The 144179-nt window shown below is 40.5% G+C and overlaps 6 protein-coding genes across 9 annotated transcripts; 3 read left to right on the plus strand and 3 right to left on the minus strand.

Annotated features, from left to right (window-relative positions):
- The first annotated feature begins 6379 nt into the window (after nucleotides 1-6379).
- On the plus strand, nucleotides 6380-13795 carry lfng (LFNG O-fucosylpeptide 3-beta-N-acetylglucosaminyltransferase). Its single transcript, XM_034220228.1, has 8 exons — nucleotides 6380-6889; nucleotides 10648-10696; nucleotides 10909-11011; nucleotides 11091-11244; nucleotides 11351-11436; nucleotides 11605-11770; nucleotides 11864-11949; nucleotides 12223-13795. Exons 1-8 carry the CDS (start codon nucleotides 6491-6493, stop codon nucleotides 12287-12289), a joined length of 1110 nt encoding a protein of 369 aa, XP_034076119.1. The 5' UTR covers nucleotides 6380-6490; the 3' UTR covers nucleotides 12290-13795.
- Nucleotides 13796-22890: 9095 nt separating this feature from the next.
- Nucleotides 22891-47143, minus strand: ttyh3a (tweety family member 3a). Its single transcript, XM_034219865.1, has 15 exons — nucleotides 46809-47143; nucleotides 46283-46462; nucleotides 42751-42920; nucleotides 41223-41334; nucleotides 40567-40787; nucleotides 39584-39679; nucleotides 38443-38515; nucleotides 37855-37930; nucleotides 34255-34310; nucleotides 33334-33426; nucleotides 31962-32054; nucleotides 31084-31220; nucleotides 28795-28971; nucleotides 28330-28405; nucleotides 22891-25228 (listed from the first exon to the last, which is right to left on the minus strand). Exons 2-15 carry the CDS (start codon nucleotides 46406-46408, stop codon nucleotides 24914-24916), a joined length of 1821 nt encoding a protein of 606 aa, XP_034075756.1. The 5' UTR covers nucleotides 46409-46462; nucleotides 46809-47143; the 3' UTR covers nucleotides 22891-24913.
- Nucleotides 47144-47889: 746 nt separating this feature from the next.
- On the plus strand, nucleotides 47890-57907 carry snx8a (sorting nexin 8a). Of its 3 annotated transcripts, XM_034219987.1 has the most exons (14): nucleotides 47890-48072; nucleotides 48170-48230; nucleotides 48940-49067; nucleotides 49770-49899; nucleotides 50686-50876; nucleotides 51199-51319; nucleotides 52730-52866; nucleotides 53017-53097; nucleotides 53189-53349; nucleotides 53534-53663; nucleotides 53759-53827; nucleotides 54332-54481; nucleotides 55982-56131; nucleotides 56538-57907. In XM_034219987.1, exons 2-14 carry the CDS (start codon nucleotides 48209-48211, stop codon nucleotides 56616-56618), a joined length of 1551 nt encoding a protein of 516 aa, XP_034075878.1. In that variant the 5' UTR covers nucleotides 47890-48072; nucleotides 48170-48208; the 3' UTR covers nucleotides 56619-57907. The 3 variants fall into 3 exon arrangements, with proteins under 3 accessions (XP_034075878.1, XP_034075879.1, XP_034075880.1); XM_034219988.1 differs by lacking the exon at nucleotides 48940-49067 and having other exon boundaries at nucleotides 47894-48072; XM_034219989.1 differs by lacking the exons at nucleotides 47890-48072; nucleotides 48170-48230; nucleotides 48940-49067; nucleotides 49770-49899 and adding an exon at nucleotides 50401-50577.
- A 1-nt stretch (nucleotide 57908) lies between these two features.
- Nucleotides 57909-62010, minus strand: nudt1 (nudix (nucleoside diphosphate linked moiety X)-type motif 1). Its single transcript, XM_034219990.1, has 4 exons — nucleotides 61867-62010; nucleotides 61616-61776; nucleotides 59720-59865; nucleotides 57909-58255 (listed from the first exon to the last, which is right to left on the minus strand). Exons 2-4 carry the CDS (start codon nucleotides 61765-61767, stop codon nucleotides 58083-58085), a joined length of 471 nt encoding a protein of 156 aa, XP_034075881.1. The 5' UTR covers nucleotides 61768-61776; nucleotides 61867-62010; the 3' UTR covers nucleotides 57909-58082.
- Nucleotides 62011-62396: 386 nt separating this feature from the next.
- Nucleotides 62397-64591, plus strand: mrm2 (mitochondrial rRNA methyltransferase 2). Its single transcript, XM_034220090.1, has 2 exons — nucleotides 62397-62710; nucleotides 63336-64591. The coding sequence occupies exons 1-2, from the start codon at nucleotides 62419-62421 to the stop codon at nucleotides 63770-63772; spliced, it is 729 nt and encodes a 242-aa protein (XP_034075981.1). The 5' UTR covers nucleotides 62397-62418; the 3' UTR covers nucleotides 63773-64591.
- Nucleotides 64592-88093: 23502 nt separating this feature from the next.
- On the minus strand, nucleotides 88094-92870 carry LOC117548834 (PHD finger protein Alfin1-like). Of its 2 annotated transcripts, XR_004569372.1 has the most exons (6): nucleotides 92836-92870; nucleotides 92679-92744; nucleotides 92390-92478; nucleotides 89489-89594; nucleotides 88598-88656; nucleotides 88094-88277 (listed from the first exon to the last, which is right to left on the minus strand). XR_004569372.1 is itself a non-coding variant. In XM_034220328.1 (4 exons), exons 1-4 carry the CDS (start codon nucleotides 89900-89902, stop codon nucleotides 88185-88187), a joined length of 333 nt encoding a protein of 110 aa, XP_034076219.1. In that variant the 5' UTR covers nucleotides 89903-89959; the 3' UTR covers nucleotides 88094-88184. The 2 variants fall into 2 exon arrangements, 1 of the variants encoding a protein (XP_034076219.1); XM_034220328.1 differs by lacking the exons at nucleotides 92390-92478; nucleotides 92679-92744; nucleotides 92836-92870 and adding an exon at nucleotides 89828-89959.
- Nucleotides 92871-144179: the final 51309 nt, after the last annotated feature.

Raw genomic sequence — 144179 nt, forward strand, 5'->3', positions numbered from 1 at the left:
TAGCTTCAAATTCCAGTAGGCGGATCTCAATTGCTATCCTCCTCCTGTTTTGTGCCTTGCACCTTATATGTAATTACATTGTAATTGATGGAAATGGATCCTTCATTATTCTGAAAGATCATATCCAGAGGCAGACAGCATTTCATTGTAAGGCAACCGAAGGGACGATTATTCTCCGGACATTACATTGTGTAATCAACACTGACTTCAAATTATAAGTTAAAACAAAAAAGTTCCCATTCACACTGTATGAATTTTAGCCTATGTTTGCACAATTACCAGAGTGTCTTCAACAATTAGTCAGCATTTGCTATATTGTCTCTGTTTCCACGTTGCAAGTCCTTTAACTGCCCTACAGTCACATCTGCTTTTCATTGTCATGGCTTCTTAATTTGTCTCGCCTCCCATGTTGCAGTATATCACCCTGCTCCCTGTGGAGCTCGATCCCTCCGCATTACAAAAACATGAACGCAAATCCACAAGTCTTAAAACAACAAGTATAAGGTTAACATATTGTAGACTGGGAAATGAAAAGGAGGTTAATTAATCTTACTGGATGCTAATAGACCCCTGGCTGCAGAGAAAAACATGCTATAAATCATAAATAGATACAGATGGAGTATATAGTACAGGGATGATGGACGGTGGTGTCACAGTATCAGAAGAGAATATTGTGATAAAAGCTCAGGGGACACCAAGCATCTCAGACATTTTCGGTCCTTTCCTGATGCGGAATGTTTTTCGGTGGTTTCCTTCAAACCCTTGGGGGAGACCGCAAAGCCCCGAGGCCCGGGAAGTGGGGAGGTCGCGGAGGGTTGGTCGTTTCTAAACAGATCGAGTAACAGGACGCTTTGAAGTGTCAGACGCCAGGGAGTCCCCTCACCTTTATACCTGAAGTCAGCAGTAGTATAAATGGAGGAAACACAAAGGTCTCATTTCACTGGTCAATTTGAATGTCTTTTTAAATAAACAGATAGATCATGGATGTGATCAACACGTGTTATGGCACCAAAAAAAAGGTTTTCGCAGTTTTAGCATTTAGCCTATAAACAGCAGAGATAATCCTATATAGAAAAGAAAAGAATGCCCTTACAATGAAGGGATTATAATATTCTCTAAATCGGATTATCTATGCTGTTTTGTACCAAGTTAAAAAGTAAAGTCAGGTGCTTGAATGGAACCAACGTTAGGATGATATATTTAACATTTATGTTTCAATTCTCCAGGTCATGTGATGTTTGTGCAATTCAGGTATTCATTCATCATTCACCAAAGCAAGAACAATAAATGATTTACCATAAAATGAGACATGTATTGTACGCTCCCTGTGGTTTATTCAAAGCTGTCCAAGAGAAGACCAGAGACTGTTTGGGCTGCATCAGAGATATAACCTGGCTTTCACTAAGACCGAAACAAAGATGGACACTCCAGGATCCTGTTCAACAGGAGTGCACATAGTCATCATGACACACGTATTTCCTCTAAGTTCTAGGTAACATTTTTTAAATCCTTCCTTCCTTTCATTACTATCTAGGCGGGGGAAATGTGTCTGTTAATATTTGAGATTTTTCGTAAAGTAAGGGGGCATCCGGATTTGAACCGGGGACCTCTTGATCTGCAGTCAAATGCTCTACCACTGAGCTATACCCCCTTCTGAAATACTGTCACCAAAAACTGAATTTCACCAAACTAGTTGATTCCAACAAGACATTATAATTAATTTTTAACTAAACACTGATAACACTTAACCCAAAAGTCTGTTGCCACACATATCTCTGAAAAATAGATAAAAGTGTCACACTAGTGTAACCTCAGCAGTTTTCCCACTGAGCCTCTCTCTATCTCTCTCTCTCTCTCTCTCTCTCTCTCTCTCTCTCTCTCTCTCTCTCTCTCTCTCTCTCTCTCTCTCTCTCTCTCTCTCTCTCTCTCAGCTCCACTCAGCCTGCCGTCCCGTGAGAGTCTGACAAATCAGAGTGCTCTGTCGTTTTCAAAGTATCCGATCCCACAGCCCTATTCTTCCTCTGTATAATACATACAGATCATATCTCTGCAGCTCTTCATGTTCCAGCATAAAGCCCTCTGCATGTAACGCTGGTGAGAAAAAGGACAACAAGAAAGGAGACCATGGCAATCTCATCATTTGGGCCTTCACACTACAAGCATGTCTGTTTGGAGACTAGACTAGACTAGACTAGAGACCTCCCAATTGAATGTGTCGATCACTATAAGTTCCCAGAGCAACAAGAGAAAGGCACAAAAGAGAGAGTGCTGGGAAGCGTTAGGCTGACAGAGTGGAAGTAGGGCAGGAGCAGGGGGTGATGAGCAGGTCTGAACAGTTATGCAAATAGCTCGTGTTCGCCTGGTTATGGGGAAGAAAGTGAAAAGGGAACAATTATGACGGGGGGTACACTTTAAAATAGGACATCAACCACCAGCCGTGAGTTTCCTGTTTTCATTGGATGTCTAGTCATATCTTTCTCCTTGCATCGCCTCAGAGCGCTTAGCTTGTTTATTTAGCCAATAGATTCTGAGTATCACTACGGATACATCCTTCAGAAGTCATGTTAGTCTGACATGGGACAACTAACTCTTTACATAACAATGTCCTGTGATTTCAGAGAAAAACAAATCACACCGCCTCTGCGTTGGTTCACAAGTTTTACACATTTAAATGAGAAAAGGCCTGATGAGAGAGCACCACGACAAACAATTCAAAGTACCTCAATGACTCTTTTCTTTGTGCGCTCAACCTCCCGTAGTGCATCCCAGCAAGATAGCCACAAACAAAAAGGGACTGTATGTTGGAGGAGAAAATGGCCATTTACTCAAACACAAGGAACCTTTTCACAGGATTTGTTTAAGATTCAAGCACCACATTCCTCTTTAAATTGACATTATGATATGGAAATAACTCAAAGTTGTCAGCAGCTTTTAGAGTTCCCCTGAGTTTATTGAGCTCTTAGTGGAAATATAAACCTGAAGGGTCTCCAGTGAATATCTTGTTTCCAGTAACAATAAGTGGTCTTGTACGGTGTAGAAAAGTCTGTGGAAGTTGTGAAAACAAAGAATTTGATTTAATAAAGCTTATATTTCTCAGAAGCTCAGAAACAATTATAAGTGAAAAATGGTTTATGGGTCTTATTATCCTATCATTTAACAGCAGAAATGATGTCCAACATGTCCAGGCATGCCAGCATGTAACCAGACCCCTGCTGCTGGTTGATCAATTACAGTTCAATAGTCAAGCTGCTTTACAAAAAAAAGAAAAACAGAAGTAACATAAGAAATAAGAAATATATATTTTACGTAACATATTACACAAAACACATGATAAGCTGATATTATATGATGGGTTATAATAAATCAAGCAAAACAAAAAATTGTAAAAAGGTATAAATCTCTTCATCGCCATCATACAACAGTAAAATGCTATTTACACATAAATGCATTAGTAATAATAAAAAATTAGATTGCCAACTAGTTGCCAGTTTTGATACTTTGCAGAGAAAGAACAATTACGAAGTCTTTTGCATTATCATTTGTAATCCCAAGCATTAACAATTTTGTCTCAACTTATTTTCTTTACCATTTAATGGTGTTTACCTATAGCACCACAAACGTATGGGAACTCTCTCTGCAGATCAATAACATGGGAGGTATTTATTTGCCTCTGGAGCAGCTGAATCCTTCTCAGCCTTTGGTCCTCTGAGAGTTTCCTCTAATGTTGCATGAGGAGGAAACTGAACCCTCTCGGTCCCCTGACTCTCACTTCTGGTGTGACCTGTAATCCAATCAGAGCCAGAGTTTCCATGGTGTGAAAATAAACAGAACCGAAGATTGATCCCTCCGCCCGGTTCTCATCCTCCGATCCTCAGAGGGCAGTCAGTGGAGTCATTCAATTTGTTCATGATTAAAATGATCCTGACCTTCATCGTGTTGTTTTTGTTAGGAAGATGAAGAGGAACCACCATGATTATCTTACAATGTATTAGGGAAACATAGAAAGAATTCACCGTGTGTGTTCGCTTCACACAACAACAAAGAAGAGACCCTGGAGAGTTTCGACATTGAAACTAAAATATTTTTAGCTTGATAATAAATTGATGAAAAAAATGTGCTCTAATTTCTCATTTAAATGAAAAAGTCTTAATGATCAGCTGCTTTAAGAATATGGTTTTTAATCTGGTGTTGGAGGTATATAAGACTCTTTGATGCACAGCAGCATTTCAGATTATATTGTGAAAGACTGCAACTGTTTAAATCTATATTTCAACCAGTTACTGATGAACAAAAGTTTCTTCAAAAAGCAGAAACATCAAAGGAGGAATGTTAAACGGACTGAAAAACAATGGAACATTCTGAGTTAAAAGAAAGATAATTTCTTCCATGTTGGATATATATACACTGTGCAGAGTATCACGTTATGGCTGGCATCTTACAGACACATGTGCTTTTCTTTTTTGTGGTTTTTATCAGTGAATGAAATGGAGCTTTGTGGACAGATTGTGAAATGTTGTGACACTCTGGCTACATTGCATTCTGGGATTCTTTCCCTGCATCTAATCTTCTTTATAGGAACTAAAAATAGCAATGCTTATATTTGACTTTGCCGGCCTCAGATCCCCCACCATGCTGATATGATCTGAAGAAAATCAAGCACACTGTGGTGTTTATTTGTGGGTTTGTGGGCACTATGGTGAGGAAGTGGGCTCCTCTGAAGAAGCTGGATTTATCTCACTGGAATCCAGCAGTAATGTTAGATTGTGGGGACGACGACGACGACGACAAGAAAGCGTTTTTCTATCTGTGTCCTTGGAAGAAGTAAAAGACTGAAAGAAACAGAACAGAGGGGGAGATTGGATCTAATTCAACTGGAGAACTTTACTCTTTCACTAACAATTGTTTTTACAAGTTCTTAAAAGAACCAGAAAGAGTTTCCGAGGTGGGACGAATGCCCTGCAAGCCCCTGCAGAAAGAGGTGGTTGATCGGAGAAGAATTCAGGCCAGAGAGACAGCCCCCTCTGCCTGGTTTCTTACACTTTGCCTTTAAACGCCTTTCTATGCACACTTTGAAAAAGTGAACAAAAGACGTTGTCAGGAGCAACATAGCAGAGAGGTAACTTATGTACAGGGTGTCCCAGAATTTAAAAGAAAGAAACACCTGCAGTGGAAAAAAGTAATTTTTTCTCCTGCTAAATTTGTTAAATATATCTATGTGCCAGTAAATGCAGAGGATTTGAGATGCGGGATGTGTTTTAATTACAATTTATTACAGACATTACTGTGTCTCGTATACTTTAAAGAACAACATTGACTTTTAAGGATTTTATCCCAAATACCCTATATATCTGGATTGATACCATCCTCTGTGTTTTCAGCTGCCTTTGCATTAGACTTAAAGGGGTTTTCTCCATACTTTTGGTATTGTTAAATGTCTTATGGGCATTTAACAGCTTGAAGGGTTTTGTTTTGCAGCAATGTTAAAGACCTCTGTTTAACCAGACATTTGTTTGATACAAACTGTCCAAATGTAGCGGTTGCTGGGCGCCATGAGGTTATTGAGGCTTCACCAGCTGCATGTTGGTATAAATGGACTCTCAAGTCTTTTGGTCTGACTCCAAGCAGCAGACGGCACTCAGTTGTGAGAGCCAGAATTTGAATAACAAGTGTTCAGAAGCAGCCAACTGTTTAGAGTCCTCTCAAGGTCAGTGAGGAACAATGGAGCCAGTTTCTGTGGAAAAAAGTCCTAAATCTGACTGCAAATTTATATCAGAATCAACTTTTAGTCCAAGTAAGTGCGCACGTACAACAAATGTGACTCTGTTTTTTGTTACTCTCAAACTAATTGTACAGAAATAGACATAATGGTAACAAAGTAAAAAGAACGTTTGCTTATACAAATAACACTTTAGGATATGTGCTCAAAGGTGCAGTTTTATCTTCCAGGGGGGTTTCGAAACACATTTTTCCTGTAACCACCTGCAGATGTGTCTACTTTGTGTCAATCGTTCACTCTATTATCTCTTAAAAGCAAAACTCTGCAACACACACACACACACACACACACACACACACACACACACACACACACACACACACACACACACACACACACACACACACACACACACACACACACACACACACACACACACACACACACACACACACACACACACACACACACACACACACACACACACACACACACACACACACACACACACACACGCACACACACACACGCACACAACTATAGCCACGCCCCATTGCCATGTCGCTGCCTGGCATGCTGCATTCAAGGACCGCCCAGGAGGCGTGGCCAGCATGGAAGCTTATATATTTTCCCTGGAACCAATTTACTTAATCTTCACTCAGCTATGCACTCTGACGGACCTGTCGTTCACTTTTTTGTATTTTATTAAATAAACCATATGGACTTTGCATTGAGGATTCCGCGTCATAGTTATAGCCTTTTTTAAGTTTAATAATGTTTAAAAATAACGGAAAGAAGACCGCTATAACTGTAGCCAGCACAGCCTGTCTGTGCATGCTGCTGCTGCTGCTGGCGGTGCAGCATCTCCGGGTTCAGGTGGAGGATGAGGGGGCGAAGGGAGAAGATGCTGGAACCCGCTCTCTTCTCCAGGATGCCGCCCGGGAAAAAGAGCAGGACGCCCAAACTAAGAAAGGATTCTCGGCGTACTTCACCAAACTGACCAGGAGTCGGAGGGACGTGGAGAAGCCCGCGCGCTCAGCGTCCGCTGAGGCGCCTCCAGCTGAGGACATCAGCGCTGATGACATCTTCATCGCTGTGAAGACCACCAAGAAGTTCCACCAGTCCAGGCTGAATCTGCTCCTGGACACCTGGATCTCAAGAAACATACCACAGGTAAAGAATAAGTGCAAACATATTATGTAATGCAAGTTTTATTCTGTTCAAGTTGGAATATAGATTATGTGAAGCAGTGGTGTGCTTGTTGTTGCGGGCAGATGTCATTGTTGCTGCAGAGATGAACAATGTTCACATGCAGGTGATGCTTGTTTGATGGCTGCCTATGTGCTGCATTGTTGCCCATTGAATTGTCACCAGATGACAGTGAAATAGACTCAGCCCCTGTTAACCATGCTGAGTTTCTTGGGATCTGTCACTTTTTATTCTCCTCTGAGTGATGTCCCTGAGAGCGAAGGGAACAGTTCCAGGACTCCCTCTCTCAGCCCCCCTCTCTCCCCACTCTCTATTATCCCTCCTCTTTCTGGGTGTCCCTGTGAAGGCCCCCGGTGCAATGGATGCTTCACAGCACCGACTCCAGCGCTGTCCCCCTTCCAGCACTAACAAAGCGTCTTTCTGAAGGGGAAAGAAAAGCTTTCCCAGCCCCTTGTCTCCCCTCTCTCCATGGGAACGTGGGAGCTGAGTCTGGGTCAAGCTTGCTGGAGGGATGCGAAAACTGGGGGGCTTCGTTAAAGGGGATGCCTGGCTGGGACAAAGGGGTGCATCTATAGGCAAGTTTATGCTGCACGCTGAGTGTGAAAATGTGTCCTTGAGAACCAAGCTTCTTCAAAGGGGAGGAGGAAACGGCTATTCATTCTGATTGTATCCTGCACCTATGGGTGTCACATGTGCTTTTATCAGAAGTCTATTTAATTTGCCTGAGGTGCTGTCACACCAGGAGTTTCTGTAAAAAACTCTCTTTATCTTAAACATCAGTGATGTGTGGAGGGAGCGTTCATCTGTGTTTAGTGGCAGTAACATTGTAATGATGATAGGCTGTCACAACCACTTAGCCCAGAAAGAATCACCTGCACAGCTCCTGTTAATGTCCAAACCATGGCCCAAAACATCTGCTTAGGCGATAGCTGATGGTGCTAATTGGTGCTAATCACTGTATTGCATGATGTAAGTTAGCCCATCCGACAGAGTCAGCAGCAGGGCTTATAGGCAAGCAGCTGGTGGGTGGCTGCGCACACAAAAAGGACAGACTGAATCCCACAATGCAAGAGGGAGTTCCTGGAGGAAGGGTGCCAGGTGGTCAGGAGAGACAGAACAAAGGACGGCCTTAATGCCAGCCATATGATGCTCTCAGTTCCCACAATGTACATATGGCCATCATTGATATTCAGGGAGGATTCTCACGCTCAGCTGATGGGACATCTGTGGAGTTTGGATCACTTTTGTACAAAAGGGACAAAAGCATTATTTCTGCAAACAGCAATTTAGAAGACTTTTTTATTTACTCTTACTTTGTGATCAAATCTCTTCACATGTATGCAGAGGGAGACACTATCTGCTGCTGTTTACATGAGAACAGACAGGGAAGATTATCTTTGAGATAGCTGCTTTGACACAATAATGCCTGTGGCCTTCTTAATCTTTGAGCTCATTGAGAGCATAAATAGCATTTTTGTTAATCCAACCAGTTAGTGTATTCATGTAAAAGGATACCCTTTATAGTTATTAAATGCCAGACCCAATTTATCTCTGAATCATTCGTTTGGAGACAGAAAGTCTTTCATTACACGTCATTGTATAATCTATTATAGAACCCCTTCCTGTTTTCTATTTATCACCCCTTGAACAATATAGCTTTGTTCTGAGTCCAGGGCGCATAACCCAAAAGAAGAAAATGGATCAGAGTTTCCTCTAGCAAGAGAGTATAGTAAATTGATTTGTAAAACTGGCACATTTCTTTTATCAGAGCTTTATTTCAGTTTTGCAGCTGTCATCTTCTTAGTGTGCCATGCATTCGTCTCTTAGGAGTAATTAGCTAACTTTCAAACAAAGAGGAGAGCGCTTTAAGAATTTAGAAAAAAAAACACTTGGCGATGTTGTTGGAATGGCTTCACAAGTGGTCAGAAAGAGGCTGGGTGTCATTAAAGAAGACAGCCTGGTATTTCATATATGTGTCCTGATATAAAAGAGGGGGGGGGGTCTGAAAATGCTTTGAATCTTTGGGACAGAAGGGGGAAGGAGCCAGGGTGGAGGTGGTTGATGGAGGGAGGGGAGCCCGATGCCCTTCCTTCCCGAGCTGGAGGCAGCCAGCCAGGCAGGCACCACCATCAGCTCACACAGGGCCGTGCCAGGCCTTCCTGCGGTCAGGAGTGCAGCCCCCCCCTTATATTTGCTCTCATCTGCTCACCCCGTGCCCCCTCGCCTCTTATCTCTACTTCACACACAGCCAACTTTTCTTTTCTGTCTCTTTTTTTTTTACATGAATTAGTATTCCATGTAAGTAACTGTTCTTTTATGTTTCAGTTAAGGACCAAAGACAGAACAAACAAATCTTCCCGGGAAGGGGGGGTTCTCTTTAGTTAACTCCTGCAGCTGTATGCAAATGCTGGCAAACATATTTAGAATTTACCCAGTGGAGACTTTACCCAGCATGAAAACTCAAAGCATTGTTCTATTCAAGGAGCTCTGGCCGTGTATGTAGCCCGGAGAAGGGGGGGAGGGTGAAGAGGGGGTGAATGGCCACACACGGCTTTGGATTTACTAATCAGCAGTGAGATTCCAGCCCCCCCCCCCCTCCACCACCACCGCCCCTCTTTCTGGCAGTGCCCTGGCAGCTCTGGCAGCTGCCTCAGTGATTAGGCTGTCTATTCAGCGGACTTTAAAGCAAACAGCGCCAGCCTCTGATCCCTCCACCAGTGGAACCACCACCCTTCCTTAAACAAATACCGGCTCATGGCTTCAGCATCGAGCAACATCTGCTCAGAGTTTGATCCACAAAGTGTTCAGAAAAATAAAAAACTGGACTAAAAAGATTTGTCTTTTCCATTGAAGTAACATCAGAGGCCGGCTTCTGGATGCAGATCACAATTGGCAGTTGCTCGGCAGCAGGGTGGCGGTCTTGCAGGACTGTGGGTTAATAGTTGACAAAAAGGGCTCTTGTCAGGAGGGATAAGGCACCACGACCCGGCGTGTAGAGGCACGTGGCGCAGATAAGGTGGCGTGATGTTGCGCAGGTGCTGCCTCACCTCAGGTGAAGAGTAAACACACCGCTGACGGTTACAAAGCTTTCATCATCACCATTCACCAGCTTGCACCTGCTCACTGAGGTATCATAAAAAGCTTATTTTTAAAGAGTCTCCCTGTAAGATGCCCTTTGTTGTTACCTCCTTTACGAGTAACTGCTACATTTTAACAAGCGCCTGCAGCCTCGTGGAGGGATTCCTGAGTCTGTCAGTCATACAGCAGTGAGCTCTGTGTTGTGGTTTATCTACATTATGCTTCTGTTTGAGCTGCATTCAACACACTGAAGCCCGGCAGCAGGTCCAGCAGAGCCAAGGGGCTCAGCCGGGGGATGGGATACATGAATGGGGTGTGTGGGGGCGGACAGTCTGCCTCCTCCTTTGTTCTATGTCTGGGATGCTTCGGGGAGCAGCATAGTTGCCATGGAGAGAGTGAAATGCAGGACAAAAGGCCTTTATTAGAGCATGGGCTTGTTTAACTCAATGTGTTTTCCACTGCATAAAAGGCATGTTGATTGATGCTAATCACACCGGGCTGGATATGAGGAAGAAGGTCTTTTTTTGGACACACTGTTCAATGTGATCGTGTGGCTGCCTCACATGATCATCCAAAGTCGTTATGATTTTGTGGACTTAACGAAGAACTTCACTGATCTGTGTTCTCCCTTTGTTTGCTTACAGACATACATCTTCACGGATGGAGAGGATGAGGATCTTAAAAAGAAAATTGGTACGTTTTACAAGGGAATATGTCATGTTGGGAACAGAGATGCACATTGTTTCATTGGATAGAGGAACTCTGAATTTATGAGAAACCTATTTTTAAAATAATAAATTCAGCTCGAGTTTTTCCACTAAATGATGCCATTAAATTACAAAGAGCCTCCATTGATGGATTTATCTTTAACTAATACAAACGCTTCTTCTTTTTCCTTGCCACAGGGAGTCACGCCATCAACACCAACTGCTCTGCAGCTCATAGTCGACAGGCGCTGTCTTGCAAGATGGCGGTGGAATATGACAAGTTCATAGAGTCGGGGAAAAAGTAAGTACCTTAATATTTATTTCTATGATAACTTAATAGTATGAACATATCAGGTTCTAACAGTTCTTATTTTTCTTAGGTGGTTCTGTCACGTAGATGACGACAACTATGTGAATGTGAGGACTCTGGTGAAGCAACTGTCCCAGTTCCCCCACACCCAGGACATGTACATCGGTAAACCCAGCCTGGACCGGCCCATCGAGGCCACAGAGAGGCTGGGGGACAATAAGATGGTACGTGGAAGATTCTTATAACTGGTGCAAAAATATTTTCAAGAACATGCCTCTTATTTGTTAGATTATTTCTATATACTGACACACTTTTCTCTGTCCTTTATAGAAACCAGTCAACTTCTGGTTTGCTACTGGAGGAGCCGGCTTCTGTGTGAGCCGGGGTCTGGCGCTGAAGATGAGCCCATGGGCCAGGTGAGAAATAGAATTACACTAAAAACATTTGTACCTTATGCTGCATTCACATGGAATCATGCTGTCTGCCTGAAATCATGTGAATGCAGACTTTTTAGGAAGTAAATGCTAAACAAATGACTTAATGTCCCATCTAACCTGAGTTTCTTCATTCGTTTGTGTCTTCAGTGGCGGTCACTTCATGAACACAGCAGAGAAGATCCGCCTGCCCGACGACTGCACCGTGGGCTACATCATCGAGTCGGTCCTGGGGGTCCCTCTGACCCGCAGCAGCCTGTTCCACTCCCACCTGGAGAACCTGCAACAGGTGTCAAGATCTGAGATACACAAACAGGTGAGAGCCTCATGTTTTTTCTCTTTTTTCTTATCAGAATCCTTTGTGTTTCTTTTACATGATGCTCATTTCTCCCTGTATTCTTTCTTCCAGATCACCCTCAGTTATGGGATGTTTGAAAACAAAAGTAATATCATTAATCTGAAAGGAGCTTTCCCTGTGGAGGAGGATCCATCAAGGTGAGAGATTGTTCTACATATAATTAAACACACTTAACAAGCTGAAATGATTGTTAATGAAATGTATTATGTCAACACATTGCATATAACTGTATTAGGTTAGTTAAAAGCAATACTATTACGTTGAACCTAATACCTTATGTTATATTACAGTTATGTTAAATCTGTATCTGACGTAATACATTTAAATAAAGTCACAGTTTTTCAGTACAGATTTATCCTCAACTTCACCTCAACAAATCTAACTCCATACTTTGTATCTGTGTGTTGCAGGTTCAAGTCTGTGCACTGCCTCCTGTACCCAGACACCCCGTGGTGTCCCCCTCAGGTTGCCTTTTAGGGCGACCGCTCCTTTCTCATCCTCGTCCCCGTCGTGCCTCGGTATCTGAAAGGCTCGTGGGGACCAGTGTTTCGTATTAGACCGCGCGGCTGCAGTATTGTTACTGCAGTTTCGTGCGGTCTTTATTAGTTTAACTGGGCTGCTGTGCGGCCCGCCTTGGGACTTTCCCTTCCTGTCCGGAGCCAGGACCTTGCCCCATAATGTTCTGGAGCAGGACCCCAGCTCTAGACAGGAAGTTGCTTTCAGCGTTTAGCTTTGCAGGCAATCAGTTGAGCTTTGTGATGTATATGTTGCTTGTAAATGTATCTGCGATTCTCATAGAATGTATTGCCATTATATGCGAGCCTTTTTGCCAGCTTTCATTAACACTTTGTCTGTTTTAGCTTGAAAAAATGCAAAGCCATACAGGTCTTTGCTTGTATACTTTTTGGCTTTTTTCAGGCATTTTTGTTTAGATCTTTAACTTTGACTCCGGACAAACGCTCTAATATGAAGATTTTTTTGGTGTTTTTAAGTTGACAGTGTTATTTCTTTCATAAACTGAGCTGGCAGTAGGCAGATATTCCAAATGCGTCGTTCAGTGACCTAATCTGAGGTATATCAGGACAAAGCACTTTTCCCTTTTTGATATTTTTTTGGTAACTTAATTTACGTCCTTTTATTGACATGCCTCAGATTTGTGTCCATACTAACACAATTGACAAATAACCTGTCAAAATCTCTATCTATTCATTTATATCTATTTAAAAAAATACTCCTTGCATTTGTTACAATCAGGGAAATTAATGAGGGGAAAGAGATTTTGATATTTTAAATTGCTTTGGGATGTTTTTTTGTTGTTTAATAATTGCACAGCTGAGTTTCAAATGAGCTGATGTTTGCTCCTGAAAAGACACTCACCTCAAAGGCTCAACAATGAAGAAAGATGAGTGAATTTTAGCTTGGATGACCCAAAAAAGCTAAAATCACTTCCAAACATTGGCTAAACCTACATAATAACCATATGTAATCTGAGCCACAGTCTATAACAGTTTGCACGAAAGACTGGTGAGCTTTTCTGTTATTAATAACAAAATAATATTATTTATCTACACATGATATTGGTTACTGTTGAGGCCTGCGAGGTGACGGCTTTCCAGGAGCAACATGAGTGTTTTCACATGGAGGTGTTCCCTCTGTGTCTTCTCTCACCCATATTGGGTCACATTGTACATTTTGATTACAGTATTGTGTACTGTTTAAATTAGTAGTAATTGTAAAATGTTTTTAAAAAAAATGTAATTTCCCCTTTGTGGTTTACATAATGCTTTTAATGACCCTGACATGATTTTTTGAACTGTGCTAAATGAATGTGGTGTTTATTCTCCAGTATCTGGAGGCTTTGAAAGGTTCATTCCCAACACGGGCTTCTCAGGGATTATGAGCTGATCCTGGTATTAACTACCATGGGACCCACGGTGGGACCTTAAACTTTGAATAAAAGTGCATAACCACTGAGAAACTTTACATATTTGGTCATGTTTTTATTTCCAGTTCAAGATGAGACATTTAAGGCAACAACTACGGGCAAAAATATCCCCATCAACATCAAAACACTTCCTGCACCGGTCAATTTTGAGAGATTGTCTCCAGTTCTTATTTTAGACTAGGGAAAGGAAACATCCAGAGTACAGATTGTTTCTTATACTACACTTTGTCTATTTGCATCTGCAGATTTCTCGAGTTGGCATTAGATTATTCAGCATTTGCATATCAGAACACAACATTTAAGAAGACTTCTTTAAAAAAGAATAGTCCTAATGTAGAAGGTATATGTTAGTTAAAAGTGTTCCCCCTATTCACCATTACAATCTCTTCTTAAAGATCAAACACAACCTTTATCAGTTACTTTCCATAAAAACCTCTCACATGATTTGTATTATATTTAACAGGTAAAGGTTAAAAACAGTTTTCATATTCCACAACAAAGTTTAAAGACATGCAAATGGAGTGACCCCTAACATCTAACATTAAACTGTACATAAGTAATAAGTAACACAAGTAATTTAGTTGAATTAGTTCAAACTATTAGGGAAATATTATCACTGACTGCCTCATTTGAGTATATATTTGAGTATTTAGATTTGATACTATAATTGTTCTACTCAGAGGGAGATATGGCAACATTTACTTGCATTTATCCAACAGTTGTAGTTACTAATTATTTCCCTGATTAGGATATAATATCTATTTTAAACACCAGCTATTGTTAACATACAGTTTAGTTAAAAGCAGTCAATAATAGGTCATGATAGCTCCACAGCCGACAGCTACCAAAGATGACTAAACTATTAATGGGTCAATCCTAATGTATAATATATCAACATGTTACACTAGATGGGCGTTACTTGTATTGGACTATCCTTTCGCACAACTTAGGAAAACCTGCTCTCATGGCATTTAGGGCTACTTTTGTCTAAAAAAGCTGCCTCACAGGATATAGATTTGTACTCTGCCCGAGTTCTTGCAAGAACACAGAAAACGTGGAAATTATAATTAATTATCAGCATAAAGTAAAAAATCATTCTGCATAAGCACAAACGAACTCTAGCAGACACAGAGCACAGACTCCATCTCCAAAGGCTTCCATGGGAGACAAATTACACGGAACAAACATCCTCACCACAAACCATAATCACAGCTTTGCCTTGCAGAGATGTATAGTGGGAAAAACTGAAGCCTTTTATGTGTCTAAATCTCATGTTCAAACAGTCCTCTGCACCCTCTGTTTTCTCACTGTTGACTCAAAACATTTCCATAAATCTGCGCAGAAGTTCTAAATGACACATTGCATGAAACAAGACATTCAAAGCAGTCTGATTGGTAACTATAACCTTTCATGAGTGGCAAACGCTTGATCAGTCTTACTCAGCTTGTTAATGAGAAGAAGAAAAAGAAGCGGGAGATGTCTCCTTTGGCACTGCACCCTGGGAAAAGAGGGCTTGTGGCTTAAGCATGAAACACTTGTATTATAACTGGCAAGCTGTGAAAGTGCAAATAGTAATCGGATATGCGGCACTCTGATCCTATCCTTTAGGAGAAAAGGGTTTTACTTACATAACAAATCATAAGAGTGTAAACTAATCTGTCTTTAATCTTTTCAAGATCAGACTCTCAAAACTGACACTTATATTTAACATTTTTGTAGTGGTGCACGTGCAATAAAAGTAAAAATAGTAAGTAGATAAAGATTTAAATGAGCCTTAAACCATTCCTCCAGTTTATACGTAATCCCTTCTTCAAACATACCAGTCACATCTGTGATCAACTTTAAATGAGTCGTTATGTGATTACTGTACTTTGGTGATTTCCCCCTGTTTATCTTTCCTTAATGTTTGCTTTGCACTTATGTCTGTTCCCATACCAATAGTTGAAGAATAATAAATACAGTCAGACTGAGCCTTTAAGTGTACGCTATTTGCATTTTAATGTATGCCCCAAGTTGGCCAAGTGTTCAGCCTCAAACAGGGAGACAGTTGGACAGAGGACAGAACTTTGACAGGAAGGGGAACTATTCATGTGGATGTGTAATGACAGCATTAGTAGTGATAGTCAATATGTTACTAGTATTGCTACTTAAATAGAAGTGCACAATGTTTTTGATTGTATTGTTCTTTGCATTGCCCTTCAAGCAGCAGCACATACCCCAATGTAAGACTTGACATTTGCTTTGTTTACTTTTGAAATAATTAGGATATGTTAATTAGTGATCTTTAGGCGCATACTTTCTTACCATTGGCCAGAGCCAGCCATTTCCCCCTGTTTAGAGTGTTAGTGCTAGGCTAAGCTAACCAGGTGCTCACTGTTGCTTTATATTTAGAGTTAGAATCTTTATCAAATCTCTGTTTCGGCAGCTCTTATGTCAATGCACAGTAATTTCAGTTGTGGTTTTTTAGATATTTTTGTTTGTTTGTTAAGTAATAGTAACCATATACTGCAACGTTAGCATAGCAGCAAGAAAGAGTAGGATGCTTTGCACATAAGTGAGAGTAAGAGCGTGGGAGATGTTGCATTAGCTCCACAATTATATAATTTATATGAGATAATATTACTTTAATTTAAGCAATGAATTTGAGTAGTTCTTCCGATGTAAATTGCATCATTTCAGTCTAATTATCAGATTTAATTATCTTAAAATAACAAGTCAGTATCCTGATAGAAAGTATTTCTCAACGTCTCCACGGGGCTGTCGTTTGTGCAGTGGAATAATTTGAGTAATGCTGTTTTGCATATGAATGGTGTGGCAACAGGTGGGGGACTATAAGAAAAATAAACACCCAACTGCAGACATCAATCCTACTAAATGTCAGTGAGCTCTGGTGAAATATGTCTGGAGGTTGAAGATTATCTGCCAGTGATAAAGCAAAAGCCGAGCAGGATCTGTTTACACAACATAAAAGTCCTGCATGACTTGTGTCAGTTTCAGTTTTTGTCACACCTGAAGAGAAATGTGCCCATCTACGAACGTTTCGCCCCAGGGAGAGAGGCAGGGAGTCTGTCAGCCGTGTAATGTCCCGCATTGAAAAAGTTGTAGTTCCATTTTTTTTTTTTATTATGGGGGCCTTTTCTTGATTGACATTGGGCCTTCTTCACAGCAGATATTGGCATAGTTTGTCATAGGATAAACCCAGGTGTAATCAATACCACCAAAGAGGTGTAAGAAGCAACTAAATGGAAAGCAGGCATCGTTTTATTATTTACTGTGCTTGTTTTACTGTGAGATTCGAAATGTCTTCTTGGAAAAAAGGCTTATTCGTAAACATCTCTGATACTGGACATCAAGGCTTCACAGGACTCAAGGGCGAATGTTTTTCAGCCCTGTCCTAATGTGGGACGACAGGAAACACTTAGGTGTGTTAATAGTTTGTTGCCTGCTGATTAAAACACAAACACCTGGGTGTGCTTCCTTACACCTCCCATCAGTGCTCTGAGTGGGAGACGTGACATTTCACAGCTCTGTAAAACTGCTCTCTTTCTGTTCGTGTGACTCAAAAACAAAACAGCGTCTCTTAACTGTCAGTAAAAAGGAAACCCCATGGTGGGAGGTGAGGAGTTGGAGTAGATGTGGTGAAGTATGGCTGACATTCCTCAGAGTGCAGGGGATTACAGAGAGGCTGGCCGCTCGCACATTGTCTTCCCTCTGCTATATCAGTCAGTCTCCAATTAACAGCCTGCATTGTCTGCAGGATTAGGAGTGGCGGGACAAATCCCATTGGCCCGCCGAGAGATCTCACAGCAACTGGCACAGGCCATAATCCTGCTCAACATGTGCTCTGAAGGCAGACGAGTGGCCGTTTACGATAATCCAGGTATCACATATCCTGTAGAGAGGGACTTGAACCTCGTCGTGAGCAGCACTTGAGTGGAGGCTTGAGGAATTTGGTGTATGAAATCATGGAAGATATATTAAAGGAAATAATAGATTTTCTACATAAAGTGGTTTAAAAAACAAAACACATTAACTTCCTCCTGCCAGGGTCTTTAGAAAAACATTTTATACCTGAAGGTAATTTCAAGACTTAATCATTCAGAATTTTAGCGCTAGAAGGAATACTAAATATTATATTCAAGCTTAATAAGGGCGTATAATATAGAACTTAAGATCTATCTATTATGTCTATACTTCAATGCTATATGATTACAATTTTTAGGGTTTAAGGAACATAATGTTCGACTTATTGTACATTTAGGCCTGTGAGTGTAATTAATCCAGATAATAATCATGATTTAAACAGATAACTCAGTTTGCTCATACAGCAGCATAACCGCATGTGTTATATGTCTGACATTTGCATCAAAGTAGAAAGGTGTACAAAGTTTGTAATATTGCTTCCAAGAAATGCAAATCGGTATGCAAATGATGCTGCACAACCTCAGGCATGGATTACTCATAACTGTTATTTTAATAATACACCATCTCAGTAGCATAACTGACAGGAAGTGACTGATCACTGCAACACACTTTTGGAGGAAAACTGGTATAACTGTACTAGCTTTGAGCAGAGTAAATGTGACTAAATATCTGGTATAAAAGGTATCTAATCTGTGGTTAGGTGGTGGGAGACCACTGAAAGATGAACAATTGGACTTTAAAAGAACAGGAATGAGAACAAAAGTTTGGAGAAAGTCCTGAAGCATCGCAGTGAGCAGGAGGAGTAAAGAGGTAAGGACGCACACGGCTCCATAAATCCTCCATTAGGTACGTGCTCCCTGCGACTGGTGCGGTGATGCCTACAAAGGAGGAGGTGAGGTGTGAATAACTTGGGCGCTGACTCCCAGGACACAGCTGCCTCCCTCCGAGCCCCCCCCCACAAAGAGACAAACCAGGCCGGCACCCTGTGACCTTGTAAGCATGGCAGCAACAAAGCAGCAGCATTCCCTCCAGAAGCGGAAAACAAAGGTGCTCACGTCCTGTGTTTGCCTTCGTCTGCCTCATCTATCCTGTGATGACAGACAGAAAGAAAGGAGGAGAGAAGAGGTAAAAGTGAACATTTTGAGCAGAGAAGGAATACAGGCAGAGATACTTTAACTGAATTTGAGTATATACATCTTCTGCTAGAGAGAATATTTGTACTTTTACAAAATGACATGTATTTGGCAGCTGCATTCACTGTTACCTTTCAGTTTAAGATGAAGAATTCAAAAATATATGATTATCTTATGAAATACAACATATTTAACAAGTTGTCATGTCATGTGGCCCTTCAGAGGGACCTGACAGGTTAGGAACCCAAGGGTTTAGCAACCTCAATGAACATAGTTAACACATATCGATGAGAAGGCTTTCCAAAACACTCTCCACTGTGTAATTTAAACATAAAAGCACGCTAAAGTCCTCTCATTTCGCTACCATATCAAATGAATGGAGTCTAGTCAGAAAGACATCTAAATATTTATGGGATGTGCTTTGGAAAAATGTCAGCCAGTCATTTACTGTAGACATCATTTGTATTGTTTGACAAAAAACATGCAAACCACAGATTTATACTCAGTTACATCACTTTTTGTGGGAATAGAAAATATTTCCCTAACCAGAATTTCAACTGGACAAGAGAAAGGACCCGCATGGTTCAATACAATGATTTAGGATAATTTACAGGGTGCATTTTTAATGGAAGTCTTGCCTTGTGCAGCTTTAACTCTCGTGTGCCTCCTGGCCACCCTGCAGCTGCCTGGCATTGAAGACAAGATGGCTGAGAGCCCAGCCGGACTCAGGAAGTGGCTGTGGGGAGGGGGGGTTGGGGGGGTTCAGAGGCACCCCCTTCCTCCCCCCTCTTCATTCAGCTCCACACCTCAAAGCATTAGTGATGCATTCCTTCAGTCCAGCAACAAGCAGGGTAATTCAATTTCCTCGACAGTGAGACCGTGTGAAATTTCATTTGCATGTCAGGGATGGGTTGAAAAAACCTCTCTGCCTCCATCACGCTTTGTTTGTTTACTGCTTTGTTTAGGTCGGCCCCACGATAAACAGCAGGGGACATGATGGAATCTTTATATTCAATTTTTAAGAGAATATTCTCGAAAAAATGAAAGAACGGTATTGCATTTACAGCAAAAATGTTGCTGCAATTGTAGTTTCTGTCACGTTGAATATCAAATTTATGCTAAAGCCTGGTCCAAATATGGTAAGATTCTTAAGATAAAACGGTTTGTTTTTAGGAAAAAGAAAGCACACTTCCTCTATATTTGTTCTAATCCATTTAAACCCCCAGACTTCCACATTAGTCTGTGTGTTTGGGGCGACAGCAGCTGGCGGGCGGGATGGAGGAAGTTGATGAAGCAGGCTGGTGGCCCGGCGCTGACACTGCCCCCCCTCCTGCTGTCAGCCCAGAGGTCACAAGCACAGACTGCCTTTCTGTTCCTCTCAAAGTCATCTGTCGCTGCGCTGCAGAGGAAACAAATTCCAACATGCACATATCATCTGGAGAAATACCATGAAAGCAAAGATTTACATCATTTTGTATATTTACTTAAATAATTTATACATTACCTTTTTTAATCCCTTTTTGTTGTTGTTGTGACCACATTTTCCAGCAGGTTTCACTGTGTAATCTCAGTTCATGTTGAAGGGGTTTGGGTTTCCCCTTTCCTGTAGTGTGTTATATAGGCTCAAATCCCAAAGCTTCCTCCAGAAGGAGTTTCTCTCCTGCACACTACCCCCCCCCCCCCCCCCCCCCCCTGCCTGAAAATGCCTGCATTGGACTCCTATGTTTGCACTGTAACATAGTGACATCACTAACACTCGTGCTTCTATTGGCTAACACATTGTACGTTGGGCTAAGAGGCGGTGCATCTCTAAGTGGCTGACCAATTACAACAGATCCGACCAGCTAACCAATCAGAGCAGACTGGGCTCTGGTTTCAGACAGAGGGTGAAAAGAGGTGCTGCAGCTCAGGCTGTATGAGGAAAAAAAGAAATGTTTCAACATTAAAGCATGTAAACATGTCACAGTAGAGGCACAAAATACAAGTATGAACCTGAAAAGTACTTCATTCATGGTTCTGATGTCATTAGTAGTTATGCAGGATATTCAATATCAGGCTTGCTGTCTCTTAAAACTTCAACAGCTAAGGACACATACGCTATGGATTCTGCAATGCTTAAATCATTGCAAGATTACCTAGTCTGCCCTCTTACCCAAATTATCAATTCATCTGTATTACATGGGACATTCCCAAGTGCCTGGAAGACTGCAATTGTAACCCCCATTTTTAAGTCAGGTGACCCTCTGAACATCAACCGCCCAATTAGCATCTTACCTGTAGTATCCAAGGTGGCTGAGAAGTGGGTGTCAGAACAGCTTGTCTCCTTCTTAAACTATAGTCAATTTCAACTTCATCCCATGCAGTTTGGCTACAGGGCAAATTATTCCTCCAAAACAGCCAACTGCTTTTTTATAGAAAAGGTCAAAGCAATGGTTGACATTACATTACATTACATTGCATTTAGCTGACGCTTTTATCCAAAGCGACTTACAATAAGTACATTCGACCAGGATGACAAAGGAAGGAGGTGTTGTTGGTGCAGTATTCTTGGATTGATTGATTGAATTGATTGATTGAAAAGTTTATTAACAGCTTCTATATTGGGTACAGTACAGTACAGCTCAAAACATACAATTGTTAAGGGGATGCAGACCAGAGAAAGACTTTCGTCTTGTTTACATCAGGGTCCCCCATTTCCAATTCATCATGTCATTTAAGACATATAAGACATATTTGACATACAGATGGCTTATTGACAATTTACATACAGGTGGTTTTTTTACATACAGATTGCTTGTTTACAATTTTCATTTTAGATTTCGTTCTAATACATCCTAACCGGACATTTAAGACATACCAAGTCTACAGATATACAGTTAGTAACAGAGTCTAAAATGCGAGTATATACATAGATGGGGGGGGGGGGAAGCTGTCCATTGAACGACAGGTTGAGATTTGTACCATTACCGGGGCCAGTTTTGCAATGCTCTCCCCCGAAGGTGCTCTTTAAGAGAGGTTTTGAAGGTAAGTATAGTTTTACTTTCCTTTACAGTTGTGGGAAGAGCGTTCCACCTTGATGTGGCATAATTGCGAAACGTGTATTCCCCCTTTTTTGTGCCAAATCTGGGTTTCACATGATTTGTGGAGCTCCCTCTGGTGTTATGATCATGGTATTCCTTGACCTTTGGGAAGAATTTTGACATGTACATGGGTACCATAGAGGTGTAGTGGATCTTGTAGACCAGGCCCATTGCAAGTAGCTGTACTCTGTCGTCTACTCTAAGCCATCCTAGGTTGTCAAAGTGGGCAGAGGTGAGGTGGGTTCTAGATGAAAGGTCAAGCAGTAGTCTGACCAGTTTATCTTGCGATGTTTGAAGTTTTATTTTTAGCGCCTTGGAGGTGCTATGGTACCATGACGTGCAAGCATAGTCATAGTACCCTTGAATGAATGCTCCTGCCAGAGTTTTCAGGGTGTTTTTGTTTACCAGAGGAGATCCGGTATAGGAATCTAGTTCTTTGATTGACTTTTTGTATTACATTGGATGCCATTTTGGATCTATGCAAAGCTTTTGATACAGTCAATCATAAGGTCCTTCTGTCCAAATTGTCAGCTTTTAACTGCACTCCATTAACACTCAGTTGGATTGAATCATACCTCACTGGTAGGCGTCAGCATGTTATCGTTAATAATGAACTCTCTCCAGCTCTAGACTTAAGCACCGGAGTACCACAAGGTTCAATACTTGGTCCACTTCTTTTTACTGACTAAATAAACTGACTAAAGGCAACATCAAAATACTTTTTAAATATACTTTGCAAACTTTTATAATTCTAATAGAAAATAAAATGGTGTTGTATTGCTTCACATGTTTATCTCTTGCTATTAAAGCGATGTGTTTTACTTTTTTGTTTCCACACACGATACAAGAAGTGTTGAAAAACGACCAGTACCCTTTGAAAGTAGATGGGAGACCCCAGAGCTGCAGTGAAGTTGTGCTGCTCCCTAGTGTCTGTTTCCTGTCAGGATGCAGAAGTGTTTGAATGTAATGAAAAAGGAAATCCATGGAGCAGGGCACTACAGTTAACGTTTGTTTAATTTTAAAACACAGCATTTAAGCTCAATATAACCACAGGTTTAACATGTACACAATTTAGAGATTGCAAAAATGAAGTAAAAAAAAGAAAAAAGGTTACATCTACAGTGATTTCTTTCCAGAAAAAAACTCAAAGAAAATGTTAAACCTATTTACCGTATTCACATTAAAGAAGCAACACATTGTGCTTTCTAGAGATTCTATGAAATAAAAAAACACTAAAAGCAAATGTGGAATAAGCTGTTTTAAGAATTTAAACTTTAACCACTTTTTTTTCATCATTTTGAAAATGTTTATAATCTGAATCGCCGCCTTGCATTACAAACAACAAAGAGAATAGGACTACTACCAAAGACAGAAAGATTGCATCAGTGTAATAACGCATTTACAGAGCATAAATGATTTAAAAAGACAGGCTCATTCAACCAGGAGTCAACTTTACAGAGTGGCCTCGAGTTAAGACATTTAAAAAGATATTCAGATAATAAAAGAGTTGTGCTTTACTTCTTGGCAGTCTCAGAAAAAAAATCACCTGTTGTACTGGTCACAGCGCACATCTAAGAGAAGCAAGTTGAAGCAGAAGAAGTAAAAACATCTCTCTCTGCATTTGAAGGATCGTCACGCTTCAACCGGAAGTCAGCAGGTTTCCTTTGACCATTTCTGGTTTATAGAGAGCAGGGTAATCACGATCCCTTCACAGCATCCACTCACTCGTATCTACTTTTGTTATAAATGCTAAAACACATTTGTGAATGCAAAGAAAGGTTTCTCTCCGAAATTCTCTAAGAAACTGTGATATGCATATTGTCACGTAAACTTGAATTAAGATTCTTGTGATAGGAATTTCTGACACATTTTGGAGGAGATGATCAATGCTGCAGTCATGGATGTGTGGACAATTCCCGCTTCTGTTCAGGGAGATGAGGCTTTACGACTTAACGGCAACGTGGAGAGAATAACAAGCAGTCTGGTGAAGAGGTGAATTACCGTAAAGTCTGGAGTAATGTCCTCTGCTTTACCATCGTCTGTAAAAACAAAAATCTGCTTCCAGTAGTGAAAAAAACTTCTCATCTTTGTCAAACTCGTCATGGTTTCTCCCAGTTCTTCCTTTTTTTGGATGAGCATGGTCCTCCTATTGAGACTCTTTTCTTCAAACAGCTGCATTTCAACCAAACAGCTCATCTTTGTCCTTCTCAAATCCTCTGAGAGTCGAGCTGAGTTCACAGCTTCACAGGTTACAGTCATCGCTGTAGAATAGTGGCTCAACAATGTATTATATACATATAGGAAATATTGTCCCGAGACGCGACAAATTCTATTTCAGACCTGTAAGACGTGCTGCATGAAAAACTGGTCCCAGATATCGGATTTAACCTAAAATGCTAAAAGAAAGTCAATCGACATGTGTAATATATACAGTATCAGAGGCTATAACTGGAGGATATTGCAAATCTTAAACAGACTTGCAGTTTAAATCCCATTAGCAGAAATATGAGATGTTGCGATATGAAATGTATCTATTTTACAGTTTTATCTATGTGAGAATGAATGTTTACACTTCACCTTTTCCCGTATTCCTCCTGTATTTATGTGAAGGCATTTTCTTACTCTTTCTGAGAGAGTGCAGTACAGTACTTTACAAAAACAACAACAACCAGTAGTAATCAGTGTTAGTCGAAGGAGCACTTCCAGAGTCCTCAACACTGCACTCCGTGTTAGATGTGACACTGCATGTCGTGGTGCATTCATGTGTAAAAAAAGAAAGTTGGAGTGTAAAAGTCGGCCCTGGCTCCATCACATTGAGAGCTGCAGATGGATTCCCAGCACCGATGATGATTCTGTGCACTATGACTTTGCTCCAACAAACCAGCAAAAAAGCACACGTGGTTTTTCCGTTTAAATTCAAGTGAGATGGAGGAGGGAACGGGAGGGGGAGGAGGGACTGAAATGAGTGAAGGACACAGGAGAGACGTCAGTGCTGCGGACAGGAGGGGTCCACTGTGGTTTAGTGAGCGGGTGGGGGGCTGTTGGGGTCCCGGCGGCTGTTTGGGTCCCGGCGGCTGTTTGGGTCCCGACGGCTGTTGCGGTCTGGGCGACTGTTTGGGTCTGGGCGAGTGCTGGGGTCTGGGCGACTGTTGCTAGGGTCCGGGCGGGTGTTGGGGTCCGGGCGACTGTTGCTAGGGTCCGGGCGGGTGTTGGGGTCCGGGCGAATGCTGGGTTCAGGGAGACTGTTGGGGTCTGGGCGGCTGTTGGGGTCCGGGCGGCTGTTGGGGTCCGGGCGGCCGTGGGCCAGGTACTTGGCCCGCATGCTGGAGGTGTACTGTGGATGAAAAAGAGAACATGACACACACAAAACAAAACGAGAATTAGGATTTTGCTCTTTATAGTTGAATAATGACTTGCAAGTATTAGAAGAATGTTAAATATCCCTTCTTTTAAAGGTCTCCTATTATACTATTTTTAGGCATATATTAAAGGTCTCAGATATATAGAAATATATAAAAAACATGTCTATTAAGTGTTTTGCTCAAACTACCAAACAGATCACCCATTCTAGCCATGCCTCATACCCCTCTATTTCAGCCCCGTTAGAGAAGTGCTGATTCTGGGTCCGTAGCTTTAAAAAAAATTAAAGAAATTGAAAAAATAAAAGGTTTTACGAAAGAAATATCTGAGCAAAGCAAACTGATTCAGTGTGTTGTTCAGACAAAGTATTACCCTCTGGTGAATAAAACATCAAAAAGCAAGTGAGGATCATATAAATATAGTGATGGAAAATACAACAGAACAACATGATTCCACAGATCAGAGACTCGAGTTACCTTCGACTAGTTACCCCAGACTGCTGGAATCTAAAGGGATGTTAAATAGTTCACACAGAGAGAGAACATCACAGCTACAGTGGACGAGGACATCATACACATATTCTAGTTATAATTATTTTGCTTTTAACTGTCGTGCACATTCGTATACATTTAGGATGCACCCATGCTTATTTTGGATGCAGGCGATACAAGCACAGAAAGGCTGCATCTCAAACTCGCGGGGAAACACTTCTTTGACTTCTATTTACCTTTTGTTTTTGATTAGCCTTCAGTGTTTGCACCAACATGAGCTCCATACAAAGTGACTTACTTGGATGTTAAATACAATTGCACAATTTTAAGGCAGAAACTAAAGATTGTTTTCATTACAGATTCAGTTTTAATTAAATGTAAAGTAAATATGTCAAATAAAAGAAGAAAAAATGCCTGTTGCAAGTACTGTTTTCATCTAATTTTTGCTTTTATGGATTACGCAGATTTATTTTATCTATAAAATGTAAGAAAATAGTGAAAGCTGTCCATCCCAGTTTCTCAAAGCCAGGTTTAATGCCTTGTTTTAAAAGTCAAAACTGGAAAAAAGAAAATAAGTATGTCTCGATATTTGAAAGCAGCGGTCAGCCTTTTTTGCCTGAAATATAAAATCAGCTGACAGATTTGTCTATACCACAAAATGCAGTGGAAGTGAGTAAAAGTCCAGAAAATAAGACGTCTGCTAAAAAATATACAAGGTCATACTAAACAGAGTTCTGACCGTCATGTGGTATTTTCTCTGTGCTGCACACCCAATAACAGAAGCCTTAGTTCTTTTAAATAAAAGTGAGAAATATTCTTCTCTTAGCCCCCGGGTCCCCCCTCCAAACCGAGACAAAGCAGATCCAGAGAGTTTGACTCGGTGAGCCTCAGGGCCGATAAAGCTTCACATGTTCCTCCCAATACATCTGTGGTGCGGGGGGGGAGGGACACATGCAGCCCAGGGCCACAGGACACAAAACTTAGGTGAGACACGCAAGAGTAAGGACAGAGGGTGGAGTGGGGGAAGGGGGGGGGGGTCCAGCAGCCCAGGTGGGACGTGAACAGAGGTTGAGCCGGGAGTTTGGGAGGTGGTACGGAGGAGGAACAGGCCAGCGGGGGGAGGAGGAGGCGGGGCTTATTTTGTACCTGTTAGCACACTGTAGCAGATGAGGTTACCAAAAGGATCTTGAACTCTCCGAAGGCTTTAACTGCCAGCTCTGACCGCTGTTACTGTCCGCGGCAGTCAAATACAACTGGATGGATTCGCAGGAAAACAAGAAGAGAGTATAGAGTAGATACACAGAGCAGCGTCTAGGTCCAGGCAGACACACGGACACCAGGGAGGGTGGGGGGGTTCTGCTAGAGGTTCAGGCTGGGGGGAGTCACTGAGGTGTGTTCCTAACATGGTCAAAGTGGTACACAATTTCAGAAAACACACAGCAAGAAGTCCTAGTGACTTGCGCGTATGACCAAAAGCAAACAAAGACTCCACATACGATCTATCATTGGTGCTTATACAGACCTTCAGGAGGATATAGACAAACAACAGCAACATTGACATTTAAGCTATTGGCTCTGACCCGGGAAAAGATCTGCCAATCAGAGGATGCCCGCAACACCTTCCTATAATTCTGCAAATGATCTTTTCAATATAAATACAAACATGACTCAAGAGCTCTTTTTCCTCGGTGAGAGCTGGTCATCTTTGTATGTGAATGTGTCTAAGGTCTTAAATTCATAAAATAAGGTCAAGTGACAGTGTGCAGGATTCTTTATTCCCCCCCCCCCGCCCAACTTGTATCAAATAAAAGACAGAAAACATCGCTATCCAAGACACATTTCATGTCAGGTGGCAGTTTGACAAATGATGTATTTGTTTTGCATCCCTATTCATAAGAAAGGTCCAGGTATAGTGTGTTTTTTATTTGGGCGTGGAGCGCAGCAACTTACCCTCGGTACCACAAAGCTTTTGAGGAACTAAACCTGTGTTTTGTCTGGAGTGACGGACTCAATTGAGTTTCTGTAGGAGGCAGATCTTTTCCTAATTTGATTTGAACAATCTAGACTTTTACATGGTTTGTTGTCGGCTTCCACACTCATTGAATAAGGAGTAAGCGAGTGAACAAGAGAGGAACCTGCTGTCCTAAGAGTGGCCATAAGGGAATATAGTGAGTGAGGAATTAAGAAAATATGTTCTTATGCATGAAAGTTTGCAATCTCCTTTCCCTTCTCTGCGTTTCTGCTGTTGAAAAAAGTTCCCATAACAGTGAAAAAGAAAATTAACATGACGACTGTTTTGGATTTATTTGTATGGTTTTCTAATTTCTTTAGATGTGATGGAAACGCACACAGGAACGCTCTTATTTCATTGTTAACTTCCTGATTTTAGCTTCATCTTTATATATGAATATTAATTAATATAATTTTCTTCAACAAGTTGTAATTGTCAGCCCCTCAAGAGATACTGCCAAATGCCTAGAAGGTGGTTCTACAGTTTCAGCAGAGACTTGAGATATATGTTCCGTAGGTGTTTCTGTACTTGTGTATTTTTTTAAATTTTGTTTAGAGGAAATGCTAAACTTACCGTGGGCGGAGGAGACTCTCGTCCAATCAGCGGCGTGTTCTCACAGCGAGAGTTCTGGAAGTTGGCGTTCTGAGCCCTGTTGAGTTAAACACACAGTGGGATCAAACACAGCGAGCTGAGAAGAGCATAAACCCCTACACACTGCTTTAAAGATATGAAACCATATACTGCACACATGCAACTCTCCACGTCAGTTTCCAGCATACCAAGGCCTTCAAAACACAGAAACTACAGGATCCCCTCCCCCAGTTTCCCCCAACACTGAAAACTCATGAGTTTGAGTTTCACAGGCTTCACAGCTGGAGAGCAACAGCTGCATCTGCTGTCCACTGCCTGACTCTCAGGGAACATAACACCAGACTGCTGACAGATCTAATATCTGCCACCTGGCTTGGTTGTGAAAATACATTCTCTACCACTTCTGGTTTTCCTCAGTTCACAGTGGTTTGCTGCACGGTGACTCACATGTACTCGGTGACAGGTGCGTTGCTGACGGTGTGGGGGGCGGCGGCAGGGATGGAGGTCTCGCTGCCGTAGCTGCTGCCACAGCTGTACAGGCTGGGCATGTGGACCCGGTACAGGTTGTCGTGGTTCTGCCGCCCCCCGTGACTCAGAGACTCATCCTCACTGTCATCGTCGTCCCTGCAATCAACAGAAGTCCTTCGGTCAACCAATGGATAAGTGAGAGAACTGACAAATACAACTATAATACAAGCACTTTCAGCTGTAGACTGAGACCACCGAAGACCACCACAGGAAGTCTTTCCTCCCAGTGGTCATCACACTCTATGACTCTTCACCGTTCAGTAAAGGGAACTGAGAACTTCCACACCCCCACTATGTGCAATATAAATACCATTACCATCATTACAAAACACTCTCTGCTATATAACATGTGCAACATTATTATTATTGTTCTATAATAACCTGCAATTACGTATCTGCCACGACATTTCTTTGCACTACTAAATACTGTTAATATTTACATTAATTATGTGACCGTCTATGTTTCCTGTAGATATTTAATTGCTCTTTTTGCTGCAATGTTAGAGCACAGTTTTATTATTATGCTGCTGTGTTTATTGTATTTTTGAAACTCTGGCAAAACAATTTCCTTCGGGATAAATAAAGTCCTATCTTATCTTATAATGAGTTATCCTTTAAAACATGTATCATCACAACTTTTGTCTGCTTCCCTGGACATCTTCAAGTCATCATTAAAAACTCACCTGTTCACCATGGCCTTTGACCCCTAACCCATCACAGTCCCCCTGCTCTTTATTTCATTTTGACTTTATTATTTACCCCTTTTGTTTGTTTGTTTGTTCACCATGTAAAGCGGCCTTGGGTCCCTTGAAAGGCGCTATACAAATGTAATCTATTATTATTAATATACTATAAAGTTAATATCTTTAGGTCTTGGTCTAACAAAACAAGACTTTTAAAGATATCACCTTGGATTTTGAGAAACTGGAACATTTGTTTTTTACTATTTAGATTGATAATGAAAATAGTCAGTTGCAAACCTAAGCATCACGCTGCACTGCAACCTTACCACCACCAGAGGGACCCTGTGTGCTGACTGACTGATAACAAAAGAAGTCTAAAAGTGCCACATGGTCACATTTGTGATTATTCTCACATTTTGTTTCACTTTCATGGCTGCGGGCAGAAAACACACGGTGAGCTCTCTCTGCTGTGTGACGCAAAGATTCTGTTTCCCACTGACCTCAATGGGGATACACAAAGACGGTGAAAATAGCCTTATGTAATTGGTTCAAGTTTATGCAGGAAAATTGCCCTTATTTGCATCAGGACAATAAATGCATTTGTTCGTGTTGTTTAAAAAAAAAAAACGTGGCCTCCTTCCTGCAGAGAGAAAGTGATCCCAGTTGTGAAGCTAAATAACAACAATGCACTAAACATGTCAAAACAGAGCCACAATGATAGCGTTGTCATGGAGCCTGTCTCCCTCTAGTGTTCATCCCTTAGGCATTTCCCTGCATTGCTAACACATGAGATCATAGATAGTAATTCAGGGCAGTTTTCAATACATCTATTAACCTGAGAGTAACTTACAGAGTATACATATCGAATACCAATCTTAGAAACATTATACATTCTCACCTAACTCCAGGAGGGTTTAGATCATGTAGTAATCTTGCATCATTAAACAGTAAAAGCTTAGTGGGGACCACTGAGAAAACACACTGGCGGCGTGTAATCCTTTGGTTTATAACAGGAAGCCCCAGCTGAGATCAAACTGATCAACATGCTTCTGATTGTTAGGAGGGATCACTTCCTTATGAGCTGACAGCTGGGAAAACCGCTTTCCCCTGAGCCATCCTGCAAACCTTATCTGCCGCTGATATGACGAAGACATCAGGATGATTTCACCCCTCGGCTGGAGGAGAAGACACCAGCTCACGCGGTGGTTGTGATAGATTTAGGCCAACTCGGCACAATTATGCAGGAAGCAATCTATTTGAGGATGTAGCCTTATAGACAAACTAGTGGTAAACAAAGCCTAACACACACAATAATCGTGTCAATCAATCCTGACTTCGTAGCTTCACTCCCATGTGTGTAAAAACAAGTACGAGAGGGTTAAGAAAACTGCCATCATTAATTGATAGGCTTTTCCTCCTAAATTATTTCTCAGTGTATACACAGGGCTGCAGAGGAGCTTAAAAGCTTTGCACTGGTTCCTATGTGGTTACGAGTGGATGGCTTTATATGCAATGGATGTCTCACCTCTTGCTGTGCCAGGTGTGAGGCACACTGCAAACAATGGAGCTGAACATGAGGGCAGTGATGAAGGAGAACAGGACGAGGTAGATGACGCCTTCCAGTCCGTCGTAGCACAGCCCCGTCATGGCCTGGACAAAGTCCTGCAAGAAGAGGGGGAGACACCACTTTTATTATGGCAGGTATAATAACATCAGATGCTGCATTCAAACATCTAAAGACATTTAAGAAACCACTAAGAAATGAAATAAAACCAGATTGAAGTAAAAAGGCTGTTTTTAAAATGCATCTGCTGAGATTTCTCATTTAAAACTAGGTCAAAGCAATGAGCTCACTATTGGCCTACAAGCAGTGCATTTCGATCTAGGTTTGAAAAGAACCCCACTCACCCCATAATATCATGAGGACAACTCTTCATCCTGTATGCACAGAACAGCAGTAACACATTTGGTATTTTCCTGGAGATACTCTTATTTTCATGAAATAATAAGCTCTGGCAGCTGGATGTTAAGCAGAGAAGGCTGAGCAGAAAGCAGAGAGAAAGTGCTGCTCTTGCATGTGTGCACTTGGAATTTGGATGCCGCTGAGGGACAATCCTCCCAAGCAAAGCGATAGCCAAGTACTTGTCATTCAGCAAGCTTCATAAAGAGTACAAAGCCAGCATCAATTGGACAAGAACTCGCATTCAGGAGAGCAAATGTTATTAATGGTGACAGGTGTATTCAGCTGCACAAGCACGAACAGAGAGGTTGCTTTGTACAACTACGCTGCACTGTGAAGACGTCGCAACAGATCACATCGCTGCCGGGCCCTTTTTTAAATAGACATGGAGCAACCCTACAGTAAGCATGTCTCCGTTTGTAAGTGTCCTCCTCCCTGCTCACCATGTGCAGGCTGCGACAGTCCACCAGAGCGGTGAGCTGATGAAGGCTGATCTCCGTGGTGTTCAGGATCCCCTGGATCTCTTCTAAATCTCGCTGGAAATGAAAGAGGAAAAAACACAAACTTAATTTGAAAATTGAACACTAGAACCTGAGTATTCTTGTATCCCACAAACGACCATAAAATACATTGGAAAAAATAATAAAATGCATTTAATTATCATTGTCTACATTGGAAAAATGCTAAGTCGTAGTTTCCTGCTTGTAAGTAAACGCTTACAGTTGCAAAAATAAGGAAGTAAACTAATTTTTAACATTGATTATTCCCTGATTATGCATTCTACACATCAGTGTCTTTCATCAATATACAACAGCAGCTCTAGCTGAGAAAGCTGATTTGAATGTATGATACATTTGAATGGACTACTCCCCTTCTTCGTGCAGCTCCGACAGAAAATACGTCTGATAATAGCCTGATATAAACATTTCCACGACCTCAGCACATTTCCCTGTGTGGCTATGTGAAGTGAAATATGCCCCTCTGTATTCCCAATGTCAGCTCCCATTTGTGCCTATGTCAACACAGTGTAAGGACCGGCGCTGGACAATACCACAGCGATGTATTGACAAGGGCCGGTGAAAGCCTAATGCACATAATGCAGGTCCCAGGTGGGCCGTCAGCAGGTCCTTATGGACAGGTGCACTTCACTTCTCTGCAGGTCAGTCCCATTCACTGCCATTAGTCATCACAAACAGCCCGGATAAGGTGTGGGGGGACGGGACTGTGTATGGAAACAGCTACCATGTGATGTAGCATTTATTTTTGGAATGAAATATATTGCTTAATAAAATGAACAATTTTAACATCTGTATATATTTATTATTTTGACATATAAATCATTTTTTGGGTTTTCCTTTTCCTGTAGTGTGTTATAAAGGTTGATGTGCATGTTAATGGTCTGCAAAGACTAAAATCACATAGTTCCCTTCAGAGGGAGTTTCACAATCGCCCCCCGCCCCCCCCGAAACAATGGTAGTGGCGAAAGTGGGTTGAATGAGTATGGGAAGTACTTAGCAAATCACTAAACCAATGAGACTCAGGAATAGTTGTGCTGCTGTTAAACCTAACATCCATTCATCAATGATTTACTCTAATCTCTTTTCACCAAGGAGGCATCCGAGGAAAACAAAGTCTTGAAGAGTTCTAGGTAACACAAGGGAACATTTGAAGGATGAAAAACTCCTTTTATCTTTTCCAATTTAAAATGAAACATTATAACCCTGACCCGTTTGCCATGGGACAGACATTTGAATGTGGTAATGTTGTAATTTGGCATGTCCAGTGAAGAGTGTAGTGTTGGGGCTGGTAACGTACCTGAGTCTGTTTGTACTCTCTGGTGGCAGAGCGCAGCAGCTCGGACACGTCGTCCTGCATCTCCACTAACGCTTTGTGGCTCCCAGAGAGCTTCTGAAATGAAGAATACTGTATCAGCCCGGCACATCTCAAAACTATTTCCATTATTTTAAACATTAGCAAGAGCTTTCAGTGTGAAGTCACGTGGAGATTTAGTAGAGGCTGATCGTTTATAGATGTGAGCTGAAAGGCTTACATACTGTATATATAGCTTCCTTTTCTTTACACTCTAACAATAGCAGGCCAGACGTCAGCAGCACTCAAACACTTTGAGTTATTCATGCAGTTTGCAAAATGAAATGAAAGCTAGTCCATTAGTGCAGACTTTAGATTCACAGTAAAAGTGCCACTTTTCTACCCTAGCTTCTAACACACACACACACACACACACACACACACACACACACACACACACACACACACACACACACACACACACACACACACACACACACACACACACACACACACACACACACACACACACACACACACACACACCACACACACACACACACACACACACACACACACACACACACACACACACACACACACACACACACACACACACACACACACACACACACACACACACACACACACACACACACACACAGGAAGTGGCAGAATGGAAAGTATTGTACTATTACATGGAAAAAAGTCATTTGAGGCAATGGGAGGGGCTAATTTTGCCCACTAGAATTCAATCTCATACATCATGAAGAGATACAATTCTATAGTATATATCTGCTGAGATTTGAGTATCACATGTACGTTGAGCTAGTAAAATAATAGGAAGACGGGTAATCATCTGAAGGGTACATGATTTGGTTTAAGATGTTAAAAACTCTAGAAACAAATGTAATATATGCAACAAACCTGCTGGAAGGGGTTGGTTTTTTCCAAACTGCAACTAAGGTAATGCATCAGGATATCTGTGAATATAGAGGACAGCAGGAACAGAATATGTCAGCAGAGACACAAACATTCACACACAGGGCTGAAAGATGAACACGAATGTTCATTAACGATACTGCAAAAACAAGTTGCCGATTCATTTTCTGCTTGTTATGGTTATTTATCATAAGATTAATACAGATTTCTCACTAAAATGCCTAACTATGTGTGAGGAAATATCCCTAACACTGATATTGGAATCAAACACCTGTGTGTGTCAAGCTATAACATGACTGTGTTATGGACTGTTAGTCATGTAACATTGAACAGGTAAGAGATATGATTTCAAGAAAGGAAATTCTGAAATCGTCTGTCATTTTATTGATCAGAGAAATAATAATGCAAATGGAGCAAATCATTGATCGATAATAATAACAATTAGGGTAGTTGCAGCAATATTCTATTTGACTATTTCTAAAAACTGACACTGGCAGAGATTCTTCCACACTGTGTTAGGACTACAATAAGAAGAACAGTGTCTTTTTTATTATATTCAATCATAGCTGCTCATTCTTATATCAATAATTCAAACGTTGTCATGTATTTGGATTCTGATATCTGCATTTAATGTGGCGTTTTGATATTTCTTTGCTGAGTCGCTGCTTCAGCCACCACTGTTTTGTTCTGGGAGAGAGGCCAACAGCCAGGTAACAGGCAAGAGACGTGCTTCTGTAACTGCACTCCTGCTGAGCACTGAGGGGCAATTTTCCAAAACAATAAGGTTCACATGGTGTAAAAGTATGAAGTATTTCTCCGATGACGCGGCATCACTTACCCAACAAAAGAACACAAAGCCATAGAAAAGCTCAGGTACCCTTTGAGTTATTGTTAAAACTACAACATGACCAAACTTGCATTCTGTTCATAGTTCACAGTGAAACTAAGCAGACTGTAATTAATGTTTTAGACTTTCACAGGCTATAACAACCCACTCCAGTTCCAAAGTCACAGCAGTGAGTAGGAGTGGATGAGAACTCCTAAGTGACTCAAAAGCAACAGCTACATCCACAAATACAAGCTGTGAGAACACCAGCGCCGAGCGAGCACATGGAGTGACGTGCGCGCTCACTGCTGAGTCAGGAGCTTCATTCCCACACAGTTGAGTGAACTGATGAGGAGGATTTCCGGTAGGAGAAGTGTATTTCAAGCAGGCTTCAACCACCAATACGCCCACACACATACATATCAGGAAGAGAAGGTTTCTTAGAATCTGACTTATGGTAATGGATGGAAAGACTGACATTCTTGTACGACTTATCACTTATAAATCCTGGCTGTCAGTATGCAGTGGGCAGAAAGAAGACTCAAATATGGCTAAAACAGTTTCAAGAAACACCTTAGTATAATTCTGTTACTGGTTTTGCCACTGTTCCATGTACTGTAGCAGAAAATGAACAATTTGTTCTGAAAGTAACTCAGTGGTGGAACATTAGAATAATGCTACAGTAACTGTGCATTTGACAACATAAGATTGTTTTACAATCAAGACTGATTATCAATGAGTAGCAGCCTCGGGCTAAGGTAAAAAGCTTTCTCATTGGATAGATATTTAGCAACACTTTATCCCTCCAGGTTAACATTCTGGCAGAGTGAAGGAGTCAAAACTAAGCTGGTACCAGTCCCTAAAGCTAGGGATGATACTGTATAGGGTTTTATATTTTTAAAACATTGTCATCGTCATGTCAACTGCACCGATTAGCATATTGCTAAAGACTTGTATTGCACTCTGGGATCTATTTGGCTACTTTTTACTTTTATTGTCATTACATAGTACAGGTACTAGTAACGAAACGGTTTCTCTGCATTTGACCCATCCTAGTGTTAGGAGCAGTGGGCTGCCATTATTATGTACGGTGCCCGGGAGCAGTGTAGGGAACGATGCCTTGCTCGGGGACACCTCGGTAGCACTTGGTCTTGCCGGGACTTGAACTGGTGACCTTCCAGTTGCAATTGAAAACTGCACTTTAATTTGTGCCCTTTGTGTTCAGTTCCACGCTCAATGTTTGAACTAAAAGAATGTTTGAAATAATTTCCTCTTATTTCTTTAAGTCAACAAGAATTTTGTTGTATTTGAGCTGTATACTAAAGTAACAGAAAGGCAGACGGAAGTACACTTTAATATAAGTTTATCTATTGGAAGTCATATTATTATATTGCAATTCTCAACAATGTTATGGCATATTTTATCCTATTGTGCAGCCTACATATAGCTTCAGTAAAGTTGCTCTCAGAGTGGTTTGTTTTCAAGCCGTTTTGTGTTTTCCAAGCTTGCAAAACGTTATCTACCTAATGTACCTATCAGACCAGAGTGATACAGGCTGCAACATGATACATTGTACAGATGAACTCTCACTTTCCATCTGGATTGAGACCATGTGTCTGAAAAAGTTGCACAATGAAGAGAAAGCAACAGAATAGAAAAAAACAATGAGGGCTGTTAAAATGATGCATGTACGAGAAGATATAACAGCTATCCAGTGGAGGAGCGCAATACAAGCACTGTAGTCATAAAATACTTTGAGATGTCCAGAGATTTGTTTGGTGAAATAACAAGAAGGTATGAGCAGTGAAGCAAAAATATAAAACCACGAGTAAGATGTATCTTTATTTAAGAAAATTAAGAGTAACTGAGAAGTAAAAGCAAATAAAACCTCTTGAGTTTGTGTACTTTGTTTTTGCAATTTGCAAAATGACAGGAATTATGATAAATATTTTTCAATTGTCCTGATATAAATAGTTTCTGTCAACGGCTGAATAGTTAACATGTGCTACAGGGGGGAATAGAACAGAAGAGTCCCGTACTGCATGAATCAGCCCTGGGGCAGAATACAGCTCCATATCTGCAGCATAATAACAGAGAAGGCTGGTTGCTCATGGTTCAAAGGAAATCACACATTTTACAGCTGATGCTCTGATTCCTGCCCTGACTAACCAGCAGCTTGGTTTGTGTATGCAGCAATCTCCATATTTTAGAGAAGAGAGCAGAAAAAAACAACAAGAAGTGAAGCAGAGCAGGGGAAAAAAGCACATCAAGTAGACAGGAAGTCCCTGGTGTTTTCATTTCTAAGCACCATCTTCTCATTTTATTACAAAGAACTGGAGAGGGATGCAGGAAACATATTGGCACCTTGATCCTCTCCTCTACTGCTCTTATCTCCGTCACACACACACACAAACCTGAGGCTCTATCATTTTTCCCCTTACACGCATCCCATCAAAAGACAGATTGGGCAATTACTACAAGGAGAAGTACTAGAGAGGCTTCTGTACGGCTTATAAAGGCAACTCATCGCCCTTTTGACCTTGCCGCAGATGTTAGGGGAGTCATTTTATGGACAAGACCCTGACCTACTCTTTAGAACAATGCCGCCTCACTGCTGCACAATAATCGGAGCATTCAAACCAGGAAGGGGGAGGGGACAAACAATTCAGGCGTCCTTCACAATTTGAGATGACTAATATTCACAGAGTTGTATGAGAAAAATCCCTGTAGTTTTAGTGACACTTGTGATTCGTCCATACCTTTATTGATGACTCCATACTGGTCTGCCACTTTGGTCACAAATACGTCAGGAGCGACACAGAAGTCACTGGAGGTCTAGTAAAAAAACACGACAAATAAAGACAGTGAATAAGAGGAAGTTGCAGTGACATTTTCCCTGCTGAAGTATGTAGCTCAGACATGTGATGTGTTTCAGTCAAGTAGGATACTTCTTGCATGCAGCAGTTAAACATTTGAAATGTACAACACATACAAATTATTCGATTAAAAAAAAAAAAGGGAGACGGGGTAGATGTAGATTTAACAGGGTAATTCAACCGTTTTTTTTTGTCTCAAAACATGCCAGAATGGGATATTTAAGGTTATGTTTATGGCGAGGTTACAGCATTGCATAACATCACACAAATGTTTTCGGGTTTTTTTTGTCACTGTGTACAATTTAATCTCTTAACTCCTCAATTTGACAGATTAAGGGAAATACAATTCCTTACAAGGCCAAATTAAGTAGTCCTTGGTTTAGCACACAAAAACATTGTTATCCAATTAAAGGTAATGAACTGTGCTGCTCTACCAAGAAAAAAGGATCATGCTCTGGTGGAGTCACTTACCGCAGAGACAGCCACCTCCAGCCCGAGGGAGAGCCAGCTGATCACCAGAGCCACCACACCAAAGAAGCACACCCTGCAGAGAGCAAGGGGAGGGGGGGGGTTGTTTAACCTGTTGTGCTACTGCAATACTATTATGTGTACTTCAACAACTGATACAGTGTGGCAGTAAACGTGTTAAGGCTAATTAAGTTGGTACATTAGAATTAAACCTTTTTTATGAAATCACAATACACTAATCTCCAATCATTGTGATGAAGAAAGGATATACTACGGAAAGACCAAATGAAAGAGCCACACTCCCACAGAAAGAAGGTCGGAAGGTCCATCAACAGGCTGACATAACAGTTTGAATCTTTTGTTAAAGGTGCCATATTTTGCTCATTTTCAGGTCCCGTCCATTAGCCTATCACCTAAAATGTGTTGGAGCGCTAGCCAATAGAAGCATGAGTGTTACATAGTGATGTCACTATGTTATGCCCAATGAAGGCGTGTCAGGCAGGTGGGGGGGGAGAGAAACTCCCTCTGGAAGGAACTCTAAGATTTTAGCCTTGGCATATCATTTACACAAACACCTATATAACTACAGGAAAGAGAAAACCCCAAAAAGCATACTAGGGCCCCTTTAAATTAAATACGACTGAATCTGGATGTGGAAGCCCTTTAGCAAAGACTGTTCAATGGGGAAACAATAAGCAGAACAAACTACTCATTCAATCACAGTAACAGACAAATATATGGCTTTAATGTATTTAAGTGCCCTTAAAGGGAAAACTGGGCAAACATTAAGAGGTTTTCTTTTCTCTGGCAGTGCCTATAAAAAGCAAATAGACTTTCTACAGCTGCTCTAATGAACATAAAACAGTAAGGACAAACCAGAATATCTAAGTGTCTCATAAAGTGACGTTATCGGTCACCCACACACTGAGGATATCAGGGTCCTTATGTTAAATGAACTGTGACAGTGCTGATATTTCAGATACTCATCCTGACTAAACTGTAATGACAATGTGGCCTTGATCAGTTGAAAGCTTCATGTACAATAATTGCCACTAAATCTGTGACAACAGCTACAATAATTTCCCAGGGCAGCCCCATTTTCCCTTAAGTGCTCTTGTGGCCATGATCTTGTGATGAGACTCACCCTATAAGCGTTCCCTTGGAGTTTCGAATGAGGCCAAACAGCACCAGGAGGCAGATGAGGATGTCGAACAGTAGCAGGCCTATGTAGCCCAGCCACCTGTGGGGACACATGTCAGTACATTCAAACGGCCAAGAGCAGCACAGCAAAGCGTTTCCTAATGAAAACAAATACGCTTCACCCTTAGAGCACAATTTTGTTAAAACCCACCAAAGCAAAATACTTCTTCTATAAACAATTAGCTAGATGTTTCTAACCAAAAATCATTTATTTAAATATCATTAAAGGAAAGGAGGATGATAAGTAGATAACTCCCTTTTACATTGCCTGAATGTTTTCGCATCTTCATTTGACATCATTATGAAAAATACCCATTATAGATTATTTAAGATTAAGTTTATAAGTGACTTTGCAACCCCTGCATTTGTATTTACAATACGCATCTCATCCTTTCTGCATTGAATCCATGTTGTGACTCCATTTCTTAAGCCACTTGCATATTTCAATATTAGGCATACATGTTAGAAAACTCAATGCAGCCCGAGAGATTACAAACTCTTCAATATTTAGCACCAAACTCAACGCAGCTTTGAGGCTGTTGGTATGTATGCTGCATGATGATATGCTGAACAACTTCAATTAATCCCTTGTTGTCTGGGCCTGCCTCTGCTTCCTAATTCCCTCAGAGATTTATATTCAGAGACATGCGAGCGGCTTCATCTGCACTGTCTAGCCAGGGAAGTGACTTTTTGACGATATGTGAACTCAGAGATGAGCGTCAGCACAGTATTCACAAGCCAGTGAATGACTGAAAGAGTGTGTATCTGTATTGAAAGTGTAATAAAGAGATCATGGTCTGTTGTTGCCTGCTGCTGCCACTCCCTGTTCTGCAGCATCAGCAGGGGCTGCATATATAATGTGTTGCATGATTCTGTATGGCACTCTTTGTTTCAATGGTTGCTTGGACTGCACCATCAGAGTCTTACCTGTACCAGTCGTACAGCTCAATATTGACAGCCAGCTCCTCCAGGGAGATGTTGGGGTTTTCCCAGAAGGGGATCTCCACCATCTGTTTGACCAGCTCGTCCAGCTGGCCCTGCAGCTTTTGGATGATGGACAGGTAGTCGGCATGCTGCGCATACTGGCCTTCGAGCTGCTGCAGATTGTACTCTACCGTCTGGTTCAATGAGGATGTGCTGTCATAAACCTGGAGCCAGAATATAAAAACAAGGTCATGATGGAGTTGAATAATAATAATACTGTCAGTCCTGCACAACCTTCACAAAGCTACCCCTTTCAATATCTGCACAGCTTTCCACTTTCCATACCAATACTGCAAACGTTTTTTTTATACTATTGTATTTTTATGAATATGTTGTCTTATTATATTGTAAGTAGTTTTTTGGTATATCTTTATTCCATGTTAATATTGCTCTATATTTGAATGTTACAATAGCCTTTTTTTTATGATATACTTTTTTATATACACCAAGGCAAATTCCTTGTTTGTGTTATAAACCTGTTTCTGATTGTGATTCCTGAAGTAAAGGGGGCTCTGGTGGGAGGGAGAACTAGCGATGCTCATGGCAGCAGGACGATGAATTATTAAACACTTTGGTATAATTTGTGCCCCGAGTCTTACCAGCTTCTCCACGCCGGTGATTGTGCGGTTAGCATGGCGCAGGGAATACGTCAGCCGGTTCACTCCATCACAAGTCTCGCCGTTCCCATAGAAACCGACAGCAATGCCAGCGCTGAGGGGAGACAAAAGGAAGGGTGGGGAGACAGGGATGGTGAGGAGGAGGGATTATCTAAAAAAGAACCCAGAGAGGAGACAGCGAGAGAGAGGGGGGGACAGCCAGGCAGGCAGAGAGGCGTGTGAATTCAACATTAACCCCCTCGGCTCGGACCCCGGTCAACGGGCCCCTTTCAACTCCAGCAGAAAGACTCCTTACGGAACCATGGAAACGCGGAGGAATGGACCAGCTATGCTCCGAAACTTCACACTTGGCCTGACAAAGGCTGTACTGTGGCAGGAGATCAGCTCTCATTTGCACAGACAGGCCTCAGGTTGCAGGAAAACAGATCCAGCAACTGCATGAGAAACAGTTTCTATAGGTAGATCCACAAAATAACTATAAAATATTCAGAAAATGTGTGTGTGTACAATTTGCAATTTGAAAAAATGTCAGTAACAAGAAATAAACTCAATTTATATACCCTAAAAAGTGATTTAAAGCGAGAATTGATATCTCTTCCTGTGTTGCAGCTTTTGGTCTTTTTGCTAACCCCAGTACTATGCCGGAGTGGATTTGATCAAGTAAGATGATGATAAGCGAATCACTCGGATCTAAATCTAATGGTGTTCAGCCGGCAGCCCTCAGTGAATCAATGGGCTTTCCCCGCTTGCTAATCTCTTCCTCTCACACTTCGCAGTGTGAAAAAGGTGAACAGGAGCAGTGTCAGACAAAACAAACCTCCCTGCTGTGATGATGGACTCGTGGAAACTTCCAGTTATACTTCAAAACACACTTCAAAATAGCTACGAAAACACACAAAAATAGGGCAATCCCATTATTGCTAACAGGCGTGCAGGGATGGACTCTGACTCTAGTGACAAAACGAAAAGAAATGTAGGATTTTCTGCAGATATTCCTTTCACAAAAACACATTTGCACGTGGGTACAAGCCCACACACAGACACAGTGATTGTAATGCAGTTCCTGTACTCATCAGGTCCCCAAGCTCTTTGTGCCACTCTGAATCAACCGCGATGGCTCTCCAGTGGCCCATCAGCAGAAAGAAATGCAGTGTTCATGGATAGAAAGCATGTCCATATGGTACAGTTCTCACACCATTTACCTCAAAAGTAGCGTTCCATTAAATTGAGCTGGGATCAATGTCTGTGGTGAACTGCCAAAAAAGTATTGAACAAATTATATAGAAGGGAATGAGCAAAATGTTGAGTTTTTCGTGGTTAATGATTCACATTTAATTGACATTTTATTACTTATTTACAAATCGATGAATGGTTGAAACTCTCCTGAGGTTGTTCTGGAAAATTCTTCAGGATAAAAAGAAGCATGAGCCTGCATTAAAAGACGAGGACATGCTTGTGGGTCTGGAAACAGGGACTGAATGCTTACCACTCTGATTGTGTTTTGACTCACCTGCAGACGAGTGTTGCGATGATGACACACCAGGCAGTGCAGCAGCAGTCTGCGCTGGGCTGACCCTCGTTTTTTTTCCGCCGGCAGCACAAACAAATGGAATAGATGAGCAGGAACACGAGGTCCAGGGCCAGACAGGCGAGCGCCACTCCTCCCAGTAGCAGGATAGACTGGTGGAGAGAGGGATGGGGTTATTGCTTTATTGCCAAAACCACTCTCACATCAATAACAGTTGGAATAATAGGCTTCAGAAGTTTCCCACAGAGAAACACCACAGAGTAGCACTGAAGAACAACAATAACATATCAAATGCATTGCCTTTTTTTACTGCATGATGTATTCAAATATTAAAGGGGCCGATTATGCTCATGTTCTACTGTGAAAGGTTTCCATGCTTTAATGTCCAAAAAGCTCTTTATTTCTCTCATACTGCCTGTGCTGAAACACCTCTTTTCACCCTCTGTCTGAAACCAGAGCCCAGTCTGCTCCGATTGGTTAGCTGGCCGGCTGATGTAATTGGTCATCCGCTTAGAGATGTCCTACAGATCGCCTACGATGTGTTTGAGTGCTAAATAAGTGTCACTATGTAACTTCAATAGGGAACTTTGCGCAAAAACCCATTACTACATGAGGGGAAATCCCAAAAAGCATAATAGGGCCCCTTTAAAATCTCTTACAAGTTAATTTTTCACTGTGATGGAAGAAAAGTGTTTGCCTGCTGATTAAGTAATACAGTAAATACTGTAGGACGTATCACTTTCATTCAAATGAAAAGAAAGCCCTCTATTTAATGAAATAGCTCAGTGACAAAGCTTTCAAAATGAAAGACAAATTGAAAGCTCAGTACTTGAAAATCTGAAAACCTCCAAAAGACACAACGTGTAATCTATGCTGCATATTACAGCTATCAACATGATACGATGGCATAATGTCAAAGCTAGCGAAAGAGCCATTTACAATCAAACTGAAACTTCTCCGCCAACAGCAGCACTTCCTACAGTATATAGGTCAGACAGAGGGCTTCTGTGTTCACTGTGTGCTCCTGAGGATTCACGGCTGGGGCCCATTTCCATCCTGCCACTTTTGTTTTACTCAGGGTTGACCTTTTTGTTCAGGTTTCTCAACGATGCATCACAGTGGCTGACACGCCCAGATGCTGTGGTTGTCTGTCTGTTTCATGGCACTGAGTGAACTCAATCTCAGAACAATTGAAGCCTCAAATCACAGTCTTGACAACACACTATTTGGTGAAACTATTGCTTTAAACCAACCCTGTTTAGTGTTGACTGTGAACAAATGATAGACTGGATAATCAGGTAGATCATTGGCAGACTTGGCTGCTGTATGTTGCTCTGCACAGCTAAATAAAACAGTATCCGTATCATTGCAGCAGCTACACTTCCTGGAGTTTGGCAGATCCAATCATCATATCCATAAGAAACAATTATAAATATCAAAGGACTAAAACACACAGAATAACATAATATTACAGAACTATCAGGACAAGACTATAAAAGCTTCTGATGTGTGTGTGGTAAGAGTGCCAATGTAAAAGGCGTCAAGGTGGCATCATGATAAAAGAGTCCTACATTGAGCACCGCTGACAGCTGATAATTCAACACTAGTGAGAGCATTGCATCGTGGATAATGAGCAGCCTGTCATCACAGTAAGGTTATAATAATAGTTTAGTAAGCTAGTCTAATCATGACCTCTTTTTTCTCTTCTTGTGGTGCTAACGGTGTTAGGGAAGTGACAGAATTGTACTCCGACAGCTGTTTGACCTGTATACGTTTCCACTGAATATCCTTTTAAGATGTATGTTGTTTATATTGACATTCTAGCTGTTACACACTAAGCGCCAAGAACACACAGCTGCAGCCATTATCCAGCCAATAACCACTTCCTGTATGCTAACAGGAAGAGGCTCCGATCATAGCGCAGAGCTGGGCAATAACAACTGTAAGATCATGGTACAATCATGACCTTTTCAGTCAAACTCAACACTCCCTAACATGTTCCCTTTGTTAGAAATAGGGGCCAGCTTTGCCACTAAATCATGGATTCATTTAAGACAGCAACAATCTAACACCAACACAAAGTCAAATGAACAAGTATTGTATTCCCATTTCTTTCAACATGAATGTCTGTGTACGCTGTAACATTACACTGTTGCATGTCTGGAACATGTCTTCCCATTTTTCAGGAACCATGAATCACTTCTACTCCCACTGCAAGATGGACCCACGCCTTTCTCTTATGTCTTACACCCATGTCTGCCAATTGTTTTTTACTTGGTTAGAAAATGACCCTCTCTGTCCATGTATTCCCTCTGCCCTCATTACCCAATCTCTCAGAGCCTTTTAAAAACCACAACCGCACACAAGCATTAGTAATGATGCATTTTGAAAAATGAGCAGCATTTAACAAAGTCCATTATTAAATGAATTAAAGACCATTTTTTATAATTTTAGGATGGTAAACAAGTAGCACTTGAAATGTTTGGCTCTATGAAACCTGATGTACTTATATGATTCTGTTTTCTTCAAGGTTGTGTCTTCCTGGTCGAATGTACTTATTGTAAGTCGCTTTGGATAAAAGCGTCAGCTACATGCAATGTAATGTAATAATGTAATGTAAACGTAACTATTTATCGTGCCCATGGCAACATCAACTGTTTAAATGAACTAAACAGTTAATGAACAGTTTGCACAGCATTTCTTAGGGGGATTTGAAGGATTTATTCGTTAATGTTAAACCAAACAGGTAATCCGTATTAACGCTGTGCCATCTGACACAATCAGTGGTTCTTTTTCTTTCAAACAGGATGTATGCAGTCATTTCACTGCATCATGTGGGTCAAAGGTAACAGGGTCAGGGTTAGTGTTTTTGTTTGTGTCACTTCTGAGAGGCATAACCTGCACATCGACTGAGGAGTAGCAGAAAGCAATCTGCATTAATGTGGAGACATTAAGTGCTAAACATCCTTTAAAACTATGACTGCCATATGAAAGGAAAGTACCGTGACCCAAATGTAGGGATTCTTTCATATTTATCTTGTGAAAAATATGCTGCTGTGCCCTCCCCCAGTCTTAGCTGTTCATTAGGCTGGGCAGTCTACTTATAAACCTTTGCTACCAGTTGAACTTCTATAGTTCAGACATATAGAGTAGTTAAGGGGGAAAGTCTAACTGCCTTTCATTTGCCATAACAAATACAGGTTATATTAAATATAAAGAATATGACAGTTTAGGTGGCTTGAATTACACTTTATAAAGACAGCTGGTTTGTGTCTGGCAAAGGTCAAGACGTGGCTAGAACAGCTACACTAATATATGTGTGAAAATACTAATATATGTAAGGCTGCAGATCTAAAAGTATCAACACAACAACATTCACTTTATAATCCTGTTCCAGGAAGTGGACAGTGAACTCTACACTGAAGCAAACACTGGTTGTATGCATCTATGGGATGTCTGGGAATCACAGGGTCATTTGATATGAAACAGAGGGGTCAGAGGTATTTTTTGTTACCTGTTGATATGTCCAGTCTTCTGGTCGGAAGTCACTGCTTGTTTGCTCGAACATGAAGTTGAAATGGGGAAGTCTGTGTATGATGTTCACCCACCATGGTGGGGAGTAGCTAACCACTGCTGCCATGGCGAGCAAGTCAATGAGATTCACTCACAAACAGGCAAACAAGGATGCTCGAAACTGTAAACACAGAAAGGAATCCACTTTATAAAGTCCGTCTGTATCCGGGATGAAAGACAAAAGCAGTGTTGCTCATCTAGCAAGAGAAACGAAGTTTGTAAGCTTGCGTTGGCTCGCGTTAAATATAATAAAAGTAGATCCAGTAGCTTGCTAACATTAACTAGTGGCTAGCTATTTGTCCAGGCAACCTGAAGCTAGCGTTAGTTAGCTTGTTAACATGTCAACTTAAATCAACTGTGTGTCGTTGGCGATCATCCTGTTGCAATGATAGCAGTAACCCAGCCGAGTGCAGGGGTTTCATTCACATTTTTAATAAAAAAATAAACGATTTTAAAGCTTGTTTTACCCGTAATGTAGCTATCGTTAACTCAGCTAACGTTAGCCGGTTTAGCTGCTGGTTAGTTCAGTCCGCTGAACTCGGGCACGGAGGCGGATAACAACAAGAAGTCTCTTTTGTTCCACTTTGCATTCTGGTTGTCGGTTTGTTACATCCTTTTTTCTTTAGTCGGTTATTCCTCGTTTCCTCTTTTACAGTCTTACTCCATCGCAATAGCTCAAACAAGCACGTCCGAGTTAAAGCTCAATCCAGTTATCAGTTGGGTGCAGCGAGACTAGGGAGACTGTTCACGACATTCAACCAGCTGGCTCTCCCCGGCCCGGCCCGCACACAGCCCTCCTCCCCGGCACAAAGTGACCCAACAGCGCCATCCAGAGGCTCCATAGCGAGGAGCTCATGAGGAGTTCAAGTAGTGTGGGTAATAGTAAAACTACTTGGCAACTGCATTACAGAACTAAATAGTGAATACAGCTAAGAAAGCGTTGCTATGTTTGGGGCCAGTGGCAGTCTCAGGATTTCTGAAGGGCATGGGATACAAAATAAAAAGGGCACCAACTGTATGCTCTGGTTCATAACTGGCAATATATTTTCTAATAGCCTGTATGGTTCTGCGGCTGCTTCACATTTTTTTCATCTGAATGCCACACAATATTGCATTTTCTCAGCGGTTGCGGAGCCGTAGCCTATGTGCAGTGCATTTCGTTTTTTCCACTGAAAAGTTGTTACACCAGAATGACTGCTTTAAGGGCATTTTGTTATATTTTAACTTCCATAGTGGCATCCAAGATGGAACTTTTGCTTGGTTTAATTTTTAAACGAGGGGCACCAAGGTTGGTAGCCCCCACTTCCCACAACCCTGAGTGAAAACGTGAAAAAGGGACAAGTAATGTGCATAACAGGTAGATTATAAAGCCCACTTTTACATTCCATAGGATTGTCGCTTTATACAAAATGTACAAATACCGGCAAGTCAAATTTTGAAAAAAACGATTTTGTACATGTAGTCAAATGTACCAGGAGTAATTGAAGGCAGCGTTCTGTTGTGTTCGAAGAATGAGGAAGATACAATTAAGGAAAGTTTACTTTCACAAGTGAAACATCAAATGTGTTAGTAAGACAATATTTCCAGGAATATTAGGTGACACATAGACTGCATTAAGAGAGCTACTGATTTGAGCTGCTTTGATATGAAAACAGCCTCCAGCGCGTCTTCACTCCTTTAAAACCCTAATGTTTAGATTACTGCAGAACATGATGTGCCCATTAGCTGCCTGTGAGTTCAGTTTATATTGCTTCTCTCCACAGTTGGACTTTAACCAGCGCTCACTACATCTTTAAGAAATAAATTACTTGTTTTTTCTCTTCTGCAGGAAATCACATGGAGGTGCTGTCACATGACAGTCTGAACCATGGCAGGAGAGATCAATGAAGGTACAGAGCGAAAACTTCTTATACTCCTCTTAACACAAGCTGACTTATCATTTTCGAACCACGTTGGTGTTTTGTTTGTTGTTGCATTGTTAAGCCGGTCAAACATAATGTTTCAGATGTTTTAGAAGGTTGACATTTCTGTTCGGTGGAGTCGCTATGTGAACAAACCATTGAGAACTTTTGGGTACATTAAGATCTCGAAATGAAGTTGCTCCATCTTTAACACTCTGAGGGTTTGATCTTATTTTGGTATACCTTGTTGATACTCGATGCAGTAACTATGAATATTAAAGATTATGTCAGGTTTATGGACGTTATAATGTGTTTATTTTTCTGCCACGTGAAAAACAGTCGATTGTGCATTACAGTAGGCTATAAGTTAGCACTCAGATTTATAGCCTATTGTAAATACTATCCACTTATTTAAAGCTAGGATAGGGTTACAGTTCATTTGACGGTGTCTGATTTAATTACCATAACATCATCAGAGAAAACGTTACAATATGTGTTGGGATCATTAAATAGTCATATAATGCAAATAATTTCAAATAAATTCCTTTTAAAATGTGGTAAGATCACCCTTATCTCAGTATTGAGTGCCACACATGCAAAAATAAAGTGTTATATTCAAGTGTTTTTACAAGGCATATGCTGCTGATTAAGTACTTTGGATGGTTGTGATGCTATGTAGGTGTTGTTCCTCTTTTAGGATCAGTTCCTGCCTATTACAGGGAAGTATATGAGGCCATCCGCTGTAGGACAGATGAGAGAGTGCAGGTTGAAGTTTTTCAACGGTTGCTCCAAAGGACCGATATCTCCAAGCCGGTGTTAGGCCAGGTGAGGGGTTCACACTTAAATAATCAAGAAGTTGGAGCATAAGTCTTTAAAAGCTGTTAAAAGCACTAACAACGCCACAGTAAACAACGTAAGCAACAGTAAATAACATTTTCAAATAATGACTCTGCTTCTTGTCTTGGCATGTGGCAGCTTGCTATACCTCGTGTCTAACCATCCATCCATCCATCTATCTATCCCACACTCTTTATATCCATGTATTGGCTTACATAGACTGTCAGGGTGGTAAGGGACTGGAATATAAACATATTGATATTTTATAAAAGGCTTAACAATGTGTGTTAAACACTGGGGTATATAATATCATTTTGCAAATACTGGTTTGTTTCTGATAAGATATTGTGAGTGTATTAAAGCTAACAGATAATGTGTTTCAACGTCTTATCAATAGGGGGTTGGTACAAGCTTGATGTATGCTAGCAGACTGATAAAGACATGAGTTTATAATTACAAATTATCACATGTTGTTCCTTCAATGCTGAAATATTACGTAATGCTTCAACACATGAGTGTGATGACATTGCTGGGAGTGTGTTATGTCTGTCATGTTTCAGTAGAATTTCCCTTTTCCTGACCATCAGCATATCATCGCATTTTTGTCTAGTGAGCACTTTTTGCGTAGAGGAATGCAGTTGAATTTGGATTTTGTACTGAGACGCGCCATATTGTCTTTGTCGTTCTCAGATTGCTGAGCAAGTTGACTCCACAGATGGATTCTTGAGCAAGTTGTCTCTCTATAAATTGCTCGCGTTGATTGCTCTTGCTCAACAAGGGAAGCAACCAAGCCCCAAACTTTTGGAGAACTGCATTCAAGGTAGGTGACAGTGACATAATTATACTTTTGCTTAATGAGTAGCTTGATGGTCCTATTGTGTTTGTGAAGACAACCTCAGCTATCCTGTAATATATTGCACATGAGCAGGGCACATGTCACTCTTTTATTGGCTCATATAGACTCAAGGTTTCATTCCTAACACCAATTATTTGTGACAGTTTACAACTGGGACATATCCACCATGTTTTTTCAATTCAACAGAAGTAAAGTTGGGAGTATTTAAAAAAAAAAGAAAAATAAAAGGAAATGATACCATATTGGATCATCCCATACTTTTCCTTTCTTTCACAAAAACAGAATTTACTCAACACAAGCAGTGTAAGTGTTGCATTCCTTCACTTGTCCCACAGTGGGAAGATGATAGGGGGGAGTTATATGGTTTTCATAGGGGTAGCCATTATTCTGGCCTGATTTAGATTCATTCCCAACCTTCTGTGATTATTTAAGGCTCTCTCTGTTATTTCAGGTGTGGCCAGTATGGCATCTAGCTGCATGCCACTTCCTCATCTGAGCAAGAACAAGTTTTCTGCATTCGTCGCAGTACTTTATATTCAATTCACAACCTTCATGGAACGCACAGAAAGGGTTGAATAACAAGCACAATACTGTTCTAGCTGAAGAAAAATACAGTGAGACACATCTATTGAATAGAGAAAAGTGGGTTTAACACCAGCCTTCCTCACAGTTAGGAAATACATTTTGTTTTAATTTGATTTATTCATGAAAACAATTGTGAAAAGTTGGTACTGTTTGTGTGCTTTACAGAGTTACCCAAACCTCAGCTCGGGGAGCCGCGGGAGCTGAACGCTTTGAGGATGCAGCCGGCTCAGGAGGACGTTCTGACGATGTCCCAGACGCTGGACAAACTGCTGGGCAGAGACACAGTCCAGCTGGAGCTCATACCGGAGAAGAAGGGCTTGTTCCTCAAACATGTGGAGTACCAGGTCACCAGTCAGGCAAGGGACCCCATATACCCCTCTCCATGTAAATGATTGTCTTAGAATAACCTCAACAAGAAAAGCTGAACATGTGGTGCAGTATACTTCATGTTTGTCTTACTTATTTTCTTTTCACTTATCTTTTTCATTTCTAAGTCTTGTGTGGCTTACATCATTTACTCTGTGGGTTACTTTGACTGCATGGGCTCTTTGTTGAGTTTGCAGTCGACATTAAGAAAAGTACAGATTTGTTTTCCATTGTTAGCCAACAGAAAACATAATCTTGCATGCTCCTGCCCATTATCTGATCATTTTGTTTCTCTGCTTTATCTTTTTTTAGCGTTTTAAGATTTCAGTATACCGGCGCTATAGTGATTTTGATGTCTTCCATGAGGTTTTGCTTCAGAGATTTGCCTACAGAGTGGTGCCGGCACTGCCACCTAAAAGGATGTTAAAGGGAGGTATGTAGCTGAACTCTACACTCACCATTGTATTTCTGTGATTCTACATTCCCTTCATCTTTCCTTCTGAGCCATTATTATTTCAAACATTGTTTGGGTTTATATGCCTTACTGAAAGGTCAGTTGTAAATACCCAGGTGCTTCTGGAAGCTGGGTGTTGTTTTCTGCTTGATTAAAAATGAATGTTACATTTGAATACAAACTGATCCTGCAGGCCCTTTTATTTCAAACACAGGCATTGCCATTCATCAAAGTTATTGCCTGGAAGAAACAGGGAAACTAGTGATGCGTTTAATGAGCCTGTTTCAGTTCACAGTGACTTACAGTAGTGTACCTCATAAAGGATAATCATATCAACACACTCTGATGAATATATGCTGCACACTTAATTAGACAATGTCTCAATGAGAGATCTTTATCAATTATAGAACATGTAATAGAGATGCCACACGTGGATCCGACTTAAAGCAGAATTTTTCTCAAAAGGTAAACGTTTATTGGTCAGTAAAGATTGTAAAATTATTTATATTTGTTAGGAATTAGGAATTGTATTTCAGATTGTGAATAAACTAAATGTACATGCAGAAAGAGAGCTGAATCAACACTGATGGACAGGTTTAAAACATCTTAAAAATAGATGCAGCAGAATAAAACACAGTGGTTCTATAACAGATATATATATATATATATATATATACATTATTTGTCCTTGTCCAAACTCGGTGCTTACATTACTAACAATGCAACTTGTCCACCAATAGGTCAACTGAGGATTTGTGTGTCTTATGTTGGAAGCAGCTAATGTAGCCTGAAGCTGCTAGCCTCAGGCAGAGATAATGAGCTACAGAGGTCACATGTTTCTTATTCAACAGCCCCAGATTACTTTCATTTTCATACTCGTAAGGCAGTGTAAGGCAATACATGGATTTTGAGCAGCTCCCTTTGGAGCCACAAAGGCTGTATAAACCTTTGTTTCTCCAACCCAACTGACTTTAAACATGAATGTCACTAGGGCTGTCACCTGTTAGTTAAAAGGCTAATTTGTTGTTTTTTCTCACTTGATTAAGATTTCATTAGTTGCTTATTTTTCTTTTAGTTTTCATGCTGAATGATTTATCTTGAGAAAGTTATAAGCACATTTCTGGTAAACACAAGATTTAAAGTGGTGCCTTTTTGTATGATTTTTTTTTGGTGGAGAAAAGCACCGATCTGTCAATTAAATAAACAAATCGATTGGTCGGCAGAAGCGCATGCATGTTACTCCACTAGGAAATGTTTAAGACGAGGAAAACCTTGGATGTTACATTAGTTTATCATGCTCATGGTCTTTACTTTTTATATTTAATTACCCCAACACCTCTAACGCTCCTGGTGTGCTCTCGTGCTGTTTTCTCTGCTCTCGGTCCACAGTCCTGACCTCTGTCTCTGAGCGGGAGTTCATTGAATGCAGGAGACGTGCTCTTGGAAGATTCATTAACCTGGTGGCTCGGCATCCCTTCTTCTCAGTGGACGAGCTTGTCAAGACCTTCCTCACCTTCAGTGGCTCTGTATGTGGTATTTCTTAAACTAGCTGCCTCGGCTGAGACACTGTCTGTTGCACAATAAGCATTATCTTGAAGATGATTGTGTAAAATGCATCCTGTTCCATTAACTAGTGACCTTTTCCACTCACACTCCTCACCCGTCTTCCCACACAGGATGTTCAGAGTAAGCTGCGTGACGCTTACAAAAAAACTGGTGATGAGTTCATGACTAACAGAATTGCAACCTTGGCCAAGGTTTGTCACATGTACCACGCAGACATCCTGACATACGTTTCTCAATACATCATGCATATTTTATTTAAGTTTGTTGCATCTGTTTTTGTAGGAATATCTCCCCGCTGATATTCAGGCCCAGTTCTCAACAAGCCGAGAGCTGATTCGAAATATTCACAACAGCTTCCAGAAGCTGCGGGACAGAGCTGAGAAAATGGCCGAGCGCTCTAAGGAGAATGCAACTGATCTTCTCATGTTTGGCAGAGAGCTCAGGTATTTCATTAAAATGGGTAAAAGTCTGTCCAGAGGTTTTGGGTTGTGAAAACAAATGTTAATAAGAACCCAAATCCTCCGTGTTGTTGTGCCACTTCATGGTTGTTAGTTTGAAATGAGTTTGGCAGCTAAGACACCACAATGCTACATCCTTGCCCGGTAATAATTTGTATTTTTGTGACAGTACGCTGGGCTCCGATGGCTCGTCTCTTCCCTCCTTGGCCTCTTCACGAAGCACCTGGGGGACTCTGCGTCAGTCTCTGAAGAGTCTGTCGGTGGAGTTTGCTGTGCTATCTGACAAAGCTGCTCAGCAGGTACAGCCCTCAGTCCTTCATCTGGAGCACCTGCTCTGCTCTGCATGTCCAAAACTGGCACTGGGTAAAAACAATTGTTTTGCTTCTGTCCTCAGGGCAGACGGGAAGAGGATGATGTTGTGGAGAAACTAAATATTTTCTTGGATTTGCTGCAATCGTACAGAGTGAGTCAGGTTTATGTTTCTGCTCTGCTCATTTAAATTGAGTCCACCTCCAGGGACAGGTGATTTTTGCTTTTATGATGCTTACTTTAAAAAAACAACTAGAAAATGGTTTGTATCCACCAGGGCTATAAAAACAATCTCCTGTTTACTGGTAGAAAGACACAATTTAGAGCTGTATTATTCGTAAATCTATGTTCCAGTGCCAAACTGAATTCAGGATATTATGTAATCATTTATTTTAATAACGATGCACCAAGACCCAACCAGCCACTTGAAAACATAGTTCTTGTAGTGGGTGGTTTGCAAAGATCAAACAAGGGGACAGGTGGGTAGATAAAGTGGCATTTTCTATAGCCTCGATTAAATCCATTAACTGTAATATGTATGCTAATTTCACAGTTTCTATTTTTTACTTGTGTTATGTATCACTGTTATATATTATATTTCCCTGATATCTTGAGGCAAATAAGAAGAGTTTTATGTCACTGTGTTTTCCCCCTTTAGGATCTCTGTGAGCGACATGAGAAAGGCGTGCTCCACGAGCACCAGAGAGCTCTGCACAAGTACGGTATGATGAAGAGGCAGATGATGAGCGCCTCGGTGCAGCCCAAAGAGCAGGCGTCTGTGGAGCAGCTGGAGTCACGGATCGTTCAGGTGATCAACCTCTTTATGTTTCTCTGTGTTCACACTTTGGGACTAACAGGATGCCTCCTGATTGATAGCGTACGGTTTTACTTCAGTACTTGATAAATAAAATGCTACATTAGCCTGATCTATAACTTATAAAACTCCTCCCAAATGTCCTTATCTTCCGTTCCACTGGATACTCCCATACGTGCATAATAAATAAACAACCATGGGTATTCAAAAGTACACTTTTTTTTTTAAGGCCGCTTGAAATAAAATGTTGGTATAGTACAGAACAGTTTTGGTAAATTATCATAAAAAATAATAGATGTTATCAATCATTTTTACATTTTAAAAAGCAACCTTATTGCAATTAAAATCCTAATTTCCATGTGTACGTATTTGAAAGATTGATTTAAGACATTTGAATACCACCTTATTTGTAGTTCAATTAATTCAATTCCGTTTAAGACTTTTTTGGGATCTGTGGGACCCTGACAAGTGAGATTAAATAGAAGGACTTTTATGTACAGTTTTTTTTACCCAAAAATGCTTACACTATTTCATTTTCAAGTTATAAGGAATTCAATCTAATACAAAATATTTTTCTATTGAAGGTTCAGATGTATGCATCTAATAAAAGCTGCCATAAACTTAAACTAAAGTTTAAGCGTCTTTGAGGACTGGGAAAAGTGTTTTATGTATTATTATTATTATAAACTGATTTAGGCCTAAGCAGTAACTATCTAACTACTGAGTTTAGGAAATGTGCACATTATCGCATAGAATTGGGCCTGGTTTCCAACCGTTTGAGAAAACTCCCTTTACATCCACTAAGATTGGCTGCGCTACGTTATTCCAAAAAGGTGGGTCCTCTGACCTCTACACATCTTGGAAGAAGCCTTGCTAGCATCTCCCTGAGACAGTACTTATGCACAGAGGTTAGCTGATTGGTAATGTCAACATGCTCATACTGAAAACGCTAACATGCTGATGTCTTTAATGTTTACAATGTTCACGATCTTAGTTTAGCATTTTAGCATGCTAACATTTGCTAATTAAAACTAGACCACTGAGGCTAATGGGAATGTCATGGGTTTTCAGGTAGGCTATTCACGTTTTACTTTGAGGTTAGTCCAACTAAAACTAGCATGGCTAAAAACAGATATTAGTAACAGTAAAATAATATGCTAAGATGAATGCATGCCAGCTTGCTTGTAATTCTACATGTCTTTGCATTATGCTGTAACTTCTTTGAGACTCCTTCATCAGACGGACACCAGTGTTGGTGTCAGTTACAGTGACTGAGTTGGTGATGAACAGGGTGAGGCAATAGGTCAATTGTAAATCAAATAAAGAGCCAATTTAAATGTAATGGGATGATTCATGGCCTCATCTCATCTCTGATGTCAATGGAGTGAAACGTCCCCACATAAAACTCTATTCTCTCCTCTTTTCCTACTGATTATTATCATAATTTGATAAGTGGTGACTTCCCAATTACTCTTTTTATTATTCTGTTAATAGCAAGAAAACGCCATCCAGACCATGGAGCTGCGTAACTACTTCTCCCTGTTCTGCCTTCATCAAGAGACGCAGCTTATCTTCATCTACCTTCCCATCACTTCTCACATTCTGGGGGCTTTCGTTAACTCCCAGGTCCAAGGACACAGAGAGGTGAGGCTGCTTGTCTGGAAATCATTTTTCTACAGACGCTTCGGCAGGGTTATATCAGTTTTAAATTGGCTTTCAAAATCCAATGAAATAACTAATGTTGATGGATGGTATCAGTGGAAGGATACTCTCTTCATGTAGTATTTTAGTTGGCTTGAGTTTCACAGGAAGTTAATCCCACATATTCCTTTGTCTGACTTTAAACTCAAATAAAGCAGTTTGGATTTATTTGGATGTCTATCTGACGCCTCAAATTCCTTTGAGAAGGTTAAAGATATTTTTACTTAGATATACTAAACTGATTTCCTCCAAACCCCATAGCAACATTTGATTGTTTATTTTTATTAGGAAGATTAGCTTCATCGAACTGTGAAGAGTGAAGAGAAGTTACTTTTTGCTTTCTTTCCAGATGGGAGCGGTGTGGAATGAACTCCAGCCAAAGCTCGGCTGTCTCTTTGGGGGTAATAACGAATCGAAGCCTCCCATCTGAAACCTGAACGCACGAGAGAAACTCTGCCGCTGAAGAGGATCCCAAACTGGAAAATAACTCGCTCTGTGTGCTCAAGAAAGTCTCTTATAACTCAATATACATTCCATTTAATACGAGTATTTCATTATGTAAATGAGTTCTCAACTTCTCAGCTTATTTTGGGATTTGATCATCCACCATGTAACTGGAAAATACAGTGGGCTCATACATCTGTAATTTTATGCTTTGCTTGATGAGGAAATAATGTAGGAAGGAAAATCCTCTAAAAGGGATTTTACAAGGGACCAGTCAGCATTTAGGAAGTGAGGGATGCCATTATATTCATGCTTAACTCGTTTCCTTAAGCACCTGTTTATACCTTAACCTTTGAAGAAGTTATATACACTAAAGAAGAGAACATGAGAGGGACATAAAAGTTTGACTTTATTAAAGAATGGGATTATTGTAGATCTCCAGTCATGAAGGCTTTACATACTAAAAAACATCAGACCAATGTATTTTTTTGAGCAGCCTACTTTATATTTGTTATGGACAAGTGTGCTGTTTCTCTTACTTTACAAGTGTTTACTTTTATGTGGAGCAACATATTTTCTATCTCTCCCTGTTTAATTTCATAAGCTATTTTGAACAACCTACACTCAAAATGTATAATACTACAAAGGGCAGAGACTTAAAGTTTATTGATTAAAAAATAGAAGTTTAAGCACTAGTGGCCTAATGTCAATAATAACGCTATAAGCTATTGATTTACTACCAAAGAGAAATGATATAAATTCCAGTTGCGATGCAATAGAAACTGTAACAATTCGTATTCGAACATTAAATAATTGCCACTGGAATTTTTTTGATCAAACTACTTGGCTATGGAGGATATTTTTTCACAATTCTATTATAAATCCTAATTTAAAAGTGTGTTACTATGTGTATAAGGGCAAACAGTCATATTAGGCTCTCTACTTTTCAGATATTTGTCATGAAACCCGTAATGCACATTAATATCTGTACACAACATTATGTATTATTCTAATGGGGCAAATCGAAGGGACACTTATATGGGCTCACGTTACCTCACAGAAACTTTTATTTTATGATTAACTATAAAACAGTATGAAACACATTTGTTTTGTCAGGAAAGAAGAATCAGGTTTACTAACTTGCACAGAATATGAAATCCAATCGAATTATACCTGTAGATATTGTAAATACTTTATGAAACAAAGCCTTGCTAAATTGTGTTGAATCACTTATACTGAAAATAAAATAACAGAATGAATATTTCTGTCAATATACTTCTGCTTTGATTGTTTTTTATTTATCATTGAAAAAATAAATCAGTAACATTTTACATGTAAAACTCTCCATGTGCGAGGTTTAGTCCTCAGAGTCTTGCTGTTTCAAAGAAGACATTTGGAAGCCCAATTCTTGTTGTCGCAGTCATAAATGTCCTCAGAAACACAGGATGTCTCACAGTTCCTCCACTTCCTCCAGTTTCTGGCTGAGGATCACATCATGACCCTGAAACTTAAAGTATCCGACAAATTTCTTCTTCTGGAACATCAGTGGGAACCACAGGATGTCATCAGCCCACATTTCACTGAAGGGAATCTGGTCACTATCAAACCACTGAGGCCGCATTTCTAAAAACAAAAAAGGAAAAATAATTACTCGAAGCCAACATGTACATCCTCTACCTTGAGCTGTTAGAGGGGGGTCTGAATAAATGACAAACGCTTATCGCTATTATTTTTTAGCCACTTTCAAACTTTTTAAAGGCTGGCTGGAAATAATACTCACATATCTATAGGTTTATTTTTAGCTCAATGCAAATGTAGCAAAAATATAGGGAGGAATCCATGTCTTCATTGTTTGGATAAACAAATCAAAGTTGGAATCGTATTAAGTACATTTTAGTGAAAAAGCGGCTTGTTGCTTTTCCCTGCTGAGTTGCAGTAAAAGGATAGTAACACGCTAGAAATGTTGCAGTTAATGAGCACTGTGGATTTGGTCCTATAGACAAATCACTTTTAAATTGCACAAAAATACGTAAAACAATGAACATACCCTTTCAGTGTCATTGCCAACAATTATACAGTATATATGGATACATAGTTATGTTTGTTAAGAACGGGATAAACAAACCACCAGATTTAAAAGTGTGGACATTTCTAAAATCCATATTTTTCGTGTTACTTTTAAAACAAGACAGAACTTTTCCCAACTTAAAAAACATGTGTCTTTGTTTCTCCTTGAACTATAATATGTAGGTAACTTTTTCTATCCGCGCTCTGGATGAAATCCTTTCTTTAACATTACCACTTTTGAAGAGGTTTCCTTCTACGTCACCTGTTGCTTCCTACCTGAATATATCAATTCAGTCACCAGCTCCAGTGTTTTCACTAACTTCAGCACATTTAAATGAAGTTGTTTCCTCCCTTTATCTCTGCGCCCCTTGGCTGTATGACTCTTCTTGAACTCCAGACTCTATTTATTTGACTCATCACTGTGTCTGTACTCTTCACCCAATCGACCTTGACTAAACTCTCAGGAAATAAAGATCACTGCAGGTCTCTGCATTCCTTCTGTACAGGGCCTCTTGTTTCCTTCATTCAGTTGTTTCTAACTTCACCACTGATATTCCTGCCCTTAACTATTGTGCTGTCCCTGCTCAAAGTCATGTCTGTGAAGAAGTTCCCAGAAGACGGTTTGAATCAATTTACTTAGAAGGATCATTTTGGTGTGGTTTAAAAAGTTGAACTGAAAACTTTTTCTCAGTTGGCTTTTAGATCTAAACTTGACCTACGAAGACTGGCGGTGAGATAACAAAAAAGGAAGTCAACATTAAAAGGAACCAAAAGGGATTTTTTTGTTGTAGGAATACAGTTTTTTTAAACATGAGTTACTTAGAATAATGTGCAACAACAATGTGGAGTTCCTCTTCAACTCAAGTGCATGATCGGTTATGAAGGTAAAAAGTGGCACTTCTGTTCCCTTACAGCATAGCACTGATTTCTAACTCGTTATCCTATCATAATTTGCATGCATTTTTTAGATGGAAACTGTGTCATTCCAGTTATTCCGCATTGTTGTAGTGGAAGTCATACCTTCTGACTCTGTTGGCTCTCCATTATAACTGTCAGCTCTGAAAACATGGACATCCATCAGCTCCGTTTCTCCAACAAATTCAAACTTGAGGTTTCCCACCTTCTCGAGAGCGTCCACCGTGAGACCGCTTTCTTCTTGCAGCTCTCTAAAAAGAAAACATCCAATGAATATTTTATGAAGTGTGTTTTAAAAATAATCTCACAGTACACTTCACACAAACAGAAAGGGTCTATTTGTATGTGGCTCACACAAATAGACAGCATTTCGTTTTTAGAGTCAACTAAATTGGCTGACCTTTGAGTTTGAAAGATCATTTTGCCCTGAATTCAAATCTCAGCCACTCAATATTTTTTTGAGTAACTTTACATATTTATGGCATGATATTTTGTTGTATATGTATGTTTCTTGGACAATTATTTTACATTTTAATTATATTTCCAAACACTAACGTCAAGCCTGCTTATTGTTAACACTTAAAATGTAAGAGTTTCATAGTAAATAAGAACTATGATTAGTCACTTGCTTCTGTTGAAAGGCATTACCAACATAGCCTTAAGATATTTCTTATTTATGTAGCCTTTCTATAATCTTTACACAAAGCAGGTCTCTTTTTCATTTTAAGAGAGGCCTGATTGCCTTCCTTCCTTTGGAACAAACTTCCTGCTGATGACTGATGAACACACACACAGCTTTTTTTCTTCAATGCTCCCCTCAACACCACACTACTGTTGTCTAATGCTGTTACAATAAAACACTTGTGTTGTTTGATTTGAATTGGAAAACACTGCGTCATATCTTGTGTTATGTTCAGTGGTAGACTATAACTTAGTACATTGACTTTTATGTAATGCAAAGGAGAATTTTGAGGTACTTGAACTTTACTTGAGAATTAAATATGCTTAAGATATACTTACACTACAACCTTGAGGTTAATTTTGTACAAATGTAGTATACATACTACACTACATTTATTAAATACTTGTGATACTTTGAAGATTCAGATATTATAATAATTAATTATTATAATAATAATAGATTAACAAACAATGTATTGAGTATTATTACAGGTTAAGATACACTTATATTGATCTATATATGTATAATATACATATATATTGAAAATATAAAATTAAATTGAGTACTTTTACCTTTTAATTCTAATTTTGTTGCGTGTTTACTTGAAAGACAGTATTTCTACACTTGTAGCACTACTTTTACAGAAGTAAAACCTCTCTTTACAATAATGCAAGTTAATAATAATAATAGGTGTTATGATTGATCAGTGAAATGTATTGTGAAATTAATTCAATATAATTAAACTTTTCATTTCCTTTAACAAACCCTATAAGAAAACTTAAAGGTGGGGTAGGTAATTCACTTCAGAAACACTTTTGTTATATTCCATCCCGATAGCAATTAATACATTAAATGCTTTGACAATAAATACTTTTTTTTTTTAAATCATCTGTGGAAGCCGTAGTACTGTAAAAAGCACCACCAATTATTTTAGCCGGCCCGGCTAAAATAACTGGATAGCCTACCTGCCTGTCAGCCTTCCATCTCGTGCACAAACTTATCTCGTGCCCTCATTGGTCATGTGCGCGTTCGTGTGTGTTGGAGGAGGGGCTCTGTAAGAAAGTGGCAGATTTTTTTCGGCTGCGTAGTTTCAAATTCATTCAGCTGGTTTCTCCATTCTTACTTACCCTACCTTTAACTGAAATATGCTGAAACAGCTTTGTTTTTTTCAAAGATTGTACTTCAAGAGAATATAGCATTTTCTATCATTAGCTTTTTTCATTCAAGCTTTTTCAAAACTACTTTTGTGGTGTTGACATTGGTGAACTGCTTTGTGTAGAAGGTTGTCAACACAACATCAATTGGCGCGATAAATGTACCTCCTTGCACCCTCTTCAATAGTTTCTCCAGGTTGAACCTTTCCCCCAAAACCGTTCCACTTCCCGGCCCCGAACCCCCTCTTCTTCATGCCGAGCAGCACCCTGCCCGGCTGCACCACCAGAACCAGGGTCAGCAGCTTGGAGCTCAACATCTCCCCTGCCTGAGGAGGAAGTGAAACACAACGTGAACCTGCCTGAGGCAAAACTCGCTGCTAACGCTGTGCTGTGTGAGCTCAGCCTAACTTCCTCACCTGATCAATGTCTGCTCTGTAAACCCAAAAAGTCAGGAGAAAAAATAATATCCTGTATCAAATCAGGACTAATGACTCCCTACAAAGTGGTCAGATGACGCAGATGTGTAAAAGCACGGATTGGTCTAATCAACATCAGCCATGTGTTACATTAAAATATGATCGACTAGAAACGTGTGCCAACGTGTGTTGTAGAAATATATATACATATATATAGAATATGAATTACACAAGGTGTCAATATAATGTTATGTTACTTATGTTGAAAATCAAATACAAATCTGATTCCCTTTGGTATTTTTCACAACAGTCCCTTAATAGAAAGTGAATTTATTACAGTATTGTTTAAGAGGAGATACATTTTAAAAAGTTTTACATATTCTGACATTTAGCTGAAATAAACCAAACCACCCAAGTAGGAACTATTATTGTGAGTGTTTTGCAACGGGGGACATATAAGTATGACGCACAGTGTTAGTATTTGACCAATGGCGTGCTGTATTTCCACGCATGCGCAGTTTACCGTACGCTTTGACCCTCCACAGTAAAAACATGTGGGGTTTCTCCTTCCAGAGGAGATTCCTCCACTCTTCTTTATGTTTAATGAAGAAGTTAAAGAAGAATAAAACTGCCGCCGAGCAGCGCTGGTTGCAGCGGCAGCTCAAAGACCCGTATGTCAAAGCTTCTCACAAACAAAACTTCCGGTGCAGAAGTGCCTTCAAGCTGCTGGAGATAGATGACAAGTTCAGACTGTTACAGCCTGGATGTAGTGTGGTGGACTGCGGAGCTGCCCCTGGAGCCTGGAGCCAGGTGGCCGTGCATAGGGTCAACTCAGCCGGGACAGGTGAGAGGGGAGAAACAGGTGGACAAAATAACAGGGATGCAAAACTAAAGCAGTATGTAAAGCACACTCTTCAGGTTTTATTAAGGCTATGTCAAAGAGAATGATTCAACTCTTCATTATGCTGTAGACTAGTGTGTTTCCAGTTCATTTAAAATGCTGTAGATCTTGGGACACCCTGCTTTTAATTATCCTTGACAAAGGTGTGTTAGAGAAGTTGTTGTACATGATTTTTAATTGGTGAATGAGCTTTTGTTTTTGAACCCATTACTGTAACATTTGTAAATGTCACAAGTCTTTTGGTTTTTCCATACGACTGCAATAATCTGGGTACAGGAATTAATATAACTGGAGACATTTTGGCATATTTTTTTATATATTCAAGTGTATTGTCCAAGATAAAACCCCAAAGATATTCAATTTCATACGATATAAAAAACGAGAAAAATAGAAAATCTACATTTTATTTTTCCATTTTTGCTTGAAATAATCCTATTATAAATTACAATGAATCGACTTAACATTGCAGCTTACCATCAAATATGATGGAAGTAACCCAATAAAACATTCACGTTCCACATAAATATCTCTGTGTTAATTACAGATGTAATGTTTTCTTGCATACTAGATCCAGCGGCACCACCTGGTACAGTAGTTGGCATTGATCTGCTGCACATACCACCTTTGGATGGCGCCCACTTCCTGTCCTGTCATGATGTCACCGTCTCCCCCACCCACGCTAAGCTGCTGGAGCTGCTCCCAGGCGGTCAGGCTCATGTCATCCTGAGCGACATGGCGCCCAACGCCAGCGGTTTCCGGGAGATGGACCATGTGAAACTCATCACAATGTGTTTTTCTTTACTAGACCTGGCAGAGAAGATTTTACTGCCGGAGGGCTCTCTGCTTTGTAAATACTGGGACGGCATCCTCGCTCATGAACTCCAGGAGAAACTCTCGAGAGTATTTAACAGTGTTCAGACTTTAAAGCCGAACGCCAGCAGGAAGGATTCAGCTGAGAGATATTTCCTCGCTAGAATTTACAAAAAGCCAGAACAATTATCCTAGTTGTCTTGTAGTCTTCTGTGTGTCTTAAAATGATGTTTTCTGGAGATTCACAGCCTGTGTTTTTTTGACGAGTGAACATGAAGAATATACTTTGATCATAAGATGGCACTGTTGAGGCATCAGTGAGACTCACAGCTGCAGGCACAGACACAATACTGCTGCTACTGATCTTTATCCATGCAAACTTGTAGCAGAAGGGAATCAGTAATATGGAAACCTATGCAAGAAACATCAATGTGATATTCCTCCAGAGCCCAATGCTGTGTTTTTCTCTGAAGTTATTGTTTGCCCCACAGTGTTTGTTCTACACAGTCGGTTTGGCATTTGCTTTGTTACAGAAATCCATTTACCAGTGCTGCTTATGCTAATAATCTGCACTGTCAGTCATGTAGAAACATGTAATCATTCTCTCATTGAGAGCTTATGATGGGACAACCTAATACAGAGTCACATACAGCATGACTAATGGGAAGTGGGATGAGACTGAAGCTTGGCATGCCGAGTGTTGTCGAGCTCTGCTGTCTGACAGTGCAGAGATGTACGTTTCCTGTGAAAGTTATTACAGCCCAGTTGACAAATGTTCTTTTAAGAATCTTCTGTAAATCACTGTGTTGGACACTTTTGAAAGTACCATTTATTTTTTTTGTGTGTCTTCGCTGTTGTACACCGCTTTGATTCTGGTCTGACAAGAGTTCAGAACAACTGGCACTGAAATGATGTTTCTATCATAGCTGCAGTTTAAAAGACAACTCCTATTTAATGTATTTGTATTCACAGTACCTTGGAAATAAAAAAATGTCTACAATTTCATGAACACAATTGTTGTTCTTCACTTGCAGTTCAATAACTCCATACACCAGGGGCATAGCACATGCCCATATTCCATCTCAGTGACCTCCTTCCTTTTTAAATACATCATTTCTCATGCATGTACAAATCATTTCTTGTGTTTATGCTTAAAATAGGTTCTGCTTTTAAGATACAAAGTACTCAATGATCTGAAATACTTAGGTCTTCTATTGAGCGTAAATATAATTATATTTTTTCCTGTTTTTTTAAGTCTTTAATACAACCTAAGCATGGGAAAGCGTTACTGTATTTTACTCCTCTGTCTTTAAAAAGTATTTTGTTACCAGCCGTTTTCCCTCTATTATTATTAATGTCTTGCTCTTCTTTGTAAGACATGATTGCCGGAAAGTCTCTGAATTCCCCCGCAAAAGCATGCAATTACTGTGGTTTGACCTTATTGCTATTGGATTAAACCATCTGCAGCCCGTACAGGTGGGGAGAGCCCACAAGAGGCTCCAATATTTGTTTTAATACACACAATACATCTGTTTATTTATCTGATAATAATTGACTAATGAGACAAAATATTTGAAAAGATTGCAGATGGAAACTAACTTTAATTCCAGGCTTCTTGAATCACCTCCCTGTGTTTAGGCCTCCAGTAGTTTCTTCCACAATTCCTATGAGACTGAGAGACCCCTGCTGCCATTTACAGATTAATAATAGGCCTGATAAGCACTTAGAGGGTGTTATGTGTTAGGGGTGCTGTGCAAAATACCTGTAGGTAACCTTTTGAGAAGTGTTGATTATACATACATCTGTTTTGTATACAGAAAAGCACTTAAGTTAAACATTGAACTTTATAGAAGTCTATATGTATTTAAGCTAAATTGGTCGTTTTTTTTATTGTTTCCTTGAATACATGTTCCTTATAGTATGAATTGCAACTCTTATGAAAATGAACTCCTTCAAATTATAAATAATATCATAAATTATTGTTAATGAAATCAACGTATTCCTAAATAGATTTTCAAAGTCTGATGGGGAATAAATGAAAATTAGAAGCTTAATCAAGACTGGATTTGCATTTATGGCAGCAAAGGAAAAGATGGCGCACATGAATAAATTAATAGGGCGGCTATTTAGCCTTTCTGTCTCAGGAGTAATGAGTAACACAGTGTGTCTCTTGGTTAAATAAACTGCATATAAAAGGGGGCTGACCTCTAAATAGGGTTGTTTGGGATGAATGGGAGCATCTGTACCTGTCGATGTAGCTGATAGTGAAAGGTGTGAACAGATGACCAAATTAACTTCTCATTACCCATCCCGTATCTATTTGGATTCAAATTATTCCAACATTTCTATGGGATTTATGTTAATTCCACCGGGGCTGAGAATAAATGATGATTCATTCGCAGGTTAATACATTTTTCTCTGGCCAGCTGCGAGATGAGTAAATTAAGAGGGAAAATATGCTAGAGAGCGGCAGATTTTAAATTCAGATTTGGCGCTGAGAGGCTGTTATTTACATCTATAATGGTTGTCATTTTTGAAAACAAAAAACTCTTTGAACTGATTTTTGTTTTTGTCCAATGCTTTTCAGGCTATCAAAGGTAACACTGGCTGATACAGGTATGACCCCCAATACCCAACAATACCCTTTATATTTAAGATAACTAATTAAAAGCTGGTAAAATAAACCCAGGTTCCTTCTTCTGTCAGTTTAGGTTTAAAGGGATGAAAATGAGTATAATCAGCTGCCACTTAGTGTCACCGTAAACGTTTTTTACCTGGGAATTTGTGTGCATAAACAAACAGTCTTCGGGTGGAAGGTGTTTCTTTTTACAGGTTATTATGAATACAATTGTGTTCACTCGAGTGACTTTCCTAATGGAAACATCTGCCTCGTCCTGTGTGCTTTGTTGTATTTGCTCAGGAGATAAAGGCCTTGCAGAATACATGAAATTAGAAAAGCCCAGAATTGATTTGTTCCCCCGCCTGCAGGCTTTTATTGGCTAAATAAACAAAGGGGTGGCTTATGTTAATATCTCCTTACAGCTTTTGTAATTTACTTTAACAATATATTGTAGTGAGAAAATAGACAAACAATGTTACTCTTACTATACAACCTGTGTGTCGTTTATTAACACAGGCAAAACAACTTGGTAACAACTCAGAAAAAAGGAACATAAAATAAAAGCTTGTGTTTAAAGGGGACCTATTATGCTAATCATCAAGTTTATATTGTTATATTTTCGCTATTCTGTGACATGTCTCCATGCTTTAATGTTCAAAAAACTCTTTATTTTTCTCATACTGCCTGTGCTGCAGCACCTCTTTCCACCCTCTGTCTGAAACCAGAGCCCAGTCTGTTGTGATTGGTCAACAGCTTCGATGGCCTATCAGGTACAATGTGTGGAGCGCTAGCCAATAAAAAAGCGAGTTTGACGTAGTGGTGTCACTTAGTCGCAGATGTAAACAAATGAGTCCAATGGAGGCAAGGGAGGAGGTGTGTGATAGAGAAACTCCTTCTGGGTGGAGCTTTGGGATTTTAGCCTTTGCAGACCATCGCCATGCACAAAAAGCTTTATAACACACTACAAGAAAAAAAAAAGAAGCATAATAAGTCCCCTCCGACCAAAGATAATGGTGAATTATGTTCATGAGTCTGTTGCAATATAACAGATATCTCTTCTGTCTGCAGTTTGCCTTCATACATTTTGCTCCATCAATACAGAAACAAACATTCTCTCACAGGAAATTAAAGACAATTGTGATATCATTTCTAACCATTGTGCCATTCATTCCCTCGGCTGACCTGAGCTGCCAAAAGGCATTGCTCCTCTGACAACATTCATCATTCCCTGAACTCGGCCCCGAATGTTAGCACACTGAGCCAAGCAGGCGCTCACTGACGCAAAGCAATGAGTGCTATTATGATGATGATTTCATACCATCTTCTCAGCTAAATGAATCTCAAATCTGAGGACGGTACGACAATGCAAACTCTTTTTTATTGATGCCACTTCCAGTTTACGATGTCGATGTTTTGGCAAGTCATTTGACATAATGACACTGGGACGTTTCCCCGTAAACAACCAAGTTTCTCATGTGGGAGTTGAAAATGAAGCATGCAATTAAAATATTCATGCCTGTTCAAACATGATGATGGAGTCACGGCGTTCCAGTGCATCTCACAGTGCATCTCACAGTGTGACTTATTCAAGTTTTACCCAAAACTTTCAGGTACTTTGTTTCTGCATCTCTGAGGGTGTCATACAAAAGGGTTGTCAGTGAATAGTCTAGCAATCTCCTCTTGATCTCTGCTTTTTCGAGGATGCGTCAATCCTGCAGAAAAATGTCAGGAACATTATTGCAAACAGGGTGAAGCATTGTTGTGGGAGGAGGGTCAAAGGGACAGGGGAGAAACAAAACACAGGCTACGGAGAACAAACAAAGCACAGGTTGCACTCAGTGGCTCCATTTTCCATCCTCATATCAGCAGAGCCTGACATTTACTAGCGGGTATGGAAAGTGAGTTCAGATGAAAACTGAAAGCTAATGACCTCATGTTAACATTCTCACTGCCAATGTGGATTTCCTTCAGGTATGTGTCAGACTTATTAACTTTGCAAGATATTGGAAAAGAAGAACGTCTGTCTGGCAGGGACGGAATTAATGTGTGCTAGAGGAAAAGGGAGAGGGGGATGGGGATTATATAGTTCCTTATATCTGCACTATAATTCCATCTTCGTTATCACCTTCAAACACTTTTTCACAGTGCATTTTTTACTACATTGATGAACTGCCTGGTCACTATTTGTAATTGCAGTACTTACTTGTGTCTAAGCTGATGAAACGTTATGGCTTTAAGTGGCAGTTCTCAGTGTTGCTGTTATCCCTCTGGAGATCATGAATAATAAGGCTTCATTATAATATAAATCCTTTGAAGATCTGAAATAAAGAGCAGTTATCAGGCTCTGTAAACACTTATCTTATGGTAAGCTCTTAATATCGTCCTATGCATCAGCTAATGAGAAGGGATGATCTGCTACACCATCTTGTTACTTATAGACATCATTTATAAAACCAGATGACTTGTTTGGTCAAGATACTGATCAGTTGATCTTACAACCCTTTTGTAGTGAGTGGAAGACAGTGGAGGTTAGGGTTCAGTCCACATAAAAAAAACAAAACAGATTTGAACTAGAAAAGCTTGACTCTTATTTGCAGCAAACCATGAAGCAGTGTCATTACGAATGCAACTTTATCCTGCAATGCGACTTTTAATCATCTCATCATCATCATCTCATGGATAATGCAACAAGTCCTCCATCTCATACGACCAAATAGGTCGATTGTTCAAGCTCTTATTACGACCAAATAGGTCGTTTGTTCAAGCGCTTAATACGACCTACAGTATAATCACGTTTTAAAGTTTTCGACCTCTAGTGCTCACGTTGATTGCAAACGTTACAGAGGGTCGTATATGTGACTCTGGGTCGTAATAAGCTGCTGAACAATCGACTTATATGGTCGTTTTTTGTAGGAGGACAGGCTGGATAATGTTAGTGGAGTCACGGCAGTATGTCAACTAAGACTTTAAATGATGCATTACATCTCTTTTAACTCTCCTTCAAAAATTCTTACAGTTATATTTATATTATTTTTTTTAATATGTATTACGTTTTGTAAGTTGTAAACAAGAAGGATTCCATTCAAATGAAATACATACAGCCATTATTATGAAAGTATTTAGTTATTATAGTCTCATCTTTTTTTGTTAGTGTGACTTCAAGGTGAAATAAAAGTGTAAAGTTAGTGATATTGGGCTGTATAAATAAACTTGATTGATGAAAATGTTAATCTAATTTAATTACTTCCAATTTGATTTGATTTGATTTGAATCCAACTCAACCACATTGTACAGATTTACATATCATATCGTACATTCTATTCAGAAGGCAACAAAGTGTCTGACACCTAAGATTTGTACATCAAGAAAGTGACAAAGGACTGTGTATTTTCTTCATAGATTGTGTTCAGTATTTGATCACTGTAAGGCTAATGACATTCTCAACATCAATGACATTTCAGATCCTATGATAGTGACATATGATGTGACTTTTAAAGAAAACAGTTTTGACTTGATATTGGATTGTGGATAATAATACATTTTATTTCTATAGCACTTTTCTTGAACCCAAAGACGCTTAGTAGAGAGGTGACAGGAAATGAGGGGAGAAAGAGAAGGAATGTCATGCTACAAAGATCCCCGGGCAGATCACATGATCACTGTCGTAACTCCCCAGAGCTACCAGGACGGTGATGATGGTCTGTTGAGACATTGCTTGTGTTTTTGGGCTATACAAAAATAAACTTGACTTAAGTGGACTTGGCTGCAACGAAGCAGCAATTTCATCTTTATTTAAATATCTCTGTTGAATAGTTATGGGGCATTTCCCTTACCTACATATAAGAAATGTTTTTTTGTACTGGGGAACAAAGCAAGAAAAGGCTTGTCATCATTGAATGAGTCATCAATGTTTCAGAGGGGAACAACAGAACCTCATGCATGCAATATTTCCCAGTTCAAGCGTTCTGTGAGAAGGGCAGAAATATAGAAGTTTTAATTGGATTTTTGTTTTGTTTTCCATTTAATTACCTTGTCATGGGACAACAGGGAATCTATCTTCTGGGGATTGTGGGCCGATCTGTTTCCTGGTGAATTAAAAAATGAGAAAATACAACTGGGAGTGTGGCAGGGGCAGTAGACAGATGGTGCAAGGGCTAATTGTATGACATCTTACTTCATGTAACTGTTTGAATATTTACACATTGGACAAAGGAGCTATCATTATTCCAACACGGGCAAAATGTTAATGTTTTTGCTAAAAAATCTAATAAAAGTGTAATGTGAATATGATAAACCATTTTGTATTTTCCTGCAAATACACCTTTCCTCTCACCTGGCGAATATTTTCTCCTTTAATTTAGCAAAAAGTAATAGTTTTTGGTGCAAAATAACACTTTTACACCAAATAGAAGGTGCTGGGCGATCATCAGAGGGGGGAAGTAACTAAGTAAATGTTCTAGTACTTTACTTAAGTACAATTTAAAAGGTATTGTACTTCACTTGAGTATTTGAGTCACATATACTCAATATACACACACACAAATGCAATTTGTCTGCACAATGATTACTTGATACTTAATACTGTTGTAGTTTTACTTAAGTAATATTTTAAATGCAGGGCTTTTACTTAAAGATTTTTGTATTTTGACAATATGAAGTATGTTAACAATAATGTATCGGTACTGTTAATAAGTAAAGCATCTGAACACTTCTTCAATCACTGGCTATCATTATATAAATGAAGTTTATCAAATCCAAGACTTTGAAGTAACCCACTTAGCCTCCCATGTGATGACTGGATACCCCCTCGGATTACTTGGAAAGTAGGAGACGAAGCAGGGGAGTCTTTCAGAGTGTGCCGTCTCATTAATCTTTCTCCATTGCGACAGGCAGAGCTCGACATGGTTTCAGCAGGTGCCCCTTGGGTTCATGTCAGCACTGTGCGGAGGGTCGGTTGTACAGCAAGGGGTGTTGCGTTGGGGTTTGTTTTTCGCAAGAATAACGCGAGAAAGGTGGTTCTGCTTGCTCCCACAGTGCTGAGTGCTTGTTATGTTGACTCATCACTGGAAGGTGTAAAACTTTGCCTATTGGGGGAGTTGTCATTCTACCAGCAGGAGAGGAACACAACACGTTTGGCAAAGCGTCTTAACATTCTCCCAGAGTGGAGAGCAGCGGGAGGTTGATGAATGTAGGGGAAAAACATCCTCATTGTTATGCAAGACAAGTGAGTTATACCTTTTTTTAATATAGTTTTGGTGGATTCAAGCTGTGATTTTAAATATTCATATCATTTGCAAAGATCTTGTTAACATGGAGGGCTTGTTTTAATTGGAAGGGGGTTTATATATTATCAGTGTCAGTTTTGACATGCAACATATTACTGAATAACTGCTAAAATCATCAAACATTTAGCAATTCATGTTTATTTCTCTTAGTGTAAAATGATAATACACGCAGAGAACAATCAGACAGTATTTATTTATTCGGTACAATGGTTGCTTTAGGATGTTTGCTGATTTGCTTCACTGCCACAGGAGCATGTAAGAGCTTTTGACGTAAATAATATAATAAAGTTGATGGGAAACTTAATCTACCATTCTCTAGTGTTGTGCAAAACAACAACAGAAAGGGGGCTTCAATCAGTTCCCTATATTCCACAGCTTTGAAACAAATTGAAGACGCAATATTCAAACACTCCATTATAAAAGGTATGAAAATGAGCAAAGAAAAAAAACAATATAAGATGGATGAGTGTGATGAAGCAGGGCCGAGCTGTGTTGTTGATGGGGGGGGGCGGCCTGATGAGACAAAGAGCAGCACCTGAGTCCCATTACCTCTCCATATCTGTCCCCCTCCTCCTGCACACAATCTCCACCGCCTCACCATATGGTGGTTTCATCTTTCGCTGTCAGGGCTTTCATTTTTATGAAAATAGTCTTTTGCTGCCGTCATTTTCGTTTATTTTCATTGTGCCAGGCAGGAGCCACCATTTTAAAAACTCCTCCTTTGTGACAGGACTCGCCTCCATATGCAGGATGAGCAGTCTCTTTGTTTCCAATGTTATTGTTCTGATTTTGTTTCAGAAATGCACTATCATCCATTTTTCCTCAGCCTCCTGTTAAATGAAAGAAAATCTCCTGCCATGGTCCTTTGGTTTCCTGAAAGAAAAGAGGGAAGAAAGAGGAACGCTGGCAAAAAGAAACACATGTTGCCTGAAAAACAACTTTGCATTTAGGGATTGCTGTTTTTTGCGCCTCTTTTCCTCAGGGCATGATTTCAGTTTTACTGGGCTTAGGCTGCTGAGATGGTAGAAGAGGGAGAAGAAGAAACACCAGGCTTTAGGTAACTTACTGTTAAGAAAGTTTAGAAGCTGTAGGCTAGGACATATTTCTTGTTTTGATTATGAAGAATGTACCAAATAGTCGATTTATAAATTTAAGAATTCAAAAGACACCTATGAGTGATCACGGCTAAACACTAACCTGCTGATTCGTTATCAACTGTTTGGGATTAGGTCGTGTGTATGCATTATGTGTATGCATATTTTTCTCTGTACACAGCTAATCATCGCATACGTTTGTGCTTATTTATAAATGTATGATCAAGGACCTGTTGTGTTTGACAATTTTTGAAAAACGAATAATCTTCTGTTTTATTCCATCATTGAATGCTGATTTATCACTGCTCTTAACTGGCCAGTAGAGGCCGGAAATGATCAACAACTGCTTCAATTTGGAATCTTCTTCCCTGTAATGCCTCCAGGACAACAGGGATTTTTTTTGCATGTATTTACAACTATTACTTATCAAAAGACAGATCGAGAAAGGACAAAAGAGCACGCCTCTTCCTGCTGATACAATTACTGTCACTGTGAAGAAAGCTAGCTGTTAGCAGCCGATGATGTGTTTGACTTTGAGTTATACACAGACAGCAATACTGTTTGGAAGAACATGTGGTGTTACACATTGAACTTAAGTGAAATGCGGCACCAAGTTACAGTACATACATACATGCACTAAAGTACTTCAGCCTTGTTCATTTTGGAGGTAAAAATACGTATTATTTATTTACTTATAATAAATTCAACTTTTAGCAGAGTGTACTAAACTGTCAGACATGAAATTACCAAGATACATCTACTCCTGCTCTCTGGTGTACACTGCTGATGTACTGATAGCAAAAAAGGTAACAAAGTGCTTTACTTGAACTACACATTTAAAACAATAACAAACAGCAGTTTACTCACATATAATCTGTTTGAATACAAACCAATCCTGCGATTCCTTTATCAACATTTGACCGAAACGTACAAGATTAGCTATCAATATATACTAATGTAACCTTGTCTTCTTTTCGTTCTCATACTCTCATGCATACACGATGGACACACAGCCTGTCCCCCCCCCCCCCCCCCTCTGTTCCCCCCATGGTGCCCCTGACACACCTGGAGGAGATCTGGAGCACTTTTCCAGCTGCTTGCCTGAGTCATGCCTGGTTGCACAGACTTCACACCTGGAGCCTCAGTGCTGTAGAAAAACTCATCCACCAAATACCACAAATAGTTAAAGTAATATTTGTTGTTCATTTTATAATGCATACAATATTTTCATCATTGTTGTTCGTAGTTTTAGGGGAGTTTATATGCCAAAATCTGTTCCTGGTGAAAAACAGGCAGGCACATTGACTTCCAGGGTACCATTAGGTTGCCAGGCAACCAACAGAAAAGCTGCACAGTAGGGGCGACACATGAGTATTATGATACTATTCAATTCTCAAAGACACTAGCAATTTTTGTTTATTAAAATATATGTATATAATCTGTATATGTCTTTAACACTGTCTGTTTTATTTACTTTATCTGCTTACTAAAGATGTCTGTGTGCACTTTTATTTTATTGTTTTGCTGATATGGAAAAATATCTAATACATAAGTAACAAATATAAGGAATAAGAATGTTTTGACACTATACATGGTGGTTTCTCTTTGCTCAGCCAATGCTGTGTCGGATACTTCAATTAACTGAAAGTCCATCTATACCTAGTATTTTCATTAAATATCAGCCCTTTTATGGTATTAAAATGGGACTTTCTTTGTACTCCTAGTGTAGGCTGGGCAGTCGTAAGGGCCGTTGTGTTTTTCCCATGCTGTAATAGCAAATTATATCAGATGATTTCCTTTAAAAAAGGCTAAACTTAAACTAATGGAACCTAATTGGGAAAAATCACCATTGTCAAGGCAGCCAAAATGAAACGACCTGTCCTCAACTGAACAGGTCGCTCTGTCCTTGTCTTTTTCTGCCTTCGGTTTGCCTCTCACATTCACACCATCAGTGAAACATCCTGTATACTATACAGTTGACCCAAGTGCCTCGATAATTGCATTAAATACTATGTGATTAAAGTTTTAGGATTTCCTATAATTATGTGCATATATTTGACATCTACAAATGCAAATGTTTCAATGTATAATTTCCCAGGAATTAGTTTATTTCACAGTGCGGCTAAGTTGGATTTGTTTCTCTTCATCACATATCCTGTATGAGTGAATTCTGTGTTGGTTTATGTGACAATCTTGCCCATGAAAATCTTAACAAATAGATTTAAATCTGATAAAAACATTTTCGCAAAGGATGGAGGCTGAAAAAAGAAAGAAAAAAAGGTGAAGGTAAAAAAAAAGAAAGTGTTCAATAGAAACAGAAAATGTCTTCATCAGCCAGCAGCTGGACACCACATGAAGAGGTTTGTTTGCATGGAGATTCCTTATGTTGCAATGTGAGCAATAATGAATATTGCCACTTACACAGCAATGCGGAGCATGATTTGACTAATTGAAGAGTCTTATCTCCTGGAGAAAATGATCTCAGCAGTTGTCAAGGCACGATAAATAACAAAGTTAACCTGTGAGAGAATTTCCTGTTCTTTTATTGAGACGATCCATGCAGCAGGTGCAGACACCGGAGGCTCGGTCTGTCCTTCAGTGTACACACCGCTTATTAATAGAAGTTATATTCATACGAGTGCTCTGCTATGACATTGTGGTCACTACATGAGACGCATAACAATACATTTATTATATTTATAATCAATTCTTATTTCTCAGTCCAGCTCCTTTCCTATTAATATGTTGCAGTGTATATTCATAATTGAATCAACCTGTACAAGTCGGATAAAACGTTATAGCTGAAATATGGTTAGTCCACCACTGTCCTTATAAACTTAAAGTACATTTTTATTATAAATGTGAAAAGAATAAAAAAAATACAAAAATAATACAATGAATACATATTTCACGTATGAAAATGGTCTATTCACTGACTTTTCCTCGAGTCATATTCTCTTGATATTTGTGGTTTTGAGTGAGATTTCTCATCAACTGTTAGATAATAATTACATTTGGTGCTGACGTTCATTGTCCTTTGATCAAGTTTTTGATTGAAAAAAACGGAAACAATCCAAATTCAAAGCTTGACTTTGTGTTTGCATGATGAACATGGTACAATTAGCATTAGCATATTGACATTGTTGTTGTGAGTATGTTAGCATTTAGATAAGTTTACCCTAACTGTAATCTACCTAACTGTACCCAAGTGCAGCCTTACTGAGCCGCTTGATGCCTTATCTTGTTAAAGAGTCCCTTTTATGCTTTTAAGGGTTTCCCTGTAGTGTGTTATTAAGCTATTTGTGTGCATGTAAAAGGTCTGCAAAGGATAAAATAAAAAGTTGAAGTTTCTCTCCCACACACTCCTTTGTTTACTTCTGTAACATAGTGACATGACTATGTAACACTTGTGATTCTATTGGCTAGCGCTCCAAAACAGTGTACGTGATAGTTTAAGGGGCGGGACATCTCTTAGCGGTTGACCAATCACAACAGAGCTAGCCAGCTAACCAATCAGAGCAGACTGGGCTCTGGTTTCAGACAGAGGGTGAAAAAAGGTGCAGATGTCACAGAAGAAGCATTACATGCAAATATCAACCTGAAAATTAACACATGATGTCCTCTTTGAAGAATGAACAGAAGCCTAATGTTTGTCGACTATTGTTTTGTTGTTGTTGATAAGACATACACTCAGTTGAAGTATATCTGTAAAAATGTGTTAAATGTATTAAACACTAGGCTACTGCTGTTGTTGTGGTAACATACATCACAAAAATCAGCAGTCATAAAACTCTGATTTTCCTTCAAATCATTCTTGTGTTAAATCGACTGTGACTGGGATGGAGTACTTGCTGCATTTAGTTTGTGTTCATGTGGAACAATGGGCTGCTATTCTCAACTGGAGATGTGATTTGAGTTTGTATTAATGAAAATAAAAACTGACTAATGAAGCAGAACAAAAATTGACCTCTGTTGACAGAAGGCCCTGTTATTGTCTGTCTGAATAAATGATCAATGCAAGTCATGCTGCTGGAGACCAGAACAATGATGTCTTGTGAGTCTGTTGAAAGGTTTAATCCAATTCCACTGCTAGTTCATCACTCTTAAATGTCATGTGTAGGCTCATTTATCTTAACGCTTACATTTCTAATACTAGAAAGCCATTGCCACACGCAAAATGAGACAATGCAAGATATTGTCTCACTCACGACCTATAGCCACTCCTGTCAGCTACCATGCTGCTCTTAAGGCTGCATCCATCCATCACATTAACTGTAACTGACAATCACCGCCAATGCAGCAGCTTACCAGCCCTCGTGAGGATTGTGGCTCTGTGGTTTCAGCTAAAAGAGAGGAGAGCGGTCAGCAGAAGGAGGTGGATCATTATGAAGAGAGCTCGGTCTGAAAGTCAAGGGAATAACACGTGTCAATTCTGAATGAGCTGTGGATTTTTAATGAAGAGCGCTTGTCAAAGTAATTGTCCTCTCGACTAGAAAGACGTAGCTCATCATTGAACCAGAAAGGAAAAAAGGGTGATTCTAAAGATGGAATTGCTTCGAAACTTGCATACAATAGTAAAGCTTTGAATTAAGTTAAGGGATGCTGATGTAATATTATTAAATCATGAGGACACTTGGTTGTATAATGTTGAAAATATGAATTATGACTATAAGCATGATAAATCATGTTGTAGTGTATGCCATTTGTCTGACGCTGCTGCTTCTGCATTTTATAGTGAACATAAAGAATTTACCACATAATCTGGAATCAGCATGGCAATGCAATAAATGATTATGGTGCCGGTGCTAAAAATACAACTCACGATCATGTGACTGTTTAATAAACAGAAAGGGTCATCGATTGGAGTTGGACTGAAACAAGCCCAGGAGATTAGATCCAAATGAAGTGAGTTAATCAAAGGAACAAGTTGCAGATAGAACATCCATATTATTGAAGTTCTATAAGTAAGAGGCATATATTTTACCTTTTGACAGGCTTCCTAATTACTGAGCCATTTCAGATCAGAACATCATTTTAGCCGGCTGAAATATAATGCGGATGGTACTGACTGACATGAGTTTTAATAATGAATTATTTTGATTTACTCTTTATGTTTGGAGGAATGTTTGTGGCACAACATGTATAATACTTAAGCTACAGGCATGAGCACAAAATGTGACACTGTGCCCCACCCCTCCCTAATCAGAGCAAGACAGTGAGAGACTGAAGACATTGTCTCTTTGTAGTTGTTTTGTATCTCTTGTGTCTCTTACGGCCCGTCCACACAGCGGCGTGCGTTGAAGCTTCCAACGCTTCTGCCCATTCACTTTGAATGGGGTGACGTCACTTTTAGCCGAACTGCATTTTGGGAAGCGACGTGGAGCGTTGCTGGTGTAGCTGGCGTAAAAAGTTGAGCAATGTTCAACTTTTGACGCCTCGACGGAGGCGTCAGCCAATGAAATCCCGTTTATGCAAATCTGCCAGTATAAGCACTATACTCCGTTAGTGGTAGTTTTGTCTTTTTTTGTTAAATGTACATCTTATATTTATTATATTGTGTCTCATCGTAGACGTTTTGCATCTCTTGTGTCTTTTTGTGTTAGTATTATGCCGTTTTGTTGGCATTTTTGTTTCTCTTTGTGTTCATTTTGCATCCCATTACAATAGTTTTGCATCTCTTGTGTCTTATTTGTGGTAGTTTTGTGTCTTTTTGTTATCATTTTATTACATTCTATAAAACATCTTACCCACTTAATGCCATGCAAAATAACACCAGTTAGGTTTCAAAGATGTGTGCACTTCAGTTATCTGGCCAATGATCCTCATTCAGTCTGATTGTCTGTTTAAGGCATGGCTTCTACTTTTCATTTCAAGCGTGAATCCTGTGGTCCCACAATCTCAATTTACGTTAAATTGTTTTAAACTCTTCTAAAGCCCAATTCAATCCCCCATTGAAGACGTGAATGGTTTTCCAAACAGTTCCAAACGTATCACTAGGCCACCAGGGTGGGTGGAGGGGGTCAGGAGGACGGGACTGAGCTGACCGCCCAGAGGCACAGCAGAGGACCAGGAAGGGATCTCGGGCGGACGGCCCGGGGGCAAGGCAGAGTTCAAAAAGGGGGATTCGGGCGGACGGCCCGGGGGCAAGGCAGAGTCTAAGGTGGGGGACTCGGGCGGCCGAGCATGAGGGCGAAGGCAGCGGCAGGAAGAGTCAGGGGGCCGGGCTCGAGGGCGAGGGCAGCAGCAGGAAGAGTCAGGGGGCCGGGATCGCGGGCGAAGACCACGGCTCACAGAGGGCCGGGAACCGGAGCTGGTGGGACAGGCCTCGGCAGGATCCCCCACGGAAGAGGAGCAGGACACGGGATTGGCAGGACCCCCGGCGAGACAGAGGATGGCGGGGCCTCCAACGGAACAGGGCAAGGGGTTGGTAGGACCCCCGGCAGGAGAGTAGTCGGCGGGGCCTCCAATGGCACAGGACAAAGGGTTGGCAGGACCCCCGGCAGGAGAGTAGTCAGCGGGGCCTACAACGGCACCGGACAAAGGGTTGGCAGGACCCCCGGCAGGAGAGTAGACGGCGGGACCTCCAACGAGACAGGACAAAGGGTTGGCAGGACCCCCGGCAGGAGAGTAGACGGCGGGACCTCCAACGGGACAGGACAAAGGGTTGGCAGGACCCCCGGCAGGAGAGTAGACGGCGGGACCTCCAACGGGACAGGACAAAGGGTTGGCAGGACCCCCGGCAGGAGAGTAGTTGGTGGGGCCTCCAACGGCACAGGACAAAGGGTTGGCAGGACCCCCGGCAGGAGAGTAGTCGGCGGGACCTCCAACGGGACAGGACATGGAGTTGGCAGGACCCCCAGCGGAACCTCCAACGGACCAGGACATTGGGTAGGGACTTGAGACGTGACTCGAGAGGAGACTCGAGAGGGGAACCAAGGGGGAACTCAAGAGGAGACTCGAGAGGGGAACTAGAGAGGGGACTAGAGGAGAGACTAGAGGAGGGACTAAAGGAGGGCCTAGAGAAGGGAACTCAAGAGGGGACTCACGAGGGGAACTAGAGAGGGGACTAAAGGAGGGACTAGAGGAGGGATTAAAGGAGGGACTAGAGGAAGGACTAAAGGAGCGAACTCGAGAGGGAACTGGAGAGGGAACTGGAGAGGGGACTCGAGAGGGGACTCGAGAGGGGACTCGGGTAGGAACTTGAGAGGTGACTAGAGAGGGGACTCGAGAGGGAACTGGAGAGGGAACTGGAGAGGGGACTTGAGAGGGAACTTGTGTCGGTCGGTACGCCGACAGGACACGGGGAGCTGGCGTCGTCTGGGGAGCCAGCAGGAGACGAGGTGCTGGAGTCGGCCGGTACGCCGACAAGACTCGGGGAGCTGGTGTTGGCTGGAGAGCCAACAGGAGACGAGGTGCTGGAGTCGGCCGGTACGCCGACAAGACTCGGGGAGCTGGTGTTGGCTGGAGAGCCAACAGGAGATGAGGTGCTGGAGTCGGCCGGTACGCCGACAAGACTCGGGGAGCTGGCGACGGCTGGGGAGCCAGCAGGAGACGAGGTGCTGGAGTCGGCCGGTACGCCGACAAGACTCGGGGAGCTGGCGACGGCTGGGGAGCCAGCAGGAGACGAGGTGCTGGAGTCGGGACCATGACTGCTGGAGCCGGTACTTGAGCCGGAACCATGGCTGGAACTGGGGCCGGAACCATGGCTGTATGGGCCAGCTCTGGTGCAGGGACCACGGTTGTAAGATCCAGTTCTGGAGCCGGAAACATGGCTGTAAGGTCCGGAGCTGAAGCCTGGATCATGGCTGTGTGGGCCGGTTTTGGAGCCGGAAACATGGCTGCTGGGGCCGGCACTGGAGCCGGAACCATGGCTGCTGGGCAAGGAACCGGAACACGGATCCATGGCTGTGTGGGGTGGTACTGGAGCACGGTACCATGGCTATGTGGGATGGTACTGGAGCACGGAACCATGGCTGCTGGGTCCGGCACTGGAGCCGGAACCATGGCTGCTGGGGCTCGGGCTGCTAGCCTGGCCTTGCGACGACTCCTCTTAGCAGCCTCCTGAATACTCCGTGGACCTCCATAAGCCTGACGAGTTCCGGAATATGACTCCTGGACAGGAGCAAGAACTGGGGCAGAAGCACGGGTTGACTTCAGGCGGAACCCACCAAGGCGTATGGTGCCAGGTTGGGAATTGGGAGACAGGGAGCTAGCATGCCTGGAATCACATGCTTGAAGGAAGTCCAAAATCCAGTCAGGTAAAAACTCAACAAAACATGGTTTCTCTGCTGCCAACCGGAGCGCCTCTACCAGAGCGGCCCTCTTCTGCCGAACACTGGACGCTCCCTGCCACCAATCGAAGCAGCAAGCCAGATAGAAAGTTAAATGCTGTAATTCAACCTCCCATGGATCATCTGCTGGGTCCATTTTGTGGTCGGTTCGTTCTGTCACGGTAGAGCGAAGGAAGCAGGACCCAAATGCAGATTAAACTGATAATACCCTTTATTTCAAGGATAATGAAATAGAACTTGGACAGACAGAACACTCACCGGTGAACACAGTCAACAACAAAAGACGAACCGACAAAGACAGACAGAAAAACCAGAACTTAAATACACACAAGACTAATCACAGAAACAAGACACAGATGAGGAGGGAGGAGAAAACACAGGGACACCAGGTGAACACAATCGGGTAAATTAGACACACCAGGGAAACTAACGACCGGGAACCACAGACAGATTTAAACAAGACACAACGCAGACAGAAACAGGCAAGACAGGAGGTGAATACCTTTCAAAATAAAACATGAAACAAGACAAAATACCACAAAGACAGATCGTGACAGTATCATCGCCATCATTGAACACACACACACACACACACACACACACACACACACACACACACACACACACACACACCACACACACACACACACACACACACACACACACACACACACACACACACACACACACACACACACACACACACACACACACACACCACACACACACACACACACACACTCCCGAGGCACTCTTGTTATTGCAGGGATGCAGTCATTGTTCAGTGAAACGAAAACACAAACAACTACAGGTCGCTTTTACACAGATGAATTGAAAATCAAGACGCTTTTATGTTGAACAGTTTTGTTTCATATGATGGCCACTCTAGTGAGGTAATCGTACGTTAAAAAATAAGAAATGTGACTATTAGCTTGTATGTGATAAGGATAAAAACTATGCTGCTGTTGACTGGAAGTTTGAGGTTAAGGTAACCAAAACAATATTGGTTTAATTGGCAGTAGAATGCACATTTTCTGGTTAATATTTGTCTTTTGTGCCTCTACTGTGACATGTTTCCAGTCTTTAATGTTCAAAAAGCTCTTTATTTTTCTCATACTTCCTATGCTGCAGCAGCTCTTTTCACCCTCTTTTACCTTTATCATGTACAATGTGTAGGAACGCTAGCCAATAGAAGCTTGAGTGCTACATAGTAATGTCACTATGTTACAGAAGTAAAACAATGATTGCAATATCGATATTGAGGTATTATTACTTATATCAGTGGTTGCCAAACTTTTTCAGTCGGGACCCCCTTGGGTATTGGAAATATTTTCGGGACCCCCCAACCCGGTTCCCATCTATATTGGTAGGATTAATTGTATATTGTTGTAAAAACATTACATTTTCTCTGCTAATAATAAGAAGATACAAAGATCCAACTATCATTTTATATTTGATTATGGATTACACATGAACAAAAGTGCTTGTAATAGATACTGTGAATTCATTTGGCCTAATTAAAACTGGTTGGCCTTCTTCCCTGAGTAGTAGATTATTAAATGACAAGGGGCCTATAGGCCCCTTGTCATGTCTGCCGATATCTGGTTTTCTTATGTCTGTTTGTTTTTATCTGTGTCTATGTTGTTGTCAGTGATGTATTGTCTTAACTTTTTGAAATGCCTCTGTGATTTGCTGCAACCCATTTTCCCCTTGGGGACTAATAAACGAATACTATACTATGTAAATTCAAAGGAAAATATATTAATTAACTACTATTTCTACTGCAGGTAGCAAACGATCACATCACTTTACCATTCCTAATCCACACATAGCCTATCAATGACTTGTGTGTGCTTGCTTTCCCTTGCAGATCTTCTCAAAGCGGGGCTGTTGTTTTGAGACTGCCACTCTCAGTTCATTCTCAATGTTCAGCTTTGATCTGTATTTCGTTTTGATGGCAGCAACAGCAGAAAAGCCTATCTCACACAAGTAGGATGTTGCAAAAGGCAGCATTATGCCCACAGCTCTCTGACCAATGAGATATTTTCGAGTAGTGTTTGTTTACAATTGAATAATAATAATAACAATACATTTGATTTGGTGCACTTTAAAAACAACGTCATCTCAAGGTGCTTCACAAAGCTAAAAGGAGAAAATAATAAAATTTAAAAATCTTCCCGCGACCCCCCTGCAGTACCTCCGCGACCCACCAGGGGTCGCGCCCCACAGTTTGAAAACCACTGACTTATATTATTATTAGTATTATTATCTTCAAAGATAACATAAAATTCATTTTTCTCCATATTTCCCATCACTCATTCCAATATTCTCTTTCTTAAAGGGTTGCCTATAAAAAAGAGCTAAATAAAATCAAAGCACCAAAAGTACCACTTATTTTCCTGCAGGATACCAGCAGGTATTTTAAAGCCACTCAACTTGATTCACGGCTGAACACACTCATTGATTATTCTTGACAAAAGTGTGTTTTCATGAAGCAGTGGAATCTGTCTCCAAGCCAGTGGTGCACCGACGTTCAATGAAATCCTGATTCTGTTTGTTCATCCAAATATGTGAGTCATGTAGCTGAACGTTGTTTCTCATCACAGCGTCTTCAGCGGCCCAGCCCGGCGGTTAACACACACACACACACACACACACACACACACACACACACACACACACACACACACACACACACACACACACACACACACACACACACACACACACACACACACACACACACACACACACACACACACACACATACACACACATACACACACACACACACACACACACACACACACACACACACACACACACACGATGTATACATCACTTCAGGGGACATTACATTGACTTACATGCATTTCCTGGAGACTTATCCTAACCCTAATCCTAAACCTAACCAAGTCTTCACCCTAAAATTAATGATTCCCCTTATGGGGAACTCCAATTTGTCCCCATAAGGGAGGCGAGTCCCCACACGTGATTGTGTAAACAGATGTAGGTCCCCACAAGTATAGTAATGCTAGGCCATGCACACACACACACACACGCACGCACGCACGCACGCACGCACGCACGCACACACACACACACACACACACACACACACACACACACACACACACACACACACACACACACACACACACACACACACACACACACACACACACACACACATGGCTGTTTATTGTTGGCTGTTTATTGTTTTCATGTTCACATTGTTGCACAGCAAGCAATTGCCAGTCATGAAAAGAATAGAATGAAATGCCACTATTAATCAATGTAATTGTGGACACTGATAGAAGGAGAAGAAGACGAGAGTCTGATAATTTGATGCTGGGCTCCAGTCAGTGCCAAGGTGCTGTGTGACTTGGCGTTTATGATTTGAATGTGTATTTGTTTTTAAATACCCTGTCAGGGATGATTTATATGGATACTTTGATAGATAGATGTTATGTAAAGATTCAGCAGCAGAAAATCAAGTGGCATTATCCCTGACAATATTTAAATGAGCATCACAAGGGATGTGTAATCACAGAGACAATGGAAGAGAAACCTATCATCTGGAGGCCGGTTTAACTGGGAGACAAAAACAAATCTACTCTGGCTGAGCAATTTTGAGAATCACCTTAATTGTATTTCTAAACCTTGCAAGACGCCTGCACTTAATTAATGTATTAAAGAAAAATGTCCTTATTGAATTATCTTGTATTTTAAGTATGAGGTTATACAAAAACGATATATATTAGGATAATAAATGTATGATCGATATATTATTCTGTTTTTTCAAACTAAAAGACAAATATAACAGCATCAGGAGTAATATAAAACATTCCCTTTTCACATCTCTCCCTCCGTCTCAGCCAGCTTCTTCGACTGTATTCATCCAATGTTCTGCCTCACTCTTGAAATGCTCTCCTTTTAACATTACCCCACCTTTGAAACTAGTTGTCACTGTTCAAAGTACAGACTGTCCTTTTCCCATGGCACAGCCAAAGGCATCAAACAGCTAATTCAGGTCAGCAGTCAGGCATCCGTCCCATGTATCTTTGGCAGCAACTATAAACGAGTGGAGCTGTGTATTTAATGGCATGTTTTAAACCTTAACAGGTAGGCAACATCTGCTGCTGGTGGCCTCCACTGAGGAGAAATGCAGTCAGATTGTTAGATTGAAAGCTACTTCAACTCAAATATGTATATAAAGGCAGAGGTTGGAGAACTACTCAGATCTTGTACTTGAGTAAAATAGAAGTAAAAGAGTGTAGGAATACTCTGTTACAAGTAAAAGACCTGCAATCAAAATGTTAGTCAAGTAAAAGTACACAAGTGTTAGCATCAAAATATACTTAATAGCAAAAGTACTTATTCTGCAGATCGGTCCATCTCAGAATAATATATATTATATGTTTTGATTATAATTATTGATGTATAAAGTGTTGAGCTGGTAAAGGTGCAGCTACTTTGTATACTGCAGGGTAGCTTGTGAATTTACTCCAGGTGTAACTAAAGTCTGATTTAAGAGTTGATTATATTTCACATCCGTAATCCAAATCTGTAAAGTAACTAAAGATATTAAATAAATGTAGTAGTACACTATTCACCTCTGAATTGCAGTGGTGTAGAAGTACAAAAGGCGCATTCACACCGCAGTATTTTTCCCACAAAGGTTCATGAGAACTTAGTTCATGAGAACTCTTTAGTTCTCATGAACTAAGTACAGATCGCGTTCACACCGGAATAAGTCCCTGGGGGTGGATTAGGCAAATGAAGCCGCTGACGTCACTTCTTCTTCTTCTGCTTTGGGTTTACTGGCAGGCCGCAAACCACTTCACGGCGTATACTGCCGCCCAAAGTCCCCGGCCGGAAGTCCCCGGAGTTGGGGACTGGCTTCAGTAGAAGCTGCTGGGACTCCCAGCAGCTTCTACTGAAGCCTTCCGAGTAAATCGCCAGAACGCCGACACCTCCTCATCTCCACCGCTCCCATGTTTTATTTTGTGTTGCCATAAGTTAGTCTCTCTGCGTTTCTGCGCTGGGCTAATGCTAATAATGCTAATGCAAGGATAATAAAATGGCGGCTTCACAAAACTTTTTGGGAGTTTTACGGGGCGTGGTTTGCATTCCGCCCAGCCAATCAGAAATAGGAACCTTTTTACCCCCACGAAAGTCCCTGCTCTCCAGGGACTTTCGGGTCTCATGAACTAATTTTAGTACCGGTGTCAGTACCAGATATGTTCGGGCTACCAGATATGTTCGGGTGTATTTCCGTCGCATCCGTCATCCTTCATATCCGTCTACTCACCTCCCTCTGCTCCCAGCGCTCTTCTGCCACACTGCAGCCGGAGGAACTCGGTACAGCTTGTTATGTGTGTGTACTTGTGCACATAAATAATGTTTCTAATTATTTACAATTAAAAAAATATATATTCTGCGTTACTTTAGCCAACACTTTTATAATATATAAGCCTGATCATGTCGTTGAAAGCAAGTACAGATGTTCTCCCTTTTCCACAGTTCTGTGTGAACTTCATCTAAGGCAGATGCTTTGCTTCTGCACCAGTTTAGCAGAAGTCTGTTTTGTAAGACTGGTTTTGTTGCAGTCTGTTCATGCTATGTGTTTCTTGCGTAAGACTATATACACTATATACACACGGAACACATGTATTACAGGGCTGTACCCAGTGTGCTTCATAAAACATTTTTGAAGCTTATTTTTTTAAATTAAGCCGTTTCCATGTTATAACAGCATCTCGTTAAATCAATATCGGAAACAATAATTGTTTTTTTGTGGTTGTTTAAATGTAATTTATGGTGCTGTGAGAGTGCTTATAGACTGACCCGTTAATACAGATGCCCCCCCCCCCCCCTTTGTGTGCGGTGAGCTGGAGAGAAGGCAGTCTATTTATTGTGGTGAAAATATTGTTTAAAAAAACCCCTAACATATATGGATTGAATCAGAATATTGTGTTGGATCAAAACATATTGTACATGTTGAGAATTCTTACATCTATTACAATACATTTTGAGCTTTGGACAATGTTTGGATCAAACGAGCCAGAAACAACCTTAAGCAGCCACCACTGGAATATTATTGCAGTATTATTATAATACTAGTAGCCTTATATTAGTGTAGCCTAATATTGATCGACAAATATTTAGAAATAAATCTGGTTCTGCCTGCCTGCCTCATCGCACTCTTCCCTGCTGCATTACCATGTATAGTATTTACATTCATAATGATCCTTTTTTGTTGCAGAGCTTTAGAGGCTTTAAGAGACGAACTGTCAATGATGCCAACTTGGCGACCTACAAACTCAGTATAAAAGCTCTCCATTTCTGTCATGAAATTTAAGAACAAAAGAAAATATTACATACGGGGGGGGGCATTTTATGACAGGCCTGTCCATCACAATATGCCCCCCCATGCTATCTTACAAAATAAAAGTGTGACATTCATGAAGCTTGCTCCATTTATTGGTACCAGTCCTAGAACCATACCCTGAAAAATGCTTGAGGGTGGGATTAATAGAAACCCCTTTTTTTGGGGGGGGGACATTTTATGACAGGCCTGTCCATCACAATATGCCCCCCCTTGCTATCTTACAAAAATAAAAGTGTGACATTCATTAAACTTGCTCCATTTATTGGTACCAGTCCTAGAACCATACCCTGAAAAATGCTTGAGGGTGGGATTCATAGAAACCTCTTTTGTTTTTTGGGGGGGGGGGCATTTTATGACAGGCCTGGCCATCACAATATGCCCCCCCTTGCTATCTTACAAAAATAAGTGTGACATTCATGAAACTTGCTCCATTTATTGGTACCAGTCCTAGGACCATACCCTGAACAATGCTTGAGGGTGGGATTAATAGAAACCCCTTTTTTTGGGGGGGGGACATTTTATGACAGGCCTGTCCATCACAATATGCCCCCCCTTGCTATCTTACAAAATAAAAGTATGACATTCATGAAACATGCTCCATTTATTGGTACCAGTCCTAGAACCATACCCTGAAAAATTCTTGAGGGTGGGATTCATAGAAACCTCTTTTTTGGGGGGGGCATTTTATGACAGGTCTGGCCATCACTATATGCCCCCCCTTGCTATCTTACAAAATAAAAGTGTGACATTCATGAAACTTGCTCCATTTATTGGTACCAGTCCTAGGACCATACCCTGAAAAATGCTTGACGGTGGGATTCATAGAAACATCTTTTGGGGTGGGGTGCATTTTATGACAGGCCAAACAATAGTTGCATTGGTTGAAATGACAGTGGACAGTTAATGATGGTTCCTTCGGGGCATTATGTGCATCCAGGGCACAAGTACGGTTGATCCACTGGAGGCCTTTGTACACATTGGTGGTGGTACCACCACTGACAAATGTCACAGCAAATCTGAGAAAACAATAAATACTTGTTATGTAAGGTATGCATTATTTTTATGATAATAGAATATCTCTAATGTATTTCCCACTAACATTCTAACCATTCCTTCAATAATCGAAATCTTTCAAAAACATAAATGTTGTGTTATGAGAAAGAAATACATTTTCAACAAAAATGTATGGAAAAACAAGCAAATCATTAATCCTTTATCAGTTAATGCTGAAGATGCCAAATATAGTAGCAATTACCAACGCAAATGTTATGTTGATAAAGTCTGGAAACATATTTCTGCTAATTTTCTTTATTTGTAATGTGCAATAGGAAATTACCCAATGTTCTTCATCCTGCTCCTCCATCCCGCAGTAAAAGCAAAGCCTGCTTAGATCATCTGTTGAGACAAAACGTAATCAATATCTTCAGATAAACCACATTGCAGATTTGGGGTCAAGGTGACCCATTCCAATTTTTGACTAAAAGGTCAATTATATAAGGACACATTTGTTGTGGTCTTTTATTATTTTGTGTGAAGAAAAGGCAAAACACACACAAACACATAGATTTTCTAAATTATTAAATCTGAGCACAGAGGAGCCATCTGCTCCTTCTTTCACACTCTCCTTACCCTCTGTAGAATGGGAACCTGCACAATGTCATTACAAAACATCCAAAAACTTCTTTCGCACTGTACGCATCAATTTAAGTTTGGTTCTCATGGTTCTTTTGTTGTTCATCACATTAGCTTTACAGCTTTGATTATAATAAGTTCAAGGTAAAAATTAACTGAGGATATCAGTTAAAAGTAATACACACCAATGAGCACATTGAAAGGAGGAAGATGGGGAAATCTCACATCTTAAATAAACCGCAGAATTGAAAGGGTGTGTTAGAGTGTGACGTGTGTAGCCTATATGAAATTGCAGTTGAAGATGCCTGCCTGCGATGCTTCATATGTTATCTGCTTGGAGTTGAGATACACAATATACTGTATGTAGTGACTATTTACCCTAATCTATACTTAAGCCACTGTGTTGCTTTTAAAACCCTGATAATGTCCCTGGTCAATATTAACCCAACAGTACCAATGGTCCAAGCAGTGATACAATACAACAATTTGCATGGCACATTATTCATATACTAGGTTATTGATGCATACTTATGAGATACAATTAATAAAAGTAACTACATGAAGTCATTGACAATGTTGAGAAAAGGTAACAAACCAGATTCTCTGAGGAGAGAAGTAGCAATGTCCAGCCTCAGCTCGTGCACTGCCTTCTGTGAGGTTTCAAACTCAATTGCCTCCCCCAGTAAAATCTTCTCTGCAAACTGAAGAGAACCTTGATTAGTATATGGACTGCATGGTCTATGATTTTACCCTCAAATGGAATACAGACAAATGACCCAACAGATTTAAAGAATGACATGTTGTATATGTGTAGTTTGACACAATTCAATACATCTTTGATCAAGATGTATAAAAGCAAGTCAAGATATTCAGTCTAATTGCTATTGAATTTGAGTTTGAGAGTAATGTTTGGCTAAATGCATTTCACACTCACTTTTAAGTCTTGTTGGCGATTATGGGGGAGGGTGCTGCATGTCCATCTTGACACCTTGCAGCCTTTCATCCTCATAAAGGCTCTACAGCAGGGGTGCCCAACCTTTTTTGAACCGAGAGCTACTTTTAAAGTTGCCAGTCTGCCGAGATCTACCAGTCCAAATAGAGAGGCGTAGCCATTACTGACAGCCTACTACCAGGTAAATACACACTTCTACTTGTATAAAACTGACCTTTGTACGATGAATACTTCATAAAATACTGCAGATCCTTTATCTTACCTTTTTCTAATCTACACACACACAAGTATTTAACTGAAGTTACACAACAGTGTTGTTGATACAGAGTTGGAGTTTATTCACACGTCACATACTACAAGTGGGTAATGTTTTCAAGAAACATTGAGCAGTGCTGCCACATATGACACTGGAAAAAAAGAAAAGACTCTGAACCCTTTCTTTGCCATTATATAAAAATAGTGTTGCTACAAAAGTATAAATTAGGCTTACACAACTAAGACAACTCAGATCTGAAGCTACACAGGAATCTGCTGCAACAGTGCAATAAAAAAGACAAAATTAATAGAATCAAACCCTTTTTTTGTTGCATTTTAGTCGATTATAAAAAGAAATGCCTTTAAAATAGGATGCAAGCAACACTAGTTTCTTAAACTGAATTGATAATAGACTATAATCAATTTAAGTTTGCATTCTTATACCATTTTGTACAATAATTATAATGAATAAGTTCAAACAAACTAAAACTTACAGCAGATTAATAATGGTATCTAACTTGAGTTTTTATTATATCAAAAACCTGTTGAAATGCTACTGTTATTTTTACTGTCCCCAAAAAGCTCATCGGCAGCCTCCAGGAATGCTTCTTTCACAACTTCGCCGTCTTTGAAAGACTTCATGTGTGACTGACACGATAAGATGCTAGGCTTGTTTGAGACGCGTTGCGGCTCGCCTTGAAAGTAGACGAGAATAGCCGATCGCAGCCGGGGGAGGTCTCAAAAAGCTCGCCTGAAGTCGGACAGCTCGGAGTCGGCTTCGTCTTCGTCTTCTTCTTCTCTCGGTTTTTTGGCGGATTGCAAACAACTTTGAGGTGCATACCGCCACCTCCGGAGTCGGCTTGACTCGGTTTGCATTTATAAAGAATGCACACATGTGTTTAATCGTTAATGTCAGATATGTACTAAGTAAATACATTTGTTCCTGCTCAAGATTAGATTCAACTTTATTGTTATTGCACATATTACAGGTACTGAGACAACGAAATGCAGTTTAGCTTCTAACCAGGAGTGCAAAAAGCAGTAAAGTGAAAAGTAATGTACACAATCTACAGAATAAAATATAGAATTAATTGAATGATGAATAAACAGTGAGGGGTATGAATACACTAGATATACACAGCAGCCTGAGAGCAGTATGAACAGTGTGTATGAATATGCTAAGATATATAAAGTATGAAAACGGTAAGCAGTGCAAGTATAGTATAAAATATATGGATATTAATTTAATGATGATAAATATTGTGGAACAATGATGAAAAATGGGAATGGATGTGGCGACGTAAAACTGACACAAGACAACAACAAACGTTTGCCGAGCCAATTGGAGAGTTTCATCACCAGCACGTGGTAAAAACCACCAATGAGCGCTCAGCTCGAGATACCAGCGAGTCGTTTCCCATCACGCTTCCGCAGCCCGTGGAGAGGAACTGCGCCGCCTCGCCGCGCCTCGCTCTCAAGGCTGCGGGCGTCTTTGTCCCGCGAGATTTCAACGTCTCATGTAGGCGGGCCTCCAGAGCAAGTCGGACAAAATGACTAACCATCATGCAACGCACGAGCAAGACGTTGATCGAAATTGCGCAGGTCTGCGCAGGTCTCGCTTGTCTCAAACAAGCCTGCTATGTTGTTGGGCCTGGTGAAAATGGACTGCTGTGCATTTAGCTGTCCTTTCAGGCCCCTCCCCTTTTGGGAGCGTCGGGCAGGAGGGAATCCCGTCTCGTAGCGTTTGTGCACTGTTTTGAAATGCCGCTCCTAAATGACCCTTCTTCGATAAAGCCACGCTCACATTGCAGATGAGACAGATGGACTTTGAATTGGAATAGATAAAAAAATAATCATCCTCCCACTCGGAGTGAAAATTATATATGTTTTGCTTCTGCCATAATTGCGGTCTTGTGTGTGTGCGGACTGTCACTCCTGTTGACACTTGACACCAACAACGTTAGCGAACTAGTGCACACTTCCCACTGCTCACCAGCCACGCCCCGATACATGGGGTCACGCCGGCCAATCACAAAGCTTTGATGCATTCAAGTGCATTATTCTGGACAGGAAGATTATGTTACAGGACATTAACGATACAACATAATATTGTTGTTCTATTTTTAGACACATCTCGCGATCGACTGGGAATCTCCCCGTGATCGATCGCGATCGACTGGTTGGGCACCCCTGCTCTACAGTATGTAGATAGTACATGTGTCAAGATGCAGCACATCATTGTCAAAAAACTCATACAACACCGGAACTAGTACACTGTATCAAATGTACCTTGTAGACTGTAGGCACACCCTCATTTTGCCTTTCCCTTCTCCAAGTGGATCCAAGAAGAGGGTTTTCTTCTCATGGGGGTACATTACCTTTTATTATTCACATGGAAACACAACATGCATTAGGCAGGAACCATACATTAGGCAGGTACGATGTAGGGTATTGTTTAGATCAATAATAAGTGACAGCATGTATGTGTGGCCCGGTTATCTTGCAAATCACTAATTATATATGGTGTATACAGCATTATAGATACAGATTGGAGCTTAAAATATGCTTCTATTCTCACCACCAACATCCAGTGATGGTTCTCGTTCACAATTCCCACGATGACTGTGTGTGCCATTGGATCAACCTGAGAGTAGTTGCAAAAGTATTACATTCCTGTTGAAAAATGCACATTTGCAACATTTACAAATGCAAAGTCATTCCAATCATGTACATACCCGGATTCTTCCAAATTTGTGTTTCCAGATGGCGGTCATAGCTTAGCTGTCAATAACAGCTGCTTGACCGTCATTGCGCTGGTTGATTTTTCTGGGTATGGTTCTAGGACTGGTACCAATAAATGGAGCAAGTTTCATGAATGTGACACTTTTATTTTGTAAGATAGCAAGGGGGGGCATATTGTGATGGACAGGCCTGTCATAAAATGCCCCCCCCCCCCAAAAAAAGAGGTTTCTATGAATCCCACCCTCAAGCATTTTTCAGGGTATGGTTCTAGGACTGGTACCAATAAATGGAGCAAGTTTCATGAATGTCACACTTTTATTTTGTACGCATAGCGTATATATAATAATATGCTGACAAAGACTATGTAACATTTGTAAACATATATTTTGATTATTAGATGACAACTATGTAAAATTAAACAATACATTTTAAAGCACGTTTATACAGACAGGATGTAACAATAATGATAAAAAAAAAGATTAAAAAAAACAAAAACTGAAAAGGAAGTGACGAATGAATTTCGACACCTCAAATACGGAGCGAAAAGTTAAACCAGAAGAATCAAGACTATGAGCTACCACTAAACAACTCACAGTCTGAAAATTACCATTAATAAAAACCCTGAACGTTTACTTTTCGTTTTAAACATCGTTTTAAGGTGTAAACCTATGGTGTAAACGTGTCATTAGGCGCTTTCACACTGCGGTACTTTTCCCACAAAGGTTCATGTGAACTTAGTTCATGTGAACTCTTTAGTTCGCATGAACTAAGTACAGATCGCGTTCACACTGTAAAAAGTCCCTGGGGGTGGATTAGGCAAATGAAGCCACTGACGTCACTTGTTCTTCTTCTGCTTTGGGTTTACTGGCAGGCCGCAAACCACTTCACGGCGTATGCTGCCACCCGGAGTCCCCGGCCGGAAGTCCCCGGAGTTAGGGACTGGCTTCAGTAGAAGCTGCTGGGACTCCCAGCAGCTTCTACTGAAGCCTTCCGAGTAAATCGCCAGAACGCCGACACCTCCTCATCTCCACCGCTCCCATGTTTTATTTTGTGTTGCCATAAGTTAGTCTCTCTGCGTTTCTACGCTGGGCTAATGCTAATAATGCTAATGCGAGGATAATAAAATGGCGGCTTCACAAAACTTTTTGGGAGTTTTGCGGGGCGTGGTTTGCAATCCTTCCAGCCAATCAGAAATATAGCTCTTTTCTCACAAAAGAGCCGCTCGAAAGTCCCTGCTCTCTAGCAGGGACTTTCGAGGGGGTAAAAAGGTTCACATGAACTAATTTTAGTACCGGCTCTTTTTGGTGTGAACGCGATAAAAGAGTTCACATGAACTAAGTTCACATGAACCTTTGTGGGAAAATTACCGCAGTGTGAAAGCGCCTATTTAGAGGTGTAAACGTGTCATTTAGAAATGCGCGTTCCCGTGACAAGGGGGGCATTTCATGACGGGGAGGCATAATGTGACACAACACCGGCTCTTTTCGGTGTGAACGCGACAAAAGAGTTCTCATGAACTAAGTTCTCATGAACCTTTGTGGGAAAAGTACTGCGGTGTGAATGCGCCTTTTAAAGTAGCATAAAATGGAAAAAAGTTCCGCACTCATTTTTATGTATTTCTGTAATAAGATGTAATAATGACAAAGAAACAAAATAACAGCATTTAAAACAGAAGGCTGCAGAAAATATCAGGTTATTACATTATCTACACTTTGATGTCTTGCCAGGTTACTGACTCAGTATTTTGGGTGTTTTGCTCTAGACATAAAATATACACCAATCGGAGGAAAACCTTAAGATTTCCCTTGTAGTGTCTGGGCTTAAAATCTTGAGTCAGCTTTAGTACTGCGTTATCTCTTGTTGCTTGATTAACTTTTGCCTCTTTAATTTCTGAATTATGGAGGATATGGGAGTTCAGAAAGTCAGCACAACGACAACAGCTTGGGCCTGTACAGATTCACACACTTGTTCAATAAAGTTAGGAAACCTCATCTTCATGGCATTTAATTGTATTACATTACATTTGGAATATAAATTCCCCTCCTTCTTTATGTGATTCCTGCTGAGGTTTATGACTACATGAGGTGCCGATGCTCATTTTATAGAGATAGATTTGAATAAATGCCATGTACAATTAATATGAAGATAATGTCAATGTTATGTCTCATGTCTGGTTAGAGAAATTGTTGGAGTCTGCATTCTGAGTTCTTACTGGCTCACGCCTCAGCTCCTTTGGTTTTGGCAAATGATGACTTTTATGTTTTGCACAAAATACAATAATGCCAGCACTAACAACAAAATGCTGTGCTGTCACAATGCATCTCTGATTTCCTTGTGAAACTTATAGTTTTGGCTAATTTGTTCTACAATTAAAGCGACATGAAATTAAACTTTTCTCCACTTTACAGGCCTTAATAGTTATTTGGGGAGGAATAGTGTGTCACTGGTTTGTAAAAGGAAAGCGTCACTTTGAATTATAGCTGTCATTAGTTATCTTCACAAATAAAGGCTTATGTACATTATAATTGGTTTTAAAACAGCATGCATGCTTATTAAATCTGGTAAGAAACCTGCTGAAAACAGAGAAAAACAAAGAGCAACTCAAACTCGTCTGAAAGAGGGATAACAATTGTCTTCAGGCTGGGCTTAAATAGGAAAACTCACCATTAAAATGGTAAACAATGAACACACTTTCCTTTACGTGAGCGAAAGCCGCTCAACAGTCATGAACTGAAATGTCAACCTGGTTTCTATTACATTGCATCATCCTTATTCTATATTAGGATAAACTGTGTTTTATTAAAAACAATGATGCAGGTATTTAGGGATTATTCAAAAATGTTTTTATGAAAATATGTAAACGTTACAGCACACTGTAAGACTTAAGTGGATTATATGTAATAAAAAAGAAACGCTGCTTACCTGCCATGCCATGCTCCTGAATACTTTCTGTATTATAGTCTCATATTTTACATTGCATATACTGTAAGCAGAGGTGGACAAAGTACACAGATATTTTCCTTCAGAAAACTTATTTCCAGATTGTACAAATACTCTGTCACAGTTTAACAGTACGAAAGTATAAGCACCATAATTCCAATAAAACAAATCAAATCTAACTTTATAAACTGCCGGGTAGCTTGAGAGTTACAAGGGATCAATAACGTCTATCCTAATAATAACAGATATTAATAATCTGAATCTTGTAAATCAGCAATGTTATCAAACAAAAATATTGGAGTAAGAAATACAATATTTATATACAGTATAATATGTAGTAGAGTAGGCCTAAAAGAATAAAGAAGCAGAGAAAGGAAATACTCGCAACAGACTCAAAATTGAAGATCACTCATTGAGTTAATGTAGACTACTTACAGTAGCAGAGGTGGGAGAAGTACTCAGATTTTGTACTTGAGTAAAAGTAGAAGTACCCGAGTGTAGGAATACTACAAGTTACAAGTAAGTATTGGCATACAACTATACTTACAGAAACAAAAGTAAACATACTTATTATGCAGATTGGCCCATTTCAGAATACTATATGTATATTTTTATTATAATTATTGAGGCATTAATTTGTGTTTATCACAGCTATTAAAGGTGCATCTATTTTTAATTACTTTGTATTCTGCAGGGTAGCTTGTGATTTACTCCAGGTGTAACTAATGTCTTAAGTATTGATTATATTTCAGAAAGTACTCCATAAATGTAGTGGAGTAAATGTACATGAATTACCTCTGAATTGTATTGGAGTTCCATGTATTTTTTCTTTTAATGTTTAATTGAACTCCATGTATTTTTCTTTTAATGTTTATTTTATTAGCTTTTCTTTTTAATGACTGATTTTAAATGCCATTTTTTAATGTCTTTTATTTTTTGTAAAGCACTTTGAATTGCCTTGTGTTGAAAAGTGCTATATACATAAACTTGCCTTGCCTTGCCTAGAAGTACAAAGTAGCGGAGGGACCAAGTCATTGTTTTGCAAGTCCGAGTCAAGTCTCAAGTCTTTACGCTCAAGTCCAAGTCAAGTCTCAAGTCAGGTTGGGCAAGTTCAAGTCAAGTCCTAAACTTTGACAAAACGAGTCTTAAACAAGTCATTGTGTGCTTTTCACCAAATGTAATGACATCGATCAATAGAATAATACTTAATAATCAAACTGCTCTTTATTAGTCACATTAATAATTTAATAATCCATTTTCTCTCTGCTGGTAAAGTAACGTGTTTTCTTCTATTTGAAGAGGGATCAGTAAGGTAAGGCTACCGTGACAGTTTGATTCAGAAGGAGTTTAATGTATAAGATCCCTGATGTTGAGGTAACCAGAATGTTTATTTCCACTGTGCACAACATGTTATAAGGGACCCACAATCTATCTTTATGCAAGGGATAATGTGCAGCCAGGCGGTCTCTATGGGGAAGAGAACACCTGCATCTAGATCCCTCTGCAGGTGGTACTTTAAGTATATTTTGATGCTAATACTTTTCTACTTTTACTTGTAACATTTTGAATGCAGGACTTTTTATTGTATAGGGTTCCTGCAGGTTTCGCCAACTCAAATTTAAGACTTTTTAACACCTTTTTAAGACCACTTTGAATAGAATTTAAGACCTATTTCACGGCAATAAAGTATGAAGGAAAATTGATATGAAAGAAGAAATACGTCCCATAATCACTTACAAAGTAAATGTATCCATGTTCAACATAAGAACAGTGACTGAACATAACAGCATAACAGTACAGAACTGTGTGTCTGTGTGTGCTTGAGTGTGTGTGTGTGTGTGTTAGGGCTGTGCATTTTAATCGCAATTACGATTTTGGCCTGCCACAATTACGAAAAACAACATAATCGAAAAAAACGATTATTTTGCTTTGCTAGGTTGTGACAACATATTTGATCTAATTAATTTTTTAGTAATGTATCATTTATTTAATTAATTTTTGTATTGGTTTTTCAGTTGAATTATACGTTCAGGGTAATCAACAGTTAAAAAGATACTGTTCAAATTATTATTTGTTTTAAAGTTCAATAAATGGATGTTTTCAAAGTCAATGAATAATCATGATATTAATTATTGACCAACATAATCTTGATTATTGCCATAATCGAGCAGCCCTAGTGTGTGTGTGTGTGTGTGTTTGTGTGTGTCTGAGAGAGAGTGACAAGAGCTATATTCAGAGCTCTGCTGCCTTGGCTACACTATTTCATCGTTGCTGTTGTATGATTGGAGTTTAGCTACGGTATTTAGCGTCTACAGCACCTCCGCTTTTAGGGTTGACGTGGACCCAAACTTCGCCCGGAGGTCCCCCGGTGTTGTTGCGGGAGCTGCTGCACTAACTAACGCTCCACTAGCTAACGCTACATTAGCAAAAACAAACGCTAATTTATTTTGCAAAAGGTGCAGCGGGCTTCAAACACGTTCCCCTCCACTGGTTTCAACCAAGCACTAAATTAGATGTTTTCCAACCAAATACGGTAGAACTGACACTTCCCCATATTAATTTATAAGTAGATTCGAAGATAGGCTACATCAGAGCCATATAATAGAAGAGTTACGACATCTCCGTTCACTCCAATGGACCACTTTTTTACAGCAATGGCGGATCGTGGAGCCTCTCAATCGTTCCCCGGAAGTTAGCGCCAAGGCTAGCAGAGCTGTAGAGTTGCAGCATAGACCGTTCGTGACGGACTTTTAAAGGTAAGAAGAAGTTTAAAGATTTATATTGCGGATATTATCAGTACATCTGATTCAAATTAACATGTGTATTAAAGGATGTCAGTGGATTATCCCTAAATTAGTAGATTTAGGGAACGTTTACAGATAACAAATTAAGCTAGGATACCTAAGCAAGTTAGCAACAGACGTTGAACAGCCTTTTAATTGTAAATTCCGTTCTCTTAATGTCATTTCGTCCAACGTTGTTGAATTAGAGAAGAGGGGCTTCTAAACGGGATTGTATGCGGGGGTGGAGGGAGTTAAATATTAGAGAAATATAACTTTGGTGCGAGTGAGTGTTTTTAGCAGAGCCATATTGTGTCCTTGTGATTATGTTGATTATTACCTGTCTGTATAATGTTGCAGCTCAGCTGATTTTGGATTGATGGCAAAGGGAGAGGGACTTAAGTGAGAGTGAAAACACAAGGTAAGTGTAATACTACTGTTTTATATAAGTAAGCATACTAAACATGTATTCTATCACTGTATTATAAGTAATCTTGTTAGTAACCTACTGTATGGCAGGTGGAGGGGCAGTGATGTTACAGGTGGAGGAGCAAAACTGCAAGACTGCAAACTCACAAGACAGAGAAATCAAAGTTTGTTCTCCAGAGAAGAGGTTGATTTCACTTCAATTTTTTATTTCATATTTTCTAAAGATGTGGAAATGGCAAAAAAAAAAACTTGAGAGCTGTAACCAAGACAACTGTAACAACATGAGTAGAGAGCCACCAAGGTTTTTCAAGTCCCTCTCTTACTCCATTTTGCCAACCCAAACTTCCAGGTACATGACGGGACACCTTGCTTGTTTTTGTTGTTTGCGCTCCTCTGGCTGGGTGCTGGCAGGTGGAGGGCAGTAATGTTGGCAGGTGGAGGGGCAGTGATGTTACGGGTGGAGGGGCAGTGATGTTAGCTGGGTGCTGGCAGGTGGAAGAGCAATGTTTAGTCCAAATATTTCCATTGCAACGGCTAATGGAAATGATTGCAGCTGTGGATCTGTTTGGGGGTTGCTGGATGTGGTAGCTTGGCTGCTGTTGTTCCTTTTCACCTTTTTGGATTGGCTCTTGCTTCCAAAATGGCCATCTTTTAATTTTATTTTTTTTCTGTAATTTCTGATTTGTTTGGCCTCAATTCTCAGCCTCAGCCGTATAAATCTTTTTACGAGTTTTTGTTGTACTCCACAGCATGACGGAAGCCTGCTGGAGAGGGCCTGAGCTTCTTTCTCCAAGACACCCACTGCGTTGGGGAGCTGCATGAGGGAGGAACCAGTCTTGGTCCTAAATAGTTCCTCAATTTGGTGAATGAAGTCAAAGGCTTCTTGGGAGAGATGACAAAGAGCACCTGCCTTGAAGTCTTTCAAGTCCACTAACAAGCTGTTGTCACCAGAAGGACTCTCATCATGGTGCTCTGTTGCAATTTTGCATTTTTCACAGATGCCGGCAAACTTGATGATTTTGTGGACGATGTAGCCTGCAAGATGGAAGAGAATACATTTCTCAGTTTTTGTGAGGTCAGGTGCTGCTGCTCTGTTCACCACCATCAGCTGTTCCACTCTGACTGATGGAGTGATTTTTGGCTCCCCTGTGTCCAGGAAGTCTGCCAAAAAGCTACTGTGGTCTTCCTGGTAGCTCCCAGAGCTGATGGTGGTGAGGAACTGCCCCACAGATATGATTCTCAGTGCATGAAGGAATTCCACTGGAGTTGGGACAGGATTTTTAGACCTCACACAGCTGAATGTATTTTCAAGTCAGTCTTGTGTGAACCTTGACGTTAACACAAACCTGTGTCCTTGTGTAAGCATCTCCTCTTGTATGGCCAACATTGATGTTGTTGCCATTATCACCCCTGTTTGAACAGGCTTCCAACCTCCCTTTTGACCTATCTTTATCCCACTAAACAGATGGACGATGTTCTGGAGGAAGGTGATGGCCTTTTGGTACTCCTCCATCTTGAGCCTGCTCAGGGCTGTAATTGGATGGCGAGATGACATCAGATCAAACCAACGATCAACCTGCTCCAGGAACCACGCTGTCGTCAGGTATGACAGAGGGCGGTTTTCTTGCTGCACCATGTATTTCAGCCCAGCACTTGTAGCCTTACTGAACACATTTAGAGCAAGACCAACCTTCATCTTATCAAAGTGACTTGGCTCGATGGCTGCAGCTGAAAGATGGGGAGCTATTTTTAAGGCCATCCCTTCCTGAAAGGTCAATAAGTCCTTAATGGGGACCACAGAAACCTCGTTAGAGGGGAGGTTCTCTCTGTTAACAACATCCTCAGGAATTATGAAGACCTGCCCACGGACAAGGGCACTTTTTAAAAATGTTACCAGATGTGGGACATCGGGCATGAAATAGAGCTGCCTGTCTGGTTTTGCTGGATGTGGCACCGATGTTTTATTTTGGTCCACCCCAAAGGATTTCCACATGGCTCGGTTAGGGCTACCCATGTCGGTGGTGACATCAAGCACATGTAGCCCTATGGATGCTGCCCTCTGTATTATATCAATAATGATTGGCCTGTACTCTGCTCCATTGGTAGAATTGCCAGTGTAATGATATGCCACTACTTGCTTCCACCGTGTTGTGTTTCCAGCCAACATAAACACACAAGCATGTGTTGCCACCCCTGTGTGACCTGGTAAAGTCACATCACCGTACAGTTTGCCTGTAATCATGTCTAACTCCACACTTGGTGTGATTGCCATTTCATCCAAGGTCAACACACACTCCCTTTCAAGGTCTGTCAATCTATCTGCCTTCAATTTTAGGAAATCAAAGACCTCTGTCAACATACCAGGCTCAAACTTAACACATTGCATCCTTCTTTGCAGTGTCCTTATTCCTGGAAGGGGAATCTTCAATTCCTGCAGAGTTTTGTAACCCGTTGGTCCGCTCGCAAAGCGAATTTTTAAAGCCTTCTTAATTGTCTCATTGCTCCATTTCATCCCCTTTGTGGTGAGTCTGCCTAATGCCTTAAGTTGGTCTTTTGAAAACGTTTTCTTATATTTCTTGTCCCTAATTTTCATTGTTTTCTTGAGAGCTGCATTTTCCTTCCTGATTTTTCTTAGTGCAGCCTTTGCTTTTTTGGTGATTCCTTCTTGGCTCTTTAATTTTCTCTTTAATTGTTGTAATAGATCTGTTTGACTGGCTGCTGGTTCCCTCGTATGAAGATTCTGCTCTCCCCGACGGGAGTCTGTCTGCTCTTCTAACGGCAGCTCGCGATCGGCGTGTTGGAGACCTCTGAATTAAAGTATCAAGTCACCTCAAGTCAGAAGGCTCAAGTCCAAGTCAAGTCCAGAGTCATTGGTGTTCAAGTCCAAGTCGAGTCGCAAGTGTTTTGTGATTTTGTCAAGTTGAGTCTCAAGTCATCAAATGTGTGACTCGAGTCTGACTCGAGTCCAAGTCATTTGACTCGAGTCCACACCTCTGCAAAGTAGCATACAATGGAAATACTCAAGTAAAGTACAGGTATTTAAAAATTGTACTTAAGTAGCCTACAGTACTTGAGTAAATGTACTTAGTCCCACCTCTGCTACTGCTACCTAGTCCAACCCTGATTACAGGTGCATTATTTTTTAATTTGGTTCTATTGGTTTGGTTACATCTGGATTTCTTTTTAAAGGTGTAATCATCAACATCTTCACATATTATGGAAAATAATAAAGATGGAACTACTGCATCTGTAATTTCTCTTTAACACTGACTGGTCTAGTGATTCTAAATGACATGCAGTGCAGACATGTGACACAATGGGCACCAGTAACAGCAGCTCCTCCATTACGCGGTGTGTTTAAACTGTCAGGACCCGCTGAGCACGTAGCGTCGATTTCAAAGTTAGCCTGTCAATTTACAATGAAGCTAGCATGAAAACACCTGCGTTTTAGAGGAAATAACCGTCGTGCTGCTCATTATTCGTATTAGCTATGGATCTTAAACACCTCAACACACACAAATAGAGATTTCCTTCAAACTTTAAATCACATATCTTTCTCCTGAGCAGTTTACTAGTTCACCTAAGCAAGGTGAGTGCTTGTATCTGATGTATCATGTGGTCTTAAGAGTGAGCTAATTACCAAAACAGCTAATATTTACCCATTTTCTATTCTCTCACAGGGCTGTCAGCGAGTGTTTCCAAGGTAAAGACTGAATGCCAGACTCAAAGTAAGTAGACGTCAATAGGTGTTTGTTTAAATAAGCTACTTCTGAGTGCTGTGTTGATGTTTTTCTAGGAAATGTGTTAGCATCTGCTGGCTGCTTATTTCTGCTGTGTTGTGATGCTAATTGTGAAACGCTTTTGTTATGCTAGTTAAGCTTCTTATGGCTTGTCTGTTATGATGTTTTCATTGTGCTGTGTGATAGTCTATGCCGCAGTGCTTCTCAAAGTGTGGTCCGCGGACCACTGGTGATCCGTGAGCGCCCCCTAGTGGTCCGTGAGTATATTGGTAACATTTCACATTTGAAATAAATTAATTAATTTAAGTTTTCCGCACCCTCGCGGGAATATCTCCGCAATGGAGCGAGCTTAAGTGTGTGTTGCTCCCACATTCAGCTGCACTCTTTGCCACATTGTATTTAATAGTCATGATGGTCATCTGCATCTTTTCACCACTTCACAACATTTCATAAAAGAAGATTATATGCTTCAACTCATGAATATTGAGATACTGTTAGTAATTATCGTAGCCTAGTGATGCATGTCAGATTCAGGTGTTTAGATTTGTGGGCTCCTTAAACCATAAGACCCCAATTGTTTTTAATGCAGTACTGGAGGGATGTTTATCATGGAAAGTTCCCTCTGCTGTGCAAACCTTGGTGCATGGAAGGAGTGATGAAAGGCTGCAAGCCAAATATTAACACGGTACCATGTGAATTATGAGCATATTCACTTGCTGTAGGAGTTATTACAAGGAGAAATACTATGAGAAATAATGAGCAAAAACATGAATTTCTTAAAAAAATAAGTATAGAAATTCCCCAGAGTAGTGTGTGTTTGTGTATCATACATCAAAGTGTAACTATACTTTGTGTGTGTTAATCACATCTTCACTCTTAAATGTATCAAGATCTTACATTCGTGAGTATCAAACGCATCCATTCCCATATTTCCTGCAGCAGCAAACTATGCCACCACCATAGTTATGATACTATGAAATTATTTTTGATTTATAGCTTTTCTTAAATATTGTATGATGCCATCTTTACGCTTTCATCTTCGGCTACTGATGGACCACTGAGAGATTTCACAACATGGTTCCATTTGTTTCTTTGAAGAACAACACTGTGTCATGAAATGTGAGCAACTCAACTCTAATCCAAAGACATTCTCATGTGTTGGAAAATATAACATTTGGAAATCTCAGATTTTAGGATAACGAGGAATATTACACAAAAGTGACAAACTTTAGTATTTTCTTTCATCCTAAAGTTGGTTTAAAGGGAACAATTTAGCAAAATCCTTAAGAATGAAATGCTTTTATGTATAAAAAGAGAAAGGGAAAAAAAAACAATGACAACAACCTTCTCTTAGTGAAAGGCTTTTCCTCTAATTCATTTGCCCGAAAGCGTCCTTTTTACTGTTCTCGTAAACTTATGTATGCATTGTTGCCAGTTAGACAATTGTATATCTGGAAAAGGAAAGGCACAGAACCAAAACAAATTTAATGAACTGCATTTTAAGTGATCTCAGGACATTTCCCTTCTAGTTCAGAGAAACTTTTGCATTTTTTCAACTGGACTGAAGAGACTATCACTAATGGATCCAAGAGCAATGTATACGGTTTCAGTACAGCTGCAGAAAACAGCCTGAAGGACTTGTTTCCATAATTGCCACCCAATTAATGAGCTCACTAAAACGGTGTGTCCTGCAGCAGTTTCCTCCTCTTTGTCCTCAAATTCAAGCCATATTCAAACATATGTCCTTTGGAAGATAAACATTCCCTTTTATTAGTTTTTGCTCCCGGACCATTAATTTCTGCCGGCTGTGGTCTAACACAATCCCCAATATATTTCTCTGTTGTATAAGAGAGCAAACATTTAATACTTTCATATTTTTTGTTTTACATAACTTTCTCTAACCTTTTTTATTTCTTCTTTGCGACAACTTATAATATTTCTTACAATTGTGGAATCTGCAAAGCTGACGTTAAACTTTAAAATGATCACTAGATTATCTTGAGATACTTACTGTTTGGGGTTTTTCAAAGAGTTTTATAAGTAGGGCGTCATTCACGTAGCTGTCGTGAAAGCAAGACCTCAAAATATGTTTTTGCTTGATATCTGCTTTTCATACACATTTCTAATTTCAAACTAGAGAGCTCAGCTCTGCACAATAGATCCTTTTTATTGATCTAGTGTTTACTACTACAAGCTGTTATTGAAAGCAGGACAATAAAGGCACAGCATGAATGCTACAGATGCTTACAAACGGGCTCAGGAGTGTAGCAGATATAATACATTGTGATAGAAATTCTGTGTTGGCCTGTGGACTAAATAATGTGCTGCAGGTTTTTTAATTGATATAAAAAATAAAATAATTTTATTAAAACATCATCAGTACGCAATATTATTGTTCCTCACTAGATCAATAACAAATGCATTTGTAGGTTGGATACAAAGGAAACCACCTGTTGTGTAACATTTAACAGTGTGTTTTCACTTCTTTTGTGAATAAATATGTCATTTCTAACTTTTTAATTCACCACAAAGCTGGGTATGTAACTTGGCCCGCTTTACTTCCATCAAGATTTTAGCAGTCGTGGACAAAAACAGTGAAGAGGACATAAGCATTAAATAGCTTGAAGGATCTATCACAGGATCTTTTCAATTGAGCTTAAATACCGCTCCTAAATGTATATGACCCCTTAAAGTGCAATTCAGAGGCACAAAAGTGAACAGATTAGAAAAGATTTGCTGATAAAGCCCTGGCATGTGAAAGACTTTGTGTAATTGGGGCTCTTGGAAAGCCAGCATTGTTGGAGAGGAGAGCAATTTAAAGAAACTCATGAGGTGCAGGTGCAGTGGCAAAATGTGACGTCTATTTCCTTTTGTTAGAAAATATGTTGCCTCATTTTCATTGTAGATGAGATGATGAATATCAGCTGCTACTATTAGAGTTATTCTGTTCAACCTATACATGTTATTCAAATGATGCAGACAAAGAAGCATCTTTGTGACTGGAATGGTTTGTCAGAGATGGTGTCTGACAGTGTTGTAAATATCCGTCTTGTGTTTGTCTGAGGATAACGTGAACATCCGAGAAAATCCTCTCGGCTGGTTTCAGTTATGGAATTATTTGTACAGAATGTGTCGTACACACAAAAATGCATCATTTAAATAAAACTGTTATTTATATTCATGCCATCTTCGTGCCATACTGACGGGCTAGTATTAGCCTATTTGCAGTGAGCAGGAATCAAATAAGAAACAAATCTTTTCATTTTCCCTATTGCAGTCTTTCATTTCCAATGTTGTCTGCTGCAGCAGTTCACAGAATTACGATAGGTATCAGTGAGACGTTTAACCATTTAGATAAATCATTGAGTTGCTGTGACTCGGCCCCGGAGGTTTAATTACGTAAATCTATTCCGAGTCTTAATGGAAAGCATTGATTGGATTGACATAAATGTGATGATGTGCTCACATGCTTCCTTACAAGTGGCTTTCAGCGTGAAAAAAGCCTTGAGCTGCGTATAAAACTTAGATGAAAACGTTTTTTACACAGAACTTTTTAAATTGTTAAACATGAGCTCAAAGAAGTGAGCTGTTTTGTAAATGAACGTACAGGAACGGACATTCTGGCTGGTTCATAAAACTGCTTTTTGAATTTGCATAATCAGAGAACTTTCCTATTTTGTTGCTACTGGAATTTGCTGAATGAAAGCAGGAGAAGCTGCAGACACTTTGCAGCAGGTTGTGTTTTAAGTGGGAACAAAATGATTTGAGGCTTTGGATGATATACACGCTGCATAATCTTCTCTTTGTTTGTTAGATTCTTAGACATGAAAGGGAAAAGCACTTTGTTAGACTGCATACATTTGCTAAATGTCTGTACTGTGGCTGTTATGAACAAGAATTTTAGCTCAAAGGGAAAGACGAAAATGAAAACAGAAAATGAAAACAGGCACCTCTTCACCACTTCAAGTCGTCTGCTTATTGAGAAACTATTAAATATAAGGAGATAAACACTGACATAGAAGCCTTTCAAGGTCCTATTATTGCCTTTAATCTGAATAAAGCCAACACGCTTCAGATGTATCATGCTTTGTTCTCCATGTCGGATCCTTACATAATTGGAATGAACTCAGCTCATTAAAGAGCTACAGTAAGCAGCCGCTTTAAGCTTGATGACTAAGTGGTTCTCGGCTTGTATCACAAACAGAACATCTCACAGCCGTCTGGAGAGGGAGGGTTTCGGGTGAAACAGAGGCCATTAGTACGCTATTCATAGGTCAAATTGATGAAAGGTTCAAAGTTTAACATTTGCAGTCTAGAGAATGAAAATAATTAAACCAACTTTAAACAATATTATCACAACCAATGAGTGTCTTAAAGGGGCCGTATTTGCTCATTTTCAGGTTCATATTTGTATTTTGTGCCTCTACTGTGACAAGGTCTTTATTTTTCTCATACTGCCTGTGCTGCAGCACCTCTTTTCACCCTCTGTCTGAAACCAGAGCCCAGTCTGCTCTGATTGGTTAGCTGGCCAGCTCTGTTGTGATTGGTCTACCGATTAGAGATGTCCCACCCCTTAACCCTAACCCTGTAATCACAATCACCTACAATGTGTTGGATCGCTATAGTCAATAGAAGCGCCAGTGTTACGGAGGTCTTTCAGGCAGGCGGGGGTCGAGGCGGGGTTCGAGAGAAACTTCCTCTGGAGGGAAATTTGGGATTTCAGCCTTTCCAGACCATTTACATGCACACAAACCTATATCCCCCTTCAGGAAAGAGAAAACCCCCAAAAGCTTATAGGGACCTTTTTTTAAAGTATCATTTATACTTCAAAACTATGTAATATAAATACAAGAACTTGACAGAAACCAAATCGGGTGATACAAATACAGTTTAGCTTGGCAGCTACAAGTTTTAATAAAAATAGAGCTTTGAAAGAATAAATATTAGGCTTAGTGGACGGATACAAGACTCTAAATAAATGATAATGTTAAGTGATAAGTTACTGCTGCATATCAACCATATCACGTAAAAGGTGATGATATACCTTTTTGTTATTAGCTTTAGGACAAAAGAAAATCCCTAATTATAAATATGAAATACACAATGTTCCTATCATTGCAAATGATTATTTTATGCATTGCATTAAATAAGCGTGAGAGTTGCATAACATGCAGCCATGTTTGTTCTAATTTTTATTCCATATATACATTGGCAGTGAGTTCATTGTTTCGTTGGAATAAAGCACTTTTAAAATATACAAGAAAACTGTTTTCATAGACATATGAACAGGAATAAAAAAGTTAAGATTACAAAATGGTGTTCCTGCAGACGGCTCTTTTTTCAGGGTATGTAATACTTTCATACAAAGAATCATAAGTGTATCATTATCTGGCAGCGCCCTCCAACATATTATCACACTGGTGGAGTGCTCTGAATAGATTATTCATAGTGCCTGATAACTGTGTGGGATGTCTGCGTAGGAGTGGGGATAGAAGCAGGACCCACTGTACGACCAGCAGCTGATGTCTTCATCGCATTCACAACAGGCCTTTATTTCAACCATCATACATTTGATAGTAACTTTAGTTTTACAACAGCACTACGGGAAAAAAACAAGTGAGGTAAAGTGGTCTGAATTCGCCGCCTCTGTTGAAAATCGATCCTCTTATTTTAAACAAATCCATAAAACTGTGTGTGCTCTTGGAATTGGTTGAAAACAAATGATTTCTGCATGATCGACTAATGTTCCAAAGCTCAACGATATTCACTCTACAATAATATTCAACAGAGAAAACCAGCTATTCCTCATATTTGAGAAGCTGGAACTAGTGATTGTGAATGTGTACGTCACTGCTCTACATAACTTGACATCCTGCAATTTCAAAATGGCCAAGCTATTGCCAAATTACAGCATTTTTGTATTCACTCAAAGCACAAAAAGAGCACGTGGTAGAGAAACTCCCTCTGGCGTGAACTTTGGGATCTGCAAAGGAAATTGGCCTTTTACAGACCATTTACATGCACAAAAACACAGAGCAGGAAAGGGTAAACACTATAAAGCCTAATATCGCCACTATAACGTCATTAGTTTGCTCATATTTTGTCTGAAGAATCGACAAATTAACATTAAAGGCCGCTGGTGGGGCTAGAGGAAAAAGTCAGGGTAATGCATCATTGATACTCGGTTGGGATGTGACCAAAAAGATTCATCTTAGAATGAAATGTGAAATTATAGAAATATGTGCTCTACTGACTAATTACAAATTATTTTAATTGATCCTTTCTTCAGGAATATTATGGTAGAATTGCAATTACCTTCCTTTTGAATGAGCCTTGAGTCAAATGAAAGTAACCATTTTCCGCTTCGACATGTGCAACAGAAGTATTGCCTATTAGTATTCTTGAAGCATTTGCATAGGCTAAAGGCTTTATTTGAGATGTAATCACGTCTCAAATGAACGGAACAAAAAGTTTAAGCATGATGCTCATCGGAGGTCGAATAGAGACACTCCCTGAAGATGAAACAGGCCGGTAAAAGCAGTGGGTGACACGTAGAAGAGCATGTCGGTGCATTAAGCTGTATATCAGGAATACCAATGCTGAACAGCGCCCTGAAATTCTAATTGCCTTCCTGTTAATCAACAAGACTGACAACAGACAGGGCGAGCTCTAGAGGACTGGGAGGAAATCTATTAACATACAATATGTTGTTGTGCTTGTTAAAATAATGGAAAAGCTCTGGGGTGGGGGTGGCTGCGGTAGGTGCATTGTTCTCCTCACTGTCGCTTTAGTTAATTGCAAATCCGAACCCTTTAAAGCCTTATGGAAGTTTGTGCAGTTTGACAAGCTGCATGGAGACTTGAACTCCACCCCCCCCGATGAATTGTGTCTCAGGATAATCCTAATTGAACACATATATTGGCCGGGCAGCTTACGTTGTTTTGGCAGTTATTAATAACGTGATGGAGAAATAGTCTAATGCTTGGTTCCTACAATTGAAATGAGATAAACAAGAGTCCAGATCTCTCCGGCCTGCGGAGACCGGTATATGCTCGACTTGTCACTACTACTCCTTTAATTGGGCCCTAGGTGAACACACAATTGGGCTTTAGGGACTGACTGGCTTAGGTTTCATCTATTCTTATAAAGAAATCGTAGTTTATTTCAATGTTCTTGTCCTCTAAAATAAAGAACTATAGATTGCAGTCTGTCCTTGGAATTTATTTTTTACAAGTTAATAGGATATTGGTAAACAAGTCTTTAAAAAGCAATTAAATCAGTTCCGTTAACAAAGGCCATATTAGATGGTAGGTATTAAAATGTCTTTAACTTCCTTTACATACGTCTTAAGTAGTGGTTAAATGTATAAATGAGACCAGTGCTGCCATTAGATTGACCGTCCGGGAGGTTGTTTATAGTCATTTTGTTGTGGAGTTTGAGTAGGTGCCATTAGACATGTATTAAACACTCATCGCCTCAAAGGGGCCAACAGGTCAGTTTTAGCAAAAACGTATGTATTTCTCAAATGGTTAGTCCATCCATCAATCTCATGCCCCTTATCTGGGATCCACGTAATGTTTATTAAATAATTATATTAGTGGGAAATATTGAAAAAAATGCTTGCAAAAGTTAAAAACTGTAAATGTCAACAAATTAATTATCTCAATCGATAATTGTAGGCCATATTGTCCCTACTGGTTTCCCATCATTCTTTTTTTTTACCAGTATAAGTGTGAAATGACATTACATTTAATTCTCTGTTGTCTAAAAAAGGTTTTAAAATGTTTTATAAGATGATTGGGAGAACACTGCAGGAACAAACAGTATGTTTAACACGCTTTCAGATTTAGCCGGTTTAAATTGTCTAAGAGAAGCTGTCCTGTTTTCTTTATCATAGCAGGTGATGATTAATGAATATATAGCAAAATGTAATTTAAATATGCCTGTTAAATCTGAAACATAGAGACTCATTAAAGCCTCCGCTGGAGTGTATGTAACCGAGCAAACTGTGCCTGACGTGGGTGCTCACAGCTTTTGACAGAACGTTCACAAGCCCGGGTCCCAGGGGTGCTCCACAGAGAGGCTTCACCAGCGCGCCCCCTCCTCTCAGTAGACACACACAGCAGAGTGAGACCCCGAGGGAGGGCCGCTCACTCCTGTCTGCCCACTGGCCGAGGCACAGACATGTACTGTCAGATATGCTTTTCTACGGGCAGCCAAACTTAGGTGGTTACACGAAACTACATGACCTCTTTAACCCTCATCTCTGAAGACTTTTGGCAGGCTTTTTGAAATGTTACCATTTCTGTACCCTCGGGTTCAAACTTAAACAGAACATGTGAAAAACTGTCACAAAGGTTGGTTTGAGGGCCAAGATAAAAAAAGAAAAAGTTGTGACAATGTCCTCTCCTGGCAAATACAGATCCCTCCTTTGATGGGTGTTGAAACCAAAACTAGCCCTATATATACTGTGTATATGTACAAAAATACAGGCTGTGTGGTTGTGGTATGTGTGTAATTTATCTGTCAAATAAGTGACACAATATTTTATATTTTAAAACTACATATAATTGAAGTCCCTTATTATAGCGTGCAATTTAATTAGTGGAAGGCACTACAGTCAATGTTCATGATGGTATTAAAATTCATTAAAACTCATGTTTTGCAAGATAAATTAACACGGCACGTCTTTATTGTCTCATGCATATTTGCTGCTCAGCTAAATGATTCAGAAATCAACATTGCTTTTTCAAGCAAATAAATGATTTGTTAGATTCGGTGCTTAACAAATTGGGGTATTTATCAGTCAGTTTTCACAAGTGTGTGTCTCCCTCATGTTTTGCATTTTGGGACACTACCCTTGCCTTGACAGTTCGAGCTGAACATTTTTAGCTATGTTATGCATGTCATTAATGTTAGTCTGGTTGATTGAACTTCTCCACTTTCAGGTAAAAATAGCACCCGTGACCTGATGTGACTTAGGTGCTGTAAAAGTACAGTAGGGCAAAGGCCTGAGGAGGCCTTAGGGTTGTAAAGTGTCTCTGTTCAGACCGGGCTTCACAATCCTCCATGACTATTTCATTCTTCCATCTTGATACCAACTCTGGGCGCTCATTAGAGTTGCATCATGCTGTTTTTACTGCAGTGTGCATTTCTTAAGGTTCAGAATTATCCCAGTGTACATTACAACTAATTATCCCCAAACTTAACATCAGTGTCGGCAACAGTAGGCTGATGGGTAATGGACTAATGAACCTGCTTCTCCAAAGGATCTATTGATGTGAGTTTCCAGTTTAAAATGGTTGCTGTCCTTGGCAAAAGGGATGGCTCACATTTATAGGTAGAAATAGCTTCTCCAGCATTTCAGAAATTGCACATCATAAACAAACAACTGGGCTAAAAATGCAGAGACTACAACACTTTTAATTCATACCTAACTAATGTGTTGGAAATAAATCAAATATCCCCATATTTTTAACCAATTACCATTATTGATATTGCAACAATATTGTAGGGTTGACCAAACATATTTACATAGACTTGATAGATAACAATCAATTATGTCGATATAATGGCTAAGTGGATAGAGGCTAATATTAGAAACAGCAAGGACAGGTCAGGTTAGATGACACAACTTTACTGTAATGCAGCCTTTTGAAATAAGGAAAGACACTTTATGATATTGAAAATCTAAGGCGATATCTAGTGTTATGTCATTAAATCTATATAAAACTGATATATTGTTCAAATCCTCTATATAACTATAAAAGGTTATACTTCTACGTGAAACCAAGGTCTGGTCCAGGAGTATGAGCTGAAACTGGTTTGATTTGATGTATACCAGCTTAACCATCATTTGTCATTGTGGCACGTTCTGGCAAATTCAAACAAAGGCTACAGCAGAGTCAAGGTGCTAATACTACAGTATGAAAATGTTGTTCATATAATATTGTTTATTAATGGACTAACACATCTGTCTGTGTCTGACAGGACGTTTGCAATTCACTGACGAGCAGAGGTGGTCGCAAACATAAAGGAGATCACATTTCTGTTGAGGTGAGAGGGAGGGTTATTTGCAACTGTGCTTGTTTTGTTTGTTTACTACATTTCAAGTATTTCCGGGGTATATTGAATCATCTTATATATTTAATATATAAGATATAAGATGTTAACGCCACTCAAACTAGACAAGGCAACATGTAAACACTGCAGGGAAATGAAGTCATGGTCGACTGCTGAGTCAAGTGCAACACATGGTTTAGTGGGAATGCTGACACAGCATTCCAACTATCTGTTATTGTTGGAAAGCCTGCTGACTGTTACTCCAGCGCCCTCTGTTGGCGGCACGCGCAATTGTAATTATTAAGCACATGGAGCGCAGCTGTTAGGAGAAAGGGAGAGAAGCACGTCATGTCGACGGAGCGCAGCCTGGACCTTCAGTGGCAAATTAGTGTGTGTGAGCTTTGTGCGTCTCTGATCAACAGTAAGTTAATGTTACTCGCATGGGACTGGACAGTATTAAGCCTTTCACTATTAGTTGTTTTGGAGTTTGCTAACTCCGGTTATTAGCAACAAGTTGAGCTAAGCTAACAAAGCTAACTTAGCACTTCTCTCCATCTGAAATGTTATGTTTGACCCTGTTGGCAATGTCTAATGTTTAGATGGCATATTAACCTTTTATACTGTAAGTTAAAGGAATTATCCGTGCAGTATACTTCATTTCTATGTGGAAGGGTTATATTAGAACCTGTTGAGCAGTCAATTAGCCTGGTAGAATATGTCATTTAGTACTGTTAATGCGAAAGTTATGCCTATTTTCACTGTATAATATATTGGAATAATAGATTCTAATTATACTTGTACCTTTGTATTTCTCTCTTATAGACCACACACATATACATACACTACACCTGCTCCAAGGCTGTAATACTGTGACTGTTAGGGATGCTCCGATCGCCAATTTCGGGGCCGATCACCGATCGCCGATCCGATCGAGTGGGCGGGGCCTAAATGGAAGATTTAAACATCACTTTAAATCTTCCATTTAAAATGATGTTTAAAACTCAGTTAATGGGGCTCATTCACTGGAGCTTCCACAAACAACAATCAACTTAATTATTACATTCAAATGATGTACATTATTCAAGTTTACATTCACTTTGGATAATAACACAGGAGAAATTAGCGGAAGCGCTCTCTTTTCCTCTCTCCCTCTCTCTCTCCCCCCTCTCTCCCTCTCCTGACAGCCTGTCAGTATCTCATGCAGCTCACTGATCCAGTAATGAGTGACCCGACAATGAAGAATAAATATATTTATAATAACTAGTTTAGCTTGTTCCAGAGGTAGATAAAATAGCTAAGTGTGTTAGGTCTAACTCTTACGGTACGTCCACACAGCAGCTTTTCAAAAATCTTGAAAATCTTGGAGCTGGGCGTGTCTGAAAGCTTGGGGATTTTTTGCGAGCAACGCGACCAACAACCAATCACATGAATCTCCCGCCCCCGACATACAAAGCAAAAAACCCCGGGGATTTTATGCGAGCAATATATATATATATATAAACTCCCCAAACAGGCGAAAACTTACCAGTTTCACCCACTGTCTCTGCCACCTCCCTCCATGCCTGGTTCCTCCGGTTTGTATCCCGTTAATAGTTCTGGTCGTAAAGAACCGGGGGATTTACTACCGTAATTTCTCGTTTGGAATATGAGGAAATGAACTGCGGTCTGGTTCTCCCTGTGTGTGTGTTTCGCTGCGCTTTCCTGTCCGGCGAGCGGAGCTGCAGGATTTCTGCTTCACACACGTTGCATACCGCTATTTTACTGTCTTTTTCGGACACCTTAAAATAATGCCAGACCGGTGAAGCCATTTTGGCGAGCTTGTTTTGCCGCACACAGAGAAAAGTGTCATGTATTTTACGTCATGCGATCGGCTCTCGCGATCGGCATGTTTAGAGAGCACCGATCGATCGGTAGAGAGTGAGTATCGGCCGATATCGATCGGTGACCGATCGATCGGAGCATCCCTAGTGACTGTTGTGTTGATATCTTCAGTAAAAGGAATTAACTGCTACCAAGACTCCTGTGTTCTTACCGACACCCCAAGGCGTTCGTCATTCCGAGTGGAACCTTCATTATACAGTCCTTATCTAATTCCCTACTTTTCATTGGTCCTTCGAGTCGGAAGAGACGTTTTCCTTGGATTCCATGATGCAGCCTAGTTTCACATACGGTGAAGTCTCATCAGAATCTACACGTCCTAAGCGGCTAGTTCATCCTCCTCCTTACTTCAGTGACTACGAAGTGAGTTATGTCAGCCAAAGGCAAGCCACTACAATTCCTAGTTATCAACACACAGCACAGTATGCAGTCGGTCCAGAAGAGGACAACCTGAGTGATCCAGGACTTCATCCCTCAGCAGTATCTGCCCAGTCATCACGGTCCTGCAGCCCTTTAAGTCAGGCCAGATGGAACTTCACCTTAGATGGATGGACTCTTTCCACTAATGGAGCTCAGGAGCCTGATCATCATCTGCAGGATGATCATCCTATAGGAGCTAGTGGGCAGCGGAGCTACCCAACCCCTCAATTGGATCCTTCACCCTATCATCGACCTTGGGAACCATCTTTAACTCCTCATTCCCTACACAGTGTAGACTCAAGACATTATGTGCAGTCAGGCAGTGTCCCTACTGTTACTCCCTATGAAGTCAGGCCAGAGACAGGAAGGAGCCAGTCTCTGCAGCACGACCAAACCCAGTACAGAGATCTACCCCAAGGTCATCAGAGGTCATACACCTTGACCTCTCAAGCCCATAGTGTCACACTGGATAAGATGATGGGTGAATTACGGCTTTTAAAGGAGCAAACACTAGCAGCTTCAGTAAGTCAACCTACAGCTAACCATGTGCCTTATCCTCATTCTAGTCCCCTAACCATGGGTCACTATGACCAAAAGCCTGTCCAGCAGAGTCAGCCATCCACCTATACCTACCCCAGGTATCCAACTCATTCACCCCAGCCCCACAACCAGAGAGTATACTACGACCACCAGCCATATGTTGCAGCACAAGAAAGAACCTACAGGGGTCCTAGACCTACCATACCTGATCTCACTAAGAAGGACCCTGGTGAGTTCGCACGGCTGAAGATTGCTCTCGATAATCTACTTCCACGGGACGGAACAGAGCTATTCAAGTACCAGATCCTGATGGATCATCTAAAACTATACGAAGCCCGTCTATTAGCCGATGCATATCTTAATTCTCCTACCCCCTACTCTGACATAATGGCAGCCCTGTCAGAGAAATTCGGTCAGCCCCATCAGTTAGCTATCAAGAAGATCGCCAGTGTGATGGATGCACCTGACATCAGACGTGGAGACACAGAGGCCTTTGAGAGATTTGCATTGCAGATTCGTGCTCTCGTCGGTATGCTGAAGACCATCGGCCAGGAAGGAGAGATGGAGCTGCGATGTGGTTCTCATGTGTCATGTCTCCTTAGTAAATTACCTGCTGAGATGAGGTCTGAGTTTCGGAGATACATGTGTCGTCACCCAGGTACGATTTACAACCTAATAGAGCTCTCTTGTTGGCTGCAGCTGGAAACCTGGTGCCAAGATAGTGACAGTTATAGCGGCAACCAAGGTCACAAAGAGAAACCCATCCAGAAGCAAGAACATCGGCCACAGTCAAAGTTCATCCCTCGTGCAGCTACCATACTCCATGGCACAGAGGACGTATCACCACGACCAACGGAGTCATCTACCGGTAGAGCCCCTGCACAGAGCAAGAAGACAGACTCACCAAAAGCCTACTGTCCTTACTGTGAAGCAGACGATCATTATCTAAGCCAATGTGCCACCTTTAAGTGTTTTGACAAAGCTCAAATCATAGACTGGATTAAGACCAACAAACGTTGTTGGCGATGTGGGAGATCACATCAAGCGGCACAATGCACCCTGAAGAAACCCTGCAGCATATGTCAAGGTAAACACCTTCAGATACTGCACAAGGTCAACAACAGGATTATTAAGGAAGGAACCTGTCTGGTTAGCTCAGCAACCGAAACCCTTCATCTGGAGAAACCATCGGACTCTACCCGAGTTCTCTTGAAAGTCGTCAGAGTTATCCTCCGATATGGTGACAAGACGTTGGACACCTATGCGGTCCTAGATGACGGCTCTGATCGCACTATGCTGCTCTCAGCAGCAGCCCAACAACTTGGACTAACAGGCACCCCAGAAGACCTTGCCCTCAGAACCATCCGTCAGGATATTCAGACTCTGCACGGTGCCTCAGTTTCTTTCCAAGTCTCCACTATAAAGCAACCAAAGAAGTATTTCCAGATAGACAACGCCTTTACTGCTCAGCGCCTCGGGTTAGCTGAACATACCTATCCAGTGGCTACCCTTCAGAAAAGGTACAAGCACCTCCAAGACTTGCCTCTACACGGTTTCAGTCGAGTCTCACCCTTGTTGCTGATTGGAGCTGACCAGCCTCACCTCATAAGCCCAGTGGAACCTGTGCGTTTCGGACCACCTGGAGGTCCAGCTGCAATCCATACACGGCTTGGATGGACACTTCAAGGGCCGGCACAGATTCTTCAGTCCCAGTTACAGCCTCACCAATGCCTTTTTACATCCCTCAGCCCACTTGCAGTCGAGTTGCAGCGCAACGTGGAGAAGCTGTGGCAAGTTGACACCCTGCCTTACAGGTCTGAGAAGGAAGTGACCAGGTCTAAGGAAGACCAGGAAGCCGTTAACCTACTGGAGGCTAAGACAAAGCGACTAAACGTGAATGGAGTGCTTAGGTATGCAACACCTATCCTAAGGAGAAAGGAAGCACCACTACTCCAGGCATCCAAGGAAGCAGTAATGCCAAGCCTCAGGAGTACAGAGAAACGCCTGGCTAAAGACCCAGAAAAGGCAGCTGCCTACAACGCAGAAATCCAGAAACTTGTAACCTCCGGTGCTGTAGTAAAACTACTCAGAGCAAGGAAGGTTGGTTCATACCACATCACATGGTCCATCACAATGGCAAGAATAGAATAGTGTTCAACTGCTCCTTCCGCTACAAGGGACTTAACCTCAACGAGTCTCTTCTACCTGGTCCTGCCTTGAGCGCCTCCATTGTTGGTGTGCTGCTGCGCTTCAGGGAACACACATTCGCTATCAGTGGAGACATCAAGGGGATGTTTCATCAGGTCCGTCTCCTGCCTGAAGACAAACCCCTCCTGAGGTTCCTGTGGCGGGACATGAGGAGAGAAGAACCACCTGACATCTATGAGTGGCAAGTACTTCCCTTTGGGACCACGTGCAGTCCATGTTGTGCCTCATTTGCTCTTAACCAACATGTCATCCTCCACAGTGAACCTGGAGAAGACGTAAGATTTTCAATCGAACGTTGCTTTTACGTGGATAACTGCCTGCAAAGCGTTCCTTCAGTCGTTGAGGCCCAGCAGTTAGTCAACAAGCTATGAGAGCTTCTGGCATCAGGAGGATTTGACCTCCGTCAATGGGCTTGCAACAGGCCGGAGGTCATCAGCCATCTCCCACCAGAGGCACGCTCGGAAAAACTGGAGCTTTGGCTGTCACATGACAAGGTTGGTGCACATGAGTCAACGCTGGGACTGAGCTGGCACTGTGACACGGACACCCTCGGTTTTAAGAACAGAGTCGTTAACCATGGACAACCTACAATGAGGATCATCTACCGAACTCTGGCAAGTCAGTATGACCCACTCGGCTTCATAATCCCCTTCACTACCAGAGCCAAGATCATAGTACAGCGGCTTTGGGACAAGCCCAGAGATTGAGATGATCCCCAGCTACCTGAAGATCTGCTGCTGCAGTGGAATACCTGGGAGGAGGAGTTGGAACACCTGCCAGAAATAGCATTACCCAGATGCTATACACCAGAGAACATGGACAGACAAGAGGTGCTAAGAGAAGTACACATCTTTTGTGATGCTTCAGAGCGAGCCTACGGCTCTGTGGCCTACTTACGATCAGTGGATCCCCATGGGGAGGTACACGTATCTTTCATCATGGCCAGGTCACATGTGGCACCAACAAAGCAGCTCTCTATCCCCCGGCTAGAACTGTGAGCAGCTCTCACTGGCGCCCAGCTGAAGAAGCTACTTCAGGCTGAGTTGACACTCAAGGTGGAGGAAGTCACCCTTTGGTCCGATTCAACTACAGTACTCAACTGGCTTCAATCCACATCCTGCCACTTCAAAGTCTTCGTCGGAACCAGGATCTCAGAAATCCAAGATATCACAGACTGTAAAGCCTGGCGATACGTGGACTCAGCCAGTAACCCAGCCGATGACATTACCAGAGGCAATACGCTAAGAGAGCTAGCAAACCCAAACAGGTGGAGCCAGGGGCCAGCATTTCTACTCCTGCCTCCAGACGAGTGGCCTTCCTACCCGTCGTCAAACACCACAGATCAACTGCAGGAGGTTACAGAGTTAAAGCGTTTTGCCATATGTGCTATGGCCATCTCCCAACCAAGGGCATCGACTCCAGATGTCAAACCGTTCCGTACTTGGAGTGATCTAGTGGAGGCCAAAGCCAAGGAACTTCACGGGGCGGCCAGGCTTGGTGACTCATCGTCAACTGACTCCCCTACAGCAGAGATGTACACCAGGGCAGAGCAGAATGTTCTTAAACAAGTTCAGCTGGACAGCTTCACAGACGAATACCATTTACTGAAGTCTGGCAAGCCTATCCCTTCTAGCAGTCGTCTCCTATGCCTCGCGCCTCAGTATGACATAGACGGCGAACTTATCAGAGTTGGAGGAAGACTCCGGCAGGCAGAGGACCTTGATCCGACAGTTATGCACCCAGTTGTACTTAACCCCAGCCATTCGTACACCAAGCTCCTCATTCAAGTGGCCCGCCTCAGGCTATTCAAGCCTGCCTTTTACTCAACTGGCATGGATTGCTTTGGCCCCTTTCTGATCAAAGTGGGACGACGCAGTGAGAAGCGGTGGGTATTGTGTTCAAGTGCCTCACCACAAGGGCAGTTCACATTGACCTACTTACCTCTGTCGATACAGACTCCTTTTTAATGGCCTTCAGAATGTTCATTGCCAGACGCGGAAGGCCATCAGAAGTCTACTCTAGGTGTAGTCATGGACTCTGACCTGAGTTTCAACAGTCACATTAAAACTGTTACTAAATCAGCCTACTATCACCTAAAGAATATATCTAGGATTAAAAGACTAATGTCACAGCAGGATTTGGAAAAACTTGTCCATGCTTTTATCTTCAGTAGACTCGACTACTGCAATGGTGTCTTCACAGGTCTCACTAAAAAATCTATTAGGAAGCTGCAGCTGATTCAGAACGCCGCTGCTCGAGTCCTCACTAACACTAAGAAAGTGGATCACATCACTCCTGTTCTGAAGTCTTTACACTGGCTTCCTGTGTGTCAAAGAATAGATTTCAAAATACTGCTGCTGGTTTATAAAGCACTGAATGGTTTAGGCCCAAAATACATTTCTGACCTCCTGCTAAATTATGAACCATCCAGATCTCTCAGGTCTTCAGGGACTGGTCAGCTTTCTGTCCCCAGAGTCAGAACTAAACATGGTAAAGCAGCGTTCAGTTATTATGCTCCAAATATCTGGAACAAACTCCCAGAAACCTGCAGGTCCGCTGCAACTCTGACTACTTTTAAATCCAGGCTGAAGACTTTTCTTTTGTCGCTGCTTTTAATTGAACTATTCATATCTTAGACTGCACTGTAACTTTTATCCATGTACTTTTTTCTTTTAATGTTTAATTGACAGCACTGTAACTTTTATCCATGTATTTTTTCTTTTAATGTTTATTTTATTAGCTTTTCTTTTTAATGACTGATTTTAAATGCCATTTTCTTAATCTCTTTCATTTTTTGTAAAGCACTTTGAATTGCCTTGTGTTGAAAAGTGCTATATAAATAAACTTGCCTTGCCTTGCCTTGCCTTACTCCGACAACGGAACCAATTTCAAAGGTGGAGAAAGGGAGCTCAGGGAAGCATTCGCCAATATGTGTCCAGAGCTCCAGCAGCAACTGGCGAAGCAACGGATCAGTTTTCGCTTTAACCCACCAGCAGCACCACACTTCGGTGGCGTGTGGGAACGAGAAATTCGCTCCATCAAATTCTTTACATCGCAGAAACTCCGTTCAAACATCAAAACGTTCAGCTCAGTTGGGAATCGATGGCTATTACTTTTATCATTCATAACTTTCATAATTCCAGAGATACATCCCATAATTCATCACATTTTTAACATGGAAGTCAATGGAGAAACTCTTCAGACTTCAACAATCTTCATGCAATTTCAACTGCTAACTGCTCCTTCATACTTTCACTCAGAAACCTCATTCCAACTTTAAAATGTTACACATATTTCTGACATTATTCGTGTAACACAACTTTTAAATCTGATTCTTACTTTTAGAGATATTAAACATTGTTCAGACCTTGGTAAAGAGGCCTTCTTCAGCTTTTAGAGTGCATGATGTCACAGCTAGAGTGGAGGACAGATTTAATTTTGCCTTCATATTTTCTTTTAAACCTGCCATAATTCCCAAATCCTACACTCAGTCCTGAGACATAATTTTTCATGACAAACGTAGGAAAACATCTCGTAGCTTGAAAGATAAAAAAAAAATAAGCAAAATAATTAAACAAAATGCCTCTTGAGGGCATGAAGTGACAACAACTTTCAACATGTCTCCATTACATTACATTACATGTCCCTTGTTAGACGCTTTTATCCAAAGCGACTTACATACTCAATACTGTGGGCAATCCCACAGGAGCAATTTGGGGTGAAGTGTCTTGCCCAGGGACACAACGACATGCTGACTGCAGTGGGGTTTGAACCTGTGACCTCCTGATCCAAATACCAACTCACAACCCACTGCACCACAGGCCTCCCTTCCCCTCCATTAAACCCCATTGTAAATGCAGCCTCACCTTTCCCCACCACAGCAGCCGCACACCTTTAGTTAATCTGCCATAAAGGCCACATTATTAACCCGAAAGTACACAAAAAGCACACTTCAGATGCTCAAGTTCCTTGACATGTTTTACGCTTTGAAATTTCACCGATATCTGTTATGGTTCTTCAACAAAACGTTCACATGTAAGAGGTTTATCTCCCATTCAGAACAATGAAAATGCTCTCCTCTCACTGATCACCATGGAAACCTTTGATCTCTGGACACGTCGTTAGTTCAAATATAAACACCTGTGTCATGGAACACGATGATGTCATAACTCCAATTGACATAATTAGAGCAGCAGACTTCAGATAATGGTTAATGGTCCAGCCTTCAACATGTCTATGTGCCATTAGTGAGTTTTCCCTCAAAAGCTGTTGCCATGGCAACACATCCCTCGCCGTAAAACACGATATTGCTATAACTCCTATGAAAATGGTCAAAAAGTGCTCAAACTTCACATGTGTGCTAACAGTCCAGCCGTGAAGACGTCTATTTGACAGTTTTAAGATTTCTTCAAATGCCGTTGCCTTGGCAACACAATGCTCACTATGAAACATGTTTTTCTCACAACTTCAGTTCAAATGCTCGAAATGGCCCAAAACTTCACAGGTTTGGTAACGATGCAGCCATCAACACATCTAAGCGTATTATGGGGTGTCATCAAATGTCGTTGCCATGGCGACAGATCATTCACCATCAAGTTAGTTCAAAAGTTTGCAGTTCAAATATTATGCTGCTTTTCCAAGCCTTTTTACTTTCTTTTCTTCTCTCATCACACATTCAAGCCCCCAGTGTTCATGTATCATTTCAATCTAAATTCTTCACTTTCTTCTTACACAATACATTTCAGCATAGCAATTCAGCGTCAGCTTTTCAGCATAAAGCATTCCCACTAGCAATTTCTTCAGGAATTGCATTCTCTAGTTTTGAATACTGTTGTTAACACCAGCCCAACCCTTTTATATTTCCATTTATAAATTAAACATTTACCACAGTGTTGAAGTGGAAGTCACAGATAAAGGGGCACCAGATCAAAAAACACAATGTTTCAATCTAGAGGGGATGGACAAGGGATGTATTTTGGAAGACTTATTTCTATCATTACATGGAAGAGTTAAGCACCTATCTTTAACTGTGACATGCATTTCCACATTTCTGGCCTCAAACTGTCCAAACTTGGGTCCAGACACATCAAAGCTAACCTTGATCGAAGCTTTGATGTAGTGTTTGAAAATGCTTGTAAAGTTATAGATAGACAAGTTTCTGCTCACACATTGGCATGCAATCCGTAAATAGCAGGTTCATAAACCATGAAGAGCAGTGTTGTTGCGGAGAGTGCAGTTTCAGCATTTGTAGCTTTTCAGGAAATTGTTTCTTGATGTCAGTTAAAAATCTCTGATATGTAATCTTGCCAAAACCAATTAGGCTACAGCAAATTTGTGTCTACAATTCCCACATCAAAATAGAAGCGCTCTACCGAGACACATGCCAGGAATGCTGAGTTAATTAATCCCGGCAATCAGGGGTCTGATGAAATAAGAGCTGAATGTTGCCCCTCCCAAGACAACTGCTAACAAAGCTGTTCGGCTCCATTAGTTCTGCTAACGGCTTATCAGACCGCTCCAAATCTAAAGCCAAACATGCTTTTTTCAGTCAAGTGTTATTATCGGGAATTGAACTGAAAGTATGATTGTGGCCTAAAGTATTTACCTCAAGACCATTGAATTGTAGTCCTGTTCGAACTACAATGATGGTGGAACACACAGCGTAAGTTTAGCATCATGATCTGTTGTTGGAGGACCTGTAACCCAAAGTGGAGTCTTATGTGTGTTGTTGCAAAAGTAATATTTATTTGGTTAAAGCTATTTAAACAGCTGTTACAGAATGTTTCATTTGGTTGTTAAAAAAACTTGTGTTTAATCAAGCTGAATGGAATACCAACCATGCTTATTGCAAAATATGACCAACATATGGATTCAATAAGATTCATTGTAATCCAGTAATTTATCATACTGGTCTCATGTTTGGTTACCCAATGTCACTCACATGAAAAGATCACAAAAGCAATAGTAGCATTTCTGTATCACATTCAACATGTTAGGTATTCCATGTGTGAAAAAAGACTTGGGATGTAAATGTCATGTTCTACACACCTTCATTGCATAAACTGCATATGTTGCATTTTTTATTTGCTATATTGCAGAGAAGACAATATTCATGGTCTGTTCGAAAAACCGGTTTCAGAACCTCTCTTTAGTTTTACAAGGCAAGGCAAGGCAAGGCAAGGCAAGGCAAGGCAAGGCAAGGCAAGGCAAGGCAAGGCAAGGCAAGGCAAGGCAAGGCAAGGCAAGGCAAGGCAAGGCAAGGCAAGGCAAGGCAAGGCAAGGCAAGGCAAGGCAAGGCAAGGCAAGGCAAGGCATATAGCACTTTTCAACACAAGGCAATTCAAAGTGCTTTACAAAAAATGAAAGAGATTAAGAAAATGGCATTTAAAATCAGTCATTAAAAAGAAAAGCTAATAAAATAAACATTAAAAGAAAAAATACATGGATAAAAGTTACAGTGCAGTCAATTAAACATTAAAAGAAAAAAAGTACATGGATAAAAGTTACAGTGCAGTCTAAGATATGAATAGTTCAATTAAAAGCAGCGACAAAAAGAAAAGTCTTCAGCCTGGATTTAAAAGTAGTCAGAGTTGCAGCGGACCTGCAGGTTTCTGGGAGTTTGTTCCAGATATTTGGAGCATAATAACTGAACGCTGCTTTACCATGTTTAGTTCTGACTCTGGGGACAGAAAGCTGACCAGTCCCTGAAGACCTGAGAGATCTGGATGGTTCATAATTTAGCAGGAGGTCAGAAATGTATTTGGGCCTAAACCATTCAGTGCTTTATAAACCAGCAGCAGTATTTTGAAATCTATTCTTTGACACACAGGAAGCCAGTGTAAAGACTTCAGAACAGGAGTGATGTGATCCACTTTCTTAGTGTTAGTGAGGACTCGAGCAGCAGCGTTCTGAATTAGCTGCAGCTTTCTAATAGATTTTTTAGTGAGACCTGGGAAGACACCATTGCAGTAGTCGAGTCTACTGAAGATAAAAGCATGGACAAGTTTTTCCAAATCCTGCTGTGACATTAGTCTTTTAATCCTAGATATATTCTTTAGGTGATAGTAGGCTGATTTAGTAACAGTTTTAATGTGACTGTTGAAACTCAGGTCAAGGTGTCCTTTGGTTTTGTTGGAAATGTTGGCTTCAATCACAGTGTTCTCTGACAGAAACTTTAAAATGAATAAGAAAAAGTAAACTGTTTTGCTACACTGAGACTCTTTCTACTGAAAAAGAGTGGGGATGCTGGAACTCTGGAACAAATATTTTTAGACAGTGTTGTCAGAATAATAAATCACTATTTCACAACAGTATTAAATACATTTGAAGGCATAGCTAATGTTATTGTAACTGCAGGCAATTTAATTGTAGCTTGTTAAATTAATTGATTACATTTAGGAAGTGAGTACTCCATGATGTTTAGCATCATGTGAGTTAATTCAACAGTGCTCACTGGTTGGCGTATACGGCTGCTGTATTTCTGTTTTGAGCCTAATTTATTAGCCAAATACAATATATCATAGAGGTGGCCACTTGCACACTTTTTCTATTTGATTTAAAGCATTACAGCTATTTAACTTCTCTCTGGACATTCATATAGTATGGGAAGGCCAAGAGAAATAGACAAAACAACTCAAAATTAACTACCTGAATTTCACTCCGAAAATTGTGGGTTTAATTGGTTGAATTGCAATTAACAATATTTATCAGCCTTCTTCAAACATGATGAGCCGGATTACCATGTTTCATCTGTTAACCCAAAGCATTCATCTGGTTGCATCTTAGAATGTATTTTTCTTAATAGTTATTACTGGATCAAACAGTATTTAGTTTCACTGTACAATATGTAACCGTACATTCTGTTCTTTTATATTTTATTCTATTTACATGTTTATAGAATCCTGCAATTACTTGGTCACTCACTGACTACATTCTCTGCATCATTTAGCTTATTGTATTTATTTATTTTCTGACATGTATATAGCTATCTTCATCGGCACTACTTGTAGACTGGTCTAGCAACATAACCTGCACTATTTTATCCAAATGTATCGTACTCTGTTTAATTTGTACTCTTCTTATGTCCTTTATATAATATGTTGCATTGTTGGAGGAGCTCGCGACCTAAGATTTTCATTGCCATGACTACTCTGTAGCTACTGTGCATATAATAATACAACTTGAATCTTGAAGAGTTTGCTAAACTGTATAATATGTCATGGTAAAGTTTTGAAAGTTATGGTGAAGCTCTAGTGAGACAATCAGCATTCATAACGAAGAACATGAAGTCAAAATAACTGATAGTATGAAAATGCAATGGTTTATAAATATACCGCACTGATAATTGGTACGTGGTCTAAAGGTGTATACAGACAGGCTGCATTCAGGACTTGCTGCTGGTCCAGGTTCTGAGCACATATAGACTCAACAGTAAACAACAACAACAACAACAACAACAACAGAAAGCAGTGATCGTCTGGGTCCTGTGAGTCAGTTTCTGTTCATTTGAATCCGTGCATGTCCCTGAGTGAAGTGATGTGGTGGATTCATTAAGTGACTCAGATGTTTGACGCTGACATAATTAGGGAGCTGACACCTGTATCCATGGCGACACAGTATAGGTTTGGGTTTTATAAGTATAACAATATTATATAATCTAACAAAACATTCTGATTAGATGTATTCAATATAAAGAAATATATGAATAAGGCTCCATAAATTGGTGCATGGAATATAATTCACCATTCAATTTCTTTTTAAAATAAATTGTTATTTTGATGTATAAAAACTGAATTAGATATATAATGGAATCACGCCTTTTTAAAATGGTATTTATATATACTTTAATTACAATTACAGCACTGTCAATAAAAACTGCTACAAGACCTTTTTTTAAGCATGAAAATGCAGACGATTCGGTGGACTTTTTTAAATAGTGTCGCTCTCACAAGCAGCACACCCCCCCCCCAACAACCCTCATCAACAATGTAGGACAGTTTGTATTAGCCTTCGAGGCTAAATCTGTGGCTAAATAAGGCTGCAAACTACTCACTAATGTTTGCAAAGTTGAAGCACAAGGTTATAACTGAGGGCAATGAGAAAATCAACATGTTGATCAATTCAGAGCTTTTCCCATATGCTTTTTGGCAGTAAGAGGGGACCATGACGACACTGTGTTGAATTAAATGAATCAAACTGAAACTGATTTGTGGGGACCAAAATAGGATTTTCCAAAATCCCCAGTGAAAATGAGGCCCTTGCACGGTGACTTTGATTACTAGCATGCAAGCATTCATTACTAGGCAACTAATGTATAAGACTATTATAGCTTACCTCAATATGACCCTACTTTAAAGCAGTGCCTGCAATGGTGATTTAGTCTTTGTTTATTTTAAGTTGTCTACTGAAGAGAAGCTCAAGCGTGAGTACGACATCTATCTTTATCTATCAACACATGTTCGATTTTATCATGAAGCAATTCCAGAATAAAATAGCTTTATGCCAGTACTCTATACAGTATCTGTTATTGGAAAATGCAATGTTTAGCACATTTTTAACAAAGTTATTTCCACCAAAGCAGGATGTCAGTGAGTGGTTTGTTTGCTTGTCCTTTGCTCAGTAATAGATCCATTTATTCTGTTGTTATTTGAACCATTGACTCCGCTGCTCCATCACCATGACAGGAGCCTGTCACTCAGGAGCTGCTTGGACCCTCATTCATCCATGTGTTGCGTGTGTAATAAATAGTCTTGAACCAGGGAGAGCTCATTTTCCATCTCTATTTAGTTTAGACGTGGCATGACAACCATAACAACACATTGTTTATCCTGTAAATTAGCAGCCAATGCTTTAGAAACATCAACGGTTAAATGTAATAAAGTGGTTGTTTGTCCAGAGTGAGATCAGGATTCGAGCACCCACACCATCACTTGCAAAAGCATATAATAGATGTTTTATGTTTATTTTCATTCAGTATTGCCCCTCTTCTTTAATTGGTTTTATACAATATTTATTTATTTACTTATTTATGAAACTTGAAGCCTGTCACATTGCTGCTCATTCTGTGTTGTCATGTTCTTGCCGCCAACCTTGAAACCTCAGAAATCGGGAGCATTTCAAAACCACCGCGGGGAGCTGTTAGATTAACATTAACATGCTTATTGTAGTTGTAAGTGCACTGCCTTGCGGCCTGTAGCACCATCCTTGATGATATTTATGTGTGGGCTGGACCTGTATTTTACAGGATCGAGTTGTCGATTCTTGGGTTGCGTTCCAATAGTCCATTTAGCTTAGGAACCTTCCTAACGGAGTGAAATGACCCGGAAGTACGTCACTGGCAGCCATGATAAGTGCCGTTCCAATTCTCTAAATGAAAGGAAAGGAGGTTTCAAACTTCCTTTATAACCTCCTTTAGCTTAGGAACCACTGGACCTCCCTTACCGAAAGGAGAGGAGAAAATGCTGCCCCACAATGCATTGCAGCCGCAGCATTTGCCGTCACTCAACAGTCGGCCGTTCACGGAAACAACCGATTATGACCGAGAAATTATATCATGAAAGTTACAGTGCTTATTAAGCATTTTAAAACGTATATGGTAAGTTGCCAAAGTGCTTTGTTTTGAACGTTCATCAGTATTATAATCAAAAAGAGAAATATGAACGTTAGTTTTTACTGAAATGATCAAATAAAGTCAACATTTCACAGTCTTTACTGAGCTGTGTGGGGTTGTTCAACTTTTAAAAGATGTTTGAATGGTGATATACACAGTGATAGATGGTAAGGACTAACGTTTATAATAAATACATTTGTATTGATTTTAAGATCTTTTCATAGTTCATACAATCATACGTATTGGGATCATTTGTATTAATGTGGACCGGAGGGAGAGGGTGACGAGCATAAGTTTCACTTTCCTTTTTTATTTCAATTCCAACTTTGGTCATGAAGAATATGTTTCTCTGTTGTCCCCGTTCATAAAGCATAAAACAACAGCATCAGAGCACGGTGCAGAGTCTCTAGATGAGTTTACAGTAGTCCCTCGTTCTTATTAAACATCCATGTTGTAGTCCGCTGTATAGAAAACTGTAGTTTCCATAGTTTCCCCACAGCAGCAGACGCACATTCATGACGTCCGCTGGCGCATCATAAACACGTCGGATAGTGAAAGTGTATTCGGATTCTCTAAAGTACCGCAGTCTCTTCTCCTAAATCCTTTTGAATTCTCCAATCCACTATCCGTAAAGCCCCTGTCACACTGTCCCGAAATTGACACCCGATGGACACACGAATATGGAATTGTGAATTTCGCACGAAGATGGCCCCGAACCACACACGAAGGCAACATTTACATTACATTTAAGACATACAACTGCAATGAAAGTACCAAAAACAATTATGTTACAGTACTATGATACTGTACTGATATCTTCAGACTTTGTTCTTTACTTTATCCGTCGTTATATGTAGAAAATATTACGTTTTCTCCGTAATGTTGTTTCCATAACAACAACAACTTCCTGTCAACTGTCCTTCAAAATAATATATTATATCCTTTTTAGTTTCACAGAACACAAATTGGGTTATTTACATAATATATTTACATGATTTTGTTGTGCAATTAAACAACCCGATGGACACACGATAAAGGAAATGTTCAAATTCGGCTGTGATCGTAGCAACATCGGGCCATTCGTGAGGGCATCTTAAGCCATCGTATGACCGCCGGTGGAGTTTCTCAGGCTCCGGCAGCAACTTCGTGAGCGGTGGCAAAATCTTTGGCATGCCAAAAAATTGCCGAAGGACCTTGCGAGGGTTCATTTTCGTGTTGAATTCGTGTGTCAATTTTGCCCTTCGTAAGGCCATCGTGAGGGCATCTTGTTATCATCGGTGCCATCGGGCATTCGCCCCGATCAGAGTGAGGGTGAATGCACCGATGATAACACGAAGATGACAGGATTTGACAAGATGCCCTCACGAGTGCCTTACGAAGTTGCCGCTCACGAAGTTGCTGCCGGAGCCTGAGAAACTCCACCGGCGGTCATACGATGGCTTAGATGCCCTCACGAATGGCCCGATGTTGCTACGATCACAGCCGAATTTGAACATTTCCTTTATCGTGTGTCCATCGGGTGTCAATTTCGGGACAGTGTGACAGGGGCTTTAACCCTGTGACGTTTCACTCAGAGGTCAAGGAATAGGAGATAGGGTTAGAACTTAGAAGCTGATTTTTGGATTATCGGAACGCAACCTTGTTCTGTTTTCTGTGACTATCTTCCTCACCCTCTCAGACTTTCAGTTGCGGGCGCTAGTAAAGAGACACGTTACCATGTAAACCAAACAATGGTGTAGCTGTATTATGGCGCATTTCCACCACACGGCCTCGCTCGGTATGGCTAGGCCTCGTTAGGACTGGCTCACTTTATGGCGCATTCCCATTACAGTTTAGGAACTGGGGTAGTATCTATAGTAACGCAGTGTAGGCGGAGCCGTGACGTCATCGTCAATGAGAACCCCAGAAAAACAACACAGCTGTTAGCTGTTAGCACTCAGAGCTCACAGCTCCTCATATCTGTTCAGAAACTAGACAACAGTTAAACAAGTACAAACCACAGACTGCCTGTGTCATGGCGAATACAGTCGCTGGTTTATTTATGTCTGTATAGGCCGTTGTTGTGATTGTGGATGGTCGTAGCATATACTGCATTCAGAAAACACGCATTTTAAAAGGTGCTTCGCCTGCCGTCTGTCTGCAGACTTGTCAAAGCATTAATTCATGGTTTTTACTAACCGGTATCAGTATGTTGTTACTTCGGCATCATTTTGAAACGTGTATTATAATTATATCACGGTCAAATATGTTCATCTTGTTGTAGTTGTAGCCCCCTTGCCAGCGATTCTCTCTCTAGTTTAGCATACTCAGCCCGACTCAGCCTGGTTATACCTGGCCCTAGAACCACGATTTTATGGGGCCAGAAAAACTGTGAATTAGGACCCGCTAGCCGGTACTAGGCCAAGTGGAAACGCAACCAAAACCAGGCCCCGCACAGCTCGGCACGCTTAAAGCGAGCTCCGCGCTGCAGTGGAAACGCGCCATTAAAGTCTGGGTGGAAACAGTCCTGAGTAAGTCTGATTTTGTCAGAAATCGGGAGAAATGTGGGAGCAATATGACCCCGGGAGGAAATCGGGAGAGGGCTATGAAATCGGGAGTCTCCCGCGAAAATCGGGAGGGTTGGCAAGTATGCTTGGCAGCATGCAGCCCCGTAGGGGAGCAGGATCCAATCCAGCAGGCCCACCTACGCTTCATGAGGGATGGCAACCACACACTAAATGCTTTTCATACGGCTTATTTAATAGGCATTCACTTTAACCACATTTGTTCTAGTTTTGTTAGACTAAGGCTTGCTATAAAATATCATATAGGTGTTTTTTTTAAATGTCCTCATCGGTTAATTTACCTTATCTGCCTCTTTCCTCTTTTCCTGATGTTAAGAGAGTTGACTTATTTCTTGAAGCTGGGTAATGCTGTACATATCGTGCTGCCAGCATTACCATAATATCAATAAAACAATACTGATAGGCATGCAGGCGCCATGTCTCCAGGAATGCTAATCTTTTGTCGGGCTGTTGGCCTACCATTTAGGTATTTTTTTAATATTGAGCATCTGCTCATCATATTCCGAGCCAACACTTGCAAAAATCTAAATGTGTACATTTAAATACTTATCTGGCATATTAAAATAACAGCTGTAGCCTTCAAAATCAGGCCCATATACTTTTATAGATTTTCTTGGTCCACTTGCTAATGATGCAAAACTTCAAAGATGATGAAAAGCTTAACTAGAGATTATGACTGCTGGAACTGATGTGAAGCCATGGCTAAGACGTATCACTCTGGAGTTATTAGAACTACAGAAACACTCAAAAGCCATTGTTACAGAGTGATGCTGCTTTTCATTAAACATCTTTGACTAACTACAGACTCCAGCTTGTAGGTCAGGGGTGGGGAACCTTTTTCCTCTCAAGGGCCATTTCAATTTTTACAACATACTCCGAGGGCCGTACAAATGATTGACCTCTGCTTAAAAAAACTAAAATCTCAGCCCATTCATTTCACCTTTCTTTCATGCTGTGCAAAGAAAAAGCAACCTCTTAATCCAGATATTTTACCATGACTTGCGTATGCATGCAAGTGCACGGTTATTAAGTTATTGACTGTATGACAGATGAACAGATCGCCACTGGGCTTTCAACTAAAGACACAGCCACGCAAAAACTGCGGCATGTGTACGGCTCCTTATGGGTACTGCAATTTGTGAAGTGCCGGCCCGGAGCGGTGTTCTGGTGCTCTCCGTCAGAACTGTACCCCTGTCAGATGAGACATATACCACATGATGACTCGTGTTAGGCTCGTGTTGTGTTCAAGGACCCTGACCTTGGCTAGGAAAAACATGTACTCGCTTGTTTAATTATTTTGCGGTCTAGATTTCTTTAATTTTTTTCTTTTTTGCGTGTGTTTATAATTTACCTCGAGGGCCGTACCAAATGGTCTCGCGGTCCGTATACGGCCCGGAGGCCGGAGGTTCCCCACCCCTGTTAGAGAACACACAAACCTGTAAAATTGTATCTTCTGCTATCAGGTTCCTCACTGCATTAACATAGGATGATTATTAAACACTTGCTGATTTGATTTAAATTATTGTATTTATTTTGCCCTTTTGCATTTGCAGTTTTAACACTGAGATAATCTTGTTTGCACCACTTTTCCTATGTTATTTAAAAATGACTTCACATAGTTTCCCTTGCCATCTGTTTATTCTCTCTAAATGAAAAGCCTTACAAGTCACAGGTTAAGACATTCATCTACTGTGAAAGCTTGTGAGTCACGATTTCTGCTCTGACATGATAACCAGCGCCGCTGATTGAGGGGAATGACCTTCACAAATGTTTATCCAGGTCTGGTGCTCAGGGCAACCTAATATTGGCATTGGATTATTTCTACATTCCTAATTAGTGCGCTTGGGCTAAGGATCAGGCAAACTCCATCGAGGAGCATCCATTCAATTATATTTATCTCAGATCTAAATACACTGGTAGAAATTGGGTTTGTTTGTTGGGAAAGGATTTGAAAAGGTATTGATCTCCTTTTAGAAAATCTTGCCGGCCGGGCAATTCAGTTTATGACCCTCACTCAATTCACCTTCACCTTTTTAAAATGTTGTGTTTCATTGTAAAGCCACTGCACCTTCAAGTGTGCTTTGAGAGGGTGTACACCTCTCAGTGCCTTTCTCAAGAGTCATAGAAAATAACAAGCAGATAGCTCTGTAGTGGAGCGATGGTGATACTTTGGTCAGATCGCTCCACATGATGAGCCATTTACCCCAGACCTCCTCTTTGTTGCATTCTGCAATAATCAAAGAACTGCATGGGTGAGTGATCAGCAGCATCAATACAAGTGTTTAGCAGGATTCCATAATCAAAACAATGGGTGCTCGAGCTTTCAGCTGCTCGGCTCCCAGACTCTGGAACACCCTGCCACTACACATCCGACAGTCTGATTCCATAACAACATTCAAAACCCAACTCAAAACCCACCTGTTCAAACTGGCATTTTCTCTATAATCTGTACCCTGTGTCCTTTTGTAGTCAATTTCCTGTTGTTTGTCTTGTCTTACCCCGGCTGATACTTCACTAAATCCACTGTTTTAATTTATAAGGTAAAATTGTAAATGTAAATTGTAAATCTGTAACCCTGTAAGGTGTCCTTGGGTGTTATGAAAGGCGCCCCCCAAAATAAATGTATTATTATTATTTATAATAAAGGATTAGAACAGGATTTACTTCAATAAAAGCAGTGTTCCTGCCACATGTGCAGGCCGTTTACACCATCATGTACTCTCAGTTTATCGGAGGGCTGGATCCTCCCTGTGGATAGGAAGTCTAACAAGAGAGGGTCATTACTCGAATAGTTAATAAAGCAGAATTGCATATACTTGACCTTGTGGGGCCATTCTTATCAGGAAAAACCTTTGAAGAGTTAGACGAGCCCTCCAGTATCTCATTGAACTTAATGATTTTCTTTAATTGTGCTTAAAGGTTGAGCAAAAATGGTGTGATCAATGGGATGACTTACTTTTCACCTTCTCACAGTATAATGGGATCTACTTATTGAAAAGAGAAAGGCAACATTTTAAGTGGATTATAATGACCAATATTTTCTCATGAGATAGGAAGACAATTCATCTCTTTCCGATGACTTTTTTAAGCAAATGTGATTGTTGTCCTGCAAATGTTTTTCCTTTTGGTCCACATCACTGAGCAGCCAGCGTTAACAAAACCTCAGCAGAAATTTGAAAAGGATGTTTTTAACAATATAATTATACTAACAATAGTTCATTGGCTCTATATACCAGTATCAAAGTTGTATGTTGCATTTAAAGTGACAATGTTTCTTTTAGATTATATATTTTTTGCCGGTCTGATGAATACCCCAGAGCCCCGTAGGTGCCAACTTGTGGTCAAACAGCCAATTACTTTTTGATTTAAATCATTTTCAAACTTGATTAACAATCTTTGATTCGCTCTCTTTGTATACTTTCCAACCAATAGCCTTTGCGTCACAAGCTTGATCCAGAGGACGATGCCGGTCTGTATTAGTCCCGCCCCCACACGCTCTTTATGAAAGTGCGTGTGCACTTGCTCATCTGAAAGGTTGTGTCCTGCCAATATGCATAAATAATTGCATTGATTGAAAACAAACATTAAAACAGGAATTGTTGTCAAAGTAACAAGACTTTCATATGAAGAACATGTGAGTCATTCTCACAGTGTAACTTTACCATTTTAAAATGTTTTCAAATGCTTTTGCATGTTCTGCTTTGAACACTAAGGCTGTAATGTTGGATGTACAGTACCCAATATATATATTTTAAATAAATATGATGTAATGGAACTTGCTGAAGCAATATAGTCTGACTCTATATGATCAAGTTAAAGGTTTTTCTTTTTTCTTGCTATGTTAATTCTCACATCCTACCTGTTACCTGTCCATAGAGACGGTGTAAATAAACACCTAGTCCATATCCTTGTGGGAAGCCCTGAGTACCCTCCCCATTTTAAGAGGACAGTGTATCGGCTATGTTCTATACACAGTCGGGGTCTGTATGTTTGATCAATGTTTGTCGGATTGACTTGGGTAACAGTCGCCTGCAGTGTGCACCTGCGACCGGGCTGCAGAGATTATTCACTGCAGAGTCGCTGTTCATTAAGCCATCAGTCTAAACCAGCAGGACTCCTTCTATGTGACTCTGCCTGCTCAGCGATTGGCTTCCCAATTTAGTTTTATACATGCATTTAGCCCGTCTGTCACAGTGACAAGACGCAGTGAAGTCATATTTAAAGTACGCGTAAATATGTGTGAATTACATGAAGCTTCTAAAACATTAAGCTTCAAGGAAATGTAGCTCCATGCATGTCCTTCCCATGTTGGCGTGGGTTTCGTGTGGGAGCTCCATTATCGAAGGGAGCTGTGCTCTGCTCCACAGTGTGTTTGGGTGAACTGAAGAGCAGGAGTTTTCCAATGACGAGTGATAAAGAAACATAATGCAAGCAGGGCTTTGATTTACTGAGAAATCATCAAGAGGCTGTTAGGTGTTCACTTTTGATGCAAGTCATGCCTTTGTCTCGTTCCACTTAGTGACAGAAATGCCAAACAGTATGATGTGTGTCTTAAAATCATCCACTTACATTCCTCTTATTTAAAAGGCAACTCTTGATTTTACACATTGATACCATAAAACCTCTCTATTGGTAACTTATTGAAAAGCATTATTTTGTAACCATCACTATTGCATTCAACTTTTCTTCCTCATTTCCTGCAAACTACTTATGAAGATGCTTTGATCAGATCCTCTCTATGGTACTCTTTGTCTCCAAGGAAATTCGGCCACAAAATGATTGTAAAGAGTAATTGCTACCTGTGAGCTCTTAAGCTTAATTATAGCTTTGAGAATGACATAAAATGCATTTTCTGAACAGTGGCAGTTGTTCGTTGAACACTATCTACTTAACTAAAGTGTTCTGTTTTTGTGAAACTTCACCTTCACACCACTGCTGCATATTTATACTATAACTGTCACAAGATCATATAAGTTTACTACAATATAAAACCTATGGTCATAATGAAATCCCTGTCTAACATCCATCATGGCTTATATTAGCACTTTTACAGTATATCAAATAAACACTGCTAAATGATGAAAACACCACAGGACTGGATCTAATATTTCATACATTCAGATCACAGTACAACGTCAGTAAATGGTAATTTTACCTTCAAAACGTTACTACGGGCACACATATACATAATGAGACATACTTTTGTGCCAAAAAACTTGAAGAGGCTCTATTATGCTTATTTTCGGGTTAATTTTGTATTTGCCTCTACTGTGACGTGTTTAGAAATGTCCTCTGGAGGGAACCTTTTGAATTTTAGCATTTAAATGCACAAAACATAGCACACTACAGGAGAGGGAAAGCACAATAGGGCCCCTCCAATTAACTCGCTGTATTCTAATAGAGGGCATTGTATAATAATTTTGCATCCGTTATTGAGCCAAAAACAAGTACAACATTTTTTTTAAGTGTGGCGCAGTGGCACGATGAATACAAATGGAGCTAAATGCACCGCTGTGCTGCTCTCTGAGTGTGCGTCTATTGATGCTTGGCGGTAACTTTATTCACAGAGTAGTGTCTATCGTTCCATCTGCTACCTCAGTTATTTCACTTGAGCACCATGTTCTCCCTTTGATTTGTAGAACTCCAACAAACTGTCAAACTCATCTCTGTATAATCTCTTTCCATTTCACAGAGCTGCCTCCTGCTGTGCCTGTTGCAGTAAACATATCTGAGCAGTAACTTTCTGCCCTTGTAATGTGCAACCAGGGAGCAACTTGAAATTGCAAAGCACACTGCCGTTTCTGCTCTATTTAATGTGATACATAGTGAGGCATTCCACACTTAGGATCTACACCGCCAATAAATGCAATGTCAACAAGAGTAATAGTGTTATTAAAGGGATAGTGGAAATGGAACCTCAAATAGTTTCGTTTTAACTTATATACAAGCATAATTACGTACCAAAACAATCACACCTGATTAAAAATATATAATAATTGCCTTACGCATGTTAGAAGCACTTTATTGCAGCTTCCCCGAAGTTTTTTAGAAACGAAATGTTCGACTCAGCCAAACCGGAAGTGACGAAAACTTAGGAAGACGATACGATAACAAACCATGGCGTCTATGCAGAATGAACGTGGAAGGGCAAATATACCAGACAAAGAAGAAGGATTGTACGAGGTATCCAGTGATGATAGCGAGTCAGAAACATCCTCTCGGCTTTCCTACGAAAATGTCGTTTTAGGAACTGAATCTGAATCCTGTTCAGTAAGCGACGATGGTGACAATATTGAGCCAGACGATGGACCATTACGTCCTTATTTGTTCGAGCCCGAGGTGATGGTTCACGGCATGGGCAATGGCGAGGATGACCAGGACCAGGCGCCAGATGATGCACCCCTACGCACAAATAATCTTGACTGGTAGGTCCCTAAGCATAGCTCACGCATCTTAAGATCACCTGTAGCCTTTACAAATATTAATCATTGTTAACCAGTTAATCCCGAAGGTCCCCCCAGTGGACCCCTCCCACAGTTTTTTTTCTCTCACATGTCTCAGGGCTTCTTAACATTTATGAAACTATTAATGTTTCATACCCTTTTAAAGGTAAGAAACTCCGCTAACTGACAATAAGAACAATTGTTAGCTAGAAAAAACACAAGAGTAATACCAAGCCTTTGAATTAGCATTGAGCGAAACAATGCTAACTAATGCTAACGCTTTTTTACACACAACACACGGTAGAAATGCCCTTATTACTATCTTAACTGCACAAACAAGATATACGATTTTAAAGCTGAGACTCCACAGATTCCACACATGTAATCATCACTGTAAGACCTCGAATTCCTGGAGCTATCAGCCAGAAAAGAGAAAGTAAACAACATCCGGTTCCAAAAATATTACAATAATTACGTCTTACCTTTTTTGATTTGTGATCAAAAGTTGTGTTCAACGGAATAAAAACGCATCTAAAGGTTAATCCAATGTCGTTGTGTCACGTAGAATTTTTCTGTCGCACTACATCCATACAAAACACATCTATTCACCATAATAAAGGTTGGCTATTCAAATGCAAATGCTATTGAATGTCCGCCATTGTTTGTGCCCGTCTTCCTGAGCTCTCGTCATCACCCGAAGATTCCCGACGATTCCCGAAGTATTTCGTTTCATTGAGAGGGCGCAGTAAAATTGAAAATAAAATGAAACTAGGCGCATGAAATAAAAAAAAATTGTTTATTATGCTTATTTTTAATAAAAATACATAAGTTAAACCCAAAATTTGCGGATTTCCAATATCCCTTTAAGTGCTTATAAATATATAAAGAGATTTTTCTCTTTGATTTATTTAATTAATCGTCTTGAACAGATCTTCTCGAGGTTAGATTACATAGCAGCAGGGCCGCCCCTGGCCAACTTGGGGCCCCAAGCGACATTGCGAAATGAGCCCCCCCCCCCCCCCCCCCAACCGACAGGAGTGAAAGAAAAAAAAAAGGGAAACAAAGTAGTGTGGTAACACGTTATTGGACATAATTCACCTTCCGGCTTGTGTTGCAACACGGACCCGTTAGAGTGGGACACCGGAAGTTAGATTAATTCAGGCTAGCATGACATGCAGTAGCAACAAGTGTATTCCAGTCTTGTGATTCAATGTATAATACAGTGTGGAGTTCCATACTGAACACACCACCTCCGACTCCCATTCATCCGGCAGTAGGCTACTTTGCAATATAATTCCTGTTTATTATTATTGTCAACACAGTTACTTTTTCATACAGTGAGGTAAATGGTAAATGTGCATGTATGTCGTTCAGTATGCGTTTACAGGTGAATATGTCTGCATTTCCTGCCAAATACTAGCCTCAAAAAGATTACAATATAATTAATGCAAATAAACTACTTCTACTAATAATCATAATCAATTCAATAATATAAATACTATATTATTATAATATAGTTGTAATATAGTCAAGACAAAACATGCTTATGACATGCTCAAAAACTGATATTTCTTAAATCTGTATTCAAACGTAGTTCCCTCTGTCAGCAATGTATCAACAACTACACACACATTTATATCAGTATTTCTGTGTTGTGGTTGACATGATGATGACTGTTAGGAGTTAAGGGGAGAGGCTGAGCATCACCATGAAATGTGCAAATTGCCATAAAAATGAATAAAAGGGGAAAAAATGCTCCATGTTTTTTAGGCTGTAAACTTTAACTGTTATGTAAGCCAACTAGACAGACAGTGTATCACTCTTCCTCCAGTACATTAGCAGATAAAAGGCATCACATACTTGAATGAATGGTAAATAAAGAATGCTGGAAATAACTGCATCTCCATTAGCCTGTATGCTATGCAGAGACTGCCTTCTTCATGTCCTGAATTGCAGCTGATGTTTTGGCAATTTGACTTATACATACAATAACCCACCTTCTGGGTTATGCTCTAGTTTCTTCATGTTTTGTTTTCTTCCCTCTCGGACTGAATCTGTCTTTTCACCGACATCTCTTCACCTGCACTAGTGGCCGTATCAAAGCCGTGATTGGTCAGATGTCGATTCATTGCAACGGTGTCGGGTTACAGACGTGCTCCCCTTGTCACCTCTCACTCTCGCGGGGGGTGTGCGGAGAACTGAGCCGAGAACTGCGCACAGCAGCTGAGGCCCTCTGGGCGGGGCCCCCTGCGCAAGGCGGGGCCCCATGCAGCCTGCGTGATTGGCCTGTAGGGAGGGGCGGCCCTGCATAGCAGGACATAAAAGTCAGGGCTTGGATATGTCCTGGCTCCCAGAGGGGCTTTCATAGCTGGTCTTAGTTTAAATGCACCGCAGAGGTTCTGTCTGCGTTAAAATCTTCAGCTCTTGTATCTGCTGCTGTTGGAAATACAGTGGGGCAAACAAGTATTTAGTCAGCCACCAATTGTGCAAGTTCTCCCACTTAAAAAAATGAGAGAGGCCTGTAATTTTCATCCTATGTACACTTCAACTATGAGAGACAGAATGGGGGGAAATAATCCAGGAAATCACATTGTAGGATTTTTAATGAATGAATTGGTAAATTCCTTGGTAAAATAAGTATTTGGTCACCTACAAACAAACAAGATTTCTGGCTCTCACAGACCTGTAACTTCTTCTTTAAGAGCCTCCTCTGTCCTTCACTTGTTAACTGTATTATTGGCACCTGTTTGAACTCGTTATCAGTATAAACGACACCTGTCCACAACCTCAAACAGTCACACTCCAAACTCCACTATGGCCAAGACCAAAGAGCTGTCAAAGGACACCAGAAACAAAATTGTAGACCTGCACCAGGCTGGGAAGTCTGAATCTGCAATAGGTAAGCAGCTTGGTGTGAAGAAATCAACTGTGGGAGCAATTATTAGAAAATGGAAGACATACAAGACCACTGATAATCTCCCTCGATCTGGGGCTCCACGCAAGATCTCACCCCGTGGGGTCAAAATGATCACAAGAACGGTGAGCAAAAATCCCAGAACCACACGGGGGGACCTAGTCAATGACCTGCAGAGAGCTGGGAGCCTGGGACCAAAGTAACAAAGGCTACCATCAGTAACACACTACGCCGCCAGGGACTCAAATCCTGCAGTATCAGACGTGTCCCCCTGCTTAAGCCAGTACATGTCCAAGCCCGTCTGAAGTTTGTTAGAGAGCATTTAGATGATCCAGAAGAGGATTGGGAGAATCTCATATGGTCAGATGAAACCAAAATAGAACTTTTTGGTAAAAACTCAACTAGACGTGTTTGGAGGAGAAAGAATGCTGAGTTGCATCCAAAGAACACCTACTGTGAAACATGGGGGTGGAAACATCATGCTTTGGGGCTGTTTTTCTGCAAAGGGACCAGGACGACTGATCCGTGTAAAGGAAAGAATGAATGGGGCCATGTATCGTGAGATTTTGAGTGACAACCTCCTTCCATCAGCAAGGGCATTGAAGATGAAACGTGGCTGGGTCTTTCAGCATGACAATGATCCCAAACACACCGCCCGGGCAATGAAGGAGTGGCTTCGTAAGAAGCATTTCAAGGTCCTGGAGTGGCCTAGCCAGTCTCCAGATCTCAACCCCATAGAAAATCTTTGGAGGGAGTTAAAAGTCTGTGTTGCCCAGCGACAGCCCCAAAACATCACTGCTCTAGAGGAGATCTGCATGGAGGAATGGGCCAAAAATACCAGCAACAGTGTGTGAAAACCTTGTGAAGACTTACAGAAAACGTTTGACCTCTGTCATTGCCAACAAAGGGTATATAACAAAGTATTGAAATAACTTTTGTTATTGACCAAATACTTATTTTCCACCATCATTTGCAAATAAATTCTTTAAAAATCAGAAAATGTGATTTTCTGGATTTTTTCTTCTCATTTTGTCTCTCATAGTTGAGGTATACCTAGGATGAAAATTACAGGCCTCTCGTCTTTTTAAGTGGGAGAACTTGCACAATTGGTGGCTGACTAAATACTTTTTTGCCCCACTATATATCATGAGCCATATATTTCCTGATCATAAACCTGTTGAAGCAGCAGAGGCTGTGTAATGAAAAGATGAAGGGTAGCTCAGCATATGTGATTTGCTCATGCTCTGGCCTATGATGTCCACAGGCCTTGTTCTAAAAGATCCGAGCACCAGACAGCCGTTGCCCCTCCAGCTGCGTTTGCTTTTGGATCTAACTCATGTGAAATTGATGCGTGGAGGACACTGATCCGTGAAGAAATGGGACAACACCCGAAACAAATGTCAAAAACATTCTCATCTATGGCTTCCTCTAAGCGCCACAATTTTTCTTGTCCACATCTGTACGGGAGGTCAGGCATTCAAATTTAAAGAGGCGCGTGAAGAGTAAAGGGCCCAGTTGTTACTAGGGTTACAAGCTTCATGAATCACGGGTAAGCCAAGCACATATGAAAGGGGTTAGCTTCCTCCCTTCAGGGACATCGTGGCACAGATTGCAATGTGCAGCCATATCATTCTTCCCAGAGGACCCTCTTATCCCCTACGTGAGCATTACAGTACAGCTCAACAACATGATATGTGATTTCTTCATCTAGCAGATTGTGTCTGTCCTCGCATGGACTCTTGTTACTTTATCTCTGAAAGCACAAGGAATGTAAACAACATCCACAATAGCATATGTGTCATTTTTGAGGATGTTAGCATACATTAAGGCTATTAGCAATAGCATGGCATTGCCATTATTCCAAATGTATTCCATTGTCTAGACCAGGGATGGGCAACTTTGATGGTGGTGGGGGCCACATCATTGATGTACTGGCCACCAGGGGGCCGCAGATTCACTTGGAACACACACACACACACACAAATTCCATGTGTTGTATGTAATTATTAACAAATATACTAAGTCTGACATCTTCATTGACATTTTACAATCAAAGGGAACACCCTCTAATAAGCTCACTAAACAAATATCAGTTCACAGAAATGTTATTTCATTTTTACAAGTGGCATGTTTGTATTGAACAGGTTATTAAACAGTGGAATAAAGCTATTTTAAACTATTGGAAAGCACGGAAAATGTGTGTGTATTGAGATAAACCATTAAGATGACATAAACATGAAGTCATGAACACTAACCCAGACATTAGTTGTCTAACTTGAACCTAAAACACTTGTAGCCAGTCTCTGCATTCCCCTTATTCCACAATAAGGGGAATGTCAACACGCCCGCACTCTGCTGTTCCTCAGCGCCACTCCCCCTCCCTCCCGCTGAAATTATGAATGAAAAGCATAGTAATCATAGATAACACGGCAGGGTCCGTGACAGTTTGTTTTCATCTGATTTCAAATAAACAAAGTCTTGGTTTTAAGAATATTAAACTTGTTTCGCCAAATTCAGATGATAAATACAACCTTTAAGCTTGTAAAGGCATAATTACAAGAGGCAATTTAACGTCACAGCAGGCATAACAACAGCCGGTGTTTCTTGTGAGGGTTTCCTCTGGAAACAAACACAATATACACAAATGCGTCACAGATTATTTTGCGGTATTTGAAATCATGTATGCAGCTCGCGACGTAACGTCTAGTGGACGATATCAGTAGTACTACAAGTACAAATTAAAAAAAAAAAAATATATTTTTTAAAAATTAAAAAATTGTTTTATTAATTACGTTGTTTATAAATTAATCTGAGGGCTGCAAAAAGAGGAGGTGGGGGCCGCATACGGCCCGCCATTTGCCCATCCCTGGTCGAGACTTCCCAATGTCGGCAGGTTAGCTAATTCGCCCAGAAAGTATAATGTTGACTGATACTCTCTGAGAATAAGATGTGAATGTAGAAGAAGTGCACATATTCAAATTGACATGTGTGCTAGTTTAATCCAAGTTGTTTTTGTCAAGTTCTGTGATAATATGTCTTTTGACATGGCTCTAGGAAATACTATAGGAAATATTGGTCAGCTGACTCGTAAACTACTTTGATCCAGACTTGAACATTTCAACAACTATTTGAGAGATAACACAAACGTTTTGAACGGACTTCCATGGTTTTTCATCTTGTGCTGTCATAATTTGGTCCAAATAAATTGTTGTTCGGAAACATGCTTATCATGTTACTGTAGCATTTTCATTGTGCATGCCAACCCTAGTTTATAGTTTGTAAACTAATCCTATCTGAGCTCTAGAATCTTCTTTCCCCTTTTTTCACTCAAGTTTGAACCTGGTCACCATAAAATGCATGTTTAGATAAATGTCCCAAATGCTTTTAATTAGCTTGTGTCCTTTATACAAGCACAAATAAAAGTATATTTTATTGTCTCTCCCCTAAAAAAAATTCTGGCATTATTGTGTAACTTTTCAGCCTCCATCCACTGTACCACTGAGGCTCAGTGACCCATTGAGGTCACCTCATCACTGCATACAAACTGACACTTTACCACCTGACCGCTGTTGTTTAACCCAGTCTCTATTTCATCGGTGCAGGTAATAGATACTCTGTCTGGAAGCACCCAGTGGATCAGAGCATATAGCAAAAGAAATGAGTTGCATTATCAGTTGTTGGAAAATGTTTTTTTGTTTTGCCCATGGAGGTCAAAAGCCATGATCGGTGTCTGTATAAAAATCCTACAAATACAGGACGTGCAGTACCCTGGGCAGTGTGGTAGATATACAGACTTACAGTAGATTGTGC

The sequence above is a fragment of the Gymnodraco acuticeps genome, unplaced genomic scaffold, assembly GCF_902827175.1.
Source record: "Gymnodraco acuticeps unplaced genomic scaffold, fGymAcu1.1, whole genome shotgun sequence".
NCBI classification, from domain to species: Eukaryota; Metazoa; Chordata; class Actinopteri; order Perciformes; family Bathydraconidae; genus Gymnodraco; species Gymnodraco acuticeps.

Excerpts from the sequence above, each read along its gene's own strand:
- lfng (XM_034220228.1), top strand. The coding sequence starts at position 6,491 with ATGTTTAAAAATAACGGAAAGAAGACCGCTATAACTGTAGCCAGCACA. Across the intron at positions 6,890-10,647 it reads TCTCAAGAAACATACCACAG|ACATACATCTTCACGGATGG; the intron begins GTAAAGAATAAG and ends GTTTGCTTACAG. Across the intron at positions 11,245-11,350 it reads GGCTGGGGGACAATAAGATG|AAACCAGTCAACTTCTGGTT; the intron begins GTACGTGGAAGA and ends TGTCCTTTATAG.
- ttyh3a (XM_034219865.1), bottom strand. The coding sequence starts at position 46,408 with ATGGCAGCAGTGGTTAGCTACTCCCCACCATGGTGGGTGAACATCATA. Across the intron at positions 38,516-39,583 it reads TCCAAGGGAACGCTTATAGG|GGTGTGCTTCTTTGGTGTGG; the intron begins GTGAGTCTCATC and ends TGCTCTCTGCAG. Across the intron at positions 28,406-28,794 it reads GCACCTGTCACCGAGTACAT|GGCTCAGAACGCCAACTTCC; the intron begins GTGAGTCACCGT and ends TTAACTCAACAG.
- snx8a (XM_034219987.1), top strand. The coding sequence starts at position 48,209 with ATGGCAGGAGAGATCAATGAAG. Across the intron at positions 49,900-50,685 it reads TTTGGAGAACTGCATTCAAG|AGTTACCCAAACCTCAGCTC; the intron begins GTAGGTGACAGT and ends TGTGCTTTACAG. Across the intron at positions 56,132-56,537 it reads AGGTCCAAGGACACAGAGAG|ATGGGAGCGGTGTGGAATGA; the intron begins GTGAGGCTGCTT and ends CTTTCTTTCCAG.
- nudt1 (XM_034219990.1), bottom strand. The coding sequence starts at position 61,767 with ATGTTGAGCTCCAAGCTGCTGACCCTGGTTCTGGTGGTGCAGCCGGGC. Across the intron at positions 59,866-61,615 it reads ATTGAAGAGGGTGCAAGGAG|AGAGCTGCAAGAAGAAAGCG; the intron begins GTACATTTATCG and ends TTTTCTTTTTAG. Across the intron at positions 58,256-59,719 it reads AGAGCCAACAGAGTCAGAAG|AAATGCGGCCTCAGTGGTTT; the intron begins GTATGACTTCCA and ends TTTTGTTTTTAG.
- mrm2 (XM_034220090.1), top strand. The coding sequence starts at position 62,419 with ATGTGGGGTTTCTCCTTCCAGAGGAGATTCCTCCACTCTTCTTTATGT. Across the intron at positions 62,711-63,335 it reads GGTCAACTCAGCCGGGACAG|ATCCAGCGGCACCACCTGGT; the intron begins GTGAGAGGGGAG and ends CTTGCATACTAG.
- LOC117548834 (XM_034220328.1), bottom strand. The coding sequence starts at position 89,902 with ATGAGGATGAAAGGCTGCAAGGTGTCAAGATGGACATGCAGCACCCTC. Across the intron at positions 89,595-89,827 it reads ATCGCCAACAAGACTTAAAA|TTTGCAGAGAAGATTTTACT; the intron begins GTGAGTGTGAAA and ends GGTTCTCTTCAG. Across the intron at positions 88,657-89,488 it reads TTCTCTCCTCAGAGAATCTG|ATGATCTAAGCAGGCTTTGC; the intron begins GTTTGTTACCTT and ends TTGTCTCAACAG.